At 38.1% G+C, this 129,503-nt stretch overlaps 10 protein-coding genes across 19 annotated transcripts in view; 8 read left to right on the top strand and 2 right to left on the bottom strand.

Annotated features, from left to right (window-relative positions):
- Nucleotides 1–2,257: 2,257 nt before the first annotated feature.
- On the bottom strand, nucleotides 2,258–6,267 carry LOC121656946 (1-phosphatidylinositol phosphodiesterase-like). The gene is made up of 4 exons (XM_042012208.1): nucleotides 6,167–6,267; nucleotides 5,494–5,580; nucleotides 4,610–5,180; nucleotides 2,258–3,020 (listed from the first exon to the last, which is right to left on the bottom strand). The coding sequence occupies exons 2-4, from the start codon at nucleotides 5,562–5,564 to the stop codon at nucleotides 2,634–2,636; spliced, it is 1,029 nt and encodes a 342-aa protein (XP_041868142.1). The 5' UTR covers nucleotides 5,565–5,580; nucleotides 6,167–6,267; the 3' UTR covers nucleotides 2,258–2,633.
- A 4,689-nt stretch (nucleotides 6,268–10,956) lies between these two features.
- Nucleotides 10,957–13,043, top strand: rpz2 (rapunzel 2). The gene is made up of 2 exons (XM_042012209.1): nucleotides 10,957–11,049; nucleotides 11,992–13,043. The coding sequence occupies exon 2, from the start codon at nucleotides 12,041–12,043 to the stop codon at nucleotides 12,725–12,727; it is 687 nt and encodes a 228-aa protein (XP_041868143.1). The 5' UTR covers nucleotides 10,957–11,049; nucleotides 11,992–12,040; the 3' UTR covers nucleotides 12,728–13,043.
- Nucleotides 13,044–14,212: 1,169 nt separating this feature from the next.
- krit1 (KRIT1 ankyrin repeat containing) lies at nucleotides 14,213–22,922 on the top strand. Of its 2 annotated transcripts, none has more exons than XM_041967094.1 (17): nucleotides 14,213–14,297; nucleotides 15,752–15,921; nucleotides 16,701–16,854; nucleotides 16,939–17,031; nucleotides 17,120–17,249; nucleotides 17,338–17,581; nucleotides 18,031–18,146; nucleotides 18,298–18,441; nucleotides 18,558–18,714; nucleotides 19,119–19,226; nucleotides 20,212–20,368; nucleotides 20,791–20,942; nucleotides 21,053–21,219; nucleotides 21,366–21,453; nucleotides 21,559–21,765; nucleotides 22,318–22,434; nucleotides 22,600–22,922. In XM_041967094.1, the coding sequence occupies exons 2-17, from the start codon at nucleotides 15,820–15,822 to the stop codon at nucleotides 22,687–22,689; spliced, it is 2,226 nt and encodes a 741-aa protein (XP_041823028.1). In that variant the 5' UTR covers nucleotides 14,213–14,297; nucleotides 15,752–15,819; the 3' UTR covers nucleotides 22,690–22,922. The 2 variants fall into 2 exon arrangements, with proteins under 2 accessions (XP_041823028.1, XP_041823027.1); XM_041967093.1 differs by lacking the exon at nucleotides 14,213–14,297 and adding an exon at nucleotides 14,473–14,681.
- Nucleotides 22,923–23,993: 1,071 nt separating this feature from the next.
- LOC121628134 (lanosterol 14-alpha demethylase) lies at nucleotides 23,994–27,553 on the top strand. Its single transcript, XM_041967056.1, has 10 exons — nucleotides 23,994–24,242; nucleotides 24,336–24,434; nucleotides 24,775–24,951; nucleotides 25,059–25,185; nucleotides 25,377–25,551; nucleotides 25,781–25,900; nucleotides 26,063–26,258; nucleotides 26,550–26,645; nucleotides 26,758–26,926; nucleotides 27,042–27,553. Exons 1-10 carry the CDS (start codon nucleotides 24,081–24,083, stop codon nucleotides 27,215–27,217), a joined length of 1,497 nt encoding a protein of 498 aa, XP_041822990.1. The 5' UTR covers nucleotides 23,994–24,080; the 3' UTR covers nucleotides 27,218–27,553.
- A 1,285-nt stretch (nucleotides 27,554–28,838) lies between these two features.
- akap9 (A kinase (PRKA) anchor protein 9) lies at nucleotides 28,839–98,184 on the bottom strand. 6 transcript variants are annotated; one of them, XM_041967050.1, is made up of 55 exons: nucleotides 97,976–98,184; nucleotides 87,411–87,683; nucleotides 81,790–81,834; nucleotides 81,090–81,152; nucleotides 79,938–80,084; nucleotides 79,489–79,644; nucleotides 79,149–79,346; nucleotides 76,145–79,027; nucleotides 74,723–74,803; nucleotides 72,933–73,083; nucleotides 72,159–72,232; nucleotides 71,952–72,072; nucleotides 71,689–71,786; nucleotides 71,213–71,318; nucleotides 70,543–70,771; nucleotides 69,139–69,199; nucleotides 67,936–68,283; nucleotides 67,335–67,613; nucleotides 65,462–65,580; nucleotides 65,151–65,317; nucleotides 63,749–63,963; nucleotides 57,743–57,905; nucleotides 54,932–55,026; nucleotides 54,120–54,237; nucleotides 52,578–52,616; nucleotides 51,392–51,624; nucleotides 48,770–48,889; nucleotides 44,139–44,315; nucleotides 43,502–43,606; nucleotides 42,607–42,759; nucleotides 42,168–42,254; nucleotides 40,732–41,733; nucleotides 39,382–39,513; nucleotides 39,249–39,293; nucleotides 39,024–39,164; nucleotides 38,491–38,535; nucleotides 37,475–38,344; nucleotides 37,178–37,232; nucleotides 36,713–36,834; nucleotides 36,303–36,491; nucleotides 35,948–36,115; nucleotides 35,709–35,823; nucleotides 35,378–35,573; nucleotides 34,585–34,735; nucleotides 34,121–34,459; nucleotides 33,283–33,570; nucleotides 32,961–33,190; nucleotides 32,556–32,661; nucleotides 32,157–32,351; nucleotides 31,860–32,060; nucleotides 31,019–31,251; nucleotides 30,849–30,931; nucleotides 30,615–30,756; nucleotides 29,597–29,730; nucleotides 28,839–29,368 (listed from the first exon to the last, which is right to left on the bottom strand). In XM_041967050.1, the coding sequence occupies exons 1-55, from the start codon at nucleotides 98,021–98,023 to the stop codon at nucleotides 29,325–29,327; spliced, it is 12,378 nt and encodes a 4,125-aa protein (XP_041822984.1). In that variant the 5' UTR covers nucleotides 98,024–98,184; the 3' UTR covers nucleotides 28,839–29,324. The 6 variants fall into 6 exon arrangements, with proteins under 6 accessions (XP_041822984.1, XP_041822986.1, XP_041822985.1 ...); XM_041967052.1 differs by having other exon boundaries at nucleotides 37,502–38,344; XM_041967051.1 differs by having other exon boundaries at nucleotides 72,942–73,083.
- A 3,811-nt stretch (nucleotides 98,185–101,995) lies between these two features.
- LOC121656267 (transcription termination factor 1, mitochondrial) lies at nucleotides 101,996–104,893 on the top strand. Its single transcript, XM_042011287.1, has 2 exons — nucleotides 101,996–102,089; nucleotides 103,116–104,893. Exon 2 carries the CDS (start codon nucleotides 103,118–103,120, stop codon nucleotides 104,288–104,290), a length of 1,173 nt encoding a protein of 390 aa, XP_041867221.1. The 5' UTR covers nucleotides 101,996–102,089; nucleotides 103,116–103,117; the 3' UTR covers nucleotides 104,291–104,893.
- Nucleotides 104,894–105,103: 210 nt separating this feature from the next.
- Nucleotides 105,104–112,279, top strand: dus3l (dihydrouridine synthase 3-like (S. cerevisiae)). 2 transcript variants are annotated; one of them, XM_041967266.1, is made up of 16 exons: nucleotides 105,104–105,311; nucleotides 106,059–106,168; nucleotides 107,168–107,438; nucleotides 107,525–107,873; nucleotides 108,715–108,770; nucleotides 108,901–108,990; nucleotides 109,122–109,163; nucleotides 109,322–109,474; nucleotides 109,594–109,710; nucleotides 110,243–110,308; nucleotides 110,533–110,643; nucleotides 110,887–110,983; nucleotides 111,065–111,140; nucleotides 111,342–111,530; nucleotides 111,775–111,903; nucleotides 112,008–112,279. In XM_041967266.1, the coding sequence occupies exons 2-16, from the start codon at nucleotides 106,092–106,094 to the stop codon at nucleotides 112,078–112,080; spliced, it is 1,896 nt and encodes a 631-aa protein (XP_041823200.1). In that variant the 5' UTR covers nucleotides 105,104–105,311; nucleotides 106,059–106,091; the 3' UTR covers nucleotides 112,081–112,279. The 2 variants fall into 2 exon arrangements, with proteins under 2 accessions (XP_041823200.1, XP_041823201.1); XM_041967267.1 differs by lacking the exons at nucleotides 111,342–111,530; nucleotides 111,775–111,903; nucleotides 112,008–112,279 and adding an exon at nucleotides 111,285–111,308 and having other exon boundaries at nucleotides 111,065–111,159.
- A 908-nt stretch (nucleotides 112,280–113,187) lies between these two features.
- Nucleotides 113,188–117,816, top strand: LOC121657134 (zona pellucida sperm-binding protein 1-like). Its single transcript, XM_042012521.1, has 14 exons — nucleotides 113,188–113,382; nucleotides 114,050–114,181; nucleotides 114,268–114,366; nucleotides 114,447–114,740; nucleotides 114,830–114,948; nucleotides 115,039–115,312; nucleotides 115,393–115,515; nucleotides 115,609–115,781; nucleotides 116,452–116,549; nucleotides 116,656–116,804; nucleotides 116,925–117,102; nucleotides 117,174–117,309; nucleotides 117,583–117,657; nucleotides 117,731–117,816. The coding sequence occupies exons 1-14, from the start codon at nucleotides 113,235–113,237 to the stop codon at nucleotides 117,737–117,739; spliced, it is 2,007 nt and encodes a 668-aa protein (XP_041868455.1). The 5' UTR covers nucleotides 113,188–113,234; the 3' UTR covers nucleotides 117,740–117,816.
- Nucleotides 117,817–118,812: 996 nt separating this feature from the next.
- Nucleotides 118,813–125,951, top strand: cndp2 (carnosine dipeptidase 2). The gene is made up of 12 exons (XM_041967018.1): nucleotides 118,813–118,989; nucleotides 119,828–119,909; nucleotides 120,259–120,402; nucleotides 120,537–120,699; nucleotides 121,888–121,976; nucleotides 123,238–123,438; nucleotides 123,581–123,665; nucleotides 123,797–123,957; nucleotides 124,047–124,211; nucleotides 124,893–125,034; nucleotides 125,326–125,473; nucleotides 125,759–125,951. The coding sequence occupies exons 2-12, from the start codon at nucleotides 119,850–119,852 to the stop codon at nucleotides 125,823–125,825; spliced, it is 1,425 nt and encodes a 474-aa protein (XP_041822952.1). The 5' UTR covers nucleotides 118,813–118,989; nucleotides 119,828–119,849; the 3' UTR covers nucleotides 125,826–125,951.
- A 2,005-nt stretch (nucleotides 125,952–127,956) lies between these two features.
- Nucleotides 127,957–129,503, top strand: part of recql4 (RecQ helicase-like 4) — an 11,351-nt gene continuing 9,804 nt past the window's right edge. For all 3 annotated transcript variants that reach the window (XM_041967377.1, XM_041967376.1, XM_041967378.1), the window contains exons 1-5: nucleotides 127,957–128,338; nucleotides 128,519–128,552; nucleotides 128,637–128,749; nucleotides 128,895–129,041; nucleotides 129,206–129,363. In XM_041967377.1, coding sequence (XP_041823311.1) covers nucleotides 128,255–128,338; nucleotides 128,519–128,552; nucleotides 128,637–128,749; nucleotides 128,895–129,041; nucleotides 129,206–129,363 — 536 coding nt within the window. In that variant the 5' untranslated portion in view covers nucleotides 127,957–128,254. The remainder of the gene's footprint in view (nucleotides 128,339–128,518; nucleotides 128,553–128,636; nucleotides 128,750–128,894; nucleotides 129,042–129,205; nucleotides 129,364–129,503) is intronic.

The following is a 129,503-nucleotide window of genomic DNA, read 5'->3' as shown; positions in this document are numbered from 1 at the left end:
ATTCAAAGAAAATTCAGATAACATGAATAACTTTCACATGAGAATGTTTGTGTGAATGATTTGTTTGTTGACTTTATGTTGTATACTGTAGCCAAATATCTGAGTAAAAACAACTTGTTGCCAGATGTCACATGCGGCAGTATTGGCACCCTAAGACAAAAATACATAACATATCGTTTCTGAGATAAATCTAACTGTTGGTGGCCTAAGAGACACAGAGCCATAAACCTGACGTGACCTCTGACGTGGAAGAGTTTAAATTAAAATTACAAGGTTTTCTGGATGCCAATAAATGTAATATGTTTTTTGTCTGTCACATATAATCATATATATATATATATATATATATATATATACAAATCACAACATGTGTTCATGTGTTCCCATCAACTGAAGCTATTGGGGCAGTTCAGTTAATGTCCACTTTCCTTTGATTGGTCAGTTACAGTGGCTGGATTAGGCACTACTGACAGGCCTGCATAAACTCTGCTTAAATTCAAATTTAGCTAAATCTGAATTGCAAATTTCATTGGCTAATACATTTGTTTATACCCACAGGTGCAAGACAAACCTTTTATTTCCTTTTGTGGTATTTTTGGGCCAGTCCTTGCATGTCAGTGATACATAAAACAACACAGATTTAGGTGTTGTTTTTACATTTTTACATACTGAAACAGTTTTTAAACTGTAAGTGCGGATGTGTTGATGGGGCTATAGGGACACTAGCCCCTGCTGAGACCTGACCAGCCCCTGAAGTGCCACTGTCAGACTACAATGTGAAGGAAACTCAAGGGATTAGGACCGAATTGCTGTGTAGCCATAAGAAAACAACCAATCAGTGAGACTAACTGGAGAAAATGGCTTCAGTTTGCTAGGGAGCATGAAGATTGGACTCTGGAGTAATGGAAGAAGGCTATGTTGTCTGATGAGTCCAGATTTACCCTGTTCCATAGTGACGGGCGCATCAGGGTAAGAAGAAAGGCAGATGAAGTGATGCAGCCATCATGCCTACTGTACAAGCTTGTGCAGGCAGTGCTATGATCTGGTGTTGCTGCAGGTGGTCAGGTCTACATTTAGAAACATTATGCATCCAAAGATTGAGGTCAGCTGACTACAAAATATAATAATAACAATAATAAGTTTTTCCATTATTATTGCCCTGATGGCATGGACATATTCAAAGATGACAATGCCAGAATTGTCCTGAAAGAGTGATTTTTGAGCATGGGACATTTTCATACATGGACTGACCACTACTGAGTCCACACTTTGACCCAATTGAGAATCTTTGGGATGTGCTGGAGAAGGCTTTGCTCAGTGGTCGGACTCTCCCATCAATACAAGATCTTGACGAAAATAAATCTTGTGACATTGCAGAAGCTTATCGAGAAATTGCCACTGCAAATGCTGCTGTTATCAAAGCTGAAGGGGGTACAACAAAATATTAGAGTTGGTTTTATGTGTGTTCAGGTTCCTGGGTCGTAGTCTTCCTTCATGTGCTCTATTATCTGTTCCTGGTTGATGAGTACACTTGGCCTGATTTGTCATTCATGTCACCTGCTGTTAACTGCTTTTGCTGTGTATTTATAATTGATGGTTCTAGTCATTCCTTGTCAGATCCTTGCGGTTTCTTCATGGTTTCCCTGTTACGGGTTGTCAGAGTTTTTCATGCTCCTTTTTCAGTTTTAGTTTCGAGTTGAATGGTGTTATGTCAAGTCTTGTTTTTGATGCTGGAATAAATCACCCATCATCTGCACTATTCTGCTTCCTGTCCTTAACTGCCTGCAAGTGGGTCCGCACACTTCCCCCCAGAAACCATTACATATTTCTCCTAGTTTTAAATGTGTTCTATGTGAGGTTTGGAACATGGTGAAACATTATGTCTATCTCAGAGAAAAATGAAACTCAAACTTTAGGTGGATATCTTTTTCACAATGCAGTGCATCATATGAGAGCTAGAACCACAACATAGTGACAAACTGTTTTTGTCAGTATCTTAGCTGCAATAACATTTTGAATTTGTAGCTGGCCATAATTTTGGGTTTGTTCTTTATTGTTTCAGCATCTGATTTATTGTAGAAAGTGCTGCAGTTTTGACTGATTCCTTTTACTTTATCCAAGCTTCACCAAACGTGGCAAACACCCATTTTCAAATAGATTGCTACTTTCAAAGTCACTGCTGAGAAGAAAAATGGTTCCACTTTTAAAATGGCATTTGAGAAGATACATAAATGCACAAACACACAGAGATTCCTTCTTTTATTTGTGAGAGGCCTCATTTTTTTTATTTTACCTACTGACTGATCATATTTGATGGAAGATTTTGACACAAAGCTAGCTGGAAGTTTGGTGTGTTTTTTTTTTATGAATTTTACCAAAAAATAGCCTACATTTAGCAAATTTGTCATGTAAAACATCCCCAGCATTGCACTTGGAATAGCATTGCCTATATTTAGTGAGAAGGTACATTCCAGTTAATAGTTTGGACACACTTATCCATTGGATTTAGTGAGAAAGTGAAGACTTTTGACTGGTGCTGCATGTTGACAATAACTTCCTAGTGGTGTAATCAGGCTACAAAGTTCAAATCATGTTTGTTTAAATGAAAGTTGAGTTTTCTTCTGTAATCTGGCTCAGGCTTTATCAGTACAGTTTTTGGTCTTACTGTTCTCTGAAGAAACTTTTTGTGTCCATCCTGTATTTCCCTTTTGGAAAAATAAGTTAAATAAATTTCCTTTGTTTTGAACTTTTTTCAGCTGGAAGTCAATGATCATTCGAATAATAGGAGACGCAGGGAAGTCCATGCATATGATTCCAAAGCGCTGGTTCAAGTCCGTCTTGCCTTGCAGATAGTCGTACAGCTGGGGGTTGATAAGCTGCGCAACGCTTCGTGGATGGGCAAACAAACCAGCTCCACTGCTGTAGGTGAGAAAAATCTGTGCCATGTTTCCTGAGGGCGATGCCTCCAGGTGGTTATAGACACTCTCCCATTTCTCATCCAAATGAAGAAGTGTGGGCACCTGCACAGAACAGGAAATATAGCATAACTCAAAAGCATTTGGGGTCATTTCAGAAAAGATTTTAAGCAAGACAAACTTAGATCACATGAGAAGGTAAACGCAGATTAATACAACATGGAAATAATGTTGTCTTCAACATAGGGAAAAAATGTTGACAATTCTTGAATGTAATATTAGGAAAGTTAAACTATTTAACTACAAATACTAAACAGGCTGTTACACCTTCAAGCTATTTTTCTTGAAGGAATTGATTGTTGTGTAAATGTAACATGGACATGTTTTAGGATACCACCTTTTGAAGGCGCAAAATGTTAAATCGAATATTTTTACATTTGAATGGAAATTCCATTACTTTTTAACCAGTGTTTCTAGTATTTTTGTTAAATGGTGACAGGTACAAGACTGCATCTGCAATGTAATGCTGTTAAGTTTATTAGTCATCTACTAATAAAAGTGATGATATCTGCATGTGACAAGCTCAGACTGATTTCAGAAACCTGCAACATCATTATATAGATAACCTCTACAGCAGGCAAAGAAAAGTCTGAAAATTTGAAATAATGAGGGGGGGAGTGGTGCAACAATGGGGAGCTAAATATATATATATATATATATATATATAAACGACAAAAAGGAAGTTTGAAGTTTTAGGTGTCAGAAGATGATAACAAAGAGTCCCGAGCTCCTTTCCAGGTCTTAAAATAAACCAAGATAAATTATATATTTGGTGTTATCCATACAGAGCATACCAACTGTCAAGCATAGTGGTGGATAGGTGATGATTTGGCTGGTTGTGCAGCCACAGGACTTGGAAACTTTGCAGACATTAAATACTTTCTAAAAATACTTTTTTCTAAAAACACAGAAATGATTGATAATTAAATGCCAGTCCAAGTCATGTTGTGGAGGAACAATGGCTGATGGCAGGAATGACTTCCTGTGTTTTATCTGTCTGGCAGCATACTTGAGAGAAGAAGCCTCTTATGAAACACACTGTTGCTTCCTCACTGTGTTGTGTAGAGTGTTCAGTAACTTGTGCAGCATTTCTCTCATACAAGCAGATCTAGCAGTTACAGATCAGCCTCCAGCAAAGAGACAGCCCTGTGGATTAGTTTGTTCAGTTTCTTGAAGTGTCTTGCTCTGATGCTTATGATAACTAAAGTATTCAAGAGTCAAATATAAAGCTTTTGGTTAAAGCTTGACCCAAATAGGGTTTTGCAACAGGACAGGCTCTCAAACATGACCCTATTTACAACAACAGCATCAAGAATCAAGGTCTTACAAAAGGCAAAGTCCAGACCCTGACCTGACTGAAAAGCTGTGATGGGGTATTAAGATACAGCTTATTAGCATTTAAATAAATAAATAAATAAAACAAATTTTCTGCTTGTGCTCTCTATGATTTTAGAAGTTTTGCGTCTAAATGTGAAAGTAAATAAAGTGTCTATCTCTGTAGAGATAATTTTCACATTGTTGACAGATGCTTATCTTAATCTAAACCTGCCAGTTTATTCCTATTTAGGGGGATACAATTTAATTAATATCAAAACTTTATACAAAATAGGATAAACAATATCAATTCCTCATACCTTCCAGTCATCTGCTATGTCCAGGGAGCCATAGCGCATCCCCAAGTCTGGCCCAGAAAAATCTTGCAGGATAATGAGTTTCCCTCTGGCCATACCCATGGTTGGCACCAGTCTGCTGTGCCACAGCAGATCCCAGTGAGCGTAGCGATGGATGTAGTCGACCACGGCACCATAGATGTCATTTGTCTCACTGAACTCTTCTTTTACACGCATCAGTACTGTCTCAGTTGGATACTCACGCAAGAAGTCAGCCACACCCTCCAGTACATGGCCAAAGTGCGCACGCTGGTAGGACACCCCGTGGTGGATGGTGAGGTTCCCATTGACTTGACGCACACGAACATCCAGGAAACGAATGCCAGCACGGAGCTGGCTGGCTAGGCTCCAGCTCTGACACTCGGCATACACCCCACCATACAAGGCCATGGTGTTGTGGGTCCCTGGCATGGTGACTGCAGACAGGGGCTGGTTATCAGGGATACTGGACATCCACGATGGGTTGAGAAACTCCGGGTTTGATGTGTCATCATAGTCAGGCCTCTGAACTGCACTGCAGCTCAATTCAATAATTCTAAAAACCAAAGGAAAGAGATTTTTCGTGTGATATTTATTTTCTTTATAAATGATCGGGGTTAAAAGAAGTGGACAGAGACTTTTCTCTTTCAGAGTTAATAAAACTATAAAAAAATTCAAATACAGATTTTATGTTATATGTACGATGGCCCTGAGAGAGTTCAAGGACATAACTTGTTAACAAAACAAAACAAAACATAAATTTTAGACCAAAATGCTAAAATCCTTACACTTTTGCATACATTTTGAAATGTATTCCACAGACAGTTTTAGCTTGTAGCAAATGTATGTGATATTTTAAATGAACTTACCCCAGCAGGATCATCAGTTCTGCTAACAACTTGTGCATTTTCATTGGTGTTTGTTTGATGTAGCTCCTCATGTTTATTTTTCCAGTCCTGAGAACAGAAATGAATTAGGGGGAAGGGAAAGGAAAAAGCATTTAGTGTAATGTATTGAAATGAATTTGATTATTTGTGAAACCAGTACCAGAAGACATGATATTATAAACTAAATCTTAAGTCTAAATACTGTTGAGAGTTATCATTGATACTTTGGTCTATAAAATCAGCCATCAATACAAGCCACCAGAAACTAAACCTTTAAGAAATAACTACTGTAAATGTTATTCAGTCTCTTACTTCTGTTATGATACTGACTGCAGATGCTAAGCTAAAGCTATTGTTTGACATAAATTTATCAGAGAAGCGGTGCAACATCAGTTTTCAATTCAAGTATAATTTTGCCAAAAACAATAAAAAAAATAAGCTGTGATCTTGTCACAAAAGTAGGTCAATCAAAATAAAAAATAAGTAAATAAATAGTGAAAACAATTTGATACTGGCCTGAGGTCAGCTTCAGTTCATCCCTGTGTGCCAATTCAATGGCAGGCTTAAAGCCTTCTAATCCCAAAACTGAACCAAACCATCCAGCGCTGCTGTGTCAGACCTGCTGATGTGCTGTTCTGTTTGCTCCAGTTCATACCTGAAACCGGGGGATGTTTGTTCTTAGTCCAGTCCGGTTGCCTGGGGATGACACACAGAAAGAGAGTGGAGTGGAGAAAAAGTGACAGCCAGGGTATTGGCCTGGGGTATTATTGTGAGAAACAGAACAGAGGAGGAGCTGAGCTGCTCACTACAGATGAGGGGTGGGAGCACACCAGTCCAAATACCAGAGGGGATGGGGTGGGAGGTATATTAATTCTACTGTGTTAGAAGTTTGTTCAGTTCATATTAATAAATCCTTTGATTTACAACAGCTATCCATCCATCCATTTTCTATACCACTTATTCCAATTCAGGGTCATGGGAAAGCTGGTGCCCATCCCAGAAACTAACAGGCAAAAAGCAGGGTACATCTGGACAGACTACTAGTTATATCAGCTATTCATACATAATTAAATTAAAGAAGCCTGGATGTAAAAGTCAGGTAAGATTATTACAATAACCATCACATATTTACTCAGGACAGTACCACATATTTGCAAACATGAACTACAGCTGGCTGGTTTCTCATAGTGTTTCTTATCACATAAAAAGAGAGAAAAAGAAGGGAAATAAATTTTTATATTAATCATTAAAATTGGACTTACAGTAATATAGATTACCCAAACAAAGGTGAGGTAAGTAAGATAGAAGTCACCTTGACCTTTCCTTCTTCACAAAATATGACTCAAAGACATATTAAAAGAATAAGCTGCCCCAAAGTGCTTAGTTTCCTCTACAGATGTCACCCACAATTAGGTCAAAACTCACATTCGGCAGTGAACACCTGACACAATGATTAATCTCAAAAGTTTGTATTGTCAAAGGAAATAGGACATAGGTTTAGAGAGTGCTAAGTCTTGAAAAGGACAGCTCAGCAGAGTATGTGTTTGTGTGCAGGTTTGTGTAGTATTTGGAAAAAACTGCAGATGTTTTCCAAGTTCATCTTATATCTCTACCCAGGAAACCAAACATTACACAACAATGTTTGGTCAGCTGCTAATGCAGACCGTAACATACTACAAGTCTTAAAGGAACACACACATGTAATAAGCAGGAAAAGAAATAGGAGGAGCGGATGGTTAAACAACAAACAAAACAAAAACAACACACCCCTTTACGAAATCAACTCAGACTACAATAAGAAAAAAAGGTAGACACCTAATTTTCCAAGTTAATGATGATAAAGAGAAAACTTTAATAAAGCAACTACAAAGAGTTCAGCCAATGGTACAACTTGACTTCAAGAAAAGAATGGCCAAATCAAGATTTGTTAAAAACATCACTGCAAACACATTAGATTGATTTATTCTACAAATGCTAGATTTTTACCTAACCACACACAAACCAGCACAGACTCATTCCTGAAAGTAATAATAACAATTTTTCAGTTTTTTCTGGCCAACATTAACAATGCTGTTTATAATTTCTAAACCTAACCACTTATTCTTACGAGCTAAATCTAGCCAATTTGGAGCGACACTTAAGGCACTGGGCTGCACGGTGATGTGGTGGTTAGCCCCGCAGCTTCACAGCAAGAAGGTTGCTGGTTTGAGCCTCGGCTGGGGAGATGTCTGAATAGTGGCCTTTCTTTGTGGAGTTAGCATGTTCTTCCTGTGTATGCATGGGTTCGGTCCAGATACTCCAACTTCCTCCCATCATCTACAGCAGGGGTGCCCAAAATCGGTCCTTGAGGGCCGCTGTTCTGCAGATTTTCCAATGTTTCCTGCTTCAACACACCTGACTCAAATGAAATAGATCCAACAGCCTATTAAGTTTTGCACAATGACTCATCGATTTGAGTCAGGTGGTTTTGGAGCAGGGACACATCAAAAACCTGCAGGATTGTGGCCCTTGAGGACCGGAGCTGGGCACCCCTTATCTAAAGACACGTATGTCAAGCTATGTAAACAGGTCTCTTGTAAATGAGACTGCATGTCTCAGTGAGACTACCTGTATAAGTAAAGGTTAAAAGAAAACAAATGTGATCAAATGTTACAAAATATTATTTGAAATGAGGCTCAATCTCAGGTCTGACAGTGGAATAATGCCACCTACAGCACTCCTCACTACCTCTGTATTTAAATACTGTTAAAGTATAAAAGTGGTTAACATTAATTTTCTGACATTTACACATAATTTGAAATGGGGGCAAAGCAGACAACTGTAGGCAGGAATGTGATGACTTTGTGACCTTAAATCTGTCTTTTTTTTTTTGCACAAGAAAAACAGTTCCCACATAACCAAACATGCCAGATAACATTGATCAAAAGCAGAAGGCTATACATAACTGTACCACATGAGGGTGCCAATGGCTTAGCCAAGCCCCAGCACATGTTTTAATATGAAAAGAAGTACTTTTTAGTTTTTAAAGAAAAAAATGTAAATCAAATTACTTTTCCTTATCTTAAAAATGACTGACAGAACTGTATGCTACAAGAAAGTTAAAGAACTTGGACAGCAAGAAATTTAACCAATCAGCAAATAGTAACTACAAACAGTATGTCGCAAAAGAGATGCTTGTTGAGCTCTGAAGTTGCATCAATTACTGCATTATTCATTATTGAAGGTTTATATGAGGTATGATTTTCTCTTTCATCTATGTTGTCTTTGACAACAATAAAAATACAAAAAAATAAAAAGAAAATATTTCCACTAAATAAATAATGCGAAACTTTAATAGTCACTTGTTATAAAGGCTTATAAGAGGACAGAGGCTTGAATTCAAAAGGGTTTTGTTTTTAGTTAACTATACAACACATACAATGCAGAAAAAACAAAAGACACAGGTACAAACACACCCTCCTTGAGGGAAACCTGTTCTCGATACTTTAGAATTACAGCTTAAAACAATACACTGTAGAAATCAGCAGGAAGTTATCTTTGGGATATTCTTCACATACTTTCTTTTCAAATGAATTTAATTAATCTTTGTCTTAGGTCTGTTAGGTTGTTGCTGCTTGGCTGCATCTTGACTCATCACAAAAGTAAAATCTGAGCTGTTGCCTCTGTTCCCTTCGCCCAGGAATCCATGATAGTGAGAGAATGAGGAAACATGCACAAACCCAGAATCCTGCCACTGAAGCATCCCAACTTGTCTGATTATGTGAAACTTTTCTAAATGGAAAAAGGTGAAGGAGTCTCATCTGTATTATTTGGAAACATAATAAAAAGTGAGTTAGATGTGAACAAAATTATTTACACTCCTCTGTTAATGAAAGAAGAACTTACAAAAGTCACTAAAATAACTTTAAACTGACCAAAGTAACAATAAATAAAAAATGACTGAAAATCAACCAGTCAAAATCAGACATTACTTTTAAATAGTTGTTTAGTAGAATATTTTTTTAAAAACTTATTAATAAAATAAGCCTGGAAAGAAATATGGCACCCCTAGAAAAGATTGAAAATAATTTGACCATAGGGACATGTTAAACTAAGATGTGTCTTATAATTGGCATCATAGGCATCTTCAAACTTGTAATTAGTCAGTCTGGCTATTTAAAGGGTGGTTAATAGTCACTGCCCTGTTTGGTGACATAGTTTGTACTACACTGAACGTGGACCACAGAAACTGAAGGAGAGAGCTGTCTCAGGAGATTAGAATCATGTTAAACATAAAGGCTATAATTACATCTTCTGGCAACTTGATGTTCCTGCAACTGCAGTTGCAAATATTATTCATAAGTTTAAGGTCCACAGGACTTTAGCCAACCTCCCAGGACATGGTCTAAAGAGGAAAACAGATGACAAATTGAAGGGACTGATCATACTAATGTTAACCATCAACATCCAAAGACATTAAAGGTGAACTTCAAGGTCAAGGTACATCAAGGTGAGATCACACCATCCGTCACTGTTTGAGCCAAAGTGGACTTCATCAGAGATGACAAAGGAAGACACCACTGAGCCACCACTGCCTCAACTTCTGAGAGAATGTCATTTAGACAAATGAGGCAAAACTGGAGCTTTTTGGTAAAGCACATCAGCTCTATGTTCATTGATGCAAAAATTAAGCAAACCTTGAACTGAGACAACTGGAACAGTTTTCTCATGAGGAGTGGGCCACAAGACCTGTTAACAGGTGCAGAAGTTTCAGTGACAGTTACCGAATTGGTTGCAGTGATTGCAGCAAAAGGTTGTGCAACAAAATATTAAATTAAGGGTGCCATTATTTTTGTCCAGGCCTGTTTCATTTGTTGTTTTAAATTTTAAAAATTGTTGAACAGCAATTTAAAAGCAATGACTGATTTTTATTGGTTAATTTTCAGTCAATTTTATTTATTAATTTTGTCAGTTTTATTTATTTGAGTGACTTTAGTGGGTTTTTCTTTCATTAATAGGAGAGTATCAACAATTTTGTCCATGTTTGTAAATGCCCATATGAAAGCTATTTTAAAAAGCAAGAACTGTCACTTTGTCTCATTTCTAAAAACTTGTGAAATGTTATCTTTTTGTGAACTTATAAATCAGAAAAAATTAACATTCACAGAATTAACAGTGACATGTAAACACAATAACTTTTTTTGTTGTTGTTGTTTGTTTTTGTTTCCTGGTCATGAAGAATTACCGACTTTTACTTTCTTTCACAAAGAATTACTTTGGCATCTGGTCACTCAAGCTGGTTATGAGGGTGTGAGAAGCTAAAATTTACATAACACAATGAAAAACATAACCACTGTCCTTGCTATAGTGTGTGGTTGGAGCTAAAGCGACTGTATATCCTTCATCCAATCAGCACGCAGCATGCATGAGCCACTTCCTGGAATTAACTCCCTTATTTGGCAGAAAGGGGTTGTCCTTATTTGACTAGGGTGGAAAATGGTGGAAAGGAGAGTCAGACAGCTGCAGTAGACGGAGGGATACAAATCGTTTTTATCTCTGGTGAGTAAATAATGGTTGGGTCTGTGGTTTATAATCTCTGATCAAAAGGATGTTTATTCTTTGAGTAAAAGCTGGGTCAGCTGGGAATGATAAGAGCATTTGAGACTGGTTCATATGAGTAGCTAAGAATCAGGAAATGAGAGGAACAAGCTTGAAAACAAGCAGCAAGGCGCCCTGAATTAGAGTTAAAAAAAAATAAAACAGCTGTTTTTTTTTTGTTTGTTTGTTTTAGATGCTTAACATGAAACATGAATGCTACATGTAACCGATTCTTTGTTTCCAGTCTGACTTGTATGAGAAGAAATTAAGACACACCTACTCTTGTTCCCGAGTTATTTTTCCAGCAGGACAACATTGAGAGTGATGATTAATGTTACAACTATGAGAGATGCACCACAATTTGATTTAGTCCCAGAAATTAGTATGTGGTAGCTTCATGTTTAATCAGCAACTTCTACATATATATTGCTCCAATAAATGTTCCCACTTTAGCTGCAGTGGTTTATCTTTTGCAAAAGATTGAAATGCAACTCAGAAGAACATTGTCTAATATGCCAATATTCTGTTGTTCAATCATAAGAGATACTTTTATGTTCTCTTATTTAAAGGAAATCTCTATCCTGTTGGTCAAACACAAATGTGAAACTAAATCAACATAGATAAGTGATCAGAATATGCATGTCCACATGTGCCAAGCCAGAAATGTGGTCAAACCATAGCAAGAAAGTAAGAAAGAAGACTAAATCAGTGCACATTTTGCTTATTTTTCCTTATATTTTATTAGCCAAATTAGTAGAATTACAAAACAGCGCACCTTGACATGTATTTGCTCTGAGGTTAACTGTGAGCTTAACTTTTAGGTTTTCAAGTAAAATATGAATGTATTTTATCAGCGTATATATCTTTTTTTTTTTTTTTGTTTTGTTTTTTTTATCTCTGTAGCCCTGGACTACCTTTGTGTGGATCTTAACGTGGCAGAAGAAAAGCAGTAATGGCTGATGCTACACAAATCAAGAAAACAGCAGCTAAAGTGTTGTGCTGCGTGGAGAAGGTTTCCTCCTTCGCCTCCTCCATTGATCCCATCTTTGGCATTGTATCCTCCCTTGTTGGAGTAGCTCGCAAGGGACTAATGGAAGAGGAGGGCCATGCTCTGGACAAGGACTTCCAGGCAATCAACAACAAATTGGAAATTATCTCTCAAAAGAACCAACTATGCCTGAAGAAGATCCGCATTGATGAAGTGAACGAAACATATGGCAAGTATGAAGAGTATATAAAGCACCAATATAATGCTTTCAACTACATGGTGTCAATGGTGAAGAAAGATCCAGACAATTGCCAGCGCTACATGGACACCTTTGAGAAGACTTATGAAAGAGACAAGTCCGACATGAGCCTGGATGTGTACTACCGTGGTGTGATGGGCATAAAAACGCAGTTTGGAAGACCTCTGTTGAAGGTGTATCTGGACAACTGCGATGGTGACCGTGAAATCATGGAGCATCACTGTTCTCACATCGCCCATTTGTTCCACATGGGCCTCATTTCCCTCATGGGCTACACAGCCGTTACTGAGGATGATGAAGATGAGGTGCGGGAGAAGTGGGCCAGCAGGGTGGAAGACATCCAGGAGAAGATGCAGGAGGTGCTCCGTCAGTGCAAAGACAAATCATCTTAAACATGTATCAACAAAAAGAGGATATACCCTTGGTTAAAAACCAAAAACACAGAAAAGTGTCTAATTTCACCTTTCAACTAATTGAAAGAAGATAAATTATGTAGTAATTAAAAATATATGTCAAACCAAAGCCATGTTACATGTGTGCACTTCAGTTGCAGCTGTTTTTCCAAATTCCTGGATTGAACCTATTATGTTGACTGTGTATGTTATTTTTAAGTGACCACTATACTTACATTTGCTATGTGTTACATCAATAAATGCTGAAGTTTTATACAATCTCTTCAATAAAATGTATAAATTATTAAATGGTTAATTGGTACATTTGTGAAATTTGTTTTACAGACATAAACTGACCACAAAATCTTAATCAAATATGAAAAAATGTAAATATCACTGATAGATTTTTGTTGTTCCCAGCTAAGGCATGAATTTGTGGAGTTGTGGATGTTGCTCTCATAAGACTGCCTTTTTTCAGACTGAATAAAACAAACTATATATCTGCTAAAGTCATGTACTAAAATTTGGTCTATAAGGGCACGGATTTTTAGCTTAAAATGTATTTAAAATAATGTCCACACAGGAAACAAAAACTTCCACAAAAATGTATCTTTATACATTAAAGATGACACTATAACGGTTGACTGGATTTATTTTTGTTATTTTTAAAGTTGGTTAGACTGGGTATAAATAATCTTGTTAACAGATCAGATTATAGTTAATACATTACAGCAAAGAGTAGGAGCAGTTTGAGGGGGAAGAAAAACAAAGTAAAAGAAAAGCTGATCTAAGGTAAACCTAATTCCACACCTATATAAGATACAGCATCAATAAATATATGAAAATAGCTAAGAAGTTTAAATTATAATAAATAATTGCCTAAACAATAAAATGTTTAGATTTTGTGGCTCTGTTTTTTTTTTCACATGGGACCATTCAGCAAATAACACAACCATCTCAGTTGCCGTCACACCTATATCCTGCCAACAGCTATCAGCAGAGGGACAGTTATTGATTTGACCTTATGAATTCTAAAAACTAAAAACGTAATTAATCCATCTTAATGGTGAACCATAAAACTTGTACAGAATATAATGTGCTTTAACAGTTTTTTTTTCCCTATTAATGTTTGGCTGTATGGTCATTCATTCTTGCTAAATTGGGCTAAATCCCGGATATAATCTAATATCTTCCAATTAGTTGGTTAATTTATGATTGAATACTAAAAACCAGAATGCATTAATAGCCTACATGAAATATGACTTTTATGATTTTAAAAGACAAAAACAAACAAAAAAAAGTCCCATAACAGTGTGTGTTTTCAGTGTGTGTGTGTGTGTGTGTGTGTGGTCAGATGATTATGGGCCTTTTTTTTCTTCCTTTTTTCCCCCCTTTGTCCACCCACGGGACTCTTGCTTCATAATTCGTGTTTTGTGGGATGATTTATGTTGAACTTCCACAAACGGTCTTTGGTTGCCTAGCAACTGTGTTAAGCTAACTTGAAGCAAATTGACATGTCAGCTCCTTCCTGAACTGTGAACCCAAAAAGTGGAAAGGAAAGGAAAATACTGTGAGTTATCTATATTACCTGCTTCTGTTTGCCATGATTTATTCCAGTTCTGTTCATTACTTTAACCCCAGACTTTAACATTTAAGCCTGTAAACAAAAATAGAACACAAAACGCTGCCGCGCACCGAGTCCACCTCACCACCAGAGTCCTCTGTTGTCCAACAGAAGCTGCTGCAAAGAAACGTAACGCGATTCCTCTGTTTGTCTTTGCAGCCCTGCCCCAAGTTAAAGGCCTTCGAGTGCTTCAACCACAAAAAGACTGTTGTTAAAGCTAACCTGAAGCAGTCTTTTTGGCATAGGGGAGCGTATTAAAGCAGCACATGCGTTCGGGGAGCCAGGAGAAGTTGTGTTTGGTCCATTTGCGGAACAGTCACGTCGCTTTCGGTAAGTTATAGCTGTACGTCGAGTGGAAAAGCGGGGATGTTGAGCGTAGCATCCCGACTCACAGCTGCTGATTCAGTTAAAAAGTTGACTTTGTTTATTTTTTTTAACAAGAAAATCTATCAACACGTGATATTTTTTGGCAGCACAGCATGTGACATAAAGTAGAGAATATTGATGACTTTAGGTAACATTTTTAAAGTTAGCAATCTAGTTTCCGGGGCGTGACCTTCCTTTGAACTCATTGCCATATGCTGCCGTGTAGGCTATAAATCCTGTAGTTATACTCGCATAAAACACGAGTGGATAAAACCCGAAACTCGGAGACTGTAATGCCAAAACCATCCTTAATATGTTACTATTAAATATTTACAGGACTTGGCAAAAGTATTAACAACTTTAACCATTATGTCTCTGTAAAGCGTCGCATATTAAATTATGATTGTATGCGCTTACGGCATTTTAGCAAATAAGTTTTAAATATTATGTACTAATTACATTCTGTGATGCAGCGAATTATGTTCCGTATTTTTAAAAGTTTCATTACTTTTTTCGTAACAGTCCCATTCTAACTCAGTAAAACAACAAAAGGAAAAGTCTCCTTTGCTCATCAGACCCACATTGGCCGTGTAGTATTTTCTCTCAGTCAAAACACTCAGTTATAGTTAGATTAAGTCACCATTAATGTTCACTTTCATTTCTGACTAATTTAATTATTTTTCTCAATTATAAACATATATATTTGAATCATTTAGCCGTGGTCCACCCTCTCTACAGGTTAATGAAATGCAGCTTAGCATTTTTATGTAATCACACAACAACCAATAATTAGTAAAAGCAGCCAATTATATAATATGATACGCTTAAAAAAATGTGTTTTTTATATGACTTTTCTTTGTGAATATGATTTAAACAATTACTAATTATCAGGAGATCTGCAATTGAAATTAATTAATTTATAATTATACAGTTTAAAGTTTTGTGGAGATCAAACTAAAAAAAAGTTGCCAAAATGATCAAATTAAGCATAAAATTTCTCTACTGTGCAGAAATTTTTTGTATTGTCATTTCAGGCATGCCTCTCCACAGTAATTGGCCTCTGTGTTGGATGTTTGGCCCTGTCTGAGGAACAGACTGCACAATGGGAAACGAGGACAGCCTTGAAGATGTGTTTGTTGCTGTCATTCGTCCAAAGAATCTAGTCAGCCTGAGCTCGAAGGAATACAGAACTAAATCTTATGAGGTATGAGGATAATCTACTACATGCCCTACTAGTCTGAACAAATGTTTATATACAGAAGAAAATGTGAGGTAAAATGTTGGTTGTAAAATAGTAAAATGCAGAGAAAGTGCAAAAATGTAAAAACTGGTTGTTTGCCTTGTTCTGAAAAAAAAAAAACGTCGGGCACTGTGTTCAGTGTAAATAAAACCAGAAAATAATGATTTCCAAATGTCATTCACAACAGAACACAGAAACCATACCATACGTTAAAAGCGTGACATTTTACGGTGTCATAAAAATATTAGGTCATGACATATAAAAGAAGCTGGGATGGGGTAACAAAATGCTGGAAAAGTAAGTGGGATAAAAAAAACAAAAAAACAAAACAAAAAACAACGTTTGAGGTATGCATTGCTACTAATTAGGTTAACTGGCTACAAATCAGTTACATGATAGGCTATAAGAGAGAAGTACAGGTAGAAGTTTCTGTTATTAAATTTTGGATGAGCGGTGAGCCAATATATACAAATATATATATGTGTGTGTGTGTGTGTGTGTATATATATATATTCTTTATGTTTTGACCCTAACATTTTTTATCTGTTTATATTTCCATGTTAAAGAGTCCCAATCTTTTGGAATTTGGGTTTTAGAATTTAGTGAAACAGCATGCAGTTTTTGATAGATTATAATCTTATAATTAAAATGAGAATGGCTACATCTTAACAGACTGACCAATTATAGAGACCGAAGTTTGTAACTTACTGATACTTCCCTTCTTTTCCCTGGCACCTGCAAAGATCCTGTTGAAAGAAGTACCTGTGGAGGGGAAGGAGAAGAAAAGAAAAAAAGTACTTCTGGCAACAAAGCTCAAAGCAGGAGACAAATCCAAATCCATATTGGATTTTGTTGATGAAATAACGAGACCAATCTCCAATAGCCAGAGCTTCATTGGTGAGGCTGAGACATTCTTACACCAACGCAAGGATTCATTTGACCTCCATTAGATTGCTTTATCTGAATTACTTTGGTTAACAGGAAAGCGTGTGGTGCACATGAAGAAATTTGCCCTTGAAGGTGACAATGAAGGAAAAGAAGCTTCTCTTTTTGTTGTGCCAGTCAGTGTTAAAGGTGAGCAGAAAATATCTTGTACCAAACTAATGATGTAAGCTATAGTTTTGGCTGTGCATGTAGTAAATTAACAAGTCTTTCTGAATAGACAACAGCAAGCCCATCCACAACCCTGGGAGCCCCAGCTTTTACTGCTTTCAGGACATCATGCGTGTGTGCAGTGAAACAAGCACTCACTTCTGTTCCATCACTGCGAAGATGCTTCTGGCCTTAGACAAGTTAGGATACGTGTCTTTCTAACTTAACTGATCAGTTCAAGAGGTTTGGTTAAAACCTGCTTAAGCTTTGTCTCCTCTGCCTCTTCAGATGGTTAGCAGAGCAGCACACTGTACCTCACGCCATCCCTGCTCTGTTCAGGCCCGCACCTGTAGACCGGGTGAAAACCAACGTAAGCAACCCAGCCTATAGCAGCGAGGGCAAATTGAGTGATGAGGGTCTACACATGGGCTACACAGCTCTGGAGATCAAGAGCAAGATGATGTCCTTGGAGAAGGCAGACATGTGTATCCTGAATCCACTTTACGGCTCAGATCTGCAGTATACCAACAGGGTGAGCATTTTTTATTGTTTTAGTTTCAGAGGCAACTAGATAAAAGTTGGATGGATTAATGCATTTCATGTATGTAACTAGAGGCACTCAGAGAGTGCAGACCTCTGACAAGCTATTGTTTTTATTTTGTTTTTCTTTTCCCAAACAGTGACTGTGGGCATTATTTTTGAGTTCAAAGCTCTAATGGCAAGTTTATCTCTACCTCCCCATAGTACAAAATCCAGGCACTGATCCAGATCACCCCCAAAATCTAATCACTTGTTCCTTATTCCATTTCCGAGATTTCCTGAAAATTTATGTTACGTTGCTAACAACAGACAGACAAACCAATGCCGCCGAATACATGACCTCCACCTTGCCGAATAAAAAGGGTATTCATCACCACATGAAATTTGAATTGTCTCTGTTGTAAAACTCAATTATTTTATTTTATTTTTGTTTTTGTGCAGGTAGATAAAGTTATCATCAACCCATACTTTGGGCTTGGAGCACCAGACTATTCTAAAATCCAGATCCCCAAGAGAGAGAAATGGCAACATGGCCCCAACTGTGTCACAGAAGACAAGTAAGGACTTATTCTCATATGAACCAGTCATTACTATCCCCATTCATCAACTGCTCCCCTTTCTCTTTTTATAGGGGCATCATGGATACCCTTTTACACATATTAACGTAGTTGCCTATAAACTACTCATCACAAACTCTTGTCTCCATAGGGAACACCAGTGGGTAGAGGACTTCCCTCTCCACCGGAGTGCCTGTGAAGGAGACACAGAACTGCTCTCTAAGCTTCTTGACAGTGGTTTCTCAGTCAAACAACTGGACAGCGATCACTGGGCTCCCATACACTATGCATGCTGGTGAGTTTGATCCTCATCTCACAGCCTGAGAAGTATCCCAAAATTCTTATTTTCTTAGGCTTTGCTGTGTATTGTGTGTAATAAATTGTGGATAACCTGTATGTGGTTCTATTCAGGCATGGTAAAGTTGAGGCAACCAAGTTGTTGCTTGAGAAAGGACACTGTAATCCAAACCTGCTGAACGGCCAGCTCAGCTCCCCTCTACACTTTGCAGCAAGAGGAGGCCATGCAGAGATTGTGCAGCTCCTGCTGCAGCACCCTGAGATTGACCGGGTATGAAACATGACAGTGAATTTGCTCTAACTCTCGTTTTTCTTCCGTAATACCCTGCCTCCCTCCTTGAAAGCTTGCTTTTTGGTCATTAGTGATCCAGTGTGTATGACTGGAGAAAGCCCCTCAATCTTGTCATTCTTGTGGGGATAAGGCACTCCACACAGAAGTTGATGCAATTTGTCACATACTCAGTTGTGGAATTGATGTCATCTCCATCATCTTTTTGGTTTAAATTAACTCAAATTTAAGCTAAAAGTATTTTTTCCTCAGTAAAGCATTTAAACTGGTTGAATATTTGATTTTATGATGGAAAAAAAGGCTATATAATAACTTACACAAAGTGGATCGTGCAGTTTAAAGGATCAATAATTTGTAAGATCTGGTATTAACTCTTTTGACAAAAGCACATCGAGGATCAGCAGAAGAGATCACCGCTGCAGGTGTGTGAGGAGAACAAACAGAACGAATGGGAGGAAAGTGTGAAACTTCTGCAGCAAGCCAGCAGTAAACCGGTTAGTCACCCATTTGCTGTATTTGTTAATACTAGCACTTGAAACCAGATGACAATTGTTTGTTTTTGAAATTATACAATTTCAGCATCGGGATTTAAAAATAAAGTCATTGTTGTGATACTTATCCATTCATATATTTTTAAGCTTGTCAAGTATTGTATATACTGAGGACACTACTTCTCTACACACGAATTGTTGTTTAGTTGTTTTCCGGGTAGTGCTTTTTTATATTAGCAAAGAACATAGACCAAGCTTAAGAGCAGCTTCAGCAACACACTCTTTCAAACCCGCTGCTCTAAGGAACGATACAGGAAATCATTCCTACCTTCTGCAATCAGACTTTACAACTCCTCTACCTCTGTCAGAACCACAGTTACACACCTGGTCTAACTCTGTCTGTCACCTTTTGCACACACCCATCACATTGCAGTTATGTACCTTTGCATGTATATATAAGAGGAAAAAAAATGTGTACACATAGTATTATTATTACTATTATTATTTTATTATTATCATTGCTATTATTATATTATTATTGTTATTATATTATTATTGGCACATACCATTGCTGCTACCATTTTATACTGTTATTATTACACTTGTTACTATTATTATTATTATCATCATACAAGTGTAAGTGTATTTATCCTGTTTTTCTACTTTCAATATTTCATTTTATTGTGGTTTTTTTTGTGTATTTTTGTGTATTCTGTGTACTATTCCAGACTGCTATGACAACTTAATTTCCCCTTGGGGATGAATAACGCCATCCATCCATTCATCCATCCATCCAAGGAGAATAACTACAATGCCTTATCAACCCATGCTTACATTTAAATTTGGGTATATAAGGCTAATGATATAATCAAAGAGTATAAGTGCTAGAAGGGAATCCTCAAGCATAAACTTACTCTTTGGGCTGATTTTTATTTGGGACGTCATCTCAGTCTCTTGTGTGATTTGTATTTGTTTGTGTGCTTTGCAGTATGAGAAGGTGCGTATCTATCGCATGGACGGCTCCTATCGTTCTGTAGAGCTAAAACATGGAAACAATACGACTGTCCAGCACATAATGGAGGGCATGCGGCTTTCTCAGGACACACAGCAGTACTTCACCATCTGGATCTGCTCAGAGAACCTCCGTGAGTCTACATGATAAACTGTCCAAGCCCTCTTTTTCTACTTGGTCAACTTCTGGGAGGAATATGTCACAGTTGGCTTTTGTTTGTTTGTTTTTTAAAACATATGAATAGCTAAATATTTAATTTCTCAACACCATGCAGCTTTGCTCCACAGTTAAAAAACATGCATGTTTGGTTAATTGGTAAATCTGACTTGACCCCAGGAGTGAGTGTGCTTGGATGTTTGTCTTGATTGTCTCTGTGTTGGCCCTGTGATGGACTGGCAATATGTCCAGGGTGTCCCCCGCTTCTCGTCCCATGGCAGCTCGAATAGGCTCCTTCCGCAAACCTAAATAAGATGAAGCGGGTATAGAAAATAGATTAAAATTGATTGATGGTGTTATTGTGATAATATAGCAAAAACTTTGTGTTTTGTGTGTTAGATCTGCAGTTGAAGCCCTACCACAAGCCCTTGCAGCACCTACGGATTTGGACAGAGATTGTGACAGACTTGACGGTGCTGGATCCTCAAAGAGAGACACCTCAGCTCTTCCTTCGTAGGGACGTCCGGTTGCCTCTTGAAATTGAGAAAAAGGTATCTCACAGAAAATAAATAAATAATTTGGTCACAACCTTTAAGTCAGAAAAGTCATATACACAGCTTACTTAGAAGCCTCCTGACTGCTACTTGCTTCTGTACCACAGGTGGATGATCCCCTGGCCATCCTCATCCTCTTCGATGAAGCTCGTCACTGCCTTCTGAAAGGTTTCTTTCCAGCGCCAGACAGCAAGCTGATCACGCTGGCCAGCCTCCTCTTGCAGATCATCTATGGCAATTATGAGAGCAAGAAGCACAAACAAGGCTTCCTCAAGTAAGACTGTTTTCAGATGACATTTGCATTTAAATAACACCTCACAGGAACAGCTGATTTCCATCTTTTAAGTAAAAATTTGGCTCAACATTTTTAATTGATTATTTTGCATTTTGTTAACTGAAAATCTTTTTTCCCCCCAATAGTGAAGAAAACCTGAAATCCATTGTACCAATATCAAAGGTGAAAAGCAAGGCATATCATTGGACCAACAGGATCCTTCATGAATACAAAGTATGCACATGTTTTTTTTTTTGTTATTTTAATTCTCAACATAAAATCTTTTTTTGTTTTCTCTGAGTTGATCAGACCTTGTCTGTCCTACTCTCTACACAACAGGCCCTGAGCACCAGCGAGGGAGTAAGCAAAGAGATGCACCACCTACAGAGACTCTTCTTGCAGAACTGCTGGGATATCCCAACCTATGGAGCAGCTTTCTTCACAGGCCAGGTTTACACCAAGGCCAGTGCTAGCAACCACAAAGTCATCCGTGTGTACGTTGGAGTCAACACGAAGGGACTACACCTCATGAACATGGAGACCAAGGTATTTTCTGTGCTATTTGTTTTTTTTTTTTATTATTATTATTACTGGTAAACATATGAGCATACTGGTCTGGGTAGGGCTGGGCAATATGAACCAAATTTCATATCTCAATATGTTTTTTTAACTTGAATCACAGTATACTATATAGATCTTGATATAATTTTTTTGTCAAGTAACGAAAGAGGCCATTGTAATTTACAGCCGTAAGTGCTAAATGCACTTTTATTAGGAATTAAAACGGCTGTGCATTACAACAGTTGACTGTAATTAAAGCAGCTGTATATTAAATTAAATGCTCCTTAAACAAAATGAATAAAAATACTTTTGAATGACAATAACAAAAATACAGTTTTGCAAAATGCAAACAGATACTTTTTACTCAAACAACCTATCTTGATATAAACGATATTTCCTGACTATATTAAGCGTGAAAAAGTCTCGATATATTTGAAAATCTCGATATACTGGCCAGCCGTAGGTCTCTGTTTAATTTTTTTGTAGTTGTTTTATGCACTTACTTAACACAAAGCATCTTTATGTTCTCTGTTGCAGGTCCTTCTTATCAGTTTAGAGTATGGCACATTCATGTGGCAGCTTGGACACGCTGACCAGTATTTTCAAATACACAGTGGTGACAACAAAATGAACTTCATTGTGCACACAAAACAGGTATCTATTTCTAACAGAAGTGAGTTAAAGTTTCACATTTTATATTTTAGGATGTCTGTCTAAAGTAGAATTATTAAATACAGTCAAGAGCATACAGCTCAAATGCTACATGTTAAAAATAAACTATGGTGAATCTTTGATCTCCTATGCTCTATTTCCCTCCAGGCTGGCCTTATTGTGAAGCTTTTAATGAAACTCAGTGGACATATGACCCCAAATGATAAAAGTGTTACAGATAAATATGCCTATGGCTAAAAACTTTCAACAAAAGCACATCTGCCAAAGATCCGGATGCAGGTTCTTCATTCCGGCTGTTATCTGACTGCAGTAATTCTGGATGGAGAGGTGGTCTTTTCACAAATTCCTCATTTTATAAAAACAAACTTAATGATCTGTTATGACTAAACTTTGTACATTTCAAGTCCTACATTTTAATTCTATGTAAATATGTTTATTATTTAATGTTTGTTTTAATAAACTGATTGATGTATGAAGGTGTCTGAAATGTTTTTAACCCCCAAAAAACTTAAGTGTAATTTTTGAGTGACTTTGAAGAGTTGCATTCTTTCTAAGCTGAATAAGTTTTTGTTCCCTATAAACAGCAAATATCAAACACTTAAAGAACATCCAGAAACAGTTGGCACCAGAGTGACTACACATGACATTATTAATGCAAAACTAAAAACATGTCCATAGTTATAAAATGGCATGAACAATACTGTTTTTCTAGCAGCTAAAAAATAACTATGGAAAATGGTTATCTCTTCTGAGAAACAATTTGAGCTGAAGAGGATCGAGTTTGTCCATCAAAATTATGGGTAACTTGTGTTTTTTGTTGTTGTTTTTTTACTGGAAGGCTTATAGAAGCCTGTACTCTTAAAATAGTCCATCTAAATAATGCAGTTATTTCACGTGTGCACACATCTTGTATTTAAGACTCAAACCATTTTGTGAGATTCACATGATTAATTTTAAACACTTTTTCGTTTAAGGTGTTAAGTAATGATCATTGATTTTTTTTAATCCCCTTTCAGTTTTTCATGCTTTTTATTGAGTGCTGCTGAGGCCAAATATTTTGTTATGTTTAATTGATCCCTGGTCTGTGCAAACACGCCTCTGTTTCTTGTATGATAGCGTAGAAACTAACTACACCACTGGTTAGCTTAAAACCGAGTACAGGCGAACAACATATTAGCTAATTTATAACTGTTAACTTTCGGGCTTCTAAGAGTATTTCGTTACCTTTGCAAGACAGTAGGGATAAGGAGAACATTTAAACACGCAGATTAACGAATGCTAAGTTAAATTATTACGTGTTCAATCAAATAAAATTATTCAGATAAAAAGAAAAGTTGACGAAAAGTTCTTAAAATCGATTGTAATATTACTGTTGGGCTGACATCATATAGCAAGACATCGCTTCAGGTAGACACAACCAATCACAGCCGCGGTTGTTTGACTGGTACGCGCCCAACAGCCAATCAAAATCTAGAGTTTGTCAGGCGGGGGGTAGGCTTAGTATTGACAGGTAGAAACGTTTGAAACGGTTCTCCAATATGAGTATCACATCAGTAGGACAGTGATACAGACGTTGTCATCTTTTGTTGTGTAGTAGTTGTCGGGATTTGGTTAAGTCGTTTGTTAAAATGTCGACGCATTTTTACCAACTAAGCACTAATTTACTCGGGGACACAGTCGGGAAAATGACCGAGAACACGACCTCCTTGGTTCTGGCAGCCTCGTTCATCACGCTCATGGTCGGTTACGTTTCTAAAGTGCTGCTGAGAGAGTCTCCTGACATAGATGCGGTAATTAAAATAACATTGAATATTCAGTGTGAGTTGCAAGACAAAATTTCTAGTTTATACTTGTTTACTCATTTCCACGTTGTATTTTTATAGAAATATCCGCCTTACATACCCTCCAGCATCCCCTTCCTCGGTCATGCAATTGCATTTGGAAAAAGCCCAATTGAATTCCTTGAAAGGGCTTATGAAACAGTAAGTATTACTTTAATTAGTCTGCTTTTTGCAAAAGAAATTATATTAACTGTCATGTTTTTAGCATACATTCAATCTTGGATCTCAACCGTAAGTGTTTGCTTGTAATCTCATTATGATATTTAATATTGAAATAAACATTTTTGCGTTTTATTTTTTTAAACCTCAAATTTCATGTACTAACTTAACAAAACAGTCATGTGTTGCGTTGCTTTTATGTGCCGTAAAACAAAGAAGCGAGAGTAAAATATAAAACAAGACTTTTATAGCTCTTGCTCAATGGTCTGAACAGCTTGATATATTTTCCCTCTGACTCCTGGTCTACTCCACTTTCCTGCAGTATGGTCCTGTGTTTAGCTTCACCATGGTGGGAAAAACATTCACCTACCTGCTGGGCAGTGAAGCGGCCACACTGCTGTTCAATAGCAAGAATGAAGACCTTAATGCAGAGGATGTCTACTCCAAACTTACCACTCCAGTGTTTGGCAAAGGAGTAGCCTATGATGTGCCAAATCCTGTGAGTCTGTGAAACCATTACCACTCTGGTCGTTTAGATTGGAAGAAAACTGTAAAAGGAGTTATTGTACACTGGAGTTGGTACACATTCTCTTCCATCTGTTGTAGATCTTTCTGGAACAGAAGAAGATGCTAAAGACTGGACTGAACATTGCCCATTTTAAGGAGCATGTTAAGTTAATTGAAGAAGAAACCATTGAGTATTTTAAGAGATGGGGAGACAGTGGCGAAAGAAGTAAGATCTTTCACTCTGCAAGATTTTGAGGATGTCTTGTGCAGATGTATCTTGAATCTACATCTTTCATCTTGGAGTAAAAACAAGACATGATGTGTGTTATTTGCTAAGCGACTGTAAAATGATTGTGATCTACAGATAATGATGTGATGTATAGAACTATTGCTGAGGCTTGGTCTTACTTCTTTCAGACTTGTTCGAAGCTTTGTCCGAGCTGATCATCCTGACAGCTAGCAGCTGTCTCCATGGGAAGGAGATCCGTGGTATGTTGAATGAGCGGGTGGCCCAGCTTTATGCAGATCTGGATGGAGGGTTTAGCCATGCTGCTTGGCTCCTGCCTAGCTGGCTGCCCCTTCCCAGTTTCAGGTTGGTGTGTTACTCATCTCACATCTGCATGCAGCCATCACATCTGTTGTACCTCCAACTGTATATAATGAAGACTGAATTCTACTTTGGCTAGAAAGCAAGACACTCGTGAAAAAGCTCGAGTATTATATTACCAAATATTAACTAATCAGAGAAAAAACTTGAGTCATCTGCCATCTGCTTGAATCATGAATAAAAGGTGAATATTTTTCATTCTTTTTCTTCTTAGGAAGAGAGACAAAGCTCACAGAGAGATAAAAAATATTTTCTTCAAAGTTATTCAGAAACGCAGAAGATCTGGAGAGAGAGTGGACGACATCCTGCAGACCCTCATTGATGCTACATACAAGTAAGACAGCCACCATCCATCAAGAATGATAAACTAACATGCCTTCGCTGTTAACCCTGTTACAAGATTACAAGATAATGAGGGAATTACACATCCAAAAAGTATCATTTTTGGTAAGTAGTTTTTCTGCCTTATGACCTTGTAGCACTTTTCTCTCCACAGAGATGGCCGGCCTCTGACTGATAACGAGATTGCAGGCATGCTGATTGGTCTACTCCTGGCGGGTCAGCACACGTCATCTACCACCAGCGCCTGGATGGGGTTTTTCCTGGCCAGAGACAAAACTCTGCAGGAACGCTGCTATGCTGAGCAGAAAGCTGTGTGTGGAGAAGACCTTCCTCCACTTGACTTTGATCAGGTGAGAGCTCTGATGTAAACAAATCCAAATATGCTGACATCCCACCTGGAGTTTTGTTGTGTTTTGCACCTCTGTGTGTGAGGGGTCTGTAGAACTGATAATGCCTTTGGGGTCAATTCCAATGGAAACCTGCATATGACACCATATTAATACTTAATACTTGTACATGAATCAGGAGGAAGAAATTTGGATCTTAAATACTTGCTAAGATATGATTAAAGAGTTTTCTGAGATGTTTTGTTGTGATTACAGAGTTAATGATTCCTGCTTCTGCCCTATCATTTTCTTTAGCTGAAGGATCTCAGCTTATTGGAACGCTGCTTAAAGGAAACCCTACGGCTCCGCCCACCCATTATGACCATGATGAGGATGGCTCGCAAGCCTCTTGTGAGCTCACACATTGTATATTAATACAAAACAACTGTTTATCTTTAGTCTTAAACACTCTAAGATGTTAATTTAAAGCACACTGATGTCATATTTGTACACATACTGTCAGACTTCTGCAGGTTACACCATCCCTGTAGGCCACCAGGTCTGCGTCTCTCCGACTGTCAACCACCGTCTGCAAGACACCTGGGAGGAGAGGATGGAGTTCAGCCCTGAGCGATACCTTGATGACAACTTTGCTTCAGGGGAAAAGTTTGCCTATGTGCCATTTGGAGCTGGTAAGATTTATTTCTACTACAACTACCTCTACTAATGTTTGTCGTCACCAGATCTGAAAACCAACCAGTGATTAATCAATCTGTACAATCCTAACTGTTCTCTTTCCATGTTCAGGCCGTCATCGCTGCATCGGAGAAAACTTTGCCTACGTACAGATCAAAACTATCTGGTCCACCTTGCTACGCATGTATGACTTTGATCTAGTGGATGGCTACTTCCCCACAATCAACTACACCACAATGATTCACACCCCTCACAACCCCGTCATTAGATACAAGAGGAGAAAGTAGTGAGACGCTGAGGGTGGAGGTTTGAGAAACAAAAAAAGAAGCTTCCTGTGTGGTTAAAGTTTTGACGTCCTGGGACTTGAATTGAAGAAAAGATAAATGAATGCACTTTGCGTCTGATTTCAGCTCTTTGCTTTTAAAGTTTATTTTAGTACCCCGCTGTTCAGCTTTTTTTTTTTTTTGCTTAGTGGATCATTTTTAAGTTTCCAGACTGACATACACAGTTGTGGGACTCCATCTTTAAAGATGATGCTCATGTTCACAATGTGAATTCTTAAACAGAAATGGAGAAATAACGAAGTGCCTTGTAATGTGACATCCACAGACTGAATTAAAATTCTGTCTATCCCAGGTAGTTTTACATTGACCTGATTTACAGTGAATAAAAATATCGATTTTTTCAACAATTATGCAGCACATAAAACAATTCCATGTTAAATGAACATACTCCTTTTGAGGAGAAATTGTGTCAGTTTGTCAAAAATAAAGTTGTAAAAAACTAACGCTGAACATTAACAGCACTACTCAGCTGTATAATGCAGGTAGACAACAAATGTCTTGGTTTTACACTGTACCACCCACAAGTTTACTGCATACTCTCAGCTGTTTTCACTTTTGACTCCCAAGTACATTTACTCAAATTTTGAGGTACTTCATGCATATTGTACCCAAATTTGACGCTACAGTACACATCTGTCTACATCTATGCAACTACATTTAATTCATTTCAGAAAAACTTTGCCTTGAAAAAGAGAATAAGACTGTGATGCAAACAGCCTACATTTTAAATCACAAGTTAAACATGAGGGATTTGGTTTCTCTTTAAGAAGTGTATCACATTAAATTTGGCACCAGCAGTATTTTCTTTTTTCTTCTTTTTTTTTTAACCAAGTGTGGACATGCGTATGAAGGCTGTGGATATAACAGATCAGTTGGGAATTGAGATCAGTTACTGTCCCAAGTGTTGCCATATTTGTTGTATTTTTCTGTTGTATATGTTCAGTTAGTGACTAATCAAACCAGTTCAGACCAGCTTATCACCCGGATTCTTTGTCTTAGATGTTATAATTTGTGCAAATTGTGCTTTTGCATTGTCATGCTGAGATAAGCACGACCTGTGAGAACACCCGTACCATAACATCAGAGTCATTGGCTTTTTAACTGTCGAGTGACATTCACTTCTTTTCCTCTCGTGCTCTGTCTCTCTTATTAATAAGTTGCGGCTGGAATCAAATTAAAAATGAACATGTACTTTCAAGATTGTATTTGTTGTCTTTTGAGCATGTTCCTGTTAGCACATTATCTGGAAACTTTTAATAATCACAAAAAGTTGTGTTTACTGGAGGGTGCAGAATTTAATCTTTGAATAAAGAGCTTTTTAAAGATTTTTTTCTTTTAAAATGGCTTTAATTTGATGACTGAAAAGATTTTTGCTGGAGTTTCATTGGATTAAAACTGCTTATCACAGAGTTGGTGTTTTTCCAGGAAAAGAAAACTTCACGTTCAAATGTTCAGACATTTTGAGGACTTATATAAAAAATAGTTATTAAAATCTTTAAAAATGAGAGATGCAGAAAAAAAACAATTCAGCTGAATGGCGAGAAAAATAACAAACACGAACGTATTTGAAATAAGGTCATCCTCTTTATTTAAGTTTTTGACAAAATACCCCAAAAATTCAAAGCTTCTACGCTTTACAAAAATACGTTCTCTACAAATGTCTTCTGTAGTCTGTCTCGCCTAAACAAAACACAGTGTAGTGTAGAATATCCAGTAGCAGCCTCCTTAACAGTAAACCCAAACATTCTCTACATAATGCTCCACCCATACAACACAAACATTTAAATTAATCAGTCTTTAAATTAGCATTAGACAAATATACATGATTGTAGATCATCCTCAACAAAGAGGCAGATTAAATTACAAACATAGCTGTTTTTCAAGTGCTGGCGACAAAAAGCCCGAACACAACATGTCGTACACTAATAAAAAATGTCTTTTGGTCCACATGGAGAGATACAGTCCACACCAGAATGATAGAAAACAGCAGAACGCTCAGCACAAGAAAAAGGCAACTCAGTTTCTTCAAGCCAAAGTAATTTGTCAGCATCTATCTTCTCAAGCCAAAGTGCAGTTGAGCATATGAAGAAGCACCTGTAGAGAAAGCAAAAGCACTTTAGTAAATTTAAACTCTAAACAATATTTTGCACTTGTACATGATAAGTTAGAATGTAAACTACCATTTTTTAAGCATTAGTGTATAATTATAAATGCAGTAAAGTATATACACATGGACTCTTAATTATGTCCTTCAGGGTCAAAATTAAGCTTTAAAAACTGGCCGTCACAGTCGTGTTTAACCACTGAACTGAACTGTGTTACCTGATGTCACACTGCCCAGCCTCCTCTGCAGGGCCTCCAGTCTGGAGATGTAGTCAGTGAGGGCTCGGTCGGGGTCATAGCTCTGCTGCAGGTGGGAACAGGTGAGAGCGCCATGATCTGCAGCTACGTGAAACCTGCAAAAAAAAAAAAAAAAAAAAAATCTGTAATGCACAAGCTTAATATTTTCTGCTTTTATAACACAGAACTTAAAAACTGATAAGATGGGTACTTTCATGATCCTGTATAAAATTTAGATCACAGTAAAAAGAAGAGTACTGTGGATGTATACAAGTCAGAAATGAGCCAATTCTGAGTAACCACAGATTAGATAATTATCAATTAAAATAACTCTTGGTAAGTACAAGTTAATGAGAGGTGTACCATCTTTCCCTGCATCTGGAACAAGACTCACACAATCACTCTCAGTTGAGAGGAAATAGGTTTGCATGTTCAAAAAGAACAATAGGAAACACCAAAGTACAGGTTTGCCATGAAGTAGAAGCTGATGGAACAGCAGCATCAGTGAAGGAACCCTTGTATCAACCCAAACTAATAATGCGGTCTAAAAAAGACCAACCCTTTCAATCCCTCAGACTGAAAGTTTACATAGCAGATGAGATAAAAATCAGGACCAGAGGTATACCCAAAGAAGTAAATACTAAGCTTAAAACATTAGGAAACTGTAGAGCCCGCTATGCAAGGTAGAGGTAAAACCATACTTTTTTATTTTTTTTGCAAGCAGAAAAGAGCTTGCATAAAGTGGGCCAACATTAAACCATATTAGGATTAGGGGAAGTTTGCTTAAAAGTAAAGTCTGTGCTGATAAATTCAACCAGTCAGTGCTCAGTAATTAAACTATTTTCTGAAGTCAGAATTTTTAAATTTGAGAATTTGCTTACTTTTTTAATCTTAAATGAACACATCCAACTAGTGGTTTTACATCTAATGGTACAGAAGCAAAGAATACTGATTACTAACACTTGGTTCATTGTTTCAAGCACTGGACTGAACGTTATACCTGTGGGGTGTGGAGGAGACGCCTGATCGTGGGGATTCACGTCCACTTCTTCCCCTGCTGCTGGAGACTCCGCCTCCTCCTCTTTCTCTGTACATCTCCACACCGCCTGGGTGAAGGAAGGGCGAGTCCCTCACCTCTGAGCCTGAAAGAGATAAAAAAAACAAACCATATGAATCACTTTTAAACACACAAGAGGACCAAATCGCATGACTTGTTTTGTTTGTGATATCTGACCTGCCCCATTCTTGTTGACACCGCAGGAGGTTGTGGTGCTCATCCCTGTCGCCTTGTGCCATCGCTTCACGAGGAAACGCATTCTAGATAAAGAAAGTTAATTAGTTATAAAGCATATTATTCTCTATTTAAAAAAAAAACAACTCAAGAGATGGCGATGGAGACGATACCGAGAGAGGGCGATAGAGACTCGGACGGCAGAACGGAAGCGCATTAGTCCTCGGCGGCGATGGCTGAATGATTCCAGGCTGGAGAGCGAAGGCCGTCCACCCATTCTGGACAGGAGCGTCAGCGTGGCTTCCTCACACTCCTGGAAGCCGCCCAGCAGTAACAGCAGATACTTTTTCTGGTAGATCAGTGCTTTGCGAAAGCTTTCTGACCTCAGGTACTTGCCATACATTCTCTGAAGGTGATGACAAAAAAAGAAGAAAGTGATTTAGTTTTAGGAGCACTGTGTTTAGTGAGGAAGAAATTTGACTTATTATGCCCTATTGCTGCATACATTAACTTCATTATGGGTTAATTTATCCCTTTATTTCTTTATTATATATTCATTCATTTATTCATTGATTGTTACTATATTACACTTTTTCCATTGTACATTTTAATTCACTTTTAAGGTTTATTCTCTTCATATTCATGCTCTGTTCACTACGAGGGTAAGATGACCTTTATTTGGTCCTTAGACTGGTTCTTGTGGAGACAACTTTGAAGCCAGCTCTTGGAGTTGTGTGTCCTCCCAACTGAAATGTATAACTATTGTTTTTCCTCTTGCCTCCCCAGAGTCTCTCCTGACGCTGCAATTACTTGCAAGTAATTTGTCTGTGTTCATTTTCCCTTCAATAAATTTTGTTGTACTTTTACTCATTCCAGACTCTTGGTAATTTTTCTACAACAATCAGAAACATGTTTCTGAGTTCTCAGCAGCAATTTAATGTAGGTTTTTATGGCTTCTTTGTATCTACAGTAACATTTTGATTTTAAGTAAGATTTTCAGTTGTTTTCTCTGACCTTCAGTGCAGCATTGTCAGCTTCTGGTCCAGATATCTCTCGCAAAGTTTCGGACCTGATTTCTCCCCTGAGTCGGGCCACCTGGGACTGTGCCAGGTGTAAACCTTTTTCCAGACGGATCTTCTCTCGATTCCAAGCCTCTCTCTCCTGAGAGAGCAGCAAATTGGCTGAATCCATCTTTGACACTCCTTTTCTGCTGGACTGCAAAGGATTTAAAAGAATATTTGACTTTTGCATAAGAAATACTGTTGTATATCCACATAAACAGAAACAAATAATGCATATTTGTTTTCTCACGCTGTCGCCTGATCCCAGTCCAGCCTGCCGATAGCGTCTGAGCTCATCTTCCAATCGCAGCGTGTGGTTCCTCAGATCATTCTTCTCTTCTGTCAGACGGCTGACAAAACCTGTCAGCTCTGCATTCTGCCTCAGCAGACGCTCCGTCAGGGTGTTGGAGGAGCTCGAGGAGCTTCCTGCCAGCAGGGACACACTCTGAGGAAAAACAGACAAGCAGTCACAACCAAGCTTGACAGATGTTGTTTAGAATGAAGCAACGAGAACAGCTGACTGTAGCTCATTAATGAGGTTTTTTCTTTTCAATGAAATCTCTGCCTCAAATGTTTTGTCATATCATCCACTTACAATAAATAAAAAACAATCCAGAATATCATAAGGAAAAAAAAAAGATAAGCTAACCTCTGGGATGGAGGGTAGACCTGGTGATTGCTGTAACATGGTGATGACCTCATCAACATTGGACTGAACCCATGACAACTCTTCACTGTCGACCTCTGCAGTCAGCCTGTACAGGCCACATTAGTCATTAATCAAACGCTAAATTTAAATGATTATTACAAATAAGACTGTAAAGAAAAATACATTAATGTGTTCTGTTGGTTTGAGCTGAGTATAAACACATAAAACCTCTGCAAAACAGCTTCAACAATCAATCATTTAACATGAAAAAAAAAAGAAATGAAACTGATTTAAAGAAAGGGACTGAGAAGTTTCCTTCTACAAAAAAAAAAAACACCCTTAATTATCTTTATAGTTATCAAATCAAAATATCAATAAAAGTGTAATTTTGGCTGCTTTTATTACCCTTCTGTAGTCTTGCTGGCCATGCTGCGGACCTTTGAAGTAATGAGATGAAGTTTTCCCACGATCCTGTCAACTGTGCGCCAAGGGCCATGGTGTGGCCCGTAGCTGTGGCCTGCTGGAGGGACTTCCACGTGAGCAGATGTGCTGGAGCTCGCTGACGGAGGATTTCCACTCTTCTGCTGAAACACCCAGTCTTTGGTCCGATCAGTAGACTCACTGTGCCAGATAGGCTGTTGTTCACATAATAACAACCAAGGCTTAAAATACTTAACAGCATCACTGAGAAGTAAGAACCAGTATTATGTCAATCTGTGTCACTCACACTCTGGGTGTCAGGCTGGGGAGGACCACTCCCCCTATTCTCTCCTAACTGGTTCAACCTCTCCTCCAATCTCTCCTTCTCTTCCTCCAGATGATTTATTTTTGCCAGCTCTCTCTCCAGCTGCTCCTGGACCTCCAACATTCGTGCTTCCAGGTTCTCAAGCTGAGTCCGGGACTCCAGCAGTGCCTCCTGGTCTAGTCTGGACCTCTGATTGGCCAATATCAGCTCCTCTTCTTTTCGCAACACCTCAAGTTTCTGAACCTCCACCTCACTGAAGAGATGCACCACCTTGAGAGGAACAAAATCTTCATAGGTAAAAAATGTGCAGCTGATAAAGGAGAGAACAGTCCCAGTAGTATCTCCGCCTCAAACTTCTATGTCTAGGTTATTATTTAATTTTTCAAATAAATAAATACATGAAGAATTTTAGTGTCTTTCTTCAAAGGAGCAGCGTGTAGGATTTAGAGACATCTTAGTGCAAAGCTGCAAATGGCAAACAACTTAAAACCCTTCACCTCACTTTCCACCTTAAAGAGAAATAATAATGAACCCTAAAAACATAAGAAACGTCAAAGAATCTCTACAAAGCCCATATGGTTTGTCCATATTATCTAAACAATTCAAAATGTTTTATTTTGTTTTTTTTTTCTTTTTTTTTTTTGCATTTACAGCCACAAGAAATAATTTAAATAAATTTTTGAAATTATATAATAGTTTCTACATGGCTAAACAACATTTGTCTTTGAAACATCATATACACCAAGAGTTGTTTATTATAAAGTACAACAAAAAAGCAGGACAAGTTTTTCTAAAGTAAAGAAAGCAAGAAAGATCCCACCTGTGCATGCTGATCATCCAGCTCCCTCTGCAGTCTTTCCAGCAGACTTCCTCCATCTTCAAAGCCCCCTCTGTCCTTGTGCTCTTCGTTGGAGGGCCCGCTGTCAGAGGAGAGACCAGCTCGCATCTCTCTCTCCCTCCTTAGTGCTGTAGTCATCTCCTGGGCCTTAGCTTGCTCAGTTTCCAGCTGGACCTGCAGTTCCTGCATGCGTCTGTGGAAGCTAAGACGCTCCTGTTCCACCTGTTGAGAAAGCTGAGAGGAGGCTCGACGCTCCTCCTCCAGGGTTTGGGTCAGCTTGGCTACACAGGTCTTCTGCTCCTCCAGATTTAGGTGCAGGTCCTAGATAGAAAAAAAGAAAACTTGTTCTTAAAATGAAAAGCAAATGCAGAGAAAGTCTGACATGCTTAAGTATTTAAAATGTATGTTAACTAGTGAACTTACAGCAGACACTTCAGCCGTCTTACCTCCAGATCCTCTCGTTTACTCTCCTCATTTCTCCCAGTTCGGCACCTCTCCTTCTCCACTGCCCACTGAAGATCTCTGCTTCTTTTCCTCTCCTCCATCAGCTGGTCATTCAGTACATCCACTTCTGCAGCTTTCTGCGATATCTCTACCCTGTTGACATGTTAAGAACATTTTAACAAGCTAAATCACTGCTAAACACCTCGTTCACCACGGAAGAAAATCAGACCGGTCTCAGTCTTTATTCCCTACTTCCACATGCAAATTCAAAGCTTGTTCTTGAGCTGAAGGTTCTGACTGGTTCATCATGCTTTCCAACACTGAACATGTTTCCTTTTTTCCCCAAACTTGCATGCATAATATCACTTTTATTGATTTTCTTTTCATAATTCAATTTTAGCTCTAAAAAAAGTGTTAAAAATTACATTTTTATAAAACAGAAATTTACGATGACTCAAATTCTTCTTTTCTGCATCTTCTTTCCTTCTTCTGTCGTCTGCTCCTTCATGCTAAATTGTACCAGTGGAACATGGTACAAATACATCTCTTCAAGACTAAATCACACTAGAGATCTTAGTTACATATAAGATAAGATAATGTTTGTTATAAATGATCATACTGATTTCAGCTTGTGGAGGAAAGATCATAACCACTGCCGTAGCAGTGGTTATCTCCGTGTATAATTGTATATTTTGTTGAGCCAGCTAACACAAAGACAGCTAGTTTTTGTTGAACGTTTCCCATAGTACATCCCCCTGGTCAGTCAAATCCATACATTTAGGCTTCATATCTAACCTGAGTGTGTCCAGCTCTTTGAGGTGTTTGTGTTGGGCCCTAAGTGTCGTCTCCAGCTCTAGTTTAGTTTGGGACAGTTCACCCTTCAGCTCCTCCACCAGCAGCCTGTTCGCCTCAGTTGTTCCATCAGCTCCTTCACCCGCCCTCTGCTCCTTCGTACTACATTCAGCAGCCAATAAGAGGCCAGGCTGGGAGACTAAACAATGAAAAACTGAATATTATTAATCTGCTGAGAACCTCAATCTAGTCAAAGCAAGCGACTAATGAAGGAGTACAAATACAAAATGTGGATATTTATGTTTAAAACAAAGGATTAAAGTGAATTTTTAACCTGGTTTAACTTGATGAAGTTGTTGTAGCTGACCACGGAGCTGATGAATCTCAGAGATAAGACTTGACCTGTCTGCAGTGAAGAGTGAACTCATGGCCTCTCTGTGCTGGGCGTCCTGAATCCGAACAATTAATGTGTTTGGTTATTGACTGTCATTAACCATCAAATGATGATAACAGAACGGAAAAAAAAAAAATCTGTCTAGTTAAGTAATTATTTATTAATCAGGCATTTCTGACCTGTTCAGCCAGCCGGCGCTCCAGCTGATTGAGGTGAATGATGGCATCGTTGGTGTCCAGCAGGTCCAGCTGGCTGTAGAGGGCATGCTTCAGCACACTCCTCTCCCTCACAAACACCTGCCGCACTGATTCCAGGAGCTCTGCACGCCAGTCTGCACCACCTGATGTCTACTCAAAGTTATAGAAACACACACACACAAAGCCATGAGAATAAATACAGAAGAGTTTCTTTTCACTTAGTTTCTAATAAAGCAAGTTTTTCCAAAATGAAGTGCATGACATCTGAGGAAGATCATTTCTTGTTGATTCTATGAACTCAAACTCTCATAATGTTTTGTGTTGAAGCTTCTTGTACCTGTGTTTGTCTGTGTGTCTGCATCTGGGTGATGAGGCCTTTTAAAGACTCTATAGTCGCTAGTAGGGCATCTCTCTCTTTCATCCAGCCCTCGACGTGGAACTGGCTGCCTGGCTCGCCTTCAGAAATTGGGAGCTCTGACAGATGAAGAACCTGCATGCCTTCCTGATGTACCTCACGAAGCAACGTCTAATGAGACAAGTACCACAAGGAAATACTGTTGTGATCATGTTTATTCTTTTTCTATTTTTAAATAACACATAGAAAACAAATGTGATGTTTTAGAAAGTAGCCAAACACAAAATGGCCTAACAGAAATTTCCCTGGTAGAATCTCTCACAACATACAATACAGTTATAGTAAAACCTTTCTTGCTTCATTCATGAGTCACAGATAAATGATAGCTTTACCTTAATCTGGTCAGGTAGCGGATCATCATTCTCTCTTCTGGCACCCTCTGGTGTTGTCCTGAACTCCTGTTGCAAGCTCGGGAGTTCACATCCAGTTCTCTGGCTGTAATCTGAGCTGCTGTCTGCACGACAACAAAATACCTTTCTTGAAGCAAACAATAAAACTACTGAACAGTACCTTATGAAACAAACTAAAAGCAGACTTAAGGATAAATGAGCTAACTGACTGAGTAATATACAACACTTGAGCAAATAAGGAGACTTGCTAAACACCCCTCAGGACAATGTTGCTTAAAAAAAATTACTTTTTTAAAATGGTTTCTTCAAGCAAAAGTCCAAAACATACAAATAAACCTGATAAAATACAAAATAATTAAGAGTGATTAAAGCTATAGCTTTAAATTTAGGGAATACACTTATTGGCTGTGTTTCAGTTTTGTGAATTACAGATGTATTTTGTCTTACCACTCATATAGCCGTCTTTAAACTGAGATGTACGATCTTGTCTTGAAGAGGGACCCTGAACAAGAAGAGATTAAACTTATTTTCTCTGTTTTCTTTATGGGGAAAATATCCCAAAAAATTAAATATCAAAGTATTTTTTAATTAAAATGCAAAACCTACAAGTAACCACCACAGCAATGCAAACGTATCAACTAAAAGAGATGCAGGTTTTCACAAGTGTTTTCTGGCAATGTCTACAAGCTCTTTCACACAAAACAGGTGTGAATAATTTACTGTGAACATAATATAAATACTAACATGTTCCTCTTTGTTTCCCAGCCTCACCTCGGCTGAGCGCAGTTTGTCGATGACAGCTTTCAGGGTTTTACATTCATCCTCCAGCGCCTGTGTGTCCCTACGGAGGTTCTCGCTCTCTGAAATGTGCCGAGCCTCCATATCAAGGATTTCTGCTGCGTGGAGCTCCTGCATCTGCACAATCTTCTCCTGGAAGTCTGTGATCACTTCTTCCATCTTCTCTTTGGCGGCAGACTTGCTGTCCGGACTGAGATCAGACATTTGGAGAGGTTCGGTTTGTGTGAACGAGTCTGTCACAGCTACATGTTGGTGCTCCAAGCTGCTGTTCGACCGAGGGCTGTGAGACTTGTTGGATGACTGGCTGGAAGGGGCAGAGTTTTTCCTGGAGAGGGATGGTTTATCTTTGGCACTGCTTCCCTTAGCCACCGGCTGTTTGCTTCCTTTCCTTTTGGGTTGTGTGGTGGAGGAGGAAAAGGTAGAGGAGGGAGGATGAGGAGATGGAGAGGGGGAGGGAGATGGAGAAGGAGGACCAGATTCTGCTGTCTTCATAACGGTTGTTCGTACCTCTTGGAGTTCTTCTTTAAGCTTTGAAATAGAGAGTTCACGAACGTGGAGTTCCTCAAGAAGTTTCTCATTGTGTTTCCTGTAGCTGTTGAGTTCCTCTTTGGTGGTATCCACATTCCTTTTCATCTCCTGAAGCTCCTCTTTGAGACTAGAAATAGAGACGTCACTAACTTGGAGGTCCTCTTGAAGTTTCTTGTTATGCTCCTGGTACCTTTTGAGTTCTTCTTTGGTGGAAGCTGCATTGCTTTTGACCTCGTTAAGCTCCTGGATGATCTCAGTCATGTCAGCTCTATCTTCTGCAGCTTTTACCTTGAAGATGATAGGACAAGATATCAAGTATTATACAAACTGTCAGGTATCATCAAAGAATATTTTCATTAAAAAAACATCTAAATACAAAGATAAACTTGTGAGTTGTGTCTCAATGACAAATAAGTTAAAGATTTCTAACTTACTTGGAAAAGTTCCCCTTTAAGCTGAGCAATGGTCATTTCTCGCTCCTAAAATAGAGTGTACGTAGTTAAAGTTCATTACAAGCACTGCAATTAGAAAAAACAGTTTTCTGGCAATGAGTTAAGTTAAACAAAGCCAATACAACTCTAACGCTATGCAAAGTATGAAGCTACTACCAGCAGCCAGTTAGCTTAGCCCCACAGGATGAACAGCAGGAGCAACAGTTACTTTAAAGTTAACAGGAATCAAACTACCATCAACCCACAAACATGGTGTTACTTTTACGTCATTAAACAGATTTCAGTTTGTATAACTGTAGATTTACAGTTTAAAAAGCTAAGACTTGAGAGCAGCAGCCCCTATTCCCTTTTAAAAGGTATATTGATAAAGTAAATGTGAAAACACCTTTTTGTTCATCTTAAGGCAAACAAAGGATAGTTATTTCCCTGTCTGCTTTAAGGCATTTTCAGCTACACAGCACCTGGATTAGGACACACTTTGACTGAGACGATATTACGAATCTTAATAGTCTGACCTGCAGCAGTTCCTGCAGTTTCTCCAAACTTTCTTTGCAGCTGTTCAGTTCTTCTTTGGTCATAGCTGCTTCATTCTGAGCCTCTATCAGTTCCTCTTCCAGCTCAGACATCTTTGTCTCTTCACCACCACTAGAAGACACCTAGAGCAACAAGAGCGAAGCATTAAATTTGACCTTCCGTGCTTATTGTTGAGAAAACTGTGAAGATCAAACTTAAATTTTTACCTTCTGAAGTTGGTCCTGGAGTCTCTCTATTGTTGTAGTTTTTTCCTTGAAATAGAAACATACGTTTGTCAGTGTTACTAAACACTAGAAACACTTATTGGAGTTATACACTAGCACAGACAACAACACATACTCTGAGTTCTTGTTCCAGTCTGCTGCAGCTCTCCTTGTAGCCACTGAGCTGCTCTTTGGTGGCTGCAGCCTCATCTCTGACCAGCTGCAACTCCAGATGAAGCTGAGACACGAGCGGCTGCTCATCGGACCCCTGATAAACAAGGTCAGAGTTACAATAGCTGCAAAGTTGAATTCTGTTTGTGGCTTTCAAAATGACCACTTTCTGTTGGATAATCAATATTATATTAAGATTTGCTATAAGCCCCACCTCTCCTGGGGTTAATCAAGCATTTTTCATTCATTCATAAACATTCCCCCGAGTGCTGGGAATGCTTTTTAGTACATATCTAATATAGATCTAGTGTTGACTTAAAATAACCCAATAACTGTGATTGGGCTGTGAACTACTGTGTTTCTTCATATTATCTGGCACATCATCACATCTACAGGATTTGTGGTTTTTTATGTATTTGTGCCAATGTTTTCTTTAGATGCTCATCTTCACAACTCCCTTCAGTTTGCTTGAGCTTCTTGAATCTGAAACTGATTTACTATCCTTCTCTTTTATGCCTAAGAGATCAAAACTGTCATTCAATTCTTCTGTAATCCCACTGATTTTCATTATTTACATTTAATTTGGTCTAATTTCAAAACCCAGTTTGTACATTTTGTGACAGCTGAGCACTAGATTTTAAAGTCTCTGCTATGTCCTATTTATACCTTCATCTTTACACAGACAAGTTTTAGAAAAAGCAGATAAATACTTTAATATGCAATTTTATCTCACCTAAGCAATGCATGTAAAATGTACACATAAAGCCCAAATATTGAACTAAAATTGTTACGTAACATACTTTCTATGTAGCATGTGTAAGGCAATATTTGGCTTTTTTTTTAAAAAAGTTTACAAATTTCACATAAACATCCTTTAGACAAAACATTTTAATTAGTCTTTTTACATCTTAAAAAGGCTTATAATCTGACTATCAGATGGCAGAGTGTACAAGAAAAACATGTATATTCTTGCCTAACTGCACCTGTTGGTAAACTTCTCTGTATGTTCTGTGGGAAGTGCTGAGGCTAGAAAAGAAATAGAAGCTTGTCCTGATTCAGAAGTAGCCAGTTACCAAGATGAAGTATAAAAAAGACATGTGGCTGATCCCTGTCCACAGCAGTTCTTCGTTATTTGAATCTGAGGCTGCTGAAATGGCATTGAGACAATGTGACCCAAATATATTCTAAACTTCCACTTTGTTTTTGTCTAAACAGATAATGACAGTGTAATAAAAGATATGTATGTGGAATTATTCTGTTAGCTGGTTAAAATGATGGAATATTATACTTATAAACTTATTGCTCAAACTCTTACCTCCACAGACGAAGATGTCCTTTGGTGTGTTCTGGTCTTCATCTGACTGAGTAGATCCATGAGCACAGCCAGCCTCCTCTCATACTCCAGCACCTCCTCCTCAGAGCTGGAGAGCAGCTGCTTCTGGAGCTCCTGGTCTTTCTGCATCCCACTGAGTCCGACCTCCAGATCCCGAAGCTTCTGTGTCAGATGAACAACTTTCCCAGTTGGTATTGGTTTTGTTTGGCCCATTCCGCTAAAATCCATCTGGGGTATTCCAAAGTCACTGAAGTCATGAACATGTGGCTCAGTGTGTCTTTGTGGCTCCTGCTTTGATCCCATAGACTGCTGCTGCTGGAAGGCCTCCAGTGTGGCCTGGCTGACCAGCGCTGCTGCCACACTCTCCCTCAGGTTTTCCTCCAGATTAGAGACTTTCTTTTGCAGATCATCTGCATAGCTTTGAGTTTGGTCCACAAGGAGCAGACAGCGGCTTATCTCAGAGTCCTTTTCTACAACCAAATCCTCAAGCTCCTGAATTCGAAGACCTAACTCCTCCACTCTGGATGCTGCACTCTGCTCTAGAGCATTTACTTGTGCCTGCAACACCACAAGGCCGGCAGTTTTCTCTCTGAGAGCTTCTTCCAGCTCTCCCTCTGAGCTGTCCAGTTTTTCCGTTTCAGCTAAGGCTTCTGCGCTCTCTTTCAAACGCAGGTAAGTCGCTAACAGCTTACTGTGCTCCGTTTTCAGTGCCTCAAGCTCTGTGGTGGCTCGGTTCATCCTCTGCTTCATTTCACTGTATTCGTCTTTACTTGGCCCCCACATGTCACTCACTTTAGTGTCCTCATCTTCCTCTGCAGCCTGCTTTTGCTCAATATTGGCAAGTTCTTGCTGAAGTTTCTCAATGACTGCATTCAGTTGGTCAAGTTCTTCTTCTTTATTTCTCTTTAAGCGCTCCTGTTCGCTTCGCAGGCACTCTGCTTGAGACTCCAGGTCTTTGATCAGCTCATCCCTTTCATCAAGTTCCTAAAAAAATATTAAAAGGCATTAATATTTCATAAAAAATATTATAATTGACGAGACCATGGATATTTCACCATCTCTTTAAACATCTGAGTCCATTTTGTACTTAAAAACCTGAGATTATGCAGGTTTTTTTTAATTATCTTTTGAAATTTGTGAACTCCTGCAAATTGTAATCACTTCAAAAGGACTCAGAGGTTTAATAGACCACCTCACACGAGTAAATGACCACCTCAAGCCAAAAGGTTATCTTGTGAATCCACTTACCAAGACAAAACAACCAAATATAACCCAACTACAAACAAAAAAAAGGGAACCGAGTGGAGTCAACTCAAAGGAAAGGGCAACCAGAGAACACACACACGGATGCACATCCACGGACCAATGCATATTCGAAACAGACTTTGGTTCTATTTCGTATATGCATGTAGCGTTACCTTGTTATCAGAGCCTGTGTCCATGTGTTGAAGCTTAGTGATCTGTTCATTAAGTAGTGCTATTTCCCTGTCCTTCTCCTCCATCACCTTTAAAAGTCAGAGATTATAATGTAATGGCTCTTAATGAGTACGTCAAACGTTCATCCACTGTCAGCTTTGTGCCAAACAACTGAAAATTCATTGATTGAGAACAAATGAGTTGTGCCAACAGCAGCAGCAAGCTTTAAAACATAAGGATGCAGAAATATTGGTCTTATTTGGAAAAGATTTATACATATATTCATTTAAAAAATGATTTTTTTTTTTTTTTGAGAATTAAAATTTTTATTGTAGCAATACTGTCAGGTAATGAAACCACTGAAACGTAGTTTATCTCACATAATATTTTTAATACATGTGGTTGGTGTCTCAGAAAAACTAACATAGGTTGTTTGTTTACCTGGAGCATACTGTCCCTTGTTTCCAAGTATTGCTGCTGGCTGCTTATCTCCTTCCTCTGGATCTCCAGCTGCATGTGAAGCTGCTGCACCTCCTCGCTTTTGTTCTCCAGCTCCTCTCTAAACTGCTCCAGCTGCTCCTCCAGGTTACAGATCTGTGGTCGCAAATGAAACAAAAGTGCAGGCTTTGTTTATCTAAACTAGAGGTTTGGAAAGACATGAATGCAAAATGCAATTTTTGAGGCTTGGTGAAAGCATTCAACTTTGAAAATTTATCATATATATATATATATATATATATATATATATATATATATATAAATAAATAATGGATATATATAGCCAAATGACAAATCTGTACGCCAGGTTTCAACATTCTACCCTCCAGTTTTACTGCATGGTAAAATGCTTGAATTTTACAGATAAAAATCCACTACTGCTACCTGCTACTCTTTGTCAAGAATAGCACAACATGGTACCAATACAGTTCTAAGCTTACATCAGCCCATAGAATTCAGTTTAAGATGAAACAATGAAGATAAATCTTTCAATGTTTAAGCTCAGGTCAGATCCAAACACAGGAACTAACAAACATATCAGACTATTATGTGAAGCTTGAATCCAGAAAGTTGTTTGTTCAGTCTGTGAAGGCTGTGAGTCTGTGGAAGGCGTCTGGCTCTCAGATTTGTTAAGTACAATATGTACAGATATGAGTCTGTAAGTCAAAGTTTAATTAAAACACAATTCTAAGACGAAGTCAAGATAAAAAAATGAACACAACGCACAAGACATTCTACTAATGTGATAATAACATACACAGTGGATGTAAATTGATGCCTATTTAACAGCTCTGATAATGAATATTCTAAACTGACATACAACTGAGCAGCCTGCTACCTCTTTCTCTTTCCGCTCCAGAGCTTCTCTCTCCGTTTGTAACTGAGCCTCCAGTGTGGAGTGTCTTGCTTCAGTGATGGATGCATGCTGTTTTTTTTGTTCAACCTGCGACAAACACGAAAGAAACTATTCAGCTCAGCAGTTATTAAAAGCATGCGCAGAAAAGCACAAAAGAAACACCTCTCGTAACAAAACTTCAAGGTTATCCATACTGTGTCTTGTATAATGTGACTAATGAATGATCAGTGCTTCTGTTTAGCTGATAAACTGCAAAAACTGAAGCATTTCATTCACTTTTCTTGTTCTTCATGACCATTAGTGAACACTGGGGGGCAATATAAACAGTTGCTAACATAACTCTGTGTCATCACAAAGAGCAGGCTGCCGGGGCGGCAGAGGAGAACCCACCCACACATTGTTCTCCCTCTATGTGCATCCCAGCACTCCTCCTATTCCTCTTCTAACTGTCACCTCATCTCCATGCTCCCTCTCTCTTTCTCTCACAGACACACAAACACACACACCCACCCAGTCATGCTCTGCAGCTATTGTTCTGACTGCTTTTTTCCTTTTGCCATCTCTACTTCTGTCCCCAGCACAACCTTCATCTCCCGCTTCCTTCTCTCCCCCTCCTAACCTTCTCCAGGGACTCAGCACTGGCCAGCAGGGCCTGCTCCAGCTCACGGATGCGGCTCTCCAGCTTGTCAATCTCTTCGTCGCGCTCTTTCAACTCACGATGCAGTTGCTCGGAGCTGAGCAGCAGCTCACTGCACCAGTCCGCCTTCTCCTTCAGCTGGGAGGTCAGCTGCTCCACCTGGTAGTGAGAAGAGGAATGAGGGGGGATCATTTAATGAGATCCACTCTCAGACACCGCTCGCTACAGCGTAGCTGGTACATGTGTAGCTAGCGGGGAGGTCAGCTGATCCACCTGAGAAAGGAGGGGGTCGGGTGTGAAAAGAGGTGCAGGGACTGAGGGAAGATACAGATTTGACTGAGGGTCACACAAAACACACAGCAGAACACATACCAGGAACAACTGACAGGATCCACCTGTGAGATGGAAGAAGACCAGCAGATCAATGAAGAGGAACCAGAAACACTAACAGCAGGGAGGGTTTATAAAGGTTGCACTTAAAACTAAGCTATACAGTATATCAAAGTATTTTAATTAAACAACATGAAATGTAGACATTAAACAAGCCTCCTGTTAGGCTAATAGGAGCAGTGGGAAAAACAATCACCTTTAAAGACTGACAAACATTTATGATGCACTTTATAAAGGACCACATGCTACAAAAAACAGGTTTCAACTAAATCAGATAAACTATGGCGAGGAAAGAAACCATATCTTTTTATAGCCATTCTGTCATTAATTATTGATATAGCTACAGCACAAATATGGCTCTCCATGACAGTATTTCACAGTATTAGTTATTTAGACTAGTTCAAGCTTTATTTTAATGGACATCCCCACGTGGTTTGTTTGTGGTTGTATTATTATTTACATTTTCTGGTTCAATTTCATGCTGAAAATTGAGGGAAAACGTACACTGCCTGGCCCAAAAAAAAAAAAAAAAGTCACCACCAAAAGAAAAAGGTCATGCTAATATTATTTCATTGGACTGCCTTTAGCTTTCATTACAGCACACATTCACTGTGGCGATGATTCGATAAGCTGCTCCACCTGATTTGTTTCCATCCAGTGTTGCATTAATTTTTCTTGTATTGATGATGGGAGAGTCCGACCACTGCGCAAAGCCTTCTCCAGCACATTCCAAAGCTCTGGACTCTGCGGTGCCAATCCATGTAAGAAAATTATGTCTCATGCTTCCTGAGCTACTCTGTCATAATTTGAGCCTGATGAATCCTGACACTGTCATCTTGGAATATGGCCATGCTAACAGGAAAGGAAAACAAAAATCCATTAATGGAATAACCTGCTCATCCAGTATATTCAGGTATCAGCTGATCTAATTCTTTTTCCACATAATGTTACTGAACTTAGACCTGATCGACTGCAGCAACCTCAGATCATAGCACTGCCCCCACAGGCTTGTTCAGTAGGCACTAGGCATGATGGCTGCATCACTTCATCTGCCTCTCTTCTTACCCTGATGCTCCCATCACTCTGGAACAGGGTAAATCTGGATTCTTCAGACCACATGACCTCCTTCTATTGCTCCAGAGTCCAATCTTTAAGCTCCCTAGCAAACTGAAGTTATTTTCTTCAGTTAGCCTCACTGATCAGTGGTTTTCTTATGGCTACACAGCAGTTCAGTCCCAACCCCTTGAGTTCTTTTCACATCATTCATGTGGAAATGTTCTTACTTTCAGCAATGAACATAGCCCTGAGTTCTACAGGTGTTTTTTTACCATCTGATTTCAAACGAGTGATCGCCAATCACGATCATTCAAGATGGTTTTCTGGCCGCACTTCTTCCTGGAAGACAATGGTTCTCCCCTATCCTTCCAGTTTTTAATAATGTCATTTCCATCCATCTATCCATTTTCTACACCGTTTCGTCCAATTCAGGGTGGTGGGGAAGTTGGAGCCAATCCCAGCAATTAGCAGGCGAGAGGCAGGGTACACCTGGACAGGCCACCAGTCTATCGCAGGGTCAACACAAAGACACAACCACTCACGCCTAGGGAGAATTTAAAGTGACCAATTAACCTAACATGCATGTCTTTGGACAGCGGGAGGAAGCCAAAGTACCCAGAGAGACCCCATGCATACACGGGGAGAACATGCACCACGGAAAGACCACTGTTCGAAGCTCGCTCCAGCCGATGCTCGAACCAGCGACCATCTTGCTGTGAGGCTGCAGTGCTTACCACCACACCACTGTGCAGCCATTGGACAGTTCTTAACCCAATTGGAGTAGTTTCTGCATATTTTCTCTGCTTGATGGCAATGATTTGACCCTTCTTACACAGACCAACATCTTTCCCATGACACGGGAGGCGTCTTTCCACATGGTTGTTTAAGAAATGAGAAGCTGCTCATTACATCAGTTGGGGTTAAATAACTTGTTGCCAGTTGAAAAGATAATTGCGCATGTGGTAATTATCCAATAGGAGATTTGTACCTATTTTTTTTCTTTTTAAGCCAGGCAGTGTAGTTTATGAACTGTAAATATGGGATTCAGTTACTCCATGAAAGGCTTCCTGGTTGTTAAATGAATTACACGTTTTATTACCTTTAGTTAATCATTTTAATAGGCTAACTTACATAATATTGACTGCTGAGCTCAACAGTAAAATTGTTAAATTTTATTTTTGGATGATGAACTAACAGAAAGGGGTGGCTTTTTAACATACAGCAGGTATAAACCAAGGAAAGGAAGGTAAAAAGAGGGGAAGAGCAACAGAGAGGCTTCTAATTTCTACAGGGAAGGCAGGATTACTAAATGCTCTCAGGGGGAGACTTTCAGTTCTGCATAAAGCTAGAAGCAATACCTTAGAGGTTACTCCATCCACCTGCAATAGCCATGGGAGAAAGAAGGCAGAGGCACAACGGATCACAGGATGGAGAGTTCAAGGGTGGGATGAAAGCAGAGGAAGAAAAAGCACTTAGCGATAAAAATACTTAAAGACTCTAGAAATTACAAACATGGTGGAACATTAAAGTACAAACTAGAAGCTTCAAACATGACAAAGCCAGAAAACTAAAAGTCAACTACAGCACCAGTCAAAGCTGCTAGCATACATTTAACCAACTTAAATTGGTTGCTTTGTTCATTGCAGATAATTTAGTTTACAAACTATAAGTCAGCAGCAAAATGAGAAACATCAGCAACTATCTATGAAGGATTAAGAGAGGCAGGAAAATGCAGTGAGGGACAGAATAGAAAAAAAAAGGTTTCTTTTTACATTACTGCACATATAGGACAGTTACCTGAATGTAGCATTTTAATGTCTTTATTAGAAATAATGTAATAATTATTTACAGCCAAATTAGAAAGTAATGTACAATAATCTAATGTATTGGTTTGTTGACATAATCAACACCTAAACTAAGCTGAACTTCCTTGACAACAGCAATGACCTAAATTACAATTCTCCTTGCTCAGATTAAGCCGAAGGCCAGACGATGACGGAAAATGACAAGAAAAGACAAATATCCTTCAGAGGTCAAACAGAAGCAGAAGATATAAAAGCAGTAAGGAGAAATCTGACATCTGTTAATGGTGTAATGAATGAATATGAAAGATGCCCGAAAACAAACATTTTGCTGTTCTGTTGTTTTATCACTACCTAATAAATCATCATTATCCCTAAATAAACTGGATACATTAAAGTTTTATCAATAATTCATAGCAGGACCAAATTTCTGAAATTATTTATAACTGAATATTATAACAATAAAGCACAAATCCTGTCTGGCACGTCATGTTCTTCAGTGCTCTGACACAACTGTGAAAGCAGCCAAAATGACAATCTTCACCATTTGGGGGCAAAAGAACAAGCAATCAGTACAGAACTGACTTTTAAAAACCATAAAAAATTAGTATGACAATCGCTGGAAGACTGGAAAACATGTAATAATGAGGTATTTATTGTACTAATGAGTATGCTTTCATCTATAACAGTTTCTAATAAAATATCTCTAGTTTCCACAATATAGTTGCTCAGTTTACTTGTCTGCCGCTTGGTGCTGTGCGAGCAGTGTTAAGAGTATATGTTGATCTGAGGTCTGCTTTTTTTAAAAATTATTATTAATGGAAACAGCTGTCTGTTTAAACTAAAACAAAGGCTGATGAGAGCAAGGAGACTAACTAGTAAAGCTAAAATATCCAGTAAGGCTAGAAATAATCTGAAACATGTCACAATTCATCTCATATTTTATGTAGTTGTTGTCTGAAGTCAGCTCGTCAACAGCTGATGATGCCTTTTAAAACATCATGTAGCTGAGCATGCATGTCAGAAAAACCCATTAAAAGTTTGGCATTTGTGCAAAAACCTCAACGCTTCAATAGATTAACAACTAAAAGAAAAAAATCACCATCTCCGAGTTTTGCTTTCGATAACTGCGAAAATGAAATCAACTGTCTCACAACTTACAAAGTCAGACTTCCTCTTTTATTCACCTGTGTGATTAACTACGCAGTATCATTTTCTGGGCAGCACAGGTAATTCTACCACTTCCATTGTTCTGCTGTGTGACTCTGAAACCTGCACTGCAACCATAACAGCGTAACAATCAGAAAAACCGGATTATTTCTCACAACCTGGACTCAGACAGAGCAGGCGGCTTTCTCCTGTTACCTCTCGGTTTCTTTGCTCAGAGCCGATCTGAAGCTTCTGTGGACTCCTCAGCTGCTGCTCCAGTTTCTGGATCTCCTGCTGGAAGAAGTCCCTCTCATGTTCTCTGTCCACAGCTTGCTCCTGGACACCAAAACAAAAGGAGGGCTGATAAATAGAGAGTCGATAAAGGAGTTCATCAGCAAAATACTGAATATCTAACATTAAACAAATTTGGATTTTCGGAAATGCCTTTTTGAATCTTCTTGATTAAAGAAAGTAAAATCTTCTAGAGGAAATAAAGTTTAATATAAAATCATTTTAAAGGTCAGAGGCTCTGATAGAATTGAATTTTGTGTAAATACGTTGCTGTTTGATTATCTATGATGCTAAATACTGCGCTGTCACATGTGTTTACCTCGATGAAAATAATTTACAATAATGTAAATGTGCAACAGGAAGGACATTCCACTTCCTTTTTACTCATATGCATTTAATCATATAATCATTGTGTATTACCGTAACTAAGGCTGTCAAAAATAATGCATTAACGGCGGTAACTAATTTTATATAATTGATTGCGTTAATATTTTTGACACAATTAATGCATGCGCTTGACAAGCCCAATATATCCATCATTTCTCTGTTAATGACGATGAAACATGGAGGTGTTTGAGCCGGTTAGCTTTTTGTATGAACTCCAGAATAAAAAAGAACATTGCATGGGCATTGCGCCCGTGGATGATGACGGTGTTTTAACACCCACCCATGTTCATGACAAGCGTCAGTGATCAGTTGATCAGCTTTTCTGTCGGTAGTACTGTCTTTCTTGTTGCTTTATATATATATATATATATATATATATATATATATACACACACACAATTGTTTAGTTTGGGTGATGCCACTGTAGGACTTTTATCACTGCTGCACAAACACTTACACTTCAATGATAAAGCCAAAATTTGTTTTATCCAGATCATCAGTTTTATCAGTTTCTTCATCAGTATTGACCGTTAAATTTCAGTCGTCCATGTAGACGGTTGGTGAGATGATGGATGAATTCCACATTATTATCAAGAACATGGTAGAGATGATGCAGAACAACATATAGAAGTACATTACATGCTGCATTTACTGACCTTTGGACATCTGATGTTTACCCAAGTAAAGGTCAGTTAGCATTAAATAATTATAAGAATCGGCTGGCTCTTTCTGTTGATTTAATACAGTAAAAATATACAACAATTCAGGCATAGTCAAGATTGGTTAATCATGATTAATTAATTTGTAAGCTGTGATTAATCTGACTAAAATTTTTAATCATTTGACTTCCCAAGCATTAACATAATTTCAAATATAAATATTCTGCTTTAGATGACCTGAAAATGAAATTACTAGAACATGCATGTTAACAAGTAAGCCAACTCCATATCATGGCGTAACCAACTTCGGCAGCACACAATAGAAAGAATCTGCCTTCAGTCCACTTTAAAACAATAAAATACAGACTCAGGGCCGAGTGGCCTAGTTATATAATGATGGGAACACACCTCGTTATACTATCAGCCAAACATGGGCAGAGGTCCTGCCAACATGTCATCAAAACATTTAAATGGGTTTAGACAGTCAAGTCTCAGCCCAAACCTGTTTATAGCACTACCTTCATATATTCTGCCTTAAATTTTATTCCTGTTTTGAGCATTCCAGTTTTAATTAATGGTGAGGGATTTCTTTGTTGTTACTGTTTTTTTTGGGGGGGGGGTCAGCTAATAAAATCACCTTCTGTCTCACAAAAACAGGCTACATTTAAAAAAGAAGAAGAAATAAAAAAGAAACTGCCCAAGCAAGATGGTTTGAAAAATAATTATTTTGATTAGTTTGATTTGTGTCATTCTGCTGCAGCTCAGACCATTACTGATTGGGAGCATAATTTCCTTTATAATTACTACTCAGATTACTTTATTATATTACTACATTATTATATTATTAGATCATTTTCTAATTTTTTTTTATTTTTTTATTACGACCTTATGTCGTAATGTTGGAAATACTTTGCACTGAGGAAAAAAGATGATTAAATCTGCATTAGAAAAAGGTTGGTCAAATGTTAACATGTGCTGTTTGTTCTATAGAAAGAAGTGAAGGCGAGATTTAGTTTTAGTTGTAAATATTGATCATGTGTCAGTAATATTAGCTTTAAGGGTCAATATGCTTGTTTATTGTTGCCGAGCAACTGCTCTACTTGGTCCTCGGAGATTAAAAACATCTAAACTGTACCTCATGAAAATTTAATATGATGTGACATGAAAGCTGTTTGAGAGGCATAACGTTGTGAATTCCTCACATTGCCAGATATTATTGGCCAAAATCAGGACCAAGTGAGATTTCTCTGCCACATTTTGGAGACTGAGGAGGGTTTAATCAGGGTTAAGGCTCAAACTTGTGTAGCCTGCCATTAGAAATATATTAATCTGTAAAATTTAAAAAAAACAGTCCAATATGGTCGAGGAGACACCTTCAACTTTGTTTTCTCTCACTTAGTCCACAGAAATAGTCGGTTCATTATACAAAAAGCCAAAATAAAGCAACAAAAAAGATTTCTAATAGGACTATAAGGTTTCTTTAACTTTCTTAGTCACTTACATCAAGAAACTTTCTGTTTTTCTCCAGCTGTTTTTCCAGGGCTTGAACCTGCTGTCGGAGGTCTCCACTTTCTGTTGTCTGAGCATGCTCCAGCTCAATCACCTTATTGACCTGCTCCTCCAGCTCTGCCTCCAGCAGCTTAATCTGCTTCAAGAGGTCAGTGTTCTCTTTCTCTGCCTGCCGTTGGACATCCACCTTCTCCTTCATCAGCTTCTCTGTCTCCTCCAGCAGGTCTACATGACATGACAGAGAAAGGAGGGAATGTCAGGTGACAATGCCCGCTAACTAAAGGTGGCTAATTTTAGTTAGTGAGTGCTGGGTTGATTCTGGTAATGAGAACAAGATGCTGAGATAGGATTGAAGGGTCTGAAGTCTTGCACCATGTGATCAGATTTAATGCAGCTTTTGCTTTTTGCCATAATGATCATACATATTATGAAATGCAATCATTTCACATCAGCACAAATCTATTTTTACTTGCAAATCTTGCAAATGAACATAAGTCACTTATCCAAGACTTTTAAAAATTATATGTAACCAACATCAGACTCTTCCATCATCTCAGTCAATTTCCAAACATATTATGTTCCCGAACATGATTCCCCATCACATTGTCTCTTTGCCCCGTCTGCTGCCACCAGTGAAGAACCCTCACCACTTTACCCAGGATCAGACCCGGCAGGATTAGTGCAAAGGTAACAGGGTGATAGAGTGCATATGACAAATCAGACACATAGACAGTCCAGGCATTGCAAAATCCATGCCCAAAAAGCTTTTACAGGCAGGGGAGAGGAGTATCTGAATAGCCAATCATTCAAAGAAATGCTGTCAGCACAGCATCAACAGATAAAAACAACATATAAGCATTGAGAAAAGAATAGATGACTAGTGATTAGCGGTAAAAACTATTTTTAAATGTCTGACCAATAATTTTATCATGCTAAAATGAAGGCTAACACTGACCCCAGGACATTAAGAAATGACAAACCAGGACAAAAACCAACCAAAAACGAAAAGCTGAAGCAAAAGGTTAGTGACTGCACTGCGTGAATTGGCGAGCTCATAACAGGCAAGCTCCAAGCTTTGATGGTGAGTTGCTGGATTAGGGTTAGAGATATACCGTCACTCAGCAAGACGATTTAAGGAACATTTAGATATGACTGAGCCATGCTCAAAGTGGACACACCTGCTTCAGGTGCTGCAACCATTGCAGCTTCAACTAGGCCTACAGGAAAATGAGAAAGCACAAGATTTTAACATGCTCTTCTTTTTGTCAAGAACAGGAAAAGTCTCAGATAAAGAATGGAAAAAGGTGGAGACAGGAAGGAAGTGCTTTTCTGACTGTTTCACAGTGGAAGCATCAAGCTGTAGAGAAGATGGCATTAAAGGAACCATTCTATTAAGAGCCCTTGTTTACTTTCTTAAATACAGAATACTCACCATTTTATGACAGAATAAGATCAAGGAATACCTTTTTGATAATATGGGGGTGATACAGTGCAAATTAGCAGATACAGTTATCAAGGTTCTTGTTACTAGGAGGCAAATATCAGTAAATTTAAAACCCTTGAGAGTTGCAAAGGTTTAAGAAGTGTAGATAAGCCCAGAGGTTTCATTATGATAATAAAAAAAAACTTTAAATAATTAAACTTTCATCAATGTTTTACCCTTAATCTTTTCTGTTTCTGAATTCTTTCTAAATGTCGTTCATTAAAAAATAATTACACTATAATCACAGTAATAATAATAATAATGAAAATAAATGAGCAGCTTCATTAGATCAGAGCACCACAAAACAACTAAAGGAATTACTGTGTGGCAATTTTTCTAAAAACAAGCACAGATGCAAATCCTAGAAGGGCATACAGTGAGTATACTGTACACAAAACAGAATAACTACTGTGTGCAAGTGAAACTGAAACTGACTCTGGGTTTATGTTTGACACCAACTCAAGCTGTTGTGTGTAATTCAATGGACAGCATACACTCTAACACAGATAATCTTACTTTTGACTTTGTTTTAATACAGTTATACTACAACGGAAACCTAATTACTAATAAAAGAAAAAAGAAAAACAATTGATTGGTCTACATCAGTGGTTTTCAAACTTTCTGAGCCACGACCCCCAAGATAAGACGCATTGGTGTTTGCGACCCCCACCCCCACGTGACAATTTAGTGATTGTGTGATATATCACATGGGTCATCTGGCAGCATCCTGTAAATGTAAGGCTGGAAAACTGTCAGAATTGTCATAAATGAGGAGGATAGAATTATTTTTGCCGGTTTACTGCTGTGACAAGGTACTTGCCCAAAATCAGCTTCTCTCGTGGAGAAAATGTCAAATTCAGATTTTAAAATATGACATGTGTACTAACGTTGTTTATTAGTTAATGTGTTAAAAATGAAGGTGCTAGTTTCAAAGATGATCTCTTAATGGTTTATTTTGACAGACCATGTAAACATCTCAAATTTATTTGATAAATGTGGGCTTTATATTTTTTTTAATTATCTCGTGACCCTCATGGGAGTCCCGACCCCCAGTTTGAAAACCACTGGTCTACATGGCATAAATGCATCTGGCCACAAAACCACTACTTTGTAATCAGACCATGTTGAGCTAATAAATTTCTTAATGCTTTCGGTTTAGTGTTAAGAAGTGAGACCAACTAAGAAAATAAATTTTAAATCTTAATTTTCTTTCTTTCCTTGTTGAGGTGATACGTACGAAGTTCACGTGGCCCGGCCTCCTCCCTCATTGCGTCTTGTTGCCGTGACAGCAGCTCACGCTCCTCTTGCATCTGAATCCTCTCCTGCTCCAACTCGTGCAACCGGCTACTTGTTACCTGCAAGAAATATTTAAATCAGAGCCTGACATTTACATATGTGTTGTCACTTATAGACCAACCATGGACACACTATACTTTTCTTTCTTTTACTTCTCTTTAGGTTTTAATTTATTTCATAAACCCAAAATACAGATTTTTCCTGAAATATATTTGTAGTATTTCAGTTAGCATTGAATTGAATTAGTTGTAGATTTTACTCAACTGTAGAAGTGCTCTTTAACAGCTGCTGTGTTGTATGTGAGATAAACTGCAGTGGGGATATTTATAAGACAGGAACGTGTCATTCATTTAAGTGGTGAGGAGAGACGAACCGTACAGCCAATCCATATCTAATTATGCTTTCCAGTACAGTAGTGCAAAACATCGACATGTTGTTGATATATATACAAAGCGATTTAAGTTTGCATAGGAAGTGCAGCCTCTGGGCAAAATAACTACACAGATATAGATACACGCTCTATTCGATATTACAGTCCAGCTGTATGCCTGAATAGAAACTTCATCCTGGATCTCTATTATTAATATAACGTGTGTAGTAGATCAATATCATCTCATGGCAAAGCACATTTGTTCACAGAATATAAATTAGTCAAGTGTTCATGTATTGTGAGCAAAGTCTAACTTTAATGCTGTAAAGTCATTTGCTGCCACACCAAAAAGTAAATAATTTTTCTGCTTCTCTGCAGTTCACCTGCAGCTCTTGCTCAAGGCTCAGCTGGAGCTCTTCCTTCTGGCGTAACTGCTCCTCCAGCGCAGTCCGTTCACCTGCGTAGCCATCTATAAGACCTGCAGAGTAGCAGACGGTACAAGAAAAATACAGTTTTGAAGGAAAAAGCAACTCATGCATATTCACATCAGAATTTAGTTTTCATGCTGTTTGTTCCTTTCTTTTCTCACACCATTCTTAAAGGCACTAAGAGGAATTTGTTTTGGCCCTTTTTTGTTTAGCTTCAGTCACACATGAGGCAGACATACAGATGAATGACTGCTTAGCAGCAGGATACTAAATCTGAGGCAACCAGCAACACAAAACCAAAAACATAATGTATGTGCACGCTCTGCTACACAAACATGCATGGAAACTCAGAAAACACCACAAATGAGAATGTCTGACCCATTTTGCTTGACATGAACGATGACACTGAGCTGTAAAAACACAATGAAATGCTCTATCATTACTGTACTGCTCTGTCACAGGTCAGCAAGCATGATGCTCCAGGATGCCCTTCATTTCATAGATACAGGAAACAAGGTAAGCACACATTGACAGACTGGTGAGAAAACGTGTATTCATTTACTGTGTCTTAAGCTTTGGTTAACTGTGGGCAGTTCTAATGTGATAACATTTTATGGCTTCATACCTGCCTGTTTATGACAAGCAGAAGGCAAGTGCCACCATTCAGACAACATTAAGCAAAGTTGTGAGTAAAGTTTGTCTAAGGAGTTATCTCTCATTGAATGTCTCTTGGTCTACTCTAACACCCCCCCCCCCCCCACAACTTAAGAGGTGTCTTCTAAATCTATAATCATATTTAATGTACAACGAAATCATTCCAGCTACACTACCTGATTAAAACCTCCAAGCTGATGCTTGTTGTGTCCATAAAAACTGACATTTAATATGTTCCAAAAGTCAGGGAAGAGGATCTTTTTTCATAGTCAACTTTATCTCTTAGTTTAATTGAAAACCAGTTTAAAAAGGCCACACCCAAAAGTTTTACCAGGCCTATCAACATGACACAAGAAGGTAGATCTGTTTCATCTTATATATTTCTGGTAGATGTCCAAGAGATAGAGGCTTAAGGGATTTCAAACACTCCCTAATAGTAAATGAAGAAGTAAATTGAATGAGTATCACAGTTAATAGTGCATTCTTTGACTCTTTGACTTTAAAGAAGAAGTTTACAAAATGGGTGTAGCATCTAGTCGCCATTATAGCTACAATTACAACTGCCAAATTTATCGACAGGAGATTATTTAGTAGATAAGTGATGATTTATCTTTCCTGTTCATTTGATGGAACATTTATTTATTGGGAAGGTTAATTTGCTCTTTATTCTTCACGATTACATTTTCTTCTTCCGGTTTGTAGGGAGTTTGTCCATTTGAGCAAGTCACCCCTCCACCCCAGCAAAATGATGCAACTTTGCTGGAAAATCCTTAGCTGTGGAAATACATGTTATTTTGACACTTTCCGCCTACTTAAACACTTCTGCAGAAGGCACCCCTTGCATCCACATTTCAGCAGCACTCCCTAGAAGTGCACTGGGATCTGTTAAAACTTTTTTCCAACAAAAACTCAACTTTAAAACTCTTTAGATACCAATGTGATGACTGCATCTGTGCAAAATAAGGACAATTCACAAATACCAACCTCACAACTAACTGGGTCCAAACGTTCTATTGCAAATGTCCTGGTGCAAATCCACCCAAAAAAAAACCCAAGATTTTTTCTTTTGTCCATGTCCTGACTTGACTTATTAACGCTCCATTTGCAGCTGATTATAGCTCATCAGTGTGCAATGCATTCAGATTTTTTTTTCTTATTTTTACTAAGTTTCAGCTATGTTCTCTAGAGTATCTAGTCTTTTTGAACAGCGGAGCAGCTTTGATAACGCATGAAACCATGAAGCTATTTTATCAAAGTAAATATTTGCAGCTCCTCTGCTCGATGACTGAACACAAACATTGCAACAGGATCTCAATATAGTAAAAAAGACAATCTAAGACAGAAGTGGTTATAAACTCACCGCTGTTAAGTGTGTCCAAAATAAAAGAAGGAAATAAGTATCATGCTGGATAATTTCTAAAGTGAAGGAAGACTCAACCAGAAGTAGTAGGACTGGGTTTGGTCTGTGTTGCAACAGCTGACCCTTATAGACCAGCTGCCTCTGCCAAAAGTGGACTAGCAAGTTTGTTGCCCACCAACAAGATCCATGATTAAGCAAATGTGACTGATGACTTCCTATTAATGTTTTCAGTTTGTTGTTTCACAATTACCTGCAACTCCACGTAAAGATCTTTAAAATGTAACTGTCACACTGATAAAACCAAATCTTGAAATTCATTGGAAAGATACCCTCTGACACAGTAATTACCATTTGTAGCTGTTACACCACAGATGGTTTCACACTCCTTTACTCTCCCTTTGAAACAGCTGATGCCATGCTTCTTGTAACACTCCTCCTCCAAACACATGCACACATCCATCATCATTTAATTCAACTTAATGAAGCTCATTTCAGTATCTGGTCTCATCCAGACTTACAGACCGACATTTCCAGTCAGTAAACTTTAAAATAAGTTTATAGAGTGCTGAAAATCTTCCTGTAGTGGGGCTGTTGTGAAGAGTGTCTTTAAAAGACCTAAAAACCCTTGGTGCCAAATAAAACCTGACAAATTTTTTAAGGTCTAACCCAGCCTGCTCCTACTTTTTTTGAAAATTAGACAGATTGTAGTTCACACAGAGTATTTTCCAACAAAAAACCCAACAACATCCCACCCTCGGCGCGGTGAAGTTCCAGAGCCAGCTGCTCCCGGGTACGTGCTTCCTCTGAAAGCCTCTCCTGCAGCTCCTCCTGCTTCTGCAGCAGCTCATTCATCTCCTGGTTGTGTCGGAAGGACTCCCGCATCAGCTCAGTCTGGGTCATCCGGGCATGTTCAAGCTAAGAGGAGATTAAGAAGAAATAGTGTTGCATATGAAGTATGGAAGAACTGTGACTAGTTTTTGCAGTCTTCACAAACAGGACATTTTAGCTGATAAATTGTTGTTAAAATAATGTGATTAATGACTTGTGTTCTTGCAATTAATCTTATACCACAATTAGTTTTAGAAAAATTTTTACTGCATCTTAAACAAAGTGTTTAAAAAAAAGGCATGGGGCACTTTAAAACATGTTCAAACCTACTATTTATAAGACATAAGATTATTGTCAGCAGATGCACAATTAAATGCAATTATTTGGATATTAGAGGTTCAACAGGCATAAAACATAGTAGGAAGAGGCATATCAAATGCAGGAAACTGATATGGAAATTTGAATTTAAATTTTTGTTTTGTGCAACTATCTTTAATGCAGGAGAACAGAAACAAGCCCAACACTGACAGCATCAATACTTAAGGAGATGAAGTAAAAAGACGATTTTAAGTGTTATAGGCAAAGATGTTAACTGTTAAAGATGAAGCACTTTCCCCAAAGAAGCACTCAGTTTACTGAGTTCCAGTCAAACGTTTGGAAACAACTAATCATGTTAGATTAATGGGGTGAAGTGTCCAAACGTTTGACTGGTACGGGTCCATTAGTGAAAAGAGTTGTGCACGGTCTTGTAAAGTTGAAGAGGTTAGCAGAGTTACTGTGTTTGGGGATGAGATTAAATTTTTTTTTTCAACAGAAAGCCAGGTAAAGTGTAGAAAAGTTGAATTTAAAGAAATTATCAGGGGTGATATCAATAATACTAGAAAGCAACAAGTGTATATGATGTGGTTTTGAAGGTGAGCCACGCTGCGTATTAAAAGTCAAAATATCTTTGCTTTTCCTGAAGAAATTTTTACTATTCATTTTATTAAAGTCTTAATCGGATAAACTGCTCAGCTTCTTTGGAGGTGACACAGTGATGGCTAGGACAAGTCCTTGGGTATGGCAAAACATTTCTAATAATGTGAAATGAAACAGTTATGATACCAAATGACATGAATGATTTAAAAAAAAAAAAAGAATATCTCCACACATTTATCTTAATTATAATTGTAATTTTTGATACATTTAAATTAGGCAAATAGTTTGACAACATCGTTCATGGTCTGTGTAAATATGTTTATGACCTGTAAGTGTATTAGTATTACCAAAAAATACAGCTTTTAATAAATTTAGTGTCTAAATGAGATTATGTACAGATGCAGCAGCCATGTAATAAGATAAGGGCATCATATTTGTATTATGACCAGCAGTTCAGGTGATAGAGGGCATATATCCTGCTATAAAAGCTAGAAAATCATCATTATGCAGTAAACTGCTGGCACTCTCTTTCCTACTTTCTATAGATTTCCATATCTCCCTGAGCAAAGGTCTTATTGTAGCATTGAGGGAACTGGGAAGTGGTAATGTGAGTCTACAGTGGAGAATATGTCATGTGATCTCATACCCAATGACACAAGAGAGCTGCTGCTCCTCTTAGCAGCTACTGTATGTGCCTACGTGGAACAACACTTAGCTTACATCACATCTGCATGTATAGACATGAAACACAGAAAACAGGCTGTGGGATGAACTTATAAAATATTAATCAACAATGTATGCTCTATACAGGCTGTTTAAAGATGCACAAACCCTTTTTCTAAGTATAATTCAAACATTGTACATTTGTGGGTTAAACTTACTGTATATGGTGGAGTGGGCAGGGAGATTTTGGATATGACCTTAAGAAGGTGACCATTAGTCCGGTGATTGACATGAGAGATCTGTGTCTGAACCACCACTGCATTTTTCGCGTTTAAGGTGCTACAAAGTGGGAAGGGTCGGGGAAGGGGTACACGAGATTCCACCTCGTACACATCCCGATCCTCCCCTTCCAGCCACGTGCTATTCTGCATGTTTGAGTTCCAGTAAGAGCGGTAGGAATCCATGATAAGCGGCAAATGAAGGAACGACTTCTAGCCTTGTTTTCTTACAGGGGAGCTTCTTATCAAGAGTCATCAAAAGGGGCTTCCATTTCCTATCATCCGTCAGGCTGAGCTGTGCAACTACAAATGAATCTAAAGTCCAGCGGGAAAAGAAGCAGTAAGCGATGTTGTGGATAGCTCCAAGCAACAGTCTCTATGGGTTTGGCACACACACAGGACAAGAAAACAACATTTAAAAACAGGTGACATTTACGTCATCTCAATCACATGCCGCCTGGCTGAGGTAGAACAAGTCAGAAGTGAATATTAAGAGAAAAAAAATCATCCATCAAAGAATAAAACTCTTATAGCCCTATTAAAAAGTGTCATCCTCGGCAGCAGGTGGAAGTCAAATCTGGGTCCAGCAGCCTGGAGGACATTCCTGAACACGGCCACAGGAGGTATGTGAACACAGAGGTAAGCATTTCTTCTCTCCGTGTCCTCTTCATAGACCTCCAGCCCGCTCTCCGTGTTCTCTCTGACCTTCTTTCCTCAGAGTAAAACCATATCATGCCGCTCGGTAAAGCTCACACCCCCTTGTTTGCTCCCGTATGCTCTCCTCTTTTTCCTCTGCTCTCTCTCTCTGGAGATTTATTAACAATAGTATGCCGCTATAGCAACCGCAACATGCATGGAAGCTTCCCAGGGGCCCTTCCTAATTGTTAGGTCCGTGTGTCAGTCAGCAGAGGGTGAAACAGCAGCACTCGGATCGAAAGTCACTCACTCTTTCCTTCTTACTTCCCTTTGGTTGCTGTCATTCCCTCTCCACGCATGCTCCCACCCTCTAGTCATAATATTACTCACTGGTTGGATAGCCCACTTGTTTACATCTTTGCCCACATATTTTGGAGAAAAAAAAAAAAAAAAAAAAAAAGATTAAAACCTTTGAAATGTCCATAGTAGTTATTAGCTTTCAAATATGGTTATTTTTCAAGTTTCTACACTAAATGCACACAACAAGAAAATGCTCAGAAAAAGTGGGAGGGAAGCAGGTGTGGCTTCAATCCTTTGTACCAGTGTACAAGGTAGATTTGCAAATAGCTCACACACACTCCCCACACACACTCCCCATACACACAAATAACCACAGACAGCACACACCCAAACCCCTCAAAAAGTTGTCAAACCAGATTTCTTCCCTTTGTAGAAGTTAAAAGGCATAATTAATGAATCTGACATGTAGGTTCTTGGACTCTTCTACAGTTTATCTTGTCAACCGTCATCCTTACTGCACACGAGAAATTTCTTTGTCTCAAATAATGGCAGAGAGCAACGAGAAGCAAACACACTCTCCAGGCAAATAATTTACAGCCCTGGCTTAGCAAAGGCACTTAACATTCCTGATCCAACTTGTTACATCAATCCACATTCATGACGCTGCTTCAAGACACAATGATCCAACTACAGATAAGACTAATGTACATTGGATCAATAGCAGCAGGAAAATCATTGAAGAAACCATTAGAAGCTCTGGTAATTACGCCTTTATTGTGCTATCAACTGTGTCTAGTTGGAAAAGATCTAAAGTCTGTAACCCGTAATCAGCTTATAATTATCTTTATATACTATTGCAGTAAGTTTTCTGTATACCTGCTCCAAAGAAAGCTTTCCCAGCCAATTCAGCCATCCTCTTTAACCTCTTGACTAGAATAAAATAAATCTAAAATTAGATGTATATAATTTTGTGAATATGCTCTTTAATTAGAATGTGTTTAGTTAAAAACAGGATCCAAAAGGATAACGTTCGTTCACATCTGTGATATAAATGCTTGGCCTAAAATTTCTTCAAAGCTATTTTTAGATGGCTGAGATGCTAACTGTTTCAGCGTGAATAACGCATGAATTCTAGCCAGGGGGGGGATGAGTTGTGCAGCCAGTTACAGTAACACGCTCAATGGCCTAGTTAAACTGGCCCCAGCTCTGCGGGTTGACACTGGACACAGTGGGAGGACTACATGAACACCCTGAGGGGGGTGGAGTTTTTTTGTGAAAATGAACTAGGATAGGCTGCCTGTCCAGACAAAAGCTCTGTGTAAATACTGCCTGTATCTATAGGCAACCGCTGTGAATGAGGCAGCTCTTTTGTGTGTGAATTCTAGTAAGGACAACTTTGTTGGCAGCCACATTCTGCCGTCTCATCCCCATTATGTCTCTGTGAACAGGTGCTACACAGAGGGTTAATAGTGTTGAGTGAACATTTAAATGTTTAGAAAAAGTCTAAATGTGTCACTGGGGCTTTGTTGTTCATTATAACTTCAAGACACAAACACAAGACAGATCATTGTGGGTTCATCTGAAACTACAACCAGATAAAAAAAAACTTTTACAGGACAAATGACTAGAAACTAGGACTGGATATCAAAATAAGTCCACGTGCAGAAATCATGTGTTTAGTCTGGTGTTGGGGCAGTTTTTCTTATACCTTAAAGTATTTTCAATCTAAATTAAACAGTAAGATCATTATAACATTTAGCTTTTTTGAGTTTACAAAGGGTTCCTAAAACTGCTTCATACTCAGAGGATATTTTAACAAAATAATCAATTAAATAATCACATGAACTTTAGTTCTACAAGAAGGTAGACTATTTTACCTTTGGACATGTAAGACATTCCCACTTGTTTCCAGTTTGTGTGCCAAAATTACTGTTTACTCCACTTTCACAATCATCATGCAAATCTGAGAATGTCAATCTTTTCATGCAGCTCTAAACAAGGCTGAAGAATGTTGTCTACGACAGCGGAGCTGAGGTGGAAAAAGTAAAAAATCTTTAGGTCTTTCTGTATTAATATAACAGAATTTGTTATGCTTATCACACACATGGGCAGGTAATGCTCAAGAGATCAAGCAGGTTGTCCAAATTAAAGCCCTGGCTTCTCTAATTTACAATGGGTAAGAAACTTCCATGTGTTCAGCACTGCGTTAATGTGTATGCATAAAACAGTGTAAATGTATGTATCAATTAATCACTGCAGATTGAAGTTTCAAGCTCTTTGGTTGACAAGAAAAACTCTCAATAGAAGGAATCCATTTACCACGGATCCCTCCTCTGGTAAATTAAGCTGATAAACACCTGAAACCACAATGAAAACATCACAAATTGGCATAGAAAGCTTTGTAGGGGTGAATAAAACTACAAGTAACAACATGACTTCCAGTCTACCGAGCATCAGAGATATGAGGGGAATGTCAGACCCCAAATGATACTAAGAGATAAAACCTGATGGAGCATCTTCACCTTGCTGCCATCTGCCAAGCAACACAGAAGTGTCCTCTGCCAAGCAGCAGATTTAAGGACCAGTTTCTTTCCTCCCAGTCACATACTATACCGTTTGCTTTTGTTCCCATTTTGAATTAAAATAGATTTTTTGAAGGTTTGTATTATTTGATCAAGGTGACATCTTCCACCTAAACCTATATCACATTTATGAAACAAACAACAAACAAACAAAAAAAAACAACAAAAAAAAACCTGAACATTGTTATGACTATGCACAGCCTCCTTTTTGCAGAAAATGCAAAAGGCAAGTCTCTGGGCTATGTGTTAGAAGGTTTTGGCACATCTAGCCACTAGGACATAAGCTCAATTCTTCTCCAGATCCTTCAAGCTAGATGAGATCTGCTGGTGTACAGCAATTAAATTCGCAATTAGACTGATGTCTAAACTTGATAAAGTAATTACAACACATAAAAATCGCTTGCTTTAGTAATATCTTCATTGGTTGTTGAGGACAGGACAACTGTCTATGATAAAGCACCTTATGAATTAATGCAAGGAAATTAGGCAGGTTAGCCTGCCAATTATGTAAAGAAAAATATATATTATAATGCTAGCAATGTTTGGTTTTTACCTGGTTAGTAGTGTCCGTGATGGCCATCAACATTTTCTCCAAAGCTGTCTGAAGTCGGCTGCTGATACCCATTAAATATCCCTCGTTCTCGAGCTGTGGCCCTGCTCCGAGCAGCAGGCTGTCCATCATCTCCTGGGACACCTCCAGACCTTCATTTGCTTCCTCCGACCAGTAACGCAGGTCATCTACACCGATTTTGCTGCCCTGGCAACTCTCTGCAAAAAAATGTCGGGTTTATTTTAACATCTACATATTTCAAGTTCACTTAATTAGGTTGTCTGTCTCTTAAAGATTTCTTGTGATGATAACAGACATTCATTTCTAATATAAGGATAATAAACCAAGATACCAAAAAAGAGAAGCAACATGTAAAATATAAAAAGCCACTTGAAAAGCCTAACATTCAGCTAAACACAGCCATCTCAGGATCTCAAAGAAAAAAAAAAGTCATTAAACTATGTTGACATCTAGCTTAAATTCGTGGCAGAACAGGCGCTAAGTAGTGCTAAATATACACCTGTTATAAGGGCAAAGATGCAGAGGCCATCTGGTTCAAATGTGTACAGCACACTCAGATAAGTGCCTTAAGATAGATGGTAGGTCACGTAATTGACATACAGTCATTAAATTGACTTAAGATCTTTTAGAGGATATCATGATAGTGGGCAGTGTGGATCCGAAGTTCAGATGGATTAAGAGTTCATTAAAAAAGGTAAACAGTATGACAGAATTATAGCTGATGTGAAGGATATAAAGAGGTAAACTTTGAAGTTTTTAAGTGGGATTTAGAACAACCATTGCATTTGCACAATTATAAGGATTACAAATGCAATTACCAGTGATTCTGTTGTTAGCAAAAGCAGAAGATGTTTTCTAAATTAATGAACTACAGAATCACATGCAGCTTTGATAACAGTACAGTTATAACTGCAGTTTTTAAATGGAGACAATAGAATGACTTCTAACTTCTGGCTATAACCATCCTTAGAGCTGTAAGATTATATTAGCAACAGAGCATTTGGAAATTTGGTCACATTTATGAGCAACATGATGGACAGAGTTGAGCGTAAACATTTGTCTGAAAACACAGCTGAAGTTATTTTACTCATTCTCCAAACATTTTTGTATCCAGATTTAAGAGAAGAACAGCAATTTGAACAGATAAAAGTCATAAAATAAACTTGCCACTCTGACAATGGCTCTGTTTATGACAGTTCAGCAACTCTTGTGTAAAATGTATGTCAATATTTTCAGTTCAGTTTTCAATTTTTCTTCTTTATCCTTTGCTAAAGTTCAGCTCAAACCTACAGCTAACTACAATATGTTTTAGTAGGAGCAGTTGTACTTCTGAACCTCCTTCTCTTACAACATTAACTCAAATTATTTCTAATTAGATACTTGCCTGCAGAATATGGTTTGATCTGTTCTGTGTTAAGTCTTTGCACGTCACTAGAAGCTTCATGTAAACTTTGCATGTGGAGGCCCATGGTTTCCTCTGCGGCTGCTGTGGTCTTCAGGACGTCCACCAGCACCTGGCTAAGCTTCTTGTTGGCTTTACGCAGCAGATTTCTAAAAACAAGAGAAGATATATAGCTTGTTCCAAGAACTCTGCAGAATAGTATCTGAATTGTTACTCAAACAACAAATGCCATACACAGGAAATGCCGGCATAACTGATCTCATTATAAATAAAAAATATGTGTAAAGTGGTACCTTTCAGCATCTTTATCAAAAGACTCTCCATCATCCTGCAATGCCCTTCTCAGTCCTCCAGCATGTGTAGTGCCCCCTTTCTCAACTTGTCCCTCGCCATTATCGCTCGTCTTTAAGGCCTGAACAGGCAGCAGAGAGAAAACAGACAGCAGCCCTGTCATTGCAAAGTTTCAGCTAAATCAACACACTTCTGAAAGCTCAACAACGTTGGGCAGCTTGGCTGTGTGCATAAGCATTAGTAAAAGTGAATTCAAATAAGGCACATGAGTGTACACAGAAACACTGCCCCTTCACAAGCACGCATACACACACAAACACAAAGACACACTTTAACTCCACTGGAGCTGTGAGAAACAGTAGTATCTTTGTGCTGCTATGGCAACAGGTGCACCTGAGGCAGAGACAAGCGTGGTAGGTGGCGCCATCTGCTGGAAACAATGTAATAAAAATAAACTTTATCCCTGCAACAAAACGCTCTAATAAACTGTGCTTAAACTGCACAAGTCTAAATCAAATACTTTTTTTTTTCCATCTTCCCCCCACAAATACTGCATCTCTCCATTTTATAATCTTCCTTTGTGGTCAATTATATAAATTATTTAGTATAACACCAGTAAAACAGTAATGGATTTTTAGACATAATTAAAAAGCTTTTGTTAAAACTGATTTTTTGTAAAAATTCATATAAGGATGTTTAAGTTTATCTTCATTTATATGACTGTATGCTTTTAACATTTTGTAACCAATAGCTTAACATGTTGATTACCTTACACAACATTTAACCTTTATAAAACTGGATAAACAGGTTATATTAGGTAGCCTTAGACTAAAACCCTACATGTTCCATCTTAAAATACATCCAATGGCACATTGTAGTCCTATGAAACTAAAAGCTTTATACTGCCAATTTCACACAAAAACTCCTTCATCTACAGGCCTTTTTCCCCCAGTTCCACTAAATACATCTTAATCTATCTGGTCTAAAGCTGTTTATGAAGGCTCAGAAACAAAAAACATTTGAGTTAAGAGTCATGGAAGAAAGGAACAAGGAACAGAGATGCTTTTGTCATCATTACAACTAATTAAAACTTGCTGGACTGCTTTTTCAAAATGAAGTTATTAGTGATACTGGAAAAATATCTCATCTCACAAAGAACACTGAAAGTGACAGCCATGGCTCTCATGCAGTCTAAGCTTAATGATGCAATAAATGGTTTGTGAAAACTAAGCAGGCTTAGCTCTTCAAAGGAGGAAATGTTTGGAAGAAAAAAGTAATACACACAAGAAAGCTAAGGCATGCAGAGCAGATGATGATGAAATGGGGGGGGGGGGGGAGACATTTTAAAATATTAATTTTTTATATAAATGGATAAACAAGCAATTCCCATGACACTGACAAACCAGTCGTGATTATTCAAAGATCAGCTAAACCATGACAGTAAATACATTTTGCAAGTAAAATGATGGTCAGAAGTTCAGTGTAAAGTGAAAAGTAGACCACAATAAGGGGATGAGCATCATCTTTCTCAGAGGTATGTGCATTGTTAGTCCTAAATTACATCCATCTGTAGATCAGCTTGCAGAGAGAGCATGGCTCAAAAAGTTAACATGAAAGTATGTGAGCCACATTATTAAAGAGGTACTGTATTAAACAAATATGTAAATTCAAATCAATTCACAATTAATGAGTAAAAGACATCAATCTTAGTTAATCTGATCCAGTTAATGCATGCCTGCATTGCGACACTGTATCTAAAAATTAATGACAGCAGCAATTACTTCTGTTGGGCAGAAATAATGAATTTGTGCATGTAGCTGAAAGTCGAGCGTGAAGCAACAGCTCAGGTATGACAGCTCAGAAAGAAACACTGACCTGCTCAGGTCCTGATTCAGTTTTCTGCAGCTCTTCCTTCAACTTTCTAATCTCAGCATTCTTCTCCTGTAACTCCCTTTCTAGTCTGTCTCTCTCCATGTCCTCCAGCCAGGCGCCTGCAGTGGGGGAAGCCCTTGGAGTCTGCTCCTCAGTATCTCTGTCCTCTGCCTCGTCCTCATCCCACTGAGTCTGCATGGAAGTGCTCGTCTGGCAGGCACGTTTGGTGATTCGAGCCAGCTCGGTCTGCTGTGCAAATTCCACGGACATCTGAACTATGGCCTGCCAGAAAACAGAGAGCCAAAGACATTTTCATAAGGATTCTGTTTGATGAAAGATACAATGGAAATTAAAGAGTGAGGATCACATCTTCACTATATGTGGTTCCACTTCTCCGTTTGTGAGCCTCCGTTCATTCAGTGTTTGTTCACTGAAAGAGCAGTTCCTCAGAAACCAAATAAAGATCTTTATATGTGTTGTCTTCTCCCTCTTACAGTCTATAACTCAGAATCTGGTCATGCAAGACTAAGAAAAATATACTTATATTTCAGCTGTTTTTTTTTTTATATATATAACTGCTTTTTAGACATACACAGCCACATACCTTGGCCACTTCCAACTCCACTCTCTCACGGTGTTGCTTCTCCTCCACAAGGATCTGCCCAGCTGCCCTGAGGCTCTCAGTGGACCTTCCAGTGCCAACAAATCCGTTGAGATCCTGCTCTCTCTCCCCTCTGTTTTCCCGTTGTTCCTGTCTTTCGCACTCCAGCTCCTTTTCTTCCCTCAGTCTCCTCAGCTCATTACTGTGCTGCTCTTTGAGAGCAGCCACTTCTTGGACGTACTTTTGGTAGAGAGCTTTCCTCAGTGCCTGCAGCTGTGCTGTCAGGCCAGAAGACCTGGCAGACCTGCGTGACTCTTCGCCTCCCTCTGACGCCTCCTTCTCACTCAGGTCCTGATTAGAGTGTAATAAAAGCAGAAAAGTACAAGTTAACAAAAGTAATATGCTGAATAACAGCAGCTGATGTGTATAAAAGTGAAGCAGAATGTCAACATATAGAGAAAAATGGGTCCTGTTCCTGAAATAAATAGATCTTCTTCATTGGAGCCAAACTCCACCTACTCCTTCACAACAGATAAATATACAGTTTTGTTCTTACCTCCTCTCAGCGACAAGAACATACCCAAGTGTCTTGTATCACATTTCAGCAACATTTTCAACTAACCCAGTACCAGTCTGTCTTTGTAAACGCCTGTCATTCCCATTTCCTCATCAATCATTTTAATGATACTTGCTTCAAGCTCAACAATCCAAATCAAAACATATATGTAAAAAATCTGCCAATCCTCTACTCTTCTGTCCTCCTCTGATCACTGCCAGTGGATGCGAGAGGCTCAAAAAATGAGCTGTGGAGTTTTAAGCTTGGGGTGGAGTGAAACTGGGAAAGAGGGGATAGAAGTTAGAAAAACGAGTGTGAGAGACAGCTTAAATGGAGCGCAGTTCATTCACGCAAGACAGAATCCTCCTTTCATGCAGCCACCAAGACTAAAGTATGTCCGCTTGGTTAAAACAGTGTTATGTAACGTCCAATCCTTTTAATCGTGAGATATAGGTCCACTTATGATGCTGCCCTGGAGTTTCAGTAGGCAGGGGATTTAGGCCACGTTTTAGCCTAAAGGCTGCAACCGCACCCACCCATCCACCCTTACTGTCAAAGCATCTTAATGCATGTGCACGTTTCAGCTCATAGTAGGGTATGATGCATGTGACACAGAAGACTTATAGGACTGTAAAATGTGGCAGCCAAACCTTTAGCTCCTCTCTGTGCTCCTCCATCCTCTCAGAGCTGGACTCTGGAGCACTGGACAGGCTAAAAGACAAGACACAACAACAGCATTAGTTGTCCTCAAACTAAATCGGAATTAAAACTTTACTCTATTTTTTTAAGATTATGTAAATAGATACAACTTTATAAGACAATATTAAAATGACTAAAAATAAAGAAAAAACTGTACTGATGTCACAAGCAGGGTTGCATCTTATTATGCTAATTATCCATTCATTGTTTTTGATTATTTACTTCATTAACTTGTTTATCATTTGTCTGAACACAATGAACAACGAGATATAATAATTTCCTTGGGAGCAAAGTCTCATCTTGCGTTTTATTGTTTGACCATGACCAAAATTAAAATACATTCACTGTTTTAATTCAGACAGCAGCAAATAAAAATCAAGGTTTGGGGTTTGAGTTTGAACATGAATCAAAAACTGACAGGATACTCTGAGAAGTTGAGGAGTCATTTTATTACAAAGGATCATTAAGTTTGTTCTTTCAGCTCTTGATATTAACTTGTAACATTAACCAAAATTAAATCTTATCCAACAGGACAAAATACAAAGCGAAATGCCTGCCAGCATGGCTCATTGTGCCATGGTCATAAATGTTTACCTGAATTACCTTTCTGAATGCCTTCTAGCATCAAATCTCAACCAGAATAAACACCTCAGTGTTTATTAGGCATTGCTCTCCAACTTAAAATGAGGAAATATATTTTCTAAAGCATGAATATTGGGTTTTCCATTCATTTAACACATGTATCCACACAGAATCATGCAAAAGTTCCTGTGTGCCCTGACACTTAACTAAAACAAGTATTAAATAAGTTTAAGTATTTTTGTCTAATGGGTCTCATCCATACTGTTTTCACCACACCATTTTTGGGCCCCACTCTTATTAGGAAGCCATCTGGAGAGGCTGAAGAGCTACTTTTACAGGTTAGTGTGCTAACAAAAGGCACGAATAGCACTAGTGAATATTTCATTAAAGCTTTATCACCTGAACTGGGTCAGGTAGCTGCCATGTGCTGCAGTGCAAGGGATGTGCACACCAGCCTCTGAAGTTATTTTTATTACAGTCAATCACGTATCTAAGTCAGCTCAGACTATTCTCCCAACACACACAGTGTCAGTCAATTCAGTACAACCAGTAAAAGAAGCACCTCGGATGTTGAATGCTAAATGTTTATGAAACCACAGTTGGTGAAATGAATGCAGCAATACTAAAAGCTTACAAATGTTAAATAAATGTATAATTCTAAAAGACTTTAAAAGTATTCCTCTCCTAGGGTTCTGCCAGAAAAAAACAAAGCTGAATTCATACAAAACCAAAATCGTTCAGGAATGAACAGAAATATTGAGAATGTGCGTCACCTGTAGGTCTCAGCGCCTGTAACCTCCTGCAGGCGCTGTTGCAGCATGAAGAGCTCAGTAGCGTATCGCTCCTCTGTCTCAGTGGCCTGCTGCTGGTAGTGAGCTCGGAGACGCTCCATCTCTTGCCTGTGACTTTTCTCCAACTGCCGCTGCTTCTCTTGAGCCTCTGCCTTCAGCTTCTGTAGCTCCATCAAAGGGGGCGCAGATGCACCAGAAAGCTCCTCCAGATCTAACAAATACAGGGATTAAAACTAAAAATGCTGAGCAGAATGACATCTGAGAAAAAAATCAATAGGATGAAAGTTTATCCTTTGTTCTGGGAAGATGCTGCAGATGTAAAAGATTGTATCCATTTATGCAAACGTATAGACATTTTTAAGTGTGCAAGTATGCTGTGAGTAAAAATCTTATTTAAGTAACAGTGGCAGGAAACAACAAACAGGTTTATTTTAGTGTTCAAACAAGAAACTCCAAAGGTTATTACGCAACATAGCAGTTTAAAGTGTGTGACACGAAATATGTATTATAGCAGTAAAATAGGGACCTAAGTTTGCAAAAACTTAAAAGATGTATCTGCAAAAAATAAAAAAGAATAAGACAAACTCCATCTGTGTGTGTTGTAATCTGGTAACCTTGATTTTAGCTCTTCATTAGAGGCAACCAGATTTACCTCTGCTTGAGGAGGGGCTTAATGTGGCAGACTGCATGCGCAAATCAGAGATTTCCTTCTCGCTGGTATTCTTCAGTTCATCATAGGCCATCTGCAGTTCGGTTATCTGGGAGTCCAAAAGATTAGTCAGGGTTCTTCTGTTTACACTTTGATCCTCTCTCTTCCTAAAACAAACTGAGTCCATACTCCTTCTACATGGCAACTGCATCACTTTCATTGACAATATGTTCACAACAAACTGAATATATTGCTTTATTTTATGATGCAGTAAAATTCATGCAGACTACTAATAGACTATACCAATCAGCTACTTTTGAGTTTCTCTGCTGATAAAACCTATGGTAATTAAAGAGATGAGGGTTGGCCCGAAACATTCGTACAGTATTGTACTACTACATATCCAAAGTGGTGCCTGATAATAACATGTAATGAGAAATTGGAGAACAGAAAAAATCTATAGATCTGTACATTTTTACCTTATTCCTATCAGCTCTCAGCAGTGCCTGGAGCTGAGAAAGTCGATGATGTTCTTGCTCAATTCCTTCCTTCAACCGCTGAAGATTTCTGTAAACCTCTAAAAGAAAACAGTTTTTTTTAACTATATCAGAATATGCTAAATGTGAATGGGTTTGTGCTAAATAATTAAAAAAAAAAATTAGAGCTAATTTCCAGGGTGACTTTCATGAGTAAAGATGATTTATTACTTATACTTCTGTGATGCAGTCTTAACAAAAAGTACCTCTGGCCTCCAGGACAATGGAGGTAGTTTCACTAGTTGCTGGTTTTTCCTCTGAAATTAGCGATGAGCTATCTGCATCAAGACTTTCCAAAAACTCTTCACCAAAAATCTTCTGAAAAGACTGAAAACAGAACAGATAAGTTAACATGTTACAGTGATATTATTTTAACCTGCTCAGAAAAAGATATGTTTTCATGTAATAGGTACCAGAATGATCTCACTGCATTCTTCTGACACAGCTTCTATTGCGTTCTGGTATCTGAAGACACTCCGTTGTTGTTCTGAGAAGATAATTAATGACATGACATTATACAAATACTCTTTAACAACAAAGAAAAAAAACAGCATGATGTGTCAAATTATGTCAATCCTATTCTGCTTCAAGCATCGCTGGATGTGTGCTGATGCACAGTAATTTTCTGCCTGTTAACTTCAAATAAAATAAGACAAAATTCATACTTCTGTTTACATGTTACAAAGCTTACTCCAATTAATGATTCATACTCACTTTTCACTGAACTATTGCAACGTTTGCACACATCCAAAGTCTTAATTATATTGATATTCCTCAAAACAGCCTATTCCAGTTTCTCCATCACCCCAAAAGTGTTTTTCTTTGTTTCCTTTTCATAAAAATGAGCCCAAAACAAGCTGTGTTCTCAAAATACAATAAGTTGATGAGCCAAGATGATGCCTTTTAGAAGCAGCAGTGTGTTGTAAGATGTGAAGAAAATTCTTATATGATGCAACATTGCGATTGAGAGTGTGTCTTAGTGCAGTCTATAACAAATACCTAAATTTTTATTTACAACTTACAGGACAGTCTCTTTTTCATTCAAGAGTCTTTTTCTTAATTAGGTTAATATCAAAACATTGCTGTGGGTTCAAACATAGCCAATGATAGATCAAAAACATCTCATAGTATCACAGCTTTCACACAAAAACAGAAACAGACATTTTCCAAGCTACATGTCTGCTCACCTGGCTCACCTGGGTGGCCTTTCTGGTCCTGGAGTTTCTTCTCCAGAGAGCGTGTACGGGCACTTGTCTCCTCCTGCAGGAGCTCAAGCTGGGCAGCGTGAATCTGAGACAGGCTGATGCGCTGAGCCTCCATCTGCAGCTTGCACTCACCCTTAACATAAGAAGAAGAATCAGTTGTTCAGCATGAACTCTTCCACAAGAAAACATGTCCTTCCATACACATTTATGGTTAGAATTTCTATCAGTTACTTCTGGGTGGCAGTGGTAAGAAATACAATTACTTCTACATTATACTGGAGCAGTATTAAAATGTATTTCACTTATAAATTACCACAAATAAAATTGTGCAGCATAGCTCATCCATTTACTAATTAGAGGAGAGAAATGATTAAATAAGATAACTCCATCAATCCTATTTATACATTATAGCCATGGTACAAGCAATCTGTGTTTATGATGAGAGCTTGGCCATTATCACGTCTGTAACAGAGGGAAACGCACACTGTAAAGCTTCTTTCTCTAATTATACATAATGCATTAGCACAAATTTGTTAGGGTTGCACAACAAAATTGAGAATCTGTTACCTCTGATGTTAGATGTTTTACATTGTACTCTACATCTTTAAAAGGTTCTATTAAAAATGCTTTGTTAAGATACAATCACTCCATTTGCAAAACATCTGACAGCAGTGAAGAGGCTCCTTTCAAACATGCAACTACTCAGATGTTGATGCTTAAAACATGCAGATGAGAAACAGTCAGGCTGAACAAACAGACGGCAGCTGTGCTATGAGGTGCCGCCACGATACACAACAATAAATAATACAATTAATTCTAGGCTTAAAATCAAGGCAGAAAACTCCTTCTAAAGAAAATTTTACAAAAACTTCAAACTTCATATAGCTCCATGTAGTGGAATCATGTAAAAACCACTTTAAAAAATAGAGATTTTTTTACAAATCAAGACCTGATGCAACATATTTCATGTTTTGATGGCTCTTAAGGGATTTAGCAGCATGTAAGAAAACTAAAGGAACAACAGTTTTCTTCCATGTGATTTGTGTGTGGACAAGAGAAAGGTATGTCTATTATAAAACTCATTTATAATCAGTATGGCTTTCCCAATGCAGCTTGAAAACAACACAAATAAATCATATTTACAAAGCACACAATGCTAAATTAGATTTTTTTTCTCCATGCCAATTAACCAAGAGGTTTCCAAGGTTTATTAATGCATCGTTTTATAGAGTTCAGCAGCTGCTTGGAAATTTCCTTCACTTCAGTAGCTGCCTCAGGGAGCTATAGAGCATCTCTTGCTGCACCCTGACATGAGGGCCCATTTCACTTTGAAAAGATTTCTTTTTTTATTTTGCATTTAATTTAATGTCAAACCATTTCCTCTGTATTTCTTCCACAGAACTCCTCTTTATTACATTTCTTTTACTGAACTATTTTGAGTCCTTTAATGTTAGTACTAATGATTTTGACTTGCAGGTCTCAATCTTTAAAAACAGGTCAACAGTCTTAGAATTTTAAGCATGTTAACTAGCTTTATGAGCACATCTCTATACCAAATATGTAATCTGAGCAGGAGGAATTTAGTAATGCACAACTCTTTTTTTATACACGACATTTGTCCTTTGTTTTTAGCAAACATCAAAAAAAAAGATGTAAAGTAAGAAAGTTTGAAGCTGTTTGAACACATATTTATCGACCTTTAAACCACACTGAATATTGTATCAAAGCGAGTGAAAAACAAAGAACAGGATGTGAGCTTAAGTGACATTTACATGCTCAGCGGTCTCTCCTTCCACTTCTGATCTCTGATGCACGACACGATCCGAGTGGCTGTCCGTCCCATGACTGCTCACCTAAATGAGCAAGCAAAACAAAAACATTTTAAAACTACAGTACAAAAAATTTCCATAATATTTCCCTACAAATGCAGACAAATAACACATTGATGAACAGTAATATGCACTGTTATGGATCACTTCCTGAGAGGGAGCACAGAGTAACTCTCAATTGGCTTAATTTCTTATTCTTTTTTTGTTTTAAATTCATTCAAAATTATCTACATTCTACAGAAGTTATTCTGAATTTTGCCCATTTAACCTTTACTTCACTTCTGTTTTACCCATCAAGCACTTTGTTGAAGCTTTAAAAAAAGTTTGTAATATTAGCAAAAACATACCCAAATTCATAAAAGTGGAATACATCGAAGTTGAATTCCTTTTGAACAGAATATCATATAAACATCTAACAAAACTTAACCTGACGATGCCACCAAAAGTGAAAAGCATTTTTTGGAACTGAAAATAAGATCTAACAAGAGTAGTTTTCCAACCCAGGAGGTGACAAAAGCAAAATGAAGCACAGATGTGAAATGGTAGACAAACACTGTACACCATCTTTTGTATTTGTGTATTTGTGACACAGCTGGAAGTGACACAGACACAAAGTGACTGGGTTAAAATGGCTTCTCACCTTAAACCCTTCACTCCCTGCAGGATGGAAAGAAACTAGAATGTACATATTTCAACACAATGGCAGCGATTCAAAGCTATCAGAAGACTGCTTCTCTTTCTGTTCTCAGCTATCTTAAAACCAACATTACATGCAGCTTCATGATGAGCAGCTTCAAAAGAAAGCAGATTATAAATACTGTATAATGCCTTTTGTAATGCAGAAATGGGCAGAATGTTGCATGTAGCCTTCAATTTTACATGCACTTTACTGTGAGCCCTTTCATATTTTTATTGCCACAAGACCCTGACTGTAAAAACTTAAAAATGTATGCAATACGCTTGTATGTTTAAAACACAGCAGTCTAACACTGCCTGTTAAATGCTACCTTTCAAAGCAAACCTGCAGTCTCTCAGGCAATTTGCAATCAAGACAGTTTCTCACAAGAGAAAAAAAAATACTCAGCTCTCAAATGCTTCAGTCATATTCAGTATCACAGTCTGATCTGGTTATGAATTCAGTCCAGAGATCTCTAATAAAGCTGCTAAAATATCAAATACCCCTGCATTAACTGTGAAAGTGATGGATGTATTTTGAACTACGCTTTCCTTTGACATGCACAGTTTTTGAAAATCCCTTTAATCTTTCATTCAAACATGTCATTTAATCAGACTTAAAAGAGCAAAGAAATGGCAGCTGGACTGCTTTAGTGAAGTGCGGTGCAGTAGATACATCTGAACGCTTACCGCTTTGTTGATGTAGTCTCTGCCTCCGTCTCCCTGGTACCCGTCAGTGGAGTCCTTCTTACCAACCCTCTCTTGTGAACATGACATAACCTGGCTCTGCATCTGAGGCTGCATCTCCTCTGCACCACTTTTAGTCCTCGCTTCCTCCAACACTGCCTGCTCTTCCTCCTCCCTTTGTTTTTCCTCTCTGCTGTCAGAAAGAGCAGTGCCCACTTTGCGCTCCTGCTTCGACCTCTGCCGTCTCTTGCGCCTGCTTGACCCTGAGGCTGTGGGCTTGTGCGGAGAAGATCGTCCTTCAACAGGTCCCTCCCCCGAGGAGTGCACCGCTGCTGGAGATGGAGTATGTGAAAGCCTGTGGAGCTCCAGTGTTTGCCGGATGTTGTCTCTCTCTGTTTCAGCTGCAGGTAAGAGGGACTGAAGAGCCTTTATCTCCTCTTGCAGAGATTGAATCTGAAGTTGATGATCCTCCAAAGAATAAACTGGCTCACCAGCTTGTTCTCCTTCCTGGAGCTTAGCTTTTTTCTGGGCACCTTTCCCTCTCATTTGCTCTCTCATAATCTCCTGCTTCTTTTCAAGCTCCTTTCCCAGACTTGTGTTTTGAGCAATGACCTTTGCGTTTTCTTGTTGTACTTTCATGAGCTCTTTTTCCAGCTCCCCCACTTTGTTCTCTGTAAACATAAATTGCTCTGTAACTTCAGAGAGCCTTTCAACCAGGCTCTTCTTCTCACTCAAAGTAATATTGAGTTTCTCCAGTAGTTCTGTAGAATCCTTTTCCATCACAGATTTTCCATTTGTTCTAGCCTCCGCCATTTTGATATCTCTGTTGCTCTCCTCAAGCTCACGAATCTGTGACTGAAGGATGGCAATTTTCGCCTCAAACTCAAGTGTCTCCCTCAACGTCCTCTCTTCCAGCTGCGTTTTTGCCTCAATGAGACACGTATACTCTTCCTTGAGCTCCTGATAGTTCACCTCAAAATTCTTTTCTGCAAAAGAGAAAGTAGTCCTCTGCTTTTCAACTTCTTCCTGAAGCTCAGCTACTTGTAGCTGGATTTGACTGTTTTCTGCTGTGAGAGTTTCCATTTTCATATTATTGCGTTCCAACTCTTTTCTCAAAGTGTTATTAGATCCAACAAGATTTTCCTTTTCTAGGTCATTCTCTTTCTGTTTGCAGTCCCAATAGTGTTCTCTTTCTTTTATCTGATCTTCAAGCGCCCCTGTCTTTTTCTGTAACATCTGAATTTCATTCTGCATTCTTCCTCGTTCTTCTGCTCCCTTGCGAAGTTCCTCCAGCTCCACCTTAAGTTCTTGGAGCTGCTGCACAAGCTTCTCCGCTTTAGAGTCGTGCAAAGCCAGTTTCAAATCTTCTTTGAGCCCTAGAATTTGGTGCAAAAGTTCATCTCGCTCTACTCCAAAACTTGCGTTCTCTTTTTGTAACAGATGTAGTTCTTCTGCATAACTTATACGCAGCTCATCCAAAGCCTTCTCGTGTCTGATAGCTGCTTCATTAAGAAGGTTCTCTGTGTTCAGGAAGCTCTCCCTTTGCAGCTCTTCCCTAAGAAGGGTGAGCTCTTCCTCGTGGCTGAACAGAAGCTCAGTCCTTAGTCTGTCCAGCTCCGCTTCCTGCGATTCTGCCATGCGATCTAGCACAGCATCTTTCTCCCTTTCCAGCATCTCCAACTTGATCTTGTAATTGGTTATTTCAGATTCATGTTTTGCTTCTGCTTCTTGTGCAGCTTCCTGAGCAGCAGACAGCTCACTCCTCAGATTGTCAATTGTCTCCTGGAGTTGCTGCAGTTCACCCTGCTTACTTTCCTGAGAGAATAGTCTTTTGGAGACCTGCTCCACTTTTTCTTTAGCTGAATGGAGATCTTGAAGAAGATCCTCAACCTTGACCTGTAGGTTAAACTTCTCTTGGAGGACTTGACTCAACTCATGTTTGGCTTCATCCTGCATTGCTTGAGACTGCTCTAAAGTCTCCTGAAGCTCCCTGATCTTAGCATGAAATGTTTCCACCTCTGCCATGCTGCCAGTGGAACTTTGGGACAGCTGAACTCTTAGAAGCTCTATCTCAGCATGATGTTGCTCAGTCATTTGCTTAACTCTTGCTGCGTGCTGCTGATTAAGCTCCTGCTTCATCTGGACTATCTGCTGGCCATACATCTCATCTAGCTCTCCCCTGAGAAGTTCAAGCTTCCTCACAGTGTCTTCCTGCATTTTTTGGATAATGTCACTCTCAGACATGCTGCCCTGGTGACATCTCTTCTGCAGCTCTTCCACTGTGCCCATGAGCTGCATGATTTCATTAGATGACATTCGCTCTTTCTGTCTGGAAGCAGCAAGTTCAGCCTTACAGTTTTCTAACTCTATTTGCCCTTTCTCCAATTGCAATTTACAACTCTCCATTTCACTTTTATGACTTAGTAATTCAGATTTCGTGCTTTCCAGTGCATCCATACACATTTCTAGCTCAGATTCCTTTGCAGCCATTCGTTCTTGGAGGTCATGCAGGCGTTTCTCAGAGGTCTCCAGCTCATCTTCAAGCTGGGTAAGGGAACAGTCACGCTCTGAAATGACCCTCTCTTGCTCTGCTATGATGAGGGCTTTATTATCTGAGTGGTGTATAATGTTCTCATCTGTAGTCTTTTCTGTATTCGTAAGTTCCTCTCTGAGTAGAGTCAATGACCGCTCATGTTCTGTGATTATTGCAGTTTGCTCGGAAATTAACCGATTCCTCTCTTTTAGCATTTGTGCATGAGACTCTTCTGCTGTTCTTAACTCTGTTAGCGACTGCTTCTGATTCAAAATGATCTTTTCTTGTTCTGCAATCAGCAAGTCCTTCTCACTTATCCTTTGGGTAAATGAATCCTCTGATCTTCTCCCTGACTACAAATACATTTAAGTTTAAATACTTGAGCAACATCCATAGCAAACTGCACAAGCAAGTAAAAGTAACAGAAAAAAATGAGTGGAAATATACAATGAACAAAGAAAGGCAACTTCTCACCATCTCCATCTCGCTGAGTTTGTCCTGGAGCTGGCTGATGTGCTCCAGCTGTTCACTGCTACTCTCCTGATGTTTTCTGACCTCGACATTCATCTCCTCCAGCTGCTGCTGGTACTGAACGAGCTGCTGTCTGGCCTGCAGAAGATCAGCTGCAGTGCTGCTGTGGCTGGTGTTTCTCAGCGTTTCTCCTGCCTGAAGCTGTGATTAGCAGTCAGACAAGAAGGTAGTAAGAGTGAAAATTATTTATTTATTTTCGGGTCATCTATAAACAATTCGATATACAGAACAATGAATGGGTTAAAAGGTATGGTTTACTGTAGATTAATAAATCCTTTCCCACCTGCTGGAACTGAATATGCAGTTTTTGACTTTGTTCTGTCAGGGCCAAAAATTCTTTCATGATCTCGTCTTTTTCCTCACGAGCCTGCTGAAGGTTAGATGTGAGCTGGGTGATGATGCCATCTCGTTGCTTCAGAGCTGCTTCAAAGTCCTGCAGCTAAAAATTTTAAATGAAATTACTTTCTCTGTACACAGCTAAAACAACTTCTGGGATGGGCGTGAGGACAAAGATTTTTCTGGTAAGTAAAGAAAACATAAATGAAGAAATTAACTGTCTTTTTTTAATTACTTATTAAAAATAAAGCCTATTTATAGCATTTTTATTGTGATAATTGGAGAAATAAATACCCACCCAATACATTTTCCTCAAATGATGGCCTAAACTACAATAGTTACTGTGTAAAAACTTCTAAAGGATGACACATTCAAATAAGAAGAACAATCATTTACCTGCTGTACTCCTTCTGTACCAAAGGCAGACCTGATTTCTTCAAGCTCTTGATTCAGCTCCTCTGCTTGGGTCTTAGTAGCTAGTGCATCCTCCATATCATGTATTGGATTTCCCTTGGTCACCTGTTGCAGGGGCTCCTCCTCCTCCTGAGCAGGTAAATATGGGTAAGTACCGACACAGCACTTACTTACACTAACATAAGTGATTTAAGATGAAGCTTTAGCAACAAAGTCCAAACTTAGTCACCACCAAAGAGAAACAGCTTTTAAGTTCGACGAGCCACATGACAGAGTGTGCAGTAAATGTTAATGCTGCTGATCTCTACGTTGAAGGTTCATAAGGTGCAGACATAGGAATTAATAGCCTGAAAATTATTTAAACTTTGAAACACAAACATCAAAGCTATAGATTTAGCAAACACTGATTATTACAAAAGTGCAGGACAGGAAAAATTAGCAAGAAAAAGAGAAATATTGATGACATTTCTTGCATAGTAATCTTCAGTTTAGAAAAAAAAACACACAAAAAGAGTTATTTTTCCCAACATAACCCAGAACAACTTATTTTTTTTCTTTAAAAGATTCAATTTCACAACCTTTTATTTCCCCCTTTTCCCTTGGATAACAAATATTCTGCTTGAGTCTTAAAAACTGTTTGAATACTGTTAACTGAAAAACATTTCTGAGTTCAATCTATCCATCTCAATTTTACTGATCAGCATCTCCAGTTTCTGTCTCCTCTGAATATCAGCCCATTGAATTTTAAGAGAACAGTTCACTGTGTAAAAACTCCTTGTCCTCTCTCCTTTAAGCATTCACTATTCTCTAACCATCCACGCTACCTCTCTCTCTGTTCTCCTGCAGCTTTCACAGATAATTTTCACCTCCGCAATGTCACAAAGCCCTGTTCAATTCTAAATGTCTCAGCAATTTGGGCTTTAAAGTTGGCCATTTATGAAGAAATACATTTTATCCTTTTTCACACAGAACAGTTTTAAGTACCTAACATATGTATGAGTATAGCAAAGTAAGAGCAGCATAAAACATGTAGTTAGTGGAAATCTTGCAGATGTTAAGCAAGTCCAGCAGCAGGTGGGTTTGTTAGCCAAGCCATAGCAAAGCTATAAGAACTGCTTGATCGGATTACTGTACCCAGATAAAATCCTTTGAAGACATCATTAGGTTCTCTGTCATCTCATCATGGCACCCATTTACCTGTTAATTTAAAGGCTCTAAGTTAAACATTAGGAACATGGAGCTGCAATGGAGAAGCCCAAATCATTTCAGAAATCATCTTTGAACAGATTAACTTCAAAGAGTCTGATTAACAGCAGAGAATTTTCAAGTATCCTAAAATGTTGGCTTAAGAGCACAGACTGCATTTACATTTGAGTCATCTGCTTATCAATTTCAAACAGATAAAATATATATTATATAGCAACACTGAGTGTTTCTGGAAAAAAGCAAGGACAGGAAAAAGCATTTATCTACCTTACACAACCTCTCAGGGAACATAATGTTGCACCTTTCACAAGTGTATCTCAACAAATACAAATATATATATATATATATATATATATATATATATATATATATATATATATATATATATATATATATATATATATATATATATATATATATATATATATATATATACACACACATATATATCTTTTAAATAATGTGCCATATGTTTGACTGTCGTTCGACAACAGGATAAGGTGAGTAAGGTGCATCTATCAATCCTGAATAACACAGCTACTGATGCAACTGTGTAGCTGATGTAGCTCTGTCATTCGGGATTGTTGAATGATGACGATGACTTTGGTGATGAGACTATACAACTCACCTCGGAGGAATAATCTTCAGCAGTGGTAGAAATTTCACTCTCTGGCTGCAACAGAAAACAAAGGATTAAAAAACTGATGAAGTGCAAAAAAAACACAGGGAAACAAAGTTCTATTAGCCTTTTCATTTTAGCTGTAGCATATACCTGAATTTGCCATAGCAAGGTCAGCACAGTGTAACGCTGATAGCTGCAATCCCCAGTTTATGTCTGCAGGGTACTATAAAATCACAAACCCAGCTCAGAGTAAAATTATCCATCCTCCTCGTTTTCATCTCTACTAACAGATTCAAAGTGAGCTGAATGCAGCATCAACAGCTGAACATCAGTATAAAAACAAACTTGTAGACATCAGCATTTTACTTACATGGTCAAAGCCTAATAGAACTACAACAGACCACAGGAAAGGGCCAAAAGTGTTATGTAGGAGTTAATCTAGCAGCAAAAGAATTTCAATATGTTTCTGTCTCTTCTGTTACCTGCCGACTGGGTTTTACATAACTTTTGTGTTCCCATCTGTTTTTTAGCCTAAGCCAGCTGAATGCAGGGCATATATTGTGATTTTGCCACAAAGGGCATCGGTAACTGTCTGCAATAAGTATTTGACAACAAAATTCCCAGTAAAAGCATTTCCTGTCAGTTTTGTGTAAGCTAGACTGATCTTTCAGGTTAAGTAGTGGATGCTCCCTCATTTTGTAATGTGCTTCTGTGCTTACTAAGTGTAATTTATGCTGAAAATTTTCCATTTGCATGTATAACTACTCTCAAGTAAGGCATAGAACAGAAAACAGAGGGTGTCAAGTGACTCATTCAATCAGAGGCCATGATCACAGACATAAAAATGTCAAAGAAGGGCTCATTGTACTGTATCTATGTCTGAATGATATCAGACATTATGATATCAAGAATTTGTGCCAACTTGAAAACAAATATGAATAATATGTCTCCATTAAGCTTTTAGTAACTTGCAAATGTTGAAACATAAACACCATAACAACAAAGAGATTAAAATGAAAGATTATGGTGCAACAATTCAGTTCAGAAATGGGTTGGTAGTGCACGCATGGATATTGGTTATTACAAGTGAATATTGAATGTTACAAGTTCCTGCATTAGAACAAAACCAAATCAACACAAGCATCTGAATGATTATTAAAAATCATACGAATGGAAGCATTGATGCTATTGTATTTTCCTTCAGCTCTCTGAGAGCATTATCACCACAGACCAAGACCTTGTGACCAGAAAGTCTGGGACAAGGACAAAAACTGTTATGTGATAAATAAAACTGACAAGAAGAACCACACAATTTCATTCAAAGTGCTTAACTGATTAACTCAACAACTTAACACAATCCACCCTGTATGATTCAATTTCTCAAAAGCAGCATGATGCATTTTTTAGTGATGGAAAGCTGCTCACATCCAGGCAACACTAAATAACAGTTTCTCCAACAGTCTTGTGACAACGTGGATGTTTGTCCCTTGAAAGGGAAAAAAAAACTTGCTGTACAAGAGATGTTATGATGCACTCAGTCAACCTTTAGGTCTCCTGAAATGTGTTGCAAGGCCACAGATATTCATCACACAAAGCAACACGTCCAAGCGAGTTTAAAGGCAATTGTCTGTCTCCATGGCAGCCAAGTAGTTTTTTTTTGTGCATGTGTTACATCAAATGTACAGTGGGCTCATGAAAAGAGTGGCAGTCCAGGGCCAAGAAGAGAGACTACGAGGACTTGATCAAGGAAAAAATTGGTACAAGAGCCGTCAGATTTGCATTTTTAAATCATTTTAAAATTTTTTGCAGATTATTGCACGTGGATGATTATTAGTCAGAGATGCTCTGACTCCACCCTTTCAATATTTGTTAAATTTAGAAATCAACTGCAGGTTCACGTCATCTTTATTTATAAGGATTACAGACCAAATACAAACTGTATTTATAAATATATATTTTAAAATGTTAAACCATTGTTTGCATTTTTCGAATAACAAAATACAAGGCTTGCAACAGCTGCTGTAAAATGTGTAAATGTGAAATAGTCATAAAATGCCTTAATGTTCAATTTCATCATGACTTTGTTGGTTCCTATTGTGATGTATTATGCAAAAGAAGAATTACACAGATTAAACACTGGTCTCATCTCCAGCACCGCTGAAAACCTTTTGAATTTTCAATTAAGATACAACTGAGTACATTGAAAAGCAGAAACAGCTATGACAGCAGCACTGCAGCAACATTCAAGAGCAGCTCAATTTTTGTGCATGCTCTCTGTCTTCATTGACATCTGTGCTGCTTGCACTTAAAAAACAACAAACAAGCTCACATCCTGATTTGTTGTTTCAGTTTGTTCAGTAACACGATTAAATCTGATAAAGATGGGGAAATTTGCAGGTAATTTTGGGTGAAGTTTATTTTCAGACATTTATGTAGTGCTTTGTTGTTTATGTATTTTTTGTTTACTTATTTTTTGCTTATTCATTATTACTATTTCCTATGTTTAAGATGTCTGAATAAAGTGTTTTTCATCATTATCATCATCTACACTATGCTAGTCCTGGTGTATACATCAATAAATATACCCAAAAAATACCAGAGGCACACACGATTTAAAAGGACTAACTTAATCTTATTTGAACTATATATTTAGATTCGTAAGGTTTATAGAGGACAGGGAGGACAAGTTAATCTGTTTGTTTAGATAAAAGAAACAAAAACGTAGAAGTTTTTAACCAGCATTTAAACACAGCTGTAATTTGTGGATCTGTTTGGAGCTGAGATCAGAAAGTCTCACAACTCCACACACACATGTGGCCTGATCTGTGCATGACACAGTTCATGAAAACACATCTAATAATTTATAAATATTAAAAAGGCATAAATATTTCAATTTGTTTTTTATGCATATTAGGCTTTTTAAAAGTTGAAATCCTCAAATGATTCCCATCATCATCATGTACATTCCTGGAGACACTGGTTTGCTTAAGTTCAGCAGTGTTGCTTTAAAGACTGATACATAAAGGTTATGTAAAACATAAAATTATTATACAAGGTTACATTTCTGTGTGTACTGGGACGTGCATTTCCATCAGCACCCAAAACTGCAAACAAATTCTTATGAAGTTCTGTCAATCCCAATTTTCCAGTATGAGACAATTTTCCTCTTCATACAAACAGTGAGTGTTTATATAGACTTTGTCTACCAAAGAGAAATGACTGTTTCTTTTTAACTATGTCCTGCTCCGTGTTACTTTTACACCATTACCTTAATACATAAATTTAAAAAAAATCATCTAAATGTTTGATCCTGTTATATATTTATTTACCACACAAAATGTTATCGAATTATATCTTGATGTGTCAAATATTAAAGCAACTCTACATGAGTTTTTGACCTTACAATTCTCTGCTTCTGACTAGTTTTGATGGCACAGCGACATTCATCATGGACATTCTTGGGGCTGTCATTGCCCTGTAGCATCCCCAGGCTGAGATACTGCACTTCACAACTTTATGTTCCAGCCAGGAACATCATGTGACACAGGGACCGAATTAAACATTATTTTCAGGTGTGATACTGCCAATTCTCAATTCACATGCATGTGCATTTGTATTAGTGCACAGCAGCTCGGTAAAAAACAGGGTTACGGCCAAAAGTATTCTACTATGTGTGTGCAGCTGATACAAAAGGAATATGTCAGGTTATATTCTACTTTCTGTGAGAAAAATAAAACAAAAAAAATTCTGAAAATTGACTATTTTAGAAACTCCCCTTAAGGATACGGAGATCCTTAAGGATCTCGTCTGTCAGCTGTGTCTTTTACATAGACAATTTGATCTGTTTCCACGGCTCTTGCAGAAACGTCCCCTGACGCAACAATTGGAGCAGTACCACTGGAAACCACAAGGGCAGTATTGAGCAGTATAGCTGATTTGCAACCAGTGGAAGAAACAAGGAAGAAGAAGAATCTGCAACGTATATAATGGCTGTGCAGACCACCACCATCTGCTGCGCTGCCTAACTTTATATCTTTCTGAGAATCTACATCATGATTTCCTCCACTGTCACCATGTTTGCTGTTGTCTGAAACTGAGCAATGATGATGATGTTTAAAACAGATGTACCTAATTACATACATGAAGGGAAGATAAATGAGCCTCTAGTGTCTATGGCTAGTATTTTCAGAAGAGCTCATCTGCTTTTCAAGAGAGCTGAGCTCCCCTTAGCTCCCCTGTAATGTATGGCAGGTACATTTTGCTTTATGGCACCGTGTCACATGTAAAACATACACTAAGAAACAACACAGGTGTATCAGTTCAAACTTGAAATAATTAGTATTAAAAGGACTTGTGGTTACTGCGACCACGTGTAGTGCAGCCAGTACAGTAACTTTCTGATGACACTACACAGCCCACTTCTGTTACTTTAAATGAGGCAAAGGAAAGGTGCTTTTCTCCTTAGCACGATTTTAAAACATTACTTTAAACTAAGAACATAACAGTTTTGTGAAAATCTATTGACCGGTCTTTTAGTTTTAACTGACCTAAAACACAAGTACCACATCCATTGAGTTATTGTATGTTGCCTTCTTCAACATGCAAGTTCAACACTCTGAAGGATAAAAGAGAATTTTAATTTTCTCTCTTTTTTGTCTTTTTTTTTTTTTACAGCTGAAATTTCTGAATCCCTGCTCAGAGCTCTGAGTGGAACTGGTTGTCATGGTAGCAACATTGGGTTCATTAAACCCCAGGAAATAACAGACACAAAGTTCTTGTTCACACAGATCTGTGGTTATGAATGCCTTTTCCAAAAGCTCTTAATGTTACATGTTGGCAATCAGAAAAATAACTCACTAAAAAGCATTAGCATCACAACTTTAGAGGGTGTAGGAGGAGGATATGGAAATGGATTAAATCAGGTATAGCATCAAAGACAGATGAAGCACTTTCTGATGAAAGCTTGCATATAAAAAGGGATTCAGTAGTAGTCATAAAAGTCTTTTTTGGTCAGAATTGTTCAGTAAAGCAGCAAAAGCATTTGCTGTTTCAAAGCATTTAGAGTGTATTATTCATAACAGAGTAATCTCAGGGGGATGGATGATTAAATATATTATAGAGTGTCATCAAAGGATTAGTAGAAAATTGATTTCCAAGTTAAGTTATTATTTTATGAGTCATTCCATTGAAAAAGGACATACTTGATGCACGTGCAGTAAGAAAACATGTTTGCGTAGGCATTTGTGGATTTTCCTTTTACTGATATGCGGGTGTTTAAGACCTAACTCATTCGTTTTCTCAGTGACATCAAATTTAGCCTAAATCCCAACAACAAATATCCAAAACTGGACTCGATGCCAAAGTTTTATCATCCACTATATGATGAAAACATTTAAATATTTCCTGTATGAAATCTCTTGCAGCAGATTTAACAGATGTGTTTATCACCATAACTGATATGACACCCCACATTTAGGTAAATTTGATCCAAGCACCACTTTTCAGGGGCATGATGATGATGATGATGATGGCAGGTGCCTATGTTATATTTATGTCAAGATATAGTCCAAATCTAATAAAATTGCACGTGTACTTAGTGTATAAGTATATAGAATATGAGCATCTACCTCAATCTTATAGGTCTGCTCATGCTTCACAGTCTCTCCACTCCTCAGCGTCTTGGTGAAGGTAAACTCTGTTGTTGGTTGGTCTCTATTTCGTCCCTCTGATTCATCTTGTCCTCCACCTGAGACATCCTCTCCTCCCACAGACTGATCCTGCCCGACCTCCACTCTTTCTTGTGAATCACCCTCCGACTCATCAGCTGGCTTCTTTTTCTTCTTCTTTTTCTGTTTCTTCTGGGAGTCTGTGTAAGCTTTCCTTTGCCGGTACTCAGCCAGCTGGAGAGAGAAGAAAGTAACAAGCGGAGTTAAAGCCAAAAATGAAACTTCTGGCTACAGAAGGTGAACATTAAAAAGCTTTTGCAAACCCAAACAGCAAATCAGTTTTAACATGTCTAAAGTTCTAGTTGCAGCTTTAATTAGGCTCTTCATCTGACCCGTATGTTTAACTGCTACGTCAAGATCCACCCCGTTGGCTCCTCACTCAGGATCTCATTAATTTCTGTGACACAGACTTAATACAACTAATAAAAAAGGAAAAAACAACACATGAACTTACTCTGAACTGACACAGTTTGGCGATATTTAAGCGAAACATTTTATGCTCCAAATAGGCACCCTGCGTGCTTCGAATGAATCTTCCATATGACTCAACACATGCCTCTTGCTGTGCAAGGTGCTAATCCTGTCTAAAGGGATTGCTTTTTCAAACAAATGTATGTCAGTGATCTGTGAAAACATTTAAATCATCTTTTTCAGTAGGTTATTGTTTATATTTTATTGAACATTTTAAAAAAAAGTCAGGTTGTCTCATAATTTGTTTAAAAATGGATAATATAAATAGATTTGTGGCGTGGCAGAGCACATGAGCCAGCTAGAGAAGGCCACTCCCATTGGGTGAGCATCTTTGCCATCTATAGGTGTGCTCAGCATTCAATGTTAAGGTGTGCAACGTTTCTACAAATAGCATCCGCATAAAAGTGACAGTACATTGTACACATTCCAGCAGTACATTGCTTTGTCACACCTGATAAAGTTACTTACTTCCTCAAAGAGATGATATCTTTCATTTAATTGTCACCTTGGACGTGATAATACTATTTACACAGTCAAAAGAGACACACAGTACTACTGCCATCCTTTATATATGAACAACAACATATAAGAGGCAGCCAGCTGAGCAGTGCTGACAGCAGGGGCCACAGGTGGCTGCATGGACCATCTGCCACAGATATGTTTTAGACAGAGTTGCCAAGGATACTGCACTAATGCCATCACACCTGTCTGTGAAACACCCCTATACCATATGACAGACATCATACATCATCACATCCCTTAACAGGTTTAGGACTTTTCTTTTGTGTAATTCTTCAGGGGCCAGATGGTTAATACTAATTAATGCAGCATTTAAATTCTTTGTACATAGGGGAATATTGAAAAATATCCCGCAGTATCAAAATGTGCAAAATACCTTTTCTGTCAAGGCAACTAAATATTTTACAATGCAGCTCAGGAACAAGCTCATCAGTGCACCTTGAAGTGAGGTATTATTATGTCTTGCTCATAGCAGCACAGTCCTGGGGATGGCACTGTCAGTCTATCTGTTAAGCAGATGACAGATGGATCGTCTTTAGAAAAATCAGACTCCATTTTTATTCTGTGAAACATCTCAATGTCTAAATGATGCATTGCTATTGTCTTTTGTTCGGATCTTTATGACTCACAAGGCTAAAATGTGATTGGTGTCTGTAGTTTTTGGAACTGCATCAAACTCTAAATGAGCTGTCATAAAAGTATTTTAATGTTTCCCTTCAGGTTGATTTAAACTGCTTCAGCTTCGAAAGTATAGAAAGATCCAACAATCCTAAACAAATTAATTGAATTAAAAACTCACAAATGTAGAAAATGCAGTTAGGTGAAATCAGCTTTGATCAATTTACATTATCTGACAACAGGTAAGTAAAATCAGCTAGTGGGAATAAGACCTATACAGATTTTATATAAGCATCACTGCTATAAGCAGCAGCTTAAATCACCATATAGGTGAGCAGCTTTTGGTGATGCTGTACAACAGGTTACAGGCATGACAGAGCTGAGAGTGGGTGTTGTGGTCATGTTCGCAACAACTATACAAAGCTTAAAAGCTCAAAGGGCTCATGATCCAAGCTTGTGCACCTCCACACACACCCCAGCCCTCACTTAAATATACCCACTTATCAGTATTTCAAGGGAAGCTTTATCTACCAAAAGCCAGAGCATGGAAAAAAATTCAATATGAATCAGTCTTGCAGGATGGGAGATTCACTGGGTAGAAAGATAAAAAAAAAGCCCAAATCTCTAATTCGACTCAACCAGGAAACTCATGAGCAGTAGTTGAGCATGTACAGTGGACTGCCAACAGAAAAACACCCTGAGTTTTGCCTTTCGCTGAGCTGCTTAATACGACAAGCTGCCCTATTTGGCAGGGCAGAGCAGAGTAAGGGCTGAGCATATGGAGAAGTGAAGTCTGCATAGCTCTATCCCCATCTGGGCAAACAGAAATAATGTAGGTGTATCACCATCTGCTGTCTGAAAACAGTTACACATGCATATATTTTATTTACACTGCTTTTCTTTTTTTTTTCTTTACTACAAATCTGTCTCTGATGGTAGCTGACTGCTGTCATTAAAAGCTCATTATGGCTGCTCAGATGGTGAAATCCACTAAATTGCATAAAAGTTGTCTAAGTTGGGGTTTTGTATACCCATAAATAGATTACTTGAATAAGTGCTGGCATTTGGTTATGTCATATGTCTGCTGCTGAGGTCCTGGATTGCTCAGTTGTTCGGTGCCTCCTGCACAGAGGCCTAAGATTCTTCAGGTTCGAGTCCCTGCCACATGTCACATATACACAAAATGATACAATTATGTATAATTTCTGCATTAGTGATCAAGGACAAACTAACTATTAACTGCTGTGCTCCAGTAGAAAAAGGTTTGTCTCAGTCTGTATATGAAGAACAAAAAGTACCATCTAGATAATTATTAATTTAATAAGTATATTTTAACCACATTCTGCTCTGCATTTGAACTTATTTTAGCTAGTAAAACATGAGGATTAAAAAAAAACAGTAACAGTTGACTGCAATGTGATGGGGAAGCCCACAGCATCACATGTCATGTGCCAATGAGAGCATCTGAAACACTGTGTTAGTCATCTAAGGTCTGACAAATCCTCTGCTTCACATTCCGGTATTCTGGTTACCAGTAAAAACAATGCAACAATAACAGAAGCTGCCCCAGCCACACCTGATTCCTCACCGTTACATCAGGTGGCGTTACCCAATGACCATCACACTAATGAGACAAAGATGAAGGCTGGCATGACTCCTGCCCCACCTAGGACCATTTTGAGTGACAAGAGATGTTTTGGTGGTTTGTCCTGTGACAGCCAACAAATTGTCAGTCAACAGTGTATTAAACATGGTAACAATAAGGGATCATGGGAGCTGTGTATGTTTCTTCTTTTGCATGATTTATCTTGTCTGTTCTAAACATTATAAGTGGTTCAGTTTTTTTAATCCAGGACACATTATGAAATCAGTAAATATGTCAAGTTGTCCATCTGTCTGTTCTGTATGTACTGCTAGTTAAAAAAAAAAGAAAAGAAAAATGGGGAAAAAATGTTGTTTTAGTGTTTGTGTGCAATCATGACTAAGTTAATGAGGAAAAAAAAAACACAAGTTGGCAAATTAATTTTCCACAGCACACACTCAAGCCTGCAGAACTGGTGTGAGAACCAACAGCAACTGTTCTTGTTGTGATGTTTACTGTTAGGATGAACCACCTACTGTTTTAATCAGGACTATCTAGGTACATTTTGAAGTACAGGTGGTCCAGACACAGGTCAAGAGAGCATCAATGGTTTAGAAAAATCAGTAAAGTGAGTGCTGGAAAACAGCGCAAGACATCCATAAAATACAGAGAAATGCCTGTGTCCTACAATGGCTGTGTTGTAGCTGGCTCTTATCTACATTCCCCTGTTTAGTCAATATAGTGAAAACAATTAACATTAACCAGCATGTATTAGTCTCTTACACCTTCACAACACTTCACATGCAGTGTTTGTGAAATAGCATTTTCTCCATTTAACCACACATCAAAAGACAGCTTTATATTTGCTCCACTTCCACATCTACAAGGCTGGAAGATATCTGTTTTGGTCAAACAGCCCAGTTGTTGCTGTTGCTTCCTTGACAAAGAACTCAATGAAAGAGAGTGAATGTCTTCTGAAAGGAGGAGAGCGTGTGGCTCCTCTCTGTCTTGCAGTTATTATGCTGTAGGGCCCACGTGATATAATGGTTGTCATAAGAAAGTGTGCGTGAGTCAGTTTGTCACAAGTTTGCTGTCCCTGGGCAGAATTGACTTCACACACGGCATATAGTGTCTTCTTGCCCACCCCGGAAACAACAAGAGCAGAGAGCAATGCCGCAGTGTCTTTACAGGTAATCCAAGGAGCACAACCAAGATCAATGCAGTGCACCAAACCATTCTAACTGGAGGAGCAAAAACAAAAACTAATGCTTTTTCATTAAAGTTTTATGATTTTTCTCTTCATATGCAACGCAACATGGATTTTAATGTTCTTGTTTTTCAACTTGCAGTACAGTGCAAAAGTCTTAAGCCTCATTTCTTTATACACAGCTCCGGAACAAGATAAGAGACCATCTCAAATTGTTAAAAAAGCTCTTGAATAACTTTCACTCTTTCTGCAAAAAAAAAAATCAAACTGCTCAGCTTTGCTTGATGGTTTGTGAACATGGACCTTCCTTTTGATGTCATTCCAGAGGTTTTCAACAGGGTTCAGATCTGGAGAATGAGCTGGCCATAACAGGCTCTTGATGATTTTATCATTTTATAACATGTAAGTTTTGTTTCACAATGACAGAACATATTTTATTGGTTGAGGTTCTTATTGATATCATCTCCCTTTTTCTTGAAAATTTTTGTTCTTACGCCAGCTTGATAAATGAGGCCCCAGTTTTCCATCTTACCATAAAATGACTTATGTGTTGGGCAAAGTTGAAAAATGGAATCAGAGAAAATGTCTTTACTCCAGTCTTCTACTGTCCAGTTCCTGTGGTCATTTTAAAACCTCAGCCTGAGGTCTTTGCTTCTCACTGATTAAAGTGAGTTGTGAATGTCTCCAGGCCTGCCTGTAGGAACCTGTTTCCAGCTGTTGTTGCTGTGCACTTCACCCCAGTCTCAGTGTGCCACTGTGTTTGATGATCACTTGATGTCAGCCTATGGTTCTTGAATGATGAGCTTGCAGTCATCCCTTTCAATTCAAAGTTGTTTTGACCCTCTGTTAGACTGTAGTTTTATTGTCCTCATAACGCAGGAAGAGACGTGTAGGATTAAATTCTTTGTATTAATACTGAGAGATGCTGATTTAAGAACAAATAGTAGTGGTCTTCTATTTTTTCCAGAGCTATATTGCTTCAAAGAAGCCAGACTTTTAACTTTTTAAAGAGTTCATTGAAATTTTTTATATAAGTTTTCAATCCAGTCTTTGGACCAGCCTGCCCAACAGGGCAGTGGAAGTGGTCCGACTTGGACGGTAGGCTGGGGCTCCTCGAGGACACTGTTGACAGCTGGGGGTGACAGTGAGCTGCAATGTGTGGCTCCATCAGAGGCATGCGGAGCAGATGCAGGTTCTTCACCGCCTTACAGTCAAGGGACAAATCCCCGGGAATCTGGCGGTCTTTCCACAAATGCGCCATCTCATCTAGCAGCTCTGGGAAGATGGGGAGAAGTTGCTTCATTGCACTCTTGGCCAAGGCAATTTCTTTCCTTTGTAGCGGGATCTGGTGGTCTCTGGTGGCCTCAACAACAGTCGGCCAGAGGATGGCCAGTCGGGCAGCAGCGCGTTTGGACACATCAAGCATGTTAGAGCCGGGGAGGGGAAAAGCTGGTGTACCACTCTCGTTTGCATCCCAAGAAGCCTGGGTCAGAGTGATGAAGACATCATCCTCCCTTTCATCCTCTGAAATAAAGAGGTTTAAGGCAGCATCTTCATTTTCCACATAGTCCAGGTCCAGGACGTCTTCCTCCTGCAGGGGATCCATGGCTAGGTCGAGCTGGGAGCCCCAGCAGGCACTGGTATCCGGTACCACCACTGCATCAGCTCCCCTCTCCTCCCCCTCTTCGATATCAGCACCGGAAGATGGGTCCTGTCCAGACAGGCTAACCTGGTGGGCTAGCCGTCTGCGAGACTCTTAATGGTGAACACTGAACAGTGTTGACACAAGCCAGGAACGTCGATGGCCAGCTGAGCGTGTTACAGCCCCAGGCAGCTTGAGCAGACCTGGTGGGAGTCTCTGCTCAATATCTTATTCCCGAAATGACAGGGACGGGCCCTGGAGTCTACAAGCCAAGCTGGTGTGCAAGCAGGGGGTGGAGGCAGTTAGCTGGTATACAAACCTTGGGGAGGCTGAGAAACTAGCTGGTGTGCTAACGCTCAGTGCTCCAACCGCCGTGGTGTGGTGTCAAGGGTAGAGCTAACCAAACCATGGAGGGGCAAGGAAGCACTATGGTCGTGTGCAACCGACAGAACAAAAAAGTCCAAGGCTAGGTTGCACCCGGTGACCGAAGCCAAAAGATCAGTCTGAGGACAGTTTAGCTAGCCAGCCATAGATGCAAGATATGCTCCGAGTGAGAAGAGGTTTTTAAATAAGATGGCGCCATCCGTGTGAGCTATTTAAGGTAGATGGATCTACCTGATGTGGACAGACACGTTCAAACGTTCACCAGCCAATCAGGATTGGCGTAATGAGATTAATGCTTCTGAGGGATGCACAGAGGCGTGAATTCCATAGTGAGACATCAAGCGGAAACTTATGAAAGAGAACTTAAAGATTCTTTCATATCTAAAATAAAACCCACACATTCTCATGCAGGGAACAATAACAATAAGTAAGTAATTTTCTGTGGGATGAATCTGCAGTTTTACATCACCTCTATATTCTCTGGCGTCTTGTAGTTTATTTGTAACATGTTAAGTGAAATTACAACAGAGACTAAAGATATACCCTCAGTCATCACAAAGATTTTTAGAACCAGATGCAAAGGTAGTCCACCTCATAATTTATGTAGATAAATTAGGCACCTTCAACACTCCAATTTTTCCCCCATGTATCCCTTCTAAAGCAGCACAACATGATAGAACATGTATGTTCCGCATATTTATCATTTTATGTTTGTGCTATAGGCAATAACTGGAGTAACCTGAAGTAAAACACTCCAGTCTCAATAAAGCCAATTAATAAGTTACGTAATCTGTGCTGGTTATTCATCACAGAGGAACACAGGGCACCTCCAGCTGAGAGATTAACTATTCAAGCCTAAGTTAAGAAGATCAACTGTCCTGAAAACGTTGAGGTACAAGTCCAAGTATACATCTTAACCCTACACCTGACAGTGACATAGACCTTTCAGGCTCCCTTAACCCCATGAAAAACCTACTTGTATTGTATGGGTGTACTTTTAAAATTAACTGGTGTTTGGACAGACCATTCTGGATATATAAAGAAAAATATTTCTTAAAAAGTACAAAGGAATTTAAAGTTAATTTTAATAAAGAAAGACACAACAATCTGGTAGCTAAAAAAGAATAAAATAGGCTAAAATGGTGCTGAGTTTACACATATGACCCATGATAACCTGAGCTATAAAACAACATTGAAAATGTCTTGTGTGATTGTGTCTGGCTGAATGGACACAAATAAAGGGAGAGATTCATGACAAGGAAACACAAAATTACAGATTTTCTCTGGTGGTTATAAAAGATTCTTTGAAGTAACATAAAATCTTACTCCATATCGAGCTTCTAGCTTTTGTGTCTTGGAAGAGAAAGTCTCAAGAGATGAAAATTAAGCCTAGAAATCTGAGCCAAAGTCTTAAATAAGCAAATCTGTTACTGACATTACAATGTAGTCAGTAACATCTGCAGCTAATGTCTTGGAACAATACCCTAGCAACACCAGCCCAGTTTCCACTTTATTTATTGTCTAATATGACTCAATAGACACTTGCCTGCTAGTGTACAATAGATGAATGACAGATTACCCTTCAGTTACACATCAACATTTACTTGTTCATTTGATTCAAGACTGGCTTCATTTAGTCACTGTCATTTTTCTTTACGTCTGATTTTTAAACAGAATAGCACATGGGTATGGCATAGCAGCTTCACCAAAAAGGGCATATTTTTATCACAATTAAACATAATAGCAAATCATGTTTACATTTATAGACAAAAATATAATTCAAATCACTTTCATCAAGTCTGGAAAAGCATGGGAGTAAATTCACTGACTCCAACATTGTCAGCTCTGATTAAATCTAAACCTGCTGTGGCTCATGTGGCTGCCTTAAAAATAATAATGACTGGTATCTCTGCAAGACATTATCAGCAAGTTTCTCAAGAAGTTTTTTTAACTGCATGCGAGGACATTTTGACATTGCACTGTGTGAACATAAAAAAGGGGGGTAAGGCACTCAAACCAGCCTGCCGCACAAAAGGGACCTTTTATGAGCCAAAATACCAGAGTCATACCCAAGGAGATGATCTTCCATATGGTCTCTCCAACTGTGCAAACCTAAAAGCAAAGGGACTTGTTCAAGAGTGAATCATGGAGTCACAAACGGAGGCATCAAACAGCATACTTTAAGCTTTCTCTACAGTATCAGGATGAAAATTGTGTGATTAGCAGCTCTACAGCCCTGGGAAAAAATAAAAGACCACTGCTATTTATTCTTAAATCAGTATCTCTGAGTATTAGTACAAAAAAATTCATTCCTACACAACAACATCTCTTCCTGAATAATGATGACAACAGAACTACAGTCTAGCAGAGGCTGAAAACTTTGAACTGAAAGGGATGACTGCAAGCTCATCATTCAAGAACCATAGGCTGACATCAAGTGACCGTCAAACACAGTGGCAAACTGAGACTGGGGTGAAGTGCACAACAAGAACAGCTGGAAACAGGTTCCTACAGCCAGGCCTGGAGTCATTCAAATGACCAGGAGTGCTTCAGCAAGGCTGGAATCATGTGTCTTTGTAAAGGATGCATAAATAAAGCCTCATACAAGAGTATCATATTAAAACATTTATTTATGCTAAGACTGTGCTCCCCAACTCAGAGGATTACAGCAGGACAATCCTCCATGCCACACAACCAGGGGAAAAAAGGTCTGAATGGAGGGTCACTACATCAAGAGCCTGTTATGGCCAGCTCATTCTCCAGATCTGAACCCTGTTGAAAACCTCTGGAATGACATCAAAAGGAAGATCGATGTTCACAGATGTGGTAGAGCGGTAGAAACTTATCCAACAGCTATTTTAGCAGTTTGAGCAGTGGTCTCTTATTTTGTTGTAGTTTTCATATCTGCCTGGCAGAATTCATTCTGAATATGCTATTATCCTTTATGTATATGTGTAGAGTTTATAGTGATTCACAATTACACAAAAATTTGATTCTTTTTTTATTATTGTGGAAATACCAGATACCAGATCCAATTATCTACATGCTTCCAGGGTATATCATTCCAATTGTTGATCATAATCTGAGTAAGACAAATTTTTAATGACACAAAAGTGGAGTATAAGCAGTTTCTGTTGTAGTCTTGCGGGGTCTATTATAGCATGCACAAAATGTTTCTCTACAGAAGGGCTACTCAATTCTGTCTCACAAGGGCTGCATTCCTGCAGAGTTTCAATGTATCCCTGCTCCAACATACTTGACTCACATTAAATGTATCCAACAGCCTATGAAGTTCTGCACAATGACTTAATTTGAATCAGGTGTGTTGGAGCGGAGATATATTGAAAACCTGCAGGTCTGGGTCTCTCGAGTAGCACTGTTGTACAGGACAATAAAACAGAGTTGCAAGGTCAGAAATTAACAAATATGTCAACTAGCTAAAAGGAAAAATCGTGAAATACCCTTCTGCAAAAATGTTTTACATGAGATAGCATAAGGTTTATGGTTAACCTGACCTGTTTTGTCCATGCTAGTGCTTGGCAATGAGTATACCACGAGTTTGGCATGTGAAGTAATGCTTGCTATTGCTAGTGAGGATATGCCCTGTAAATCCTGTTACACCAACCTGTCAGTGTCACTTCAGGAGGTGTTTATAAGCCCTCAACAACGATGAGGCTCCTCTACCTGTATGTGATTAAGCTAACATTGCGTGCCTATTCCTGGACGCCAGTTTTAGTAATATAAAAGCTGACACTAGAGAGAATAATTACACATGAAGCATGACAAAGGAATCTATGGCTAGCAAATAGTAGCAATGCTAGCCCACCCCCTTGCAAGTCTCGGCTGTCAGTGCAGGGCGCATGTTTGCTGGAACTGACAGCTGAGAGGGTCATATGAGGGGGAGGAAAAAAGGGGGAGAAAAAAAAAAACAGCTGACAGCTCTAACCATACGAAAACAAGTTCTCAACAACAGTAGGTGACAACTTTAGAGCAATGTGAGCAATGTTGTCGAGTTATGCTAGCAGTAAAACTGATAATCAAACCTTTGCTTTGCCGGCCTCGAGCTTCTTTTGCCTCTCCTCGTCTTCCATCGCCGCTGTCCCTGTGGCTAAAACAAAAGGAAAACTTCTTCATACGAAATATCCGAGAGAAATACTAAACTCTAAGAGATAAATAATACTCGTCGGGCCCGAGGCTCGCTGCCACAGACTCGCGTTTACTAGCTTTCTCCCTGTTGGTAGTCCGCCGCCATGTTTTCCACGTAAACATGAGACACAATTATGATGACGTCGTGTAGGTGCCTTAACGGCCACGCCCACTGGCAGTCCACTGGTGGTGGGTTCACTGACTATCAGAAAAAACTACTTTTCTTTCAAACAGAGCACAATTTTGGGCAAATGCTGAGAAGGTATAGATATATAGATATATAATTTTATGGTGGTTAATCCCATATCCTTATATGCTATCAACACCATAGGCTAAATATTCTAAGTATTTTATTTAATAGCAACAGCTCTGGTTTCGGTATTTGACATATTTTTAACAGATAAGTAACCATAGCTGACAAATGAATACAATCCATTTTTCTCAAATTAGAAATTGTAAAATAACATCAAGTGAAGTTTCCTTTGTGGCTTACTGATCCAAACAGTTGTTTAACGTCTTATCTTAAAAAAACAAAACAAACTAACTAACTAACTAAAAAAGTGTGTGTGTTTTTCTTCTCTTTTCTCAGTCTTTTTGTTTGAGAAACGATTATTAAAATACAGGCAATACAGACATGACAGAATGTCTCAGAAGGTTTCAACATAAAATGATTAGTTGTGAATAGTATAACTTTCCATAGTAACTATTGATAATTTCATAGCTTATCTGATTAGTATTTTACCAATTTCATTGTTTCATCTGCAGTCTGGATATTACTATGTCTGCTCAGTTTCTATGGTAACGAAAGAACAAGTTGCCAGAGCAGTCCCAGTTGAGTTTTCTTTTTTAATGTGAAGTGTTTTCATTTCAAAGCTGTTTCTTTCCAATAAAGACCCCAATTGTCATCTCATATTTTACAGTAAGACACCTAATAGTGCAATTCCCACAAAACGGCAACATTCTTTCTTGAAGCAGAAACATTTGAGCTGTCCTGACTAAATGGGGCTGCAGGTAATGTGAGAGCAGTAGCATCAGTTTCTAGAACAAATGAAAGGGATAGAGAAAAGATGGTTGCTATTTTACTAGTTTTTAAAATCAGAATTATACTTTTGCCTTAGTTATGTTGTTTATCTGTTGATGAGTGGCAATTTGTGGAAATAATAATCAATGCTTTTAGCATGTAGTCAGTTTTTCTACAAATATAGAGGTTGTTTTTACTAACAAATGCCATACTGATTGTATCCATGTGCCTAATCAACTTTGCTTTATTATAAATGTCATTGTCATCCAGCATAATAAAATACTTAATTTTATACCAAAGGAGACATTCAGATTATATTACTGTATAACTGCGCCTCACCATATGTATAATTTAAATTCTGTATGTCGTTGAAACCCCAGACATTCATAAAATTAACACAAGTCTTGCCTATAGCGCTGCACACAGTCTGAATGTCCAAACATGTTTTAATCAAAGTTCTCTTAGAGTTACATCTACTTTGTGGTTTAGTAATGTTTGATCAAATATATCCCTTTAGAGGATAAAAATACAGTAAAATATTAAAGTCTCTATTTTGATTCTTTAATTGATTATTTAAAACATACCAGCAGGAGCAGCAGGAGAAGATGCTCTGTGTCTTCGACTGACAGGAGCTGAGCAGCTGATTGTCTGACAGATCTTGAATTCCACCCATCGTTTTTTGGACATTTTTTTATCAGTGTGCTCTCACCTGTAACCACCAGCTGCTTGTGCAACAGTGTCTACAAGAAACCATGAACATTTGAAAGTTTCGTCAGTTGCTAAATAATTGATTCACTCAGGGAGTATACGGTGTCTGCAGTTACTCCTTTGCAAAGGAGACCACAACAAAGGGATCTAATATGGAACCTATGTAATATTAAAAACACAACAGCACAGTACAGTATATACACACATGAGCTAAAATAAAAATTTACTACACAGTTTGAAACGCTCAAGAAGAAGCATGAAAGATGATGGTCATTACAGTCATGATTGTAAAACATATAGATAAATCTTTTCTTCTAAGAACTTGACTGTGAAAAAGGAGAGTCGCAAAGCTGCAAACTTAATCCAGTTAAAAACATCTGTCCTGTAAAACCATGAATCAGACCCTCACCACAGCAAAGTAAAAAATGTGAAACATGATTATTCACTTAGGTGTTTCATTCAACATATTAAGAACTGTCTTTTTGTTTTTGTCACTTACATTATCACATAATATATGTAAGTCACAGTTACATCTATCAGTTAACATATAAGAGTAGATATTTGCAATTAATCCATCATTAAAAAAGCTTTTATGATTGTTAAAGTGTTTGTTAAAAACACTTGGTGGGCTAAAGACAGTAGTAGATTTTTCCCAACTAAGTTTAGGACATCAAAGCAGAAATAACCTGCTTATCTGTCACCCAACTGGCTTCATCCATTAGTTTGATTATTATTAAAATTAGTGCTTATAATTAGTGCTTCAGCATCAGTAAAATAAATGGTTTAAATTAAAGTGTAAAATATGTTGATTATTACTGGTGATCATTTTTTAATTTATAGTTTAAAACAATTAAAAATAAATTAATATTATATTTATTTTAATGAAGCATCTATATGTTGTTGATTCTATGAAATTGAATAAAACTTGCAGCTGTCCTGCTGTTAAATACTCTTTCAAAATACAGTAATACATTTTTAAACTACTGCATAGAATAGATATATGCCAGAATTTTACTTCTATTTTTTATTTTATTTATTTATTTATTGAATATTCTCATTAAAAATTAAATTTGAAAGTTGTCACTTATTATTTGGCAAAAGCCTGAAAGATAAAAAAAGAAATACACGAAGACCTCTAGAATTTCTGAAGGCTATTTCTATGATATTATGAAGTTTTTTTTTTTATTTTATATATATATATATATATATATATATATATATATATATATATATATATATATATATATATAAACTGTCTCAATGAATTGAGCATTTCAGAGAAGATGAAAATGTGTATACTTCTCAACTTGATGGGCTTCTTAAATAGAACTGAGAAGTGTTGATGTCTAAGACTAAATATAATTATTCAGCCTTACAATGTGGAAGTGGTTTTGACTAAAACACTGGTCACTTCAGTCTCAAAGCAGCAAAGTGAAAGTTCATCTGCATAATAAAGCTATCGCTGTGGTACTGAAATATTCATAAGTGGTGGGACTCATCAGTAAAAAGAGGGATCAGGTCAATAGGTTTTCAGCTACAAGCTACAACACATGGTAAATGGCCTCTTGTATCATGTACTCGAGCATCAGCTGTAGCTGAGACTAAATTACCTATTAATGACTGCAACCAACATGTTCTGTAAAGTTGTGCTTTCGTAATTAAAGGTACTTGGAAATCAAAGACAAATGAGACGTTACAAATAAATAAATAAATAAATAAATACTTAGGACACTGTCTGAATATTAATTTAATATGTAAAAGTAGAGCATAATAAGAAATCCACATATTCAGTGTAACCCCTGCTGAGATCACTCAAGTAATTTTATTTACTCTATTTTAAAAAAGAAACAAGGATTTCATAAATACATTGCAATCACAAATACTTGGGTACACACAAATCCAACATGGTGAATTTTAAAGGCTAGTTCCAACAACAACAAAACAACTCAGTTAACTACATCAAGACAACGTTTTTCAAGCCTTAAACATGTATACATTAATTATATAGATAGGATATATAGGAAATATAATTGGAAACTTCTAAAGACTAAAAAAATGGTTATGATTAACTCAACAGAAAGCCTTTGCTTCCATCTACTGGTTTAAAAAGATCAGAGACAGATCTGACGACCTAAACACTGAGTGGCGCTAACTCGGAGTTTTCTTGTTTCTAGATTCAAGTGATAAATCTCGCGAGAGTTTCCGAAGTACACACTTCCGCTGTTGGAATCCAGCTTCTAAAATATACCGTCGACATGAGAGAAATTAACTATCACATTGTGGTATGTTTCTTTATTCAGTTTAAATGTGTGTTTTTACTCACCCAATTAATATGTTAAAGTACTTTTATAGCAAGAAATTACACAGCACAGAACCGCTTTGACTTCTTGGTCACCCGAGTCGTTAATAATATGCAGTCTGGTTTCATTTAGACCTAAGATCTACAGAATGTAGTTGAAAAAAATAAACTTATTATTGCAGAAAAACGCTTGATAAGTAACATGGTAAAGACAATGACCGCCTTATGGTTACCTTGGCCTCACTTAAAAGGTTTTCATACTACAGTTGCAGGTCTAAATGTTAAAATCTATTAGCTTCCAGTTTCTAACAACACTTAAGTTTTTATTATTGGTTCATCAAGCTTTATATGGTCAATCTTAAACTATACTTTAGATAGATTTTTAGATATTCTAAGGTCTAAACACAAAAATACAAACGATTCTGTCTTAGCAGTGGATGCTTATCTAAAGAAAAATCTGGCTGTTAAAACTGCTTAAACACACACCTGACTCAAGTCAACGGGTAATTAGAAGACTTGTGCAGAGCATGATGTCAACCTCTGCACAAGTCTGAGTCTGAATCAGGTCTGTTGCAGCAGGACAACTTCTAAAACCTGCAGGACACCAAGCCCTCAAGGACCAGGAATCAGGATCCCTGTACCTAAGTAATCTTGGCTTGTAGACAATATTAATGAGTCACTTCTCATCAGCTTTCAATATGAATGGAGATGAACACCTTTATTTAATCCATGTTTTAATTTAAAATCTTTCCTATTGCTCTTGGATTGTTTAAATGTAAAATTTATATGTATTTTACATATAAATTTGACTGATATAATTAAAAATCTGTAATCGATAGGGTTTGTATACATGTTTGACCACTGCAACATTGACCACTGTAACATAGCTAATTAGATTATCTAAAGGTCCTCACTATAATTTCCAAGTTAGTCCTTAGAAACTAACTACTGTGTAACATTTATAATCAAGTGGCTGTAATAATTCATGTTATTTTGTTTCTTTGGCTAGATATGTATCCCTTCTCAGTAAAAATGGTGCCATCTCCTGGAGTGAAAGTCATCCTTTGCCTTGGTCGATCGCTGATGTTGCAGCGGAGCTTTAGGCTTATTCCTGTACAGCTGGCCTCAACCTCCCTTCCAAGGAAGCTTTGTAGTGTTAATACTGAATCACAGCTGCCAGCAAACCCAGAAAATGAATCACTTGTTGTGAACCTGAATCTCATGGGTGTTGATGTCAAGATGGCACGTAAACGTCAGCCTGGGGTTTTTCGTAAGGTTTCTACTAATGAGAAAGGCCTTGCTGAGTTTCTGCAAGGAAAAGGTGCTTGCCCCCAAGAAATTGCCAGCATTGTGTCCCGTTATCCCCGCGCAATAACACGCTCAATAGAACACTTGGAACAACGCTGGCAGCTGTGGAGAAATGTGTTCAAGACAGATGCGGAAATTGTTAGCATCCTGCATCGCTCGCCTGAGTCTTTTTTCCGGTCTAGTGATAACAAGAACTTGGAGAAAAACATAGCTTTTCTTATCTCACTGGGATTGAACATTAAACACCTTCATCGGCTGCTGACCACAGCACCGAGGACATTCTCCAACAGCGTGGGGCTCAACAAGCAGATGGTAGAGTTTCTAAAAGATATTTGTGTAGAGCTCGGTGGAAAAAACCCAGAGCAGTTTGCAAAAGCTGTCATATCGAAAAACCTTTATATTCTCATCAGAAGCACTAAAAGAGTGAAAACAAACATAGAAAACCTGAGAACCTCTCTTAAGTTGAGCGATTCAGAATTGCTGACTCTTCTTCAAGGCCATGGGGCAGACATTCTTGACCTCTCTAATGAGTATCTTATAAAAAACTTTAACAACCTTCAGCAGAAGATGGCGTTACTTGGCTGTGAGAAAAATGACATCAAAAAGCTGGTTATCAGTTATCCAATGATTCTCTACATTGGGCCAGAAACGTTAAACTCTAAACTTGATTGCCTCTTGAAAGGAGGAATAACAATCAACCAGATACTGGAGAAGCCTAAGGTGTTGGACTACAGCACAGAGAACATTACAGGGCGACTGGAGGAGCTGCAGAAAGTGGGATATGACTTTAAGAAGCATGGTATCAACATCCTGGATTCCAGTAAAAAGCGATTTGTTGCAAAGATGGGGAAACTTACAGCCTTATCTGATGACTGAATGTTGCATCTTTGACTGTGATGCTTACTACCTTTTTTTTTTTTTTTTTTTTAACTATAACATTATATTCACGTCTCATATTCCAAGATTTTGTTCATTTATATAATGATGAAATCTTGATATTTGACTTCAATGAATTCTGTTTGGATTATTTTAAGATAACCAATATTGCTGCAGTGGTTGTGTCATTATGATTACTTAAAAAGTTAGTCTCTTCATAAGTCTTTAAAATATCAGTTAATTCACAAGACCCAATATAAAGTCTGTTATTTTTTCAATTAATGTACCATAATTCCAGTGCATTTACATTTTGACATCAGCAGCATATCCACACTGTTTAGATCCTGTAAGTTGTCAGTGTTTCACACTTAAATATCCTCTAAACAATTGCTCAGCAATGCTGAGTTAACCAGTTGGCTGGTTAACTTGTTTCACCCAAAATATGAAATATTTGTTGGCAAAAACATTTTTATATCACTGCAAAGAACACATTTCCCATAATATACACAGGAAGAAACATGCACATTCTCCCTGCTTGATGGTATGATTTTCATCTGAAGATGTAATGTTGGAATAAAAATTACAGTTAAAAAAAGTGTACATTAAATTGTGTCCCTGTGTGAATGTGCAGTTACTAATTATTCAGTTTTTAAGCCGTATAGAGTGTGTATGGATGTGATAATGTATATCACTGTTAAAATATATTTATTTTTTTTAAAGATTTTGTTATCTGTTACCCCACGCGGAATTTAATGAGAGCGCAACTATATGCGGAACCAATCTAGGCTAAGAAATTCACCACGGGCCTCATTAACAGTCGCACGATGGCTACCGCATGATTGGGCTTCTGTGCTCTGTGTGTATGTCAAGATTGAAACCGTGGCAGTGTCAAAGTTAACCGCATTTCTTGGTTTAGTAACTATTACGAATATTAACAGATGTAAAATGTGTTAGCTAGCAAGTGGCTAACGGTGCTTTTACGCTGTCTTAATAGCTGTTAAGGTTGGCAACCGTTAAAAAGGTAAGAATAGCTATAATAAATTTGAGTGAAGGTTGTAGAGGATATAGTTAAACTTTCATGCAGCTTGGGCTGAAATTAACAACCACAATAGATCGAGGCACAAAAAAAAAAAAAAAAAAAAAAAAATGAAAATAACATTTGCTTATCGCATATCTGCATTCAGGAACCAATTACTGTACCTGGATGTTATGTGGTGGTTAAGGAAGAATTGCCTTTATAATACCACACTGGACAAGTTGTGCATTTTAAATTTTATTCAATGAATCCTGTAATGACGTAAATGTACGTCTAAGAAAAATTGTAAATACGGACAAATTAACCTTGTTACTGTTTATAATTTTATGTACAGTAATAAGTCTCTGGATTACTGTACATTGATGTTAAAGCAGAACATTTCAGCTGTATTTGACTGAGATGTGCTCACTTTGAACTTTTTATCCAAATTTCATCACAGATTTTCTTTTTTTTTTAAAGAGACTATTATGTAAAATGTGAGACATACTGTCACAAATGCTCTAAAATATAATTTATCACAAGTACCGAGCGATTATTGTACGTTCATTTTTTAAAAGTTAATTATAAAACATCTTGTCTCCCATGCTTTGCAAGTAAAACATCAATTTCTTAAGCAAATGTAAATAATACATCTTCCATGTTGTGTAGTAGAGTGTGCCATGGATAGAAATGGATAGATTTCTATGCTGGTATGCTGCAGTTTGAACAAAAAGATTTGTTGAAATATTTCAGGACAAAGATTAAAGAAAACTCTCAGTCAGTGTGATGGAGGCATTGGTGGAGGGAACTGGTGAGAGAGGGACCGACTTGGCTGTAAAGGGTGAAGCGGCCATCAAACCAGAGTAAGTAACAGATTATTCATGGCAGACGGATTAAAATTGCACACTGGTGGAAGTCACTTTTAAGGGAACACCCAGCATTATATATATATATATATTTATATACACACACACACACACACATATATATATATATATATACACATATATATGTTAGTTAGTTGTAAAGCTTATGTACAACCTGCACAACACCACTTGAAGGAGAAATCCACTTTTTTTCTTTTTTTTTTTTTGTGGCAGGCCCCCACCTATGCATTTCACACTGCCTGCTCTTTTGTCTGCTGAAGCCAGGGGAACAATGCTGTCATGGGAAAAAAAAGAAAAGAAAAGGGAGATTACAGCACAGTGCATAGATTTAACTTTTCTCCAGGGTTATAGGATCTAATTAGTCTGCAATAGCCGTCACTTGGCTGTTGCTTTGTTTAGACTAACAGTGCCTTTTTTAACTATTATTACAGGAACATTTTTAAGGAACTAAAATGTATTTTAGAGTCTTATGTGCATATCCATTGTGGCCTAAAATCCCAATAAGATGAAAAAATTGGTCTTCTGGCTTACAAATGAAATGATGGCTCTTGCCTTTGTGTTGGAGCTGCAAGACAGAGAGGAAACGAGGAAGTGAGCTGCAGCTGCATTCACACAAAATATGGCACCTTCTTGCAGAGTCGTGCTAAGGGGTGGGCATTTTTACTTGTGTGCTAGACCGTCAACTGATCACACAATTGAAGCATGATAGATTATTTTTAAATGATGTCTTTTACTAAAAATTCAGTTGCTATATTAGTTTATAGGTTGTGCATTTTTAGAGTAAATACAAATGTAGTGCTGAAGAAAACAGACTCATCCCTGTTGAAAATACTTTTGCAACTATACGTCTCAAATTGTCCAGCCAAGTCTTAAAAATTGTGTAAAATTCTGCTAGATAAAATTTTGGAAAAACCCTGCCCCTTAAGCGAAATTTTCCTTCTTTCATGAATTCTTCCAACTTCTTGTATTTTACAGATTCCTTACTACCAAAGAGAAATTTCATGGGTTTTTAGACTCAGAGTGGCAGGGCTACAGAGGAGACGAAGCTAATGAAAATTACAAAGTTGATGAGGCAAAGGAGACATCTGTGGAGGAGCCTGAGCCTAAAAAACTGAAAGTTGATCCTGAAGATGGGAAGATTGCAGGGAAACCAGAAGGTAAACGACTGCGGGGACAGAATAAGTCAAGGCCACACACAAAACCAACCACCTATGAGGAAAAACGACTGTGTCTCTCAGTTGTTCAGGTATGGCGCTCAAGTCAAATGCTGCAAAAATATATGTTGCAATTCATGTAAACTGACAGTTTATTATGACTTTTTCATCCATGTAGAACAGAGAATGCATTTTTGGAGCCAAATGCCACTTTTCACACAATGCTGCCGAGTATATGGCCTCTAAGCCTGCTGACATTGGGGAAAGCTGTTACATTTACGATACATTTGGAAAGTGTGCATTTGGTCTCACCTGCCGCTTTGCAAAGGCACACACTACACCTGACTTCAAAACCTTGGAGAAGGAAGATCTGGTTAAGGCTTATGAAGGCAGGAGTGTGGTGAAGAACAGCCTAAATAAAGATCTCCAGAATCGTCTGAGGAAGCATTCAGTGACCTTCAAAAAGTCAGCGGAATACCTGAAAACACTTTCCAGCAATAAAGACAAAAGCCAAAAACATGGGAATGGTAAGAGGAGGGAAAGGGGACTGCTTTTTATGTAAAGATATAGTGGTGTATTGATATTCATACCACAGCAAGCGGCCTCTGTCCTTTTGCCTGCCTTTCCATAAGCCTTGCTTTTATCTGGGATGGACCTGGTCTTTCAGAGTTGGCAAATTTATAACTTTTACTCCACTGACTAATGCATTATTATCAATTAAAAAGATTCAAGTATGGAGAAAGATGCAGTATGGAGCCATATAAGTTTTTTACCAGCATGTATGGATTTATGCGCTCCTTTTTGGGCTTCAAGTAAACTTTGTATTCAGTTGTGTCTCAGTTAAAGTCTGCTGCTCTTGTGTGAAACCCAGTGGTTTTTCGAAGATTGCACTGTATACTTCTTAATAATTGCGAATCCTTAGAACCCCATGAATGATTCCAGAGGCTGGGGAAAGATCTGCTAATTTATAAGTTGGCCTTGTGCAGAGTTTGGGTCCACTGTAGATTCTTACACTTGTCTTTTTGGCTCAGTTATTAAACAAGAAAAAATACTAAATGTCCAAATCCATTCAGCTGTAATTTTGTTCTACTGAATCATACTCGGTGTGTTCTGAGGCATGATTTTATAGCTCTTGCAGGTTAGTATTCAAGGTCCCTGCATACAAAAGTCAGCCTCGTTGAAATGGAATTTCACAATGTGACGTGACTTGTATTTGACAGCTTTATATTTTCTGGCTTTTCCAAATATCTTACATGTTTAGATAATATATTTTTGATAAAATCAGCCATGTTAAAATGTATACTTTGAACTGTTTTAAATTTGGTGATATAATGTAGTCTTCTTTTATTCCTGGTGATGTTTGTACAGCTGAAGTTTCTGCAGATCCAAAAGCAGAAAAGCAGGATGTTTCTACTGAAGTACAGGTACACCCATCTACTCAGAGTACTGCCTCTCTCTGCCTATTTTATTAGTGATGACTTTCAGATATAGAGATATCTTTTTTGACAGTGTATTTCAAGAATTTTTATTTGTTTGCTCTGTGACTCCCTGCAGGCCAGCCCAGATAAACAAACTCAAGTGAAGACTGTTGGCCCACTAACTGATGCAGATGTCATCAAGCTGCGCCCCTCTGAAAAGAAGCAGGTACACCTCAGCCTAACTCTTTAATATAACCTAATACAAATATATATTTAATAGGACGTGTGCATAATTTTAATCCCTAACAAATATTATAACTTAATTTCCAAATAAGCCAAAGTTTCTTTATCTTCAAGGTGGACTTCCGAGACAAGCTCTACCTCGCTCCTCTCACAACTGTAAGTAACAACAGATGGACTTCACTACTTATGATTTGTTTTAAACGTAGCTTCATATTTTAATCTTTTAAAGAACCAGTAAGACGGTGCTTTAAATTAAATACTAATCTGTAAATGTGGTTCAGACCCAGCTACATGTCGTCTCTCTACTTCCTCAGTGTGGGAACCTGCCCTTCCGTCGTGTGTGTAAACGCTTTGGTGCAGACATCACCTGCGGGGAGATGGCCATGTGCACAAATCTGCTGCAGGGGCAGCAGTCAGAGTGGGCTCTCCTGAAGAGGCATGAAAGTGAAGATCTTTTTGGTGTCCAGGTGATGACCCTTTTAGATAATACACACCCTTTGGGCTTGTTCAGGGGTATAGTGAACACTTCATGTAGACTTTAGCAGTTATCTATTTTTCTATTCTGACTTCTGAACTGTGTCTTCAGGTTGAAGGCTGTTTCCCTGATACCATGACGAGGTGTGCAGAGCTCATCAACAGCTACACTGATGTTGATTTTGTAGACGTCAACTCTGGATGCCCCATTGATCTTGTTTACAAGAAGGTAAACTCTTATCTTCCCCAGTTCATTACTGAAAGGGTTTTCTGTGGTTTTCATTCCTCTTTGTTTTCTTCGTGAATCATTTGTTTACGGTACACGGAAAGTTTTGAATACTTTTTAATGAATATTTTTTAACTTTCATGTCTTGTTTACTTTGGCTTGGTTTTAGTATAAAGTTGGGTTATAAACTTCAGGTTAGAATTTCCTTTTAAATCTTTTTAAGAGCATTCATTCAACAGCTGCTATCCTCTGTGGCTCCATTAGCACCACCTTTAAAGTTAAAAGTCAGTGTTAATTTCTTTTTAAAACTTTAAATCAGAGTGTTTTGTTTTTTTTTTTTTAAAGTTCCCCTTATAAAATGCATATGCAAGAAAATAAATGAGACCAATTACGGTGAACTAATACACTAAGACTTTTGGAGTCAAATGTAATTTGCATTTTAAAATGTAACCTGACAAAAACTGACAGCAGTATTTTGCAGGAAGAATTAATTACCAACCACATTCTTGAACAGTTGCTTTTCTTTCCTCATCAGGGTGGAGGTTGTGGCTTGATGACACGAACCAGAAAATTTGAACAGATAGTCAAAGGAATGAATTACGTAAGTATGACTTTTACCCAGGGCAAAAGATGTTTTATTGTGATGGCTGCCTCACGGTGTTAACTCTTTGAGGGATTTGGGGATTTTTAGCTGGAAAATGCAGTAAAGGAATATTTAAACCAACTGTTTGATTAAAAAACAAACAAAAAACAAAACAAGTAGCCTCTTTGTCTAAGATGGTTTACATGTACAGTCAATTTAAATATGAGTTGTGTTCCTTGAAGGTCCTGGATGTCCCTTTGACAGTGAAGATCCGCACTGGTGTTCATGAGAAATCCAGCATAGCACACAAACTCATCCCAGAGATGAAAAACTGGGGGGTCTCCATGATCACCGTAAGTCTTGAATTAGGTAATTTCTCTAAAGCCAGCCAGCATATATGTCAGTTAAGTGTATATGTAGTTAAGTGTTTTAATGTAGTGTGATGTTTTCCCCTCATGCTGTATATTTTATCCATGAGATGTTGCAAAACCCTTTTTTTTTTCTTCTCTCTTTTCCTTTTTTTTCTGTGTGTCTGTGTCATTTTTATATTGATGAATATGAGCCAGTCATGATATATTTATATTTTTTTCTTACAGTTGCATGGCAGATCCAGGGAGCAGCGCTACACAAAGTTAGCAGACTGGGACTATATCAACACATGTGCTAACCTGGCTAATCCTGTGCCACTGTTTGGTACGTATATTTGTTAAACCACCAGCTTGACTTGCTGCTTAAGATGTGGTGGTTTAAGGTGAATTGTTTTTATTGGCCCAGGTAATGGAGACATTCTGTCTTATGAGGATGCCATGAAAGCGAGAGAGACCGGTGTTTCTGGTATCATGATCGCAAGGTTTGAATTGTTTATGCACAGTAAAGAAAAAAATAACGAAAAATTGTATTAATGTGATCCATATAGCCTTTTTTGGCCTTTTTGTCTGAGCTTAATGTCCATAAATGTCCACACACAGAAATACACTGAATATCCACTTAAACATTACAATAAAATGTTAATTAGGATCACATGTTTGATGCCATGTTCTATTCTTTACAGGGGTGCTCTCATTAAGCCCTGGATCTTTACCGAGATAAAGGAGAGCAGACACTGGGACATCTCATCCAGTGAGCGACTGGACATCCTCAGGGATTTTGCCAACTTTGGCCTGGAGCACTGGGGCTCCGACACTCGAGGTGTGGAGAAAACCCGCACCTTCATGCTGGAGTGGCTCTCCTTTATGTGCAGGTGGGAAACATCATGCTCTTCATAATATTGTCCCTCCTCAACAATGAACCAGCAATATTAATGGCTAAAACACGATTCTGTGTATGTAGTAAGAGAACTGTTAGCGTTTTCAGATGGTTACCATAGATAGATCTATGTCTACTCCGGGAATCAGTCTAAACTTTCACACTGAATTCTTGACTAAGAAGTAGACTTGAAAGTTATTGAACTTCTCTCCCCTTTTCCCTTTCTATTTATTTACTAGATATATTCCAGTGGGTTTGTTAGAGCGAGTACCTCCGAAGATCAATGAGAGACCTCCATATTACATGGGAAGGAACTACATGGAGTCACTAATGGCGAGCCAAAATGTGGGGGATTGGGTGAGGATAAGGTGAGCAGAAAACCATCAGAATCACCATTGTAGAAAAAGATGCAATGATTTAAAAACTAAATTAATGCATTTCATGATTTTGAACGCCTTGCTTATCTTTTCAGTGAAATGCTGCTTGGACCCGTACCGAAGAATTTCAACTTTTTACCCAAACATAAAGCAAATGCCTACAAGTGATCGAGTAACTGCTGAGGATTTTTTTTTTTAATTATACAGAGATAGATTAAGGAGGAAAATGCTTTTTTTTGTTTTATAAAATGATAAAAGACTATTAAAAGTCTGGTTATCTAAGCTATGTTGCAGTTAAATACATATGCGTTTGGGAACCTTAAAGATATACATTAAAGTGTTTTAACACATAAATGTTTTGCTTTGTCATGTGTACTTTTCATTCTTTTGTTCTGTTGGAAATCTCTTTAACGTTTTCAAAAATTGACAAAGATCCACACCATGTTGATGATACATTAGCCATCTCTAAAATTGAGTATGTCCTCTTTCAGCCCAAAAAAAAAAAAAGCTCTGACCCTGCTCTGATGTATTGAAAAATATTGATGCAGGATGCTGGTTTTCCCAGCAGAATGTTGTACTTTAGGAAGATGACTTACAGTGATTTCAGTGGTTTTAATGTGGCTGATCTGTACCAGCTGAAAGAGAGCTGTGAAGTACAAGGTGCAGTAAAATTTCTTAGCTTCTGAGTAAATACAGGCAGTGGAAAAGTACTTCTTGCTTGTGTGAAGTTGGTTCTTCTCATACTTACCTTTTAGTCTAGCAGAAAGTATGCTGTAGATTATCAAAGGAGCTTGCTAACTGCAAGAAGAAGAAGAACAGCATTCTCAGTCCCAGGATGACTCGTCTCTATTGATGGATCAGACCTGCTGACAAGCAAGTAAAGAACATTAAAACTGGTTTTGGTGCATCTCTATCATTGACACATTTTTTTACTTCAAGGGTCTTTTGGAGTACATGTGTGTGTTCAATATTTGTGTGTTGAGTATGGCCTTTTTTTTTCTTCTGAATTTTAGGCACACCAATAAAAATTACTAACTTGTTTACCAAAAAGACTTTCTTCTGCCTGTACAATTTAAACCTTCTCCAATTATGAATGGATTATAATCTAGACTAAATGATATATTCCTTAAATGTTGAGTATCTAATGCAATCTTATGGTAAGTTAATTTACATTAAGAGTCAAAGTTTAATGTAGACCTACAGATGGGGTCGGATTGTCAAGCACCAAATTAGCAGGCAGCAGGTTCAGTCAATCACCCTGAAATCAGAACAGGTGGCTGCTTTAGGGCCCAGCAGCTGGATGAAAGCTTTCATTTGGACCCATGGCTTGGCAGTGGCTTGAGCTGCTCATGCTCCTAACTGGGCCTCTGCTGATGGTGACGGGTCTGGGATGGGAGCAAATCAATGAAAGTCAGCTTCAGATGTTTTATGAGACTGGTCAGTGGAGTGAACCGCTCAGCTTTACTGCAGGTAAACTGGAAACACACATGGGTCTTAATAAATGTTTGCTGTGATGTGCAGGCACTGAAAATGTCTGACAAGCTGAATTAAAAAGAATTAAGTCCTTTTTCGATGTTTTGCTGACTTTCTCTTTTGGCAAGAAACACTATATAAAAATAAACCATATTCTTCATTATTCATGTTCCAATTTTCTCACAAAAGGGATGCAGCCTTCTCATTTTCCCTCTATAATTGGACTGAGATCCAGTTTGCTGGCCATGTTACTGTGTTATGTCTTTTTTTTTAAAAAAACAACAAAAAAAAAATATTCATGAGCATCTAAGACCTCCAGAATCACCAAACCTGCTTTTAACTGATGGGCTAAGAAAAGTACATTTACTTGAGTACTTGTCATTATACAGAGTTACACATCACATCAGTGACTGTTGAAATTAGTCTGTTTTCTTCATATTTGTTTCATTAGAACTCCTACAAACACAGGATCTGAGGTCATCTCCTTGGTCAGTGCAGATTTGTGATTCATCCCTAAATCTCACTTTCATCTAATCCTTTGCAGGCAGCTTGTTTTCTTCTATTTTAGTGATGGTTTACACCTGCTTTCTCTGCATGTTCCTCTTTATAAGGATGAGTGAGATTTTATCAATGACATCTTATGACAACCACCTCTCTACCACAGATGATGACATTGACTATTACGATTATGGAGATGAAATTCCAGAGGAAGAAACATATCCTGAAGATGCCTTCCTGGAAGCTGAAGGTGTCATCATAGATGATAACTCTCCTGATGCATTTGAGGACAGTAAAGGTGTCTCTACTGAAAAATAAATATATATATATAATTCACTATTTATTTTTAACTGAGGTTGGATAACATTAATCTCTCTCCTGCAGATGACAACTACGAAGATGAAATTCCTGACAAAACTGAAGGTTTTGCAACTACTGACACATCTCATGAGGATGCATTCGAGGCAAAAGGTATCTTGACAGGTAAAACCTACCAGAGCACAAGATGTTTTCCACTGCCGCTATTAACGACGCTGGATAACAACCATACTTCTCCCCTCCAGATGACGACATGGAATATGATAACTATGAAGATGAAATAGTAAATGAAGCTAGAGGCTTTGCCACCAAAGAAATGTTTGATCCTTTTCCTGACATTATGCACGAAGTAGATCCAGGTACAGATGACTGGCCCAATGCAACAGAAAGTAGATTTCGTGTGGAGTTTGTGGATGCCTCCCCAAGGAGCTGGACCAGCTGTATGAGCTCGACTTCTGATGGACTGGATGTGGTTTGCAGCAAAGATGGCTTCCAAATTACTCTGCCACCAGGGCTTATAAGTGAGATCCAAGTCGTGGGTATGACTCTTGATAATTCTTGAATTTTTTCATTGTCTCTTAATGAATGTTGTCAGATTTATAAGATTTCTCTTTTCCTCCATTTCCAGGCTCAAAGAACATTTCCGCCGAGGATGCTCCGGAGGATTGTGGTTATCACATGACCCACCTCAACAGGACCTTGACTGTGCCCTTCACTGGGTGTAATGTGAGAGAAGAAGTTGAAGATGTAGGTTAAACGTATCTGCATATATGGAACATGTTCTTGTATTCATCCTTTCATCCTTTTACAAAAATTTCTCTCTTAAAATGACTACAGATTTTTAGTCTGCAGCTGTCTGTCAGAGTCTCTGGTCAGACCCGAGAGTTTATTGCATTTTGTGTGGAAAGTACAAAGTTTGACTCTGGCCAGTTCCCTCGTGCTTTTGGCAAACTCACAAAGTGCAATAAACCAGCCATCAATGTGCCACCCACCACTACTGCCAAACCCACAAGGTGTGTCTCCAAGACCACTGTACCACCAACGGCTCAACCCACTAAATGCCCTCATGGGACCCCTGCACCACCAACGTCAAAACCATCAAAGCCTCACAGTGAGTATATGCTGCATTCGGTATGAATTTAGAGTATTTTATTTCTAAGCTTGGATGAGGGATTTTTTTTTTGTTTCCAGATTGTGCCATCCATGTGGGAGAAAGAATTTCTTGTGGTTACCCTGGAATAGCTCCCTCAAACTGTGAGAAGAAGGGATGCTGTGTGGATTTGTCTGAACATACCTGCTATTACCCACTGGATGGTATGACTTTGAAAGATAGATATTTATATGTAAATAGTTCTCAACTGAAAAAATGTGTTTATTTAAATGGTTTTTCAATCCTGTCCACTTTAGAATGCACTGAGGATGGACACTTTGTTTTTGCCATTCGCCACAATTCTGCATCCATCCCAGTGAACCCCAAGCAGCTCGTTATTCCCAGGAAACCACTCTGTAAACCAGCCATTGTTAATGACAAGGTTGCCATCTTTAAAATCAGTTTTACAGGTTGCGGAGCTCTTTCTTATGTAAGTTATTACCTATTTGTTTTATGTTCTACTTCCTTACATCTAGCAAGTTTTAAACGAAATGCATACGTTTCACTGATGTCTGGAATGTTTTGAGTTTTTAATGGGAAAACTGAAGTTTTCCCAACTATTAACATGGCAGTCATGAAGACGATGTTTAGAAGAAATTAATGCTGCGTCCTTTTGAATTAGTGAATTTTCAGCTTCACAAATGAGCAAGCATGAAATTATGACCACTGATACAATTTTTTTAAAAACTCTCATAAATCAGTTTATTTTGCAAATTGTTAAATCATGTTCTTATGTTGCACTTTCAAAATCTTTACCTTTCATTGTACAGTCCTTTCACATGCGATTCCCTTCATGGTGGGATATGACTTACTCCAAGGTAGGGTCCAAAAAGACCCTTCAAACTAAGATCTGAGATAAGATTGTCTGCATTTCCTGAGCTGCAAACACAGAGGGAACAGTTTACATTTGAATAAATTTCCCAAGCAAATTCTGAAAATCCAAACCCTCTACTTCTGATCTTGTATTTGAAATATGTTTATCCCTTTTTAAAAGATGTGGCATTACCAGGTTTTGAATAAATGTGGTTCTCAATGTGCTGGCAATCCTGGCAAAGGTACATCATTCAGTAAGTGGCAAGTGGCTTTTTTTTTCTTTACAGGAAGTTGGTGAGACAAAAATCCACCTTATTGAAGTGCATACTGTAGTCCAAGCTCTGCACCTCAAGTATGGCATAATTACAAGAAGTGATCCACTCAGGTTGGTTTTGGCTTCATGTAAGAACAATTTAATCTGAAATTACTTGTAGTAGTTGAAGTAAATTCATATACTGTCATAGACTGTCATGAATCCTTGTCTTCTATAGATTCTTGTTTGAGTGCCGCTACAACCGTCATGGCAATACTCAGGATTCGATGGCCAGTGTCAGCTACTTGGTCAATTCCTCAAACTCCAATTTGCCATCATCGATCATCTCAAAAGGCTTTTATGGTGTTGAGTTGAAAATTGCTAAAGGTCAGACATGTTGTGCTTTTTTCAACAAACTATAATCAACGCCTTTCTTGATCAGTTTGGCTGTAGTATGATTATGCAAAAGTTGTCCTAAGTCACCTTTTTATCAATTTAATCCAACAGATCACACATATTCAAGTTACTTCCCCACATACCATCAGCCCTTGCAAATGCTCCTCGGCCATCCTGTGTATCTGGAATTGAGTCTGAAGTCTCCAAATCCAGATGCAGTACTTCTAGTTAACTACTGTTTGGCTTACCCACGTTCTGCAAAGAATGCTGTGGTACTTATTCATGAAGGGTGAGTATGGCTCTCTGGAAAGATTGCATAGTTATTCAAGTTCAAATTTAATTGTATGCTTCTGTCTGCAGCTGTGCCAATCCAAATGATCCAAATGTGTCGATACTTAAAGTCAGTAATCTTCCCAATCGTCGTCATCTAAGACGCTTTGTAGTGCATGTCTTCCAGTTTATGGATCAAAAGACAAACCGTTACCTGAATGAAGAAGTAAGTCTAAATGATTTAGAAGTTTCAGCTTTATGTCAATGGTTGGAAAATAAACGAATATTTTAAATGATTGGATTTATATAGCCCTTTTCAAGGCACTTTTCAATGGCTCTAATGCAGTTTTCCATAAATTTAAGTCCTTTGAAATTATTAAGGCAATTTATACAACAGATCTTGATTTTGTTATTTCTGATCTATGCTTTACATCAAGATTTTAGAGACTTGTTTAAAGGAATTGTCATCTTGGATGTTTAATGTCTTATTCCCCTGCAGATCTATTTCATGTGCTCCGTAGAAGTTTGTAATCCTGCCGAAAAGACATGTAAAGAGCAATGCTTTGATGGGAAAGTGAGTCTCTAAAGATTTTTAAGATGTTACCACTTGTTGTTGTTCAGGTCTAACACAATTATTTTGTTTCTAGGCACCATGAGGATTTCCACATCTGAAAATAAAGTTTTATTTTTATATTACAAAATTCACGACTGAGAATTATTTAAAAAAAAATATGCCTGTGTTTTATAGATCTATATTACTGAACGCTGATTCCTGTTTTTGAAGGGTATGTGGTATGATACTAATGGCCTTCTGAGGACGCTATGTTTAAATTGCATGTAATTCATTTCACCTTGAAAGCACTACACTTGGGTGAATAAGAAACTACTTTACTTCCTTGGGTAACATGACCTGAAAATGGACAAGGTCTGGTATCCTGTTATAGAGAGACGTAATCCAGCCCTTTTTGGTTATGAATGTGCCATTTCATTATCATCCAGATGGCTATCTCGTTTCAAAGTAAGAAAAAGTCCAAATTGCACTAAGAGAAAATAATATGTTGGAACCAATAATTTGCTCCAGTTCTTCCTTAAAAGCAGGGATCATTACCTCTAGTCCTTGAGGGCCAATGTCCTGCAGGGAAAACATGTTTTCCTTCCGCAACATACCTGATTAAAATAAAATGGATCTACAACAGCTTGAGTTCTGCATGTGTCTTAATGACCCGTGCATTCGAATAAGGTGTGCTGCTGCAGGGAAACGTCCAATGCCTGCAGGACACCGACCATCGAGGACCAGAGTTGGTGATCCCTGCTTTAAAGGTTCAAACTTAGGTTTCAGAGTTAGAATTGGTTGTTAGGGATTAATTTGCAATGAATAATGAAATGAAAAATACTTGTAAGTATGGGATGCATCATGCCAAGACAATGTGCAGAGCAATACAAATGTAATTATATACATTCCTAAGGTGGTATTGTTCTAGTATCATATATATATATATATATATATATATATATATATATATATATTCCCCCTTTTCTTTTAAATAGTATGTTTGTGTATAAAGCATAACCAACTATTATGATTTATTTTTCCACATTTTTTTTTATTGAACAAACATATTTTCAGAGAACTATTTTACTTTTTTGCCTCTGAACTGGAATAAACCAGAGCGCTCCAATGAATGGGACTGGGATAAACATGACGAGGCAGCTGACCCACAATCCTTTGCGCAATATGCTGACCTGTCTCCGTTTGCAGTTGCGCAGAACAAAAACGTTTCGTTTATAACTTAGCTGCTATATTTTTCACTCAGTAGCATATACTTTAAGTGTCTCATCAGAGGACAAGAGTCACATGTGGACGTCAGCTGGACTGGAATAAACAGGAAGTTCATATAGCGGGACGGTAATCCTAACTTGCTTTTCTGTCGTCCAGGGAATTAGCAAACTGTATCAGGAAACAAGTTTAGTTTGTGTTATGCAGATTCAACCATTAAAAATGTCATACAGCTAATATTACAGCTCCATAACGGGCCAGTCATCAGTCAGTTCAGTTAGATTAAATTTGACCTGTTATTTACGAGCAAACCTAAATGTTACAAGCTAACTCAGTATTTCCTGCTTAGTTTTACAATAAGGTCTGACTTTCAGTTGCGTTGTTCTAAAGGTTTGATCTAGCAACAAATAATTTTTCTTCTATTGTTAGACTGTGATTTTTTGCCACCATGAAGTTCCACTATGCATTTCCAGAATTGAAAGATAATTTTTCCTGTGATGCAATGAAGCACAGCCTGTTTATAACTTCAACTGTGAAATGATTTACTTGAAATTTAATTATTGAACCTGGGCAACACCACACCGTAGTTAAAAGACCTTATATGTTTGGCATCGGTATGCCAAACACCTCTGATAAGTATTATGGTACCCAGACTCCGCTGGAAGGCTATGGCATTTTTATGATTCAACTTCCATCTGTTGTAAGCCTTTTATTCTTTTCATTTGGTCACACATTGCTCCTAAAAACCCATAAGCAAACTTACAAGTTAGTTCTGCAAAAGCATAACCAATCCAAATTCATGTTGTGAAACATGCATGTCTTGCACTCTGACCACTTTTGTGCATGACAGAAACCAAAAAATCCAGCAGCTGTCAGCAGGTTTGCAGGAAGGTGTGGTCTTTGCCCTGTATAACAGAGAACACAGCTGGAAGTAATTTCATACCATTCTGCTTGTTAAACCCCTCAGCTTCTGCCATAAGGGAAAAAAAATGGCTCATCTCACAGCACTTTTCAAGTATATCGACGAAAACCAGGACCTTTATGTGAAGGTATGATTGTCCTAAGAGATGCTTTCGCTTTTTCTCTATTAGATATATTGCTGATGTGTTCATTTTACTATCGGGATAGTTAGATTATACACAAATTTCTGTCCTTACAATCAAACTGTCACTGAGTGAGGTGGACTAAGCTATGTACTAAATGAAAACCAGTAGACTTGATGAAACCCGCTTTAGTGATATGTTAACTGTCACTAAGTAGCTTTTGTTGAAGTGAAAGTCTCTAACAAGCAAAAGCTTCCGCTGATTGTCTTGTCTTAATAAGAAATTATTGAAATTTCTAAGTATCACTGTGTTATCAGCATAGATATTAGAACTTTTCTGAATTCTCGTTTTCCAGCGCCTTGCAGAATGGGTGGGCATCCAGAGTGTTTCTGCTTGGCCCGAGAAGCGTGGGGAGATAAAAAAGATGATGGAGATGGCAGCCAAAGACATTGAGAAGCTGGGGGGGACAGTGGAGTTGGTCGATATCGGTAAACAGAAAGTAAGCATCTATTTGGAGTATGGTGTTTCATTGTCATAGTTTGCATCATTGTTTTTTTTTTGTAAGCAGCATTTCTTATTTCTGTACCCATACTTCACCTAAACCTTCATTTAAATGACACTTTGTGCTTGCAGCTTCCATCTGGAGAGGAAATACCCCTGCCCCCCATTGTTCTTGGGCATTTGGGATCAGACCCAGGCAAGAAGACCGTCTGTATTTATGGTCACCTTGATGTACAGCCAGCATGCATTGATGATGGCTGGGACACAGAGCCTTTCACCCTTGTGGAGAAGGATGGTAAGAGCAAAAACAACACTCACTTTTGATTTGGTAAAGCTAAGAAAAACGATCTGCAATGTTTGACACCTCAAAATGAAACTACATCTAGAGGGCTGTTGGCGACGTAAGACAAGATGTGGCAGGACTAGTTTAACGGTTCGTGTTTCCAGGCTTCTGTGTAATGGTTACACTTCCTTTTGTTTGGCTTGGCAAGCTTATTATAGCCCAGTAATATAAATGACCTGCTGGCATTTCCAAAAAGAAGTTAGATGAAGAATTTGTTAAATGAAAGAATGAAGAGTGCAACATAAAACCAAAATCCCAGTCTGATATGTTATTTAAATTAAAATTGTACAGGTAATTTTTATCTTTAGTAACACAAAACAGCACACAATTTATATGGACCAGAAAGGTTGTTTTCACCATAATTACTTAAATTTAACTTTGTAATTTTGTGATCTTTGAGCTTTTATCACCCTTCTTCTTGTTGTCATATCAGTTTGTTTTATTCAAAGTCCATCCCAGTTACCTTGTTTTTAGGGTAGTGCTGTGTTGTCTTATCTGCAAGCTTCACAGGTCAAGTTAAGCTTCTTTTGAGAGAATCAGGAATTCAGCAAGTCAAGCATTTTGATTTAATGAACTGCATGATAGCAGATGCTGTTTCAGGATATTTTACTGTACTTCATGTGATCTGTTGCATGAATAAATCTCTTGGTATTGCATAACTAAGCTCTTACATTATTTCTTCATTAGTGCCTGTGCATTGTCACAATCCACACAACAATCCACCAGAATGGTTTTAACCTCCTATCCTATTGAGCTATGTTTTTTTTTATTTCTGATAACATCAGCATTTGTCTGTTATGAGGTATTAGACAGTATTTTACCTCCCTTTACTTGTTTTTTATTTTTCTGGTGATAGTCAGCAGACAGAAAGTACCACAACTAATTCTCCTTGTCTTTATCTGCCTCCGACTTCTTTTCTTCATGAACATGTGCTTCCTATCTTATCACATAATATTAGTCATCCCTAATGGAAGACATACAGACCATCATGTCTACAGACTGAAGGTCGGTTGCTATGATAGTGCGACTGTGATTCTGTCATGATCTTGAGCTAAATTACATTGGTTGGTAAAGTCTCCCTGCCCAATTAAAATGTGTCAACTTCTAAAAAGGTGTGTAAAATGCTATTTGGTTTTGCAGGTAAACTCTATGGAAGAGGATCCACTGATGACAAGGGTCCAGTGTTGGCCTGGTTTAACTGCATTGAGGCCTATCAGAAGATTAAGCAGGTACAGTTATGGATGAAAAGTGGGATTTTAAACTAATTTTACTTCTTGAAAGTATCAGCTTAAAGACACCAGTTTAAAGCCAGCTTAATCTGCCAGGGAACTAGTCCTGAACAGCATAAATCTCTATTGTCCAGACGGATCCTTTTGCACAGTTTTGGTTTGACATTGTGTTGTTTTTGTCAAAATGAAACTGAAGCCTTTTAAATGTTGGCACCTTGGATTAGGGTGGTGATTGATTACATCAAACATGGAATTTACAAGTGGAATTTGTTGTTTTTGGTTTTGTCATGGTTGTAGTTACACAGCATTGCTTGTGAAACCTGTCTTCTCATGTTTGCCTATTGTTTTTTTAGAGCAATCCTTTTCAGGTACAGTTTCATAACAAGCAGGAAGTAATGTAAAAAAAAGCCTGACAAAAAGTAAAATGAATATAGCATTAAGTTTGGTTTATTTACACAATCACTCGCGACTCCATAAGTCCAGCTGTTCAAAAGCCGTTCGTTTCTCAGTATTTAGCAAGAATTCTATCGTCCTACATCTAACTAGTACATGAAACAAGTAAAACAATTAAACAAGAATAGTACAACTGGTGATTGCACTATGTTGGTCTTTACCTACATAAACATTAAATATCAAGTTTTCTTTACCCTGGACTCAAACTTAAATGGTGTAATATTAAAAGTTATTGTGAGAAATCTGATGCATAATTAATTATTTGAATTGTTGTTTGTATTTTTAAAGAAAATTGCCAAATATGATTTGCAAAGATTTAATTCTACTAGCACAAATGTGCACAACTTATCAATAAAATTAAGTTAAGAGGTTGGCACAAAACAGTCCATTAAGATGGAATAAGAATAAATGGGTTAGCTACTTTAGTAGAAGGACTTATTTTGAAATGGTTTAGGATTGTTCTGAGAAATGGATTATCTCTGTGTTAAAGTGCACCACTGATTTGCTTGGTAATAACTTTAGAGATCTTGAGAATGCTTACTTCGGTCAAAGGTTCAAGAATATAATTGGCAATAATGCCAGATGTCTTATCCAGATATCACTTAATGATTAAACTGAAGCATGTCGCCTGCATTTTGTTATACACTTTGGTCAAACTGAAGAAAAACCAGTGCAGCATGATGACCTTGACTTAAGAGGTCAGTTGGAAGTTATTTCTCAAACGTTATAAAGATGTAATTTTGCACTGTTTTATCTCCAGAATGTGAGTAGATGAGTTCTTTTCTATATGTCTGACTCTATGTTGCAGGACCTTCCCATCAACATCAAATTCTGCTTTGAGGGGATGGAGGAATCTGGATCTGAGGGCCTGGATGACCTGGTGTTTTCACGAAAAGACACTTTTTTAAAAGATGTGGACTATGTCTGCATCTCTGACAACTACTGGCTGGGAAAGACCAAACCCTGCATCACCTATGGTCTGAGAGGAATCTGCTATTTCTTCGTTGAGGTCGAGTCTTGCTGCAGCGCTGTTCACATTATCACTATAATCACTTATAGAGTTTTATTATGCCATAGATGCACTTAAGGTTTTTGTTTTTTAAAGCTTGGGTTGAGTTGCAGAAAATTAAAATAATGCTTTTTTTTTAAAGGTGGAGTGTGGTGGGAAAGACCTCCACTCAGGTGTCTTCGGTGGCTCTGTTCATGAGGCCATGACTGACCTTATCGCACTTATGGGCAAGTAAAGCTGATAATTATGCCATAAAGTCATTACCTCACTTAAATCCAGTCTTAGGAGTATGTGGTCATGAATTTCTTTCTTTGAACAGTTTCAAGTTTTAATTTTGATGTTGTCCCTTTCTTCACAGGTTCCCTGGTTGACAAGAAGGGGAAGATATTGATTCCTGGGATGTACAATGATGTGGCCCCTCTGACAGAAGAGGAGACAAAGCTGTATGAGAAGATTGAATTTGACTTGGATGAGTACTGCAAAGATGTGGGAGTTGGGCAGCTGCTGCACAACACCAAGGCGAGAAAACTGTTATTTGTATTTCTTCTTAAAAAATGTTGTTTCATTTTGCATTACTTACTCATTGTCCAACCTTCTTTCTACTGCAGGAGCAAATCCTAATGCACCGCTGGAGGTACCCATCTCTTTCTCTTCACGGGATTGAGGGAGCCTTCTCTGAGGCAGGAGCCAAGACTGTTATCCCCCGCAAGGTCATTGGTAAATTCTCCATCCGTCTTGTCCCTGACATGGATCCAAAAGTTGTGGAGAAACAGGTAAACACCTACATATATCAAGGTGAATTAATAGCTATACTGTAAAATACAAAGTATTATAATCAGAAGAAATAATTATCTAAGCAAATTTAGTCATTTGCACCAGTTTTGTAAGAGTCCAGGTCCCTTTGTAGACAAAGTGTACAGCCCAGGCATTTGAAGCTATGTATATTGTGTGCTGTGTCCATGTGTGTGCCTGGACTGATCCCCCTTTAAGGAAAATATCAGACCAGTGAAAGTAAATGGAGCAGAAGAAGAACAGCATGGAGCAGACATCAGAATGCAGTCGAAAGTTGTGGTTTAAAGAAATGACAACATTTATGCCCTTGAAATTTCGAGTTGTATGACTTTTAACATATGTCCTTTTTCTGGAAAGAATAATTCATCAACAACTGAAATTTTGCAAATATAAGCTAAAGTTATCCAATGCTTATGTTAGCAAATTGATCAAAAACACATCCAAGAATGATTCGGGTCCCTTACAACTTCAAAGACAAGCCTGATACTTCTAAACACAACCCATAATACTACAATACATTGTACAGAATAATCAGAATGACAATTTATAGTATAACTATCTTAAAATTTGTGCTCATCAATGCAGGTAAAAGAAAAAGAGCATGCCTCAGTTAAAAAAAAATGCCCTAAAAGTAAATATATCTTCTCTTTTTCATTTTTAAGGTGATCGACTATCTGCAGAAGAAGTTTGCTGAACTGGGAACACCCAACAAACTGAAAGTGTATATGGGCCATGGTGCCAAGGCCTGGGTCTCTGACTTCAACCACCCCCACTACATGGCTGGTCGAAAGGCCATGAAGACAGGTACTGAGGCTGAATGATTACAGAATGCAGTTTATTTAAAGATATGTATTCCCTCTTACCTCAGCTGTAGCTGAATGCGGTTTTATGCATGGTTTATTTAGTCTGGTACACAGGAGCAAAAGGGAATTTTATGGTATCTGTGATTCTCAAAGAGGAAAACTTTAACACTGAACAATTCAGAAAATTGTCAGTTTCTACCTATGGGAGAAAATTTGTTCCTTGTTAATCATTCTGGATGTGATATTTTGTTGCATTTCTGATGTTTGTCTCTCCCTCCATGCTGTGGTTTAGTCTTCGGTGTTGAGCCTGACCTGACTCGTGAGGGTGGTAGCATCCCCGTCACCCTGACCTTCCAGGAGGCCACAGGCCGTAACGTCATGCTGCTCCCGGTAGGATCCTCAGATGATGGAGCTCACTCTCAGAATGAAAAGATCAACAGGTTTGTAATCATTTTGTATACTTTTTTTGTTGTGTATTGATTGATGTGCTTTATCTCGAGCAGACAAAACAAAAGTATGTTCTACTGTTAGAGTACCTGTATATACGTATAAAGAAACACACAATCCCATGGGGTGATTTAAAGATGACATCAAGATTAAAGAACAAGTATAGAGAAAAAAAATTATTGTTCATCACCTTGCATTGCTTTTTATGTTAAAGATAATGATTATTAAAGGTTTTCAATTTAAAAAAAACAACTGTTTTTGTTTTTTTCAATTTTCAGATCAAACTACATTCAGGGAGTCAAGATGCTGGGTGCATACTTCCACGAGGTTTCACTGCTGGAATAAATGGATAATGTCTCTTCATGTAACATGTAAAATGTGTTCAGAGCCATAATCATTTTGGTACAACCTATTTACCATAGTAACAGATTTTTCTACACTCTTCTAACAATAAATTTTTTTTCTTTGTTACACTATTGTGTTTAATTTACTGTCGATGAAATGTGCTGCATTTTTCACTGCTGTATTAAAAAATAAGTCCGGATGTATCCAAGGAGTCAGCGATAACAGGATGAGAAAAAGTAAAATCTGTTGTTTGTGTTTATTATGTCTGAGAATAGTGATCTGTTTGTGTAAAAACTCCAGTGCAAACAATCCAACGCAGAACCACAGGTAATATGTCATAATCCTATATTAATTTAAATAGATATATTTATAAGAAGGCAAGGCAAGTTTATTTGTATATCACATTTCATGTACAGGACTATTTAAAGTGCTTTATATAAAACATGAAAAGCATTACAGATGGTGCAAGAAAACAACAAAACATTCAGAAGTAGTAAAAGGCAGAAACAAACAGCAAAAATCACAAAATCATAAATTACATTAAAATGATTAAAAGCAAAATAAGTTAAAAAGTTACTGTGTAGATTTCATGCATAGAAACATGAGAAAAAGTTTTTAACCTGGATTTAAAAATGTCTACATTTGGTGAAAGTTTAATCTCCACCGGCAGTTTGTTCCACTTGTTTGCAGCAAAACAGCTAAATGCTGCTTCTCCATGTTTAGTCTGTATTGTGGTCTGGACAAGCTGACCCGAGTGTTTGAATTTAAGAGCTCTGCTAGGTTTATATCATCTGAACATGTCACAGCCTAAGGATGGCTATTAGACTAATTTAGCATCTCAGTTTTAAAATTAGGGTGGAAACAATCTTAAAAGTTGAAACTTGAATGCTCATAAAATTGGATTGTAAGAGTTTCCTACAAAAACTATGTAATGACAGTCCACACAATGACTGTTCTTTGCGATTGTGATATTTGCACAATATGGGCATTTTATATATTGGCATTTAACTTGAATAGAAGCATGAAAACAAAGGTAGGATTAGTCAAACAGCAGGGCTGATTTAATCTAACAACATTGGTAAATGTTGCTCATCTCTTCACTGAACCATCAAGTTATGCATAAATATATGTTTAATTTAATTTTTATGTCAAGTTGTTTAAGGTTTAATTTTGTTACTGCGTTTATTCATATCATATAGTAACTTACTGCCTATTTTTTAACTAATGCTGTGGGTTAGAAAACAACTCAGTTTTTATTCAGCAGTTAACATAGTTTAAAGTAATCTGTTGCTATTTAAATCTGTATTGTTGGGCCGATTTTATTTCATGCAGTAAAAAAGTGTTGAAAAAACAAAATGCAAGATGCAAAAAACCCCAAAACAAACAAATAAATAATAATAATAATAATAATAATAAAAAATAAAATAAAATAAAAAAAACGGAGCGGAAACAGGAAAGAACCAGGCAACACAGACTGGGTCCGCACCATTTATTACCCGGGCTACCCCGCGGCCAGGCGGGTGGCGCAGTTTTCGTTCTATTTAAACCGGGCGATCAACGGGGCATCAGCCGGATGACCCGTTCAGGTCCGACAGCTTGTTTGGTGAGGACGCCCCTTTGAAACACATGGGTGGAGCAAACAAATCAAAGTCGGTTTGCCGAAAAACATAGAAAATATTCCAACTTGAAAAATAATGTTGCTGTGTAGCCTTTACTTAAGTTCAGTAGATTAATTCGCATTAATATGATTCCTTAAACAACTTATGCTGATTTTATTATGCTTTTCAACTGATCTAGAAGGCGAAGTTATGTTCCAATCCAACTAATTGTCCATATATGTTAAAAGACCTCCAATGTCCACTGTAGCACTTTGCAGACTACAACCTGAAAGAAATGTGTGCACAATTAAGGCTTTATTGTTAACCTTAAAAAAATAAAAGAAAAAGATCTTCTTTTTTTTTTATAAAGAATGCGGTCTTGAAAGATCCATGTCTCTTGTTTAGGCAAAGTCTCATTCCATGGGCTAACGCTGTCCCCTCCATTTAAGCGGTGAACTCCTCCGCAGTTCGTCATTTCTTCTCTCCGGATCATCTCCCGGCTGATAGTAAAGGAGCGGACCCGCTGTCATTTTCCGACGCGGGAAAATTTGTAAACAACACAGCGTTTCCGCTCTCGTTCTGAGAGCAGCAGTATGCTACAAACATAATGCATATTATCTCTGCTGACATCGTAGAGATAATTTGAAAAGACTTAATTTGACGCAATGTTATAGTTAAAAGCATCAACTTATTCTCTAAGTTCTGAAGAATGGAATCAGTAACGCTAGCTAGCTTTCGTATGACAAACTGAAAGTTTGTGCAATATAATTGTAAAATCAAAGCTTTGAAGTGATCAGGTTGGTGGAGTAACTTGTCAAACTTGTAACTACTATGGATCGCTACAACGAGGTGAAACTTCTCTTGAAAGGTTGGGAGCAGGGGTTCCTCAACCAGCACCAGAGGAAACCTAACAAGGTGATTTAAATCTAACATTGTTAGCTAGCAGCAAGTGAGCAACATTTGAGTTATTAACAGGACACGTTGAAAACTGTATTCCAGTTTACTCTATTTATTTTCATACCGATTATTACCTTAGTGTTGGTGTAACTTTATTTACTTTCTCATAAAGGTTTAACAACGTTTTATACTTTCCAGGAGGACATTGATCAGGCTCCAGAGGAGACAAGGAGTGAGTATTGACCATAGATTATATAATACTGATAAATAGGTATGAACATGTGAGGAATAATACTTTTGTGTCCTCTCTTTGCAGAGTTATATAAAGAGTACCGCAGTCTGAAACAAGCAAAAGAGAACAGCAGCACTGATGTAACCAGGGATCAGAGTCAAGCTTCAGTCACAGCTGAGCTTAACAAAACCCAGAAGGTCCCGAAATCATTCTGTTACTGTGTGAATGTGTGCATAGTACATTTAATATACTTTAATATGCCTTGAATATTTCTTAGTCTCTGCCATAAGTTTTAAGTTATTATTGTTCACCATTTTAATATCAGCCTTTGTTTTGATTTAGGAGTCCGATTGTTGGGGTGCACATCTGAATCGCAAAGCAATGCCAGTGCCATCTCCCAGACTGACTTCCCAGGAGAGAGACAGTCTGACGGCTTCTTCCCAATATTATGGGCTTAAGCTAAAAAACAACCTGGCTGCACTTAGTAAGGTGAAGATCACTTAAAAAAACAACAACAAAAAACATGTTAGCTCAATCATTATAGCAGCAAAGAGAAAAGCCGTAGCCCCGAAAAATAAATCCCAAACAACAGATCACAGAAAAAGAAACATTTCTTTATTTGCTGTACTTTTTACTGTTTTTAATTTTTAAAGGAGAGACCAGCGTCACTGAAGAAATCATGCCTTTCTGGTCGAGTACCTCTGAAGTTTTCAAGAGATGGACAAACTTTGCAAACCAACACTTCCAGTTCTGCTGCAGCTACCGCCACGACCAGAACTGCTGACCAAGAATCCAGCCTCTTTTCTCCAAGGTAATGGAAAAGAAAGTTTCTTTTACATTAACTGCACTGATAAATAAGTTTTTTTGTAACAACTTGCAATACCTGCAATTTATCTCGGCTCCCATCCCCCGTCTTTCCACTACCATTGCAAATTTAATGTAAAACAGCTA

Source organism: Melanotaenia boesemani, chromosome 17 (genome assembly GCF_017639745.1).
Source record: "Melanotaenia boesemani isolate fMelBoe1 chromosome 17, fMelBoe1.pri, whole genome shotgun sequence".
Taxonomy (NCBI): Eukaryota; Metazoa; Chordata; class Actinopteri; order Atheriniformes; family Melanotaeniidae; genus Melanotaenia; species Melanotaenia boesemani.
The sequence above is the reverse complement of the archived record's forward strand: the minus strand, read 5'-3'. Positions and strand labels throughout refer to the sequence as shown.

Coding starts and splice junctions, on each gene's coding strand:
- dus3l (XM_041967266.1), top strand. CDS start 106,092: ATGGAGGCATTGGTGGAGGGAACTGGTGAGAGAGGGACCGACTTGGCT. Junction 110,644..110,886: donor GGGGGGTCTCCATGATCACC/GTAAGTCTTGAA, acceptor TTTTTCTTACAG/TTGCATGGCAGATCCAGGGA. Junction 111,904..112,007: donor GGGGATTGGGTGAGGATAAG/GTGAGCAGAAAA, acceptor TTATCTTTTCAG/TGAAATGCTGCTTGGACCCG.
- LOC121656267 (XM_042011287.1), top strand. CDS start 103,118: ATGTATCCCTTCTCAGTAAAAATGGTGCCATCTCCTGGAGTGAAAGTC.
- cndp2 (XM_041967018.1), top strand. CDS start 119,850: ATGGCTCATCTCACAGCACTTTTCAAGTATATCGACGAAAACCAGGAC. Junction 119,910..120,258: donor ACCAGGACCTTTATGTGAAG/GTATGATTGTCC, acceptor CTCGTTTTCCAG/CGCCTTGCAGAATGGGTGGG. Junction 125,474..125,758: donor CAGAATGAAAAGATCAACAG/GTTTGTAATCAT, acceptor TTCAATTTTCAG/ATCAAACTACATTCAGGGAG.
- rpz2 (XM_042012209.1), top strand. CDS start 12,041: ATGGCTGATGCTACACAAATCAAGAAAACAGCAGCTAAAGTGTTGTGC.
- LOC121628134 (XM_041967056.1), top strand. CDS start 24,081: ATGTCGACGCATTTTTACCAACTAAGCACTAATTTACTCGGGGACACA. Junction 24,952..25,058: donor CCTATGATGTGCCAAATCCT/GTGAGTCTGTGA, acceptor CATCTGTTGTAG/ATCTTTCTGGAACAGAAGAA. Junction 26,646..26,757: donor GGATGGCTCGCAAGCCTCTT/GTGAGCTCACAC, acceptor ACATACTGTCAG/ACTTCTGCAGGTTACACCAT.
- LOC121656946 (XM_042012208.1), bottom strand. CDS start 5,564: ATGAGGAGCTACATCAAACAAACACCAATGAAAATGCACAAGTTGTTA. Junction 5,181..5,493: donor GAACTGATGATCCTGCTGGG/GTAAGTTCATTT, acceptor TTTGGTTTTTAG/AATTATTGAATTGAGCTGCA. Junction 3,021..4,609: donor ACATAGCAGATGACTGGAAG/GTATGAGGAATT, acceptor TGTTCTGTGCAG/GTGCCCACACTTCTTCATTT.
- krit1 (XM_041967094.1), top strand. CDS start 15,820: ATGGGAAACGAGGACAGCCTTGAAGATGTGTTTGTTGCTGTCATTCGT. Junction 21,766..22,317: donor TCATGAACATGGAGACCAAG/GTATTTTCTGTG, acceptor TCTCTGTTGCAG/GTCCTTCTTATCAGTTTAGA. Junction 22,435..22,599: donor TCATTGTGCACACAAAACAG/GTATCTATTTCT, acceptor ATTTCCCTCCAG/GCTGGCCTTATTGTGAAGCT.
- akap9 (XM_041967050.1), bottom strand. CDS start 98,023: ATGGAAGACGAGGAGAGGCAAAAGAAGCTCGAGGCCGGCAAAGCAAAG. Junction 43,607..44,138: donor GTGCTGAGTCCCTGGAGAAG/GTTAGGAGGGGG, acceptor TGTTTGTCGCAG/GTTGAACAAAAAAAACAGCA. Junction 36,835..37,177: donor TAAAGACGGCTATATGAGTG/GTAAGACAAAAT, acceptor GTTGTCGTGCAG/ACAGCAGCTCAGATTACAGC.
- LOC121657134 (XM_042012521.1), top strand. CDS start 113,235: ATGGCTTGGCAGTGGCTTGAGCTGCTCATGCTCCTAACTGGGCCTCTG. Junction 115,313..115,392: donor AAAACCATCAAAGCCTCACA/GTGAGTATATGC, acceptor TTTTGTTTCCAG/ATTGTGCCATCCATGTGGGA. Junction 116,805..116,924: donor TGAGTTGAAAATTGCTAAAG/GTCAGACATGTT, acceptor TTAATCCAACAG/ATCACACATATTCAAGTTAC.